This window comes from Penicillium chrysogenum, assembly GCF_028827035.1.
Source record: "Penicillium chrysogenum strain IBT 35668 chromosome Unknown utg000002l_segment0_segment0, whole genome shotgun sequence".
NCBI classification, from domain to species: Eukaryota; Fungi; Ascomycota; class Eurotiomycetes; order Eurotiales; family Aspergillaceae; genus Penicillium; species Penicillium chrysogenum.
In genome coordinates, this window is record NW_026622750.1 from 4,075,221 (window position 1) to 4,177,134 (window position 101,914).

General features: G+C 48.2%; 17 protein-coding genes across 17 annotated transcripts; 7 read left to right on the forward strand and 10 right to left on the reverse strand.

The window, feature by feature from the left end:
• Window positions 1-10,430: 10,430 nt before the first annotated feature.
• Window positions 10,431-12,062, reverse strand: N7489_004877 (class I SAM-dependent methyltransferase; the record flags this gene model as incomplete). Its single annotated transcript, XM_056710629.1, has 11 exons — window positions 10,431-10,524; window positions 10,578-11,006; window positions 11,070-11,255; window positions 11,324-11,344; window positions 11,396-11,436; window positions 11,492-11,567; window positions 11,625-11,666; window positions 11,717-11,746; window positions 11,800-11,856; window positions 11,920-11,978; window positions 12,033-12,062. The coding sequence occupies 11 exons, from the start codon at window positions 12,060-12,062 to the stop codon at window positions 10,431-10,433; spliced, it is 1,065 nt and encodes a 354-aa protein (XP_056569050.1).
• A 1,774-nt stretch (window positions 12,063-13,836) lies between these two features.
• Window positions 13,837-14,534, forward strand: N7489_004878 (uncharacterized protein; the record flags this gene model as incomplete). Its single annotated transcript, XM_056710630.1, has 2 exons — window positions 13,837-13,975; window positions 14,005-14,534. The coding sequence occupies 2 exons, from the start codon at window positions 13,837-13,839 to the stop codon at window positions 14,532-14,534; spliced, it is 669 nt and encodes a 222-aa protein (XP_056569051.1).
• Window positions 14,535-15,114: 580 nt separating this feature from the next.
• N7489_004879 (heat shock factor family protein) lies at window positions 15,115-16,497 on the forward strand (the record flags this gene model as incomplete). Its single annotated transcript, XM_056710631.1, has 3 exons — window positions 15,115-15,640; window positions 15,702-16,098; window positions 16,158-16,497. 3 exons carry the CDS (start codon window positions 15,115-15,117, stop codon window positions 16,495-16,497), a joined length of 1,263 nt encoding a protein of 420 aa, XP_056569052.1.
• Window positions 16,498-16,910: 413 nt separating this feature from the next.
• On the reverse strand, window positions 16,911-17,801 carry N7489_004880 (uncharacterized protein; the record flags this gene model as incomplete). Its single annotated transcript, XM_056710632.1, has 2 exons — window positions 16,911-17,677; window positions 17,747-17,801. 2 exons carry the CDS (start codon window positions 17,799-17,801, stop codon window positions 16,911-16,913), a joined length of 822 nt encoding a protein of 273 aa, XP_056569053.1.
• A 10,863-nt stretch (window positions 17,802-28,664) lies between these two features.
• N7489_004881 (uncharacterized protein) lies at window positions 28,665-29,252 on the forward strand (the record flags this gene model as incomplete). Its single annotated transcript, XM_056710633.1, has 1 exon — window positions 28,665-29,252. The coding sequence occupies one exon, from the start codon at window positions 28,665-28,667 to the stop codon at window positions 29,250-29,252; it is 588 nt and encodes a 195-aa protein (XP_056569054.1).
• A 4,486-nt stretch (window positions 29,253-33,738) lies between these two features.
• N7489_004882 (uncharacterized protein) lies at window positions 33,739-35,664 on the reverse strand (the record flags this gene model as incomplete). Its single annotated transcript, XM_056710634.1, has 5 exons — window positions 33,739-34,434; window positions 34,495-34,660; window positions 34,732-34,870; window positions 34,915-35,105; window positions 35,168-35,664. The coding sequence occupies 5 exons, from the start codon at window positions 35,662-35,664 to the stop codon at window positions 33,739-33,741; spliced, it is 1,689 nt and encodes a 562-aa protein (XP_056569055.1).
• A 729-nt stretch (window positions 35,665-36,393) lies between these two features.
• N7489_004883 (cyclin family protein) lies at window positions 36,394-37,142 on the reverse strand (the record flags this gene model as incomplete). Its single annotated transcript, XM_056710635.1, has 2 exons — window positions 36,394-36,416; window positions 36,476-37,142. The coding sequence occupies 2 exons, from the start codon at window positions 37,140-37,142 to the stop codon at window positions 36,394-36,396; spliced, it is 690 nt and encodes a 229-aa protein (XP_056569056.1).
• Window positions 37,143-42,459: 5,317 nt separating this feature from the next.
• On the forward strand, window positions 42,460-43,603 carry N7489_004884 (DUF2841 domain-containing protein; the record flags this gene model as incomplete). Its single annotated transcript, XM_056710636.1, has 3 exons — window positions 42,460-42,655; window positions 42,706-43,221; window positions 43,272-43,603. The coding sequence occupies 3 exons, from the start codon at window positions 42,460-42,462 to the stop codon at window positions 43,601-43,603; spliced, it is 1,044 nt and encodes a 347-aa protein (XP_056569057.1).
• A 733-nt stretch (window positions 43,604-44,336) lies between these two features.
• N7489_004885 (Zn(II)2Cys6 transcription factor domain-containing protein) lies at window positions 44,337-45,330 on the reverse strand (the record flags this gene model as incomplete). Its single annotated transcript, XM_056710637.1, has 3 exons — window positions 44,337-45,012; window positions 45,079-45,176; window positions 45,226-45,330. 3 exons carry the CDS (start codon window positions 45,328-45,330, stop codon window positions 44,337-44,339), a joined length of 879 nt encoding a protein of 292 aa, XP_056569058.1.
• Window positions 45,331-48,784: 3,454 nt separating this feature from the next.
• On the forward strand, window positions 48,785-49,237 carry N7489_004886 (uncharacterized protein; the record flags this gene model as incomplete). The annotated part of the gene is made up of 1 exon (XM_056710638.1): window positions 48,785-49,237. One exon carries the CDS (start codon window positions 48,785-48,787, stop codon window positions 49,235-49,237), a length of 453 nt encoding a protein of 150 aa, XP_056569059.1.
• A 3,643-nt stretch (window positions 49,238-52,880) lies between these two features.
• Window positions 52,881-53,599, reverse strand: N7489_004887 (uncharacterized protein; the record flags this gene model as incomplete). The annotated part of the gene is made up of 2 exons (XM_056710639.1): window positions 52,881-53,474; window positions 53,531-53,599. 2 exons carry the CDS (start codon window positions 53,597-53,599, stop codon window positions 52,881-52,883), a joined length of 663 nt encoding a protein of 220 aa, XP_056569060.1.
• A 1,278-nt stretch (window positions 53,600-54,877) lies between these two features.
• On the forward strand, window positions 54,878-55,169 carry N7489_004888 (uncharacterized protein; the record flags this gene model as incomplete). The annotated part of the gene is made up of 2 exons (XM_056710640.1): window positions 54,878-54,979; window positions 55,050-55,169. 2 exons carry the CDS (start codon window positions 54,878-54,880, stop codon window positions 55,167-55,169), a joined length of 222 nt encoding a protein of 73 aa, XP_056569061.1.
• Window positions 55,170-56,948: 1,779 nt separating this feature from the next.
• N7489_004889 (uncharacterized protein) lies at window positions 56,949-57,365 on the reverse strand (the record flags this gene model as incomplete). The annotated part of the gene is made up of 1 exon (XM_056710641.1): window positions 56,949-57,365. The coding sequence occupies one exon, from the start codon at window positions 57,363-57,365 to the stop codon at window positions 56,949-56,951; it is 417 nt and encodes a 138-aa protein (XP_056569062.1).
• Window positions 57,366-72,062: 14,697 nt separating this feature from the next.
• N7489_004890 (uncharacterized protein) lies at window positions 72,063-73,966 on the reverse strand (the record flags this gene model as incomplete). Its single annotated transcript, XM_056710642.1, has 2 exons — window positions 72,063-73,223; window positions 73,265-73,966. 2 exons carry the CDS (start codon window positions 73,964-73,966, stop codon window positions 72,063-72,065), a joined length of 1,863 nt encoding a protein of 620 aa, XP_056569063.1.
• Window positions 73,967-80,051: 6,085 nt separating this feature from the next.
• Window positions 80,052-80,796, reverse strand: N7489_004891 (uncharacterized protein; the record flags this gene model as incomplete). Its single annotated transcript, XM_056710643.1, has 2 exons — window positions 80,052-80,327; window positions 80,386-80,796. The coding sequence occupies 2 exons, from the start codon at window positions 80,794-80,796 to the stop codon at window positions 80,052-80,054; spliced, it is 687 nt and encodes a 228-aa protein (XP_056569064.1).
• A 7,132-nt stretch (window positions 80,797-87,928) lies between these two features.
• N7489_004892 (uncharacterized protein) lies at window positions 87,929-89,227 on the forward strand (the record flags this gene model as incomplete). Its single annotated transcript, XM_056710644.1, has 2 exons — window positions 87,929-87,993; window positions 88,048-89,227. 2 exons carry the CDS (start codon window positions 87,929-87,931, stop codon window positions 89,225-89,227), a joined length of 1,245 nt encoding a protein of 414 aa, XP_056569065.1.
• A 5,057-nt stretch (window positions 89,228-94,284) lies between these two features.
• Window positions 94,285-95,761, reverse strand: N7489_004893 (uncharacterized protein; the record flags this gene model as incomplete). The annotated part of the gene is made up of 4 exons (XM_056710645.1): window positions 94,285-94,597; window positions 94,657-95,274; window positions 95,546-95,608; window positions 95,679-95,761. 4 exons carry the CDS (start codon window positions 95,759-95,761, stop codon window positions 94,285-94,287), a joined length of 1,077 nt encoding a protein of 358 aa, XP_056569066.1.
• Between the last annotated feature and the right edge of the window lie 6,153 nt (window positions 95,762-101,914).

The following is a 101,914-nucleotide window of genomic DNA, read 5'->3' on the forward strand; positions in this document are numbered from 1 at the left end:
CTGAAACAGTCTCCTCAACTTTATGAGTGGCTCATTCGACAAGTTCCTCACATGCATGCAACAATATATATATTTGGGCATTTGTCAGCTCGCACGCTCCATGTCATTTTACTGAATTTCAAGCTTATTTAAGAAAACGACCAAAGCGCTGAAATTTACAGCTCCGATTACCCCATGGCCCATAATTATATGAGGGTATGTTGGACATACAAGAATCGGCAACCGCAGTGGCTATTTATCTAACCATTTTGGGCAGGGGTGACGGAAAGCATAAGCTCATTGCATTACCCGCATTTTCAGTTGACTCTGAGCGCGTTGACAGGACGGCGTCGCGTGATTACTAGCATTCGCCACGCAGCTGTGCACCGCATTCCGCACAATCGGAAAACATTCCTTAAGATCGTTCACGTGGCCATCAAATTTTCGAATCGCATCGCTGGCTTCAAAGACTCCCAAAGTCTTTGCCGCCTTCAAAACTTCGTGAAGACAGCGCTTTCAGACTTCGACCAGCTGAAGAGCCCAGCTAAAGCAAAAGGCCCGCCTACACATTTTTTGTGTGAGGCCCGCCCCCATCATTTGGATTGGCGGTTGATCTTGCTTCCGGAAGCTGTCAACAGAGTGCTTCAGGGCAGTGAAGACGACTTTGTCTCTATAGTGGAACAGTTTCTACGCGCGGAGTTCAAAAGTTCTTAGGGGTCGTCGGTTTATCCCTACAACGCCAAGCGCATGGCGAACTGCACCGTCTCTCTGCTGTGGCTGATATGGAAGAATACATAGCATAGATTCTGATATTGCTCTTATACAGTACTCTCAAGTTTCGTGAACAGACCTTCCACTGCTGCTTCCACTCCTGCTCTGCGCTGGTTTCCTCGGTTCGGGATGTGTCAAGAGCCACTCTTACTGAAACGATAGCCCGAATCAAGCACGGGTCTCCAGAAGGACTGTTTGCAGGGTCGAAATGATACTGCAGAGCCAAACTTTGGGTCGCGTCCATTGTGGTGCTGACGATTTGTTGGAAGCCGACATCTCGGGTTGTTTTGGATTTTCTCATTCGCGGCCGTGTAGTTTTCGAAGCCATGGTAGATCCGCGAGCCATGGAGATTTGGTGGTCCAGGAGATTTATCTCAGGAAGAGATGGCTTGATTTGTAGGGTAGTTGGTATGGTAGTCATAGGTATAGCATCTTTGGCCGTGTCGGTGGATCGACTGTAGATGCTTGAAGTATTGTCGTGAGAGTGGCCAGGAATTCGATGTAAAGAAAAGGGCTCATACTGTATCGGCCGCAGACTGACCACGTCTCAGCCCTTTGAAACTGAGGTAGTAAGAACGAAAAGTCCATTTCATGGGCGAAGCAGTGGATTTGTGCTCTAGGATATTTTCTGAACGACTTTCCTCACAATTCTCACCACCGTTGATAGAACCATGTTTGAACTTTCCGTCAAAGAGATCTGTTGAGCCATGCACTTCACACCGTCTGCGGATAATCACGTATGCAACTGCCGCGGGTGGAACTTCGCCTGTGGGTATTTGCAATGCTTAGTTAGCGATTTAAGGTTAGTCCTAACGGATAGACCTCTAATAAAACTAGACTTCGCTAGCTCGAAAAGCTCTTTACTCCTCTACTTCTTTGCGTACGAAGGGGAGATATCGGCTACTTATACTCGACGACCACGGAAGTCATTTAATGCCAAAATTCGATGAAATCTGCGAGAAAAGTAAGGTTATACTGATCTGTATGCCTGCGCACTCCTCTCACCTTTTATAGCCTCTCGATATCGGCTGTTTTGCGTGTTGAAACGGCCGTATGGTCGGATGGTTGGAATGAAAGTGCGGAATCGGATTAACCATATCGACAAACTTGACTTCCTCGAAGTATACCCATTTGCACGAATTGAAGCTTTTTGAAAATAGCTTCCGTGCAGCTGGTTTAATACTCTTCGCACCTGATCAAGTGATTTCAAAACTTGGTACTTGCATTCGAACCCCGACTTCTTTCCCCCCACCCCGGGGGGGTAGCGAGTGGGACCCAAAAACCTCTTCGAATTACGTCCAGTTACAAAAGCAAGCTTCGTCAATTAAAGCATTACTTCGTGCAAGATCAAGAACCGCTCCGAGCCCGCTAAGTTCTGCGATAAAGCAGGTTTCAAAAGTCTGCCAAATCACTATGCAATCCGCTGCTTTTCTTGAGAAAGTAGTAAGCGATTTACGCGCCGCCAACGAGAAGCAGAAGCAAAAGCGTACTAGATCCCGGAGGCAGATACCCGCAGAAGAAGGCCTCTCAGTTCAAGAAGCTTATCAATCGATTACTGAGCCGGTGGAAGCAATTGAACCACCTCTACCCTCCAAACCCCTCCCCCCCACCACCTTCTCGGCGAAGAAGGCCTTCGCCACCTTTGCAGCCGCGAACGAGAGCATTACTGACGTGCGGGTTATGTAAAAATTAGGGTCATAGAAGAGATGCATGTCCAGATAGATGATGGTTTTAGCTTAACTGATTTAGTGGCGTTTTTGGTTGAGATGGATGCACGAAATTTTATAAGTTGGGTAGGGCATCCAGCTCGCTTGTGAATTACGTTAATGCAAGCACATTGAAACTAGTTTGACGCCAGACTGCCCGATCGGAAAATGTGATGCGGCTCCCGTATCGGAATTATCGGTAAAAATTTGCGCCTGAGGGTGCACCACCTTCTGGCTTAATGGGTGACGATTAAGACGAGGTTTTGCATCACTGGCTTGACTTGGTTATAAGACTTCTTTATGCCTGACCGATATTGGTGTTTGAATCGCTTCGCAAGCAAAGTGCCAAGCCATGGCACACAAAGAACCACTTGCTGATCATATCGTACACATTGATCGGGGAGGTTCCTTTTCTGGAATAGGGAAACCCCGTTCAAACTGCTGCGCAGCCAAAAGATTACCGTCAAAGCCCACATACAAACCTTTGGGACAATCACCTGAAAGCCTGGTGTGAACTGGCACGAATATTGGTTCTTGTTTTCGTCTCTGCAATATCTGTGGAGCTTGGGGAATGTATGCGACATAGGCGGGACCGCTCCGGTTGCGTAAAAGTTTATGACGGTATTGACTGGTGGAATGAGCCGGCGTTCTCCGAGCTAGCGGGAAACGTTGAACGATATTTGTAACATTATCCAGTCCCCGGCGCAGCTCTCCGTTGGTCGATCAATTCCACTCATTGGGCTTCAATGTACCACCTCGGATGACGAGAACGGATTATGCGACGAGAGGTTGCAAAGTAGCGGATTCAGCAACCGAACGTGAGGCATGGTACGATCTTAGATATATCAAGCATGGCGGTAATCGGTTTACTTTTCGCCAACATTGGTTATGGACCTTGACGCCATAGGGTTGCTCCAGAATATCTGTCCAGCAGTCGTCCTGAGTATGGGGGTACTGTGAGAGCGAGTGCAATGGGATTGACCGACCTCGCGGTTCCACGACAGAGTCGGATGCAAGTGATATAATGGCGTAGTTGACCGGTGGCGGAGAGCACGTATTCCGGATCCAAGGAAGCCATCAGAGGGGGAACAACCTGAAATCTTCGGACGTTGCAGGCCTGGGGTTGTCGCATGGAGGAGATAGACAGCATGCACTCGCATTGGTATAGGGAGCTCAAGCAGACGAGACATTTGCTCGCTTCGCATTCTACTCGAGTGATGGGAAAATGAGGGAACCTGCTGTTGTGGGATCCGAGTCAGCAAGGATTGATCCAATTGGACGAGGTGTTGTACTTTACGTTGTTCATGAAGAATCCCCCCGAGTGAATGCTTCAGACAAATAATCAATTAGGATGGTGATCATACCAGCTTACCAACCATATCACTTCCAATTCTCTTCGGCAGTGCAAGTCACCATTCATGCCCTGTTGTATTCAGGTTCGTCGCACTCTCCGGCTGTCGATTAGAGGAAGCCGCACTGGATGCACCGGGAAAGTTCGCCAGCCGGCAAAGGCCCGTGACGAACCCACAGATGACAAGAAACTGTACAGTCATATTGGGAGACCGCTTCGTGTAGACGGCGAGTGGTTGAGACACACAGCCGTTCAGGGTGCGAAGGCGGTGAGGACGAGGGCGGAAGACGGGATGGAGCGCGACGTAGTGTCCCTAGCTAGGTCTTATCTGACTTGGCGGGAATAGGTTACTCGCCACAAGAGATTTCGCGGTTGGCGATGGGCTGCTCCCACAGCGGCATGAAATGTCAGTGGTGTTTGTGTTTTGGGGGCACAGACTTCATAAATAATCGAAGCCGGCGCAACAGGAGGCGCGATATTCCACTCACCTTACCATGAAGAACGAACGTTCCGAGCTTATTCGTCCTGTTTTTGGCCCGCAGCCTTGTGTTGCAATATTCCATAAAGGGCATGCAAGCGGCAGGACCAGAAATGGTGTGTAAGCCGGCTTTGCGCGGAGCACTGACGGGGGTGCTGGCTCGGACTCACCCTGGTGCGCTGTCAACGGTTTTCTGTCCATTATTAGCTTGTAGATCGGGGAGGCATTCTATGACTCACATGTATTGAAGGTCAAGACCAGGGGAGAAGAGACGGGAAAGAGCTCCGTGGTTTTTCCGCTGGGTGTATATTGGACGGAATGCACGGATCTGATTGTTTCGCACCGTCATTGAAGTCAGTCCAGTTTCGGACAGGGTCGCGCTGGGATTCACTTACCTGTACGTGTATGAAAAGCCGCCCTTTCGCATCTCGGATACTGTAGATCCAGGGGCGAGACACTGAGTCGGCTGGTGGAGAGATACTCGCATAGACATTTTGTCAGCGAGCCCAAACCTCGGGTCTTCAATCGGGCATGGAAAGCACAGTAAATTCGCTGGGAATCACAACACTCACAGGTCCTGCTTCAGGTTCACGATGTATCCGATAAACGTCAGTACAGTGGATTTTTCAGTAGGATAAAGGGAAGAACTTATCAGGTACCTCATACACAAGGCCTGTTCGATTTTGCGTAGTCAAGTGATTGAACTGCAAGCGAATTGCCGGAGGTTGAGTAAACGTATTTATAAACTTCTCAGCTTCTGTCACTATGCTACAGTACACGGTATAGTAGTAGTAAATCAAATTAATCCTAATAAAAACAAGCTTGGTAGTGTTGTGATATGAAGCTGGTGCAGATCAGGAACCAAGCCGCACTGTCGGAATTAGCTCCGAAGTGTCTATACAGACGACCAAGTTGATTTCCAATCAACTTGGCTAATTGTTGTATATATAGGCTCATGTATCCCTCCGAAATAATAAGACAATTCATACCTCTGAACTACAACAGTAGGAAGCGTTGAAGGACACCTTCCCTTATTGAGGCCTGTTGAAACCCATGTAGGTATCCGTTATACTGCGACTATTTGCAGCGACAAATTTGATACCATTCGAGGTACCCACTGAGAGAGACGAGCTAGAGCCGAGTTGAGAGCTCATGATGCTGAGTCGGTTGAAAAAAGTTGGCTGACTGTCGTATCCTTCACCGCCCTCTCAAAATGAGTGCCAACCGCCTCTGGAAATGAAAACCACTATTCGAAAGCTGATTGCGTTGACTGACTAATGTGCTGATCGTAAAACCCAGTCCATAGCCATCTGCGTCCGCATAGTCTATAAAATACACCAACGCCTGTTGGAAACAGTACTGCCCAGATCCCTGACTTCTCCTGCGGACAAAATGGATTCCCCAAACAGCTCGCCAGGCCAGGAAAAAGAAGGAAAACAGCAGCCCAGTGAATTGCCAATCCTTAGTGGTAAGGACTATTCACTGGAAACTTCTGATCATGTCCCTCCTTTGGTAAGTGAAACAACCACTCGGCTTCAAATGCCTTTGCTGGTCATCGCAGCCGTCCGCTTCGCAACACGAAGGAGAAACAATACTTTGGCGACCGAGCCCTTTCAACCCGTCGTGAAGGTACTAGCAGACCTCGAACGCGACGATCCAGTTTGCCTTTCCAGCAGCTCGACTTGTTGGTCTCTATGGACGCCTATGGGATTCGTGCGTGTCCAAGCACATTGATGGCGAGAAGCTAGAGCAGGACAACCTTGTTTTGAAGGAGGCTGGTACGCACATGAGAAAAGAGAGGGACGGTCTTCGGATTCACCACGACAATCGGAAATCAGCGGTCCCAAAAAGGCTCTAGCCGCATGACCGGCTGGGAATACGAACTTTTACCCTTACCCCAAACTAGAGGCACGGTAATTCACACATCCCAGATGTTGTACCTGACATCCCATATAAATGAACAAAGATAACTTATCCTTGACGGGCGTGGCGAAGATTTGGTGCAACCTACTGTAATGGAAATAAGAGTGATTAATCACAGTCAGCCCCATCCGCGCCCCTCTTTTCATTCCCATATTCCAATAAGCGATGTCCTCATTATCCCATAAAATCGGTTTCCTATCCCAACACCTCGACTTCGACCCTTAATTCAAATACTGTGTGAGCTCAAAGACACCCACAAGTCACAATGTACAAGCTCCGAAACGCTAGTCAGGGCGTCCGCCGCCTGTCATGCCGACGGACTGACTACAAATTCTAGAATGGCATCTACTCCGTGCGGCAGGTGGAAGAGCAATTTCTGAGCGGAGGTATCGGTTGGACAATCTGCGCTATTTCGCGAAACTTATCACCCTGCTTAGAAATAGATGCGAACATCCTGACCCACGTGCCCCAGACTCATTCTGCTGGCGCAATCTATCAAGATCAAGCTATGTCCCCGCGTCCATGCTGCGCCTATCTCAGTATTAGATCCAACCCATGATGCGCATTACTCTGGCTATGATTCTCGTCCGCCGCTCTGTGATGGCCACTGACCACACAATTCAACACATACCCTGTTGGAATATCTACATCCACATTACCTTGAGAGACTCCGAGCAATTCAAACGCCGCTCACACAGACCCAAACCATATATCAGGCTACTTTGCCTAGCCGTTTACTCCTAGAGGAAGGGCCTTCTGATGGTATCGGCCAGCGTGCTTTTCCTACCACAAGTTTCGGAATATGGACACAGACCCTTGGATATTGATGGTTTGGTCGCTTTCTAGGAAGGGGGCCTGGGTTATGGGGTTATGGAATGGTAACGAGCAAAGAGGAAGAATAGGATTGCAAAGACCCTTGGTGAATTGCGTACGAGTAGATACGAGTAGAATTCAATAGCGAGTTGCCACGTGCAAACTAATGCGCAACTTCAGCAGGAGCCATATACACTGCGATTTAGGATAGATGTGGCAGGTCTTCTTCAGACACGATTCCAACCCCAGTGACGAATTTTACCGGACGTTTGCTTCTTCCTGGTGATAGTCGCTTCCTGGGACACTCACGTCTAGTAAGGAAACGGAGTTTCCTTCTAGTCTTCGATATCAACCCTTTTTCCGGGGAGTATTTTTTGAGACTAGCGCGTAAGCATAGGGATAAGTCGTTCCTGCAGTCGCTCCGTGTTCTTCGGTTGGCTCGCACCGTTCCCGTGAAATAACGGTTTTGCGAATGTCGATCGGCTGGATTGCAAGACGTATTATTGCAGGGCGTCTTGGAAGACTCGGTAGGGGACTTCCCTTTATCTTGGATCTGGATAACATTAGTGGGTTCTCAGTCTGCTGCTCAGCAATAATGCTTATATGTATCTAAGCGGACATGGTAAGCTCTCCTCGATTGACTTACTGGAGAACGTTTGCCTTTCTCGGTTAACTTTTGATCCTGTTTCATGTTGCCTGTGTCGAAGTACTGGGCTAATTGGCCCATATTTGCATCCGAAAGTGCCCCATATCAATCAACCGAACGTCTGAAGAGGGGAATTTATATCCCAATCTATAAACCCGTGCAATGGGTTACGCGCAAACGTAAACATTACAGCATTCCAGGATCTCCCTGGCATGTCGCAGTGGGGGTTGTGGATGTGTTGCTGGAATGTGACGCAACTGGGGTTTGCCACATCACCGGGACAACTATGTCAGTATGAGAAAATATGAGAAGGAGTGCCAGTTAGATTCGGGTACCGTGTGGATTGAGCTTCTCATGAACTCCGGTTAGCTCTTACCCTTGCACCATACCTAGTCGTGGCGCCCTGGCCGAGCTTCCCGGGAATATTACCACAAACTCGACAACCTGGTGGGTTTTCTTCGGAGTGAATCCTGCGTGACCTGGCGCAGAAACCTTAGCCAATAGGACTGGTGAAGATGAAGAGTAGAATTTATAAACGTTATATCATTGACTCCCGCCTTCCATAGACTGCCGACCTTGGGCAGTGATTTAAACCGACGTTCAAGCCGAGTATCGTACCACACTTTCGGTGAGCAATGAAAACTTCGTATGCACGTCAAGTTGACTGTGAGGACAGACTGTCAACCTAGGACGAAGGGGGCGGTTTCCGAGACGAAGATGAAGAGAGGAAAAATTAACGGTAAAACTTAAGGCGCCGGCCCCAGGAAAGTCAACCAAGCGAGTTCCCCATGTGGCAGACAACGCGTGCCAGTCGGCCGAGACTAAGCCAAATTGCGTACTCTGCTGGCTGCACTATCGAGTCGCGATCGAATTGGTAGCATATGAGCTTCCACCAAACAAAGACTTTTCTGTAGCCGCCGTGCCTTTAGTCCTTAGTTGATGAAGCCGGTCGGTTCGTGGCGACGCTAACAATGCGTCCAACGTCCAACAGAGAAGATCGAGGTCCTGACGCTCTCCATTTGAATCCATGGGGAAGGGAGCCGGTGATAAGACGACCATCACGACTACCGTCAAACCCACTATCCCGAGCAGCCTGAAAAACGTTCTCATAGTTCCTCATATGTAGATTTATAGTGTACCCTTCACGCTCATGATCATGGGTCACGTCGAGACAATAGACGTCAGTCTTAGTTGTGGGGAGAAATGAAGTCATCGCCCCAGTCATCGGCCATGGGATGGTCGGTTATGATATTCCGGTAGAGATGGCTGTGTTGAACGAGGCATTGCAAGGCCGCTAGCACCTTCACCTTCCGAACAAGTAGGAATGTATTGAACTCCGAATCGAAGGGATCGGGCATCTAACCATAACTAGGCTCTGCAGGGGAAAAGCTGCGCAACAAGCCACTCTAGCGACGTGCAGGCACCTCTTCATGGTGTTAGGGGCCAGTAATCGAGTATTCCAAGAGTATTCGAAGAAGCAAAGACCTGCACATTATCTCCATCGTTCGTTTCGTATTCCGAAGAAGCATCATTGGATAGATAGAATGAATATAGATCATCCCAAATTCAAACACCAAATTGTAAGGTTCAAGCTAGGCTTCCGTCGTTAGCAATTCGTATTCCCACTCTTTCTGCCTTTCTCGCGGTCCGATGATCCCTTCGCTGCAATGGAAAAGGCATCCTTCATTCAGGTGTAGAGTGAACAGAGATTTTGTGCGAGGATGCTTGTTTTGATAGAATGCTTGTTGTGATGAGAGTTGAGAGTTGAGAGTTGAGGGTTGGTGGTTGGTGGTTGGTGGGTGTTGATGAGCAGATGTGGTGAGATGTGTGTGGTGAAACATCACTGTTGTGGTGAATGGTCGGGTGGTGAAGGGAGCGTGGTCAACGTCGCACAGAGGCAGCGCGGTTTCTTGCCATTTCAAGGCCAGCTTTGCCCCTGTTTCAAACGCTCTAATCACAATGCTTTCTGTGGGGCACTTCCTGCGGCGATTCCGTAATAGGAAGGACTATTTCCACGCCAGGTATGTACCCTATTCCACAAGATGAAGGGTTCCTGCAGCGGCTGCCACACGATGGCATGCGTGCTCTTGCTGGGAGGTCCCGGTGGCAACGAGCGGCACAATACTATGCGCGGTAATTGGCTAGAAATGCCGAATAGTTCGATTTGGTCACCCAAGATTTCCGCTCAGCCTCATTCAGTTGTTCGCCAATATATATATATATAAAGCATTAAGTAATGATTGCGTCGAAGGTCCCACAGACCAAGTATTAGGTACGTTCCTTCAAATCCATTTCCTTCGCGACGAGTCCATTAGAATCATCCGTTCTTTACGCTTCGATATCTCAAGTTACGATCCATTTTTTGAAAACGAAGGTACAAGCCCACTCTGATGGCGCCGAAATTCCTAAAGTCGCCGATGTTCTTTATTTAGAGCCACTGGGGAAACACCGATCCCAGACACTCCATTCGATTATTGGAAGACCTCTGGGAACTGTCCCTGGGGCTCCAGGAGCAAGAAAGCACCCAGGGCCGACTTATACGTTCCTGGAGCCGATGGACTCCAGTTAAAAAAAAGTAACATGAGTCTCAATTACCTTGAATGAGGTGTCTTTAATTCTGGACGATTTTCAACTGAAAAGCAGGCCTCCATGAGTGACCATTTGGAAGCCTGAGAATGAGCACCGAAAAGATGCAGTAACGATGAAAGGATTGGCTTATAGGGTTCCGAACTTTGTTCCCGCCCAAGTAGATCCAGAGTAAGTTCATGGCGAAGGCTCGACTTTGACATCTGCCTCCTTCGCTTTCGCTTTCGCTTGCTCCTCCTCCTTGGTAGGCTTTCTTGCCCACACGCGTTTCCTAATTGTCATCAGTATAAAGAACTTTAGCGGGGCGATTGGCAGAAAACCTACGCAGGTTCATAGGCGTGAATGTGCGGATTCTTCAACTCCTCGCGCACTTTAGCCAGATACACATGCACCTCCTCCTTTGTCCACGGCTCCGGCTCCCCATAGTGTGTTAGCATCCACATCACCCAGCCCTCCATAGCAGCGTTCCAGTGGGCAAACTGGAGATAACCGGCCTCCTTTAGTAAGGGATCCTTCGGCCAAGGGCCTAGCGGGATCTTGTACTTTTCCTCGTACACGTCGACGAACCCGGCTTTCTCAATGGCGTTGCGCATCGTCTCATGCGTTTGGAGTGATCGCCCTGCTCGCTCGGCTAATCGAACGAACATAGGCCCCCATTCAAATAGCAGATGCTCTTTCTTTAAGGTCCCATCGTCGCTGTAGACTCGCACGTCTAGTTCCATCTGCTCGATCCAGCCACCGGGCTCGAGGGCGCTGTAGTCAAAGATGTCAGGAACTCATCACTCGCGAGACTGAGCGGTTAGCATTATAACTCACTCATAAGCTTGTTTGTATAGCTGGGCCCATCCATCCGAATTAAATGCGCCATACATAAGACGCAAATGGATGAAGTCAAACGGGTCCCGCCATGTCCACTCGCGGAGCACATCATCCACTTCAAAGATGCAGTTAAGCGGCATCCATGACACGGGCGGGGGAAGATATCCACGCCACGGACGGTAGCTAAGGAATGTCAGTCTAAAGACAAAGATAAAGAATAAAGCTGCCGAGATAGAAATCTAGTACCTGACGGATAGAGATCGGCAACATCACTAGAGATTCGTTAGAGGTTCCAACAAAGCGGGGTTACTTGGTTGAAATACATTGCCCAACTCCCTTGACCAGTTCCGATATCCATTATATTCTATAATGTGATATGAGCAGGATATTCAGCGAGAAACGCTTTGGGGTAAATATACCTTGGGCGAATTGCCGATAGGGGCGCGAAATAGAGAATTTGGCTGGTCGTGGTCTAGGACAAGGAAGACCATATGGCTGAGATGGTTAATATCAGGGAGAATGAGACTAGAATGGTAGATGGAATGGATTTACCCGATCTCAAAGGCCTCGAATTGCTGTTGGTCAGAAGGACCCCTGAACATGGTTATTCCTTGTAAGACAAAAATCAAGGCATTGCAACCAACCAGTAATCCTCTTCTTTGGTGGCCTGGTATCTAGGTGCGGGTTTAGTTCTTAATAGCGATCTTGGACTGGATTATAGACTGACCTTCGACCATTTTCCATGCGTCCCTTGTGGATCGCGGATGCGATCGAGGTGGTCTCTCTATTGAAGAGGAGTGAGAATGCGACTACCTAGACATAGGGGTAGTTCACCGTGGCAACTCACGACTGGAAGTCCTGCGGATCCGTGCCATAGCTGGGGCCCATAGAGTAGAAATCCGGGTCCTAGAACTTTCGAGTGAGAACTGAAAAATCACATTATATAAAAGCAGCACCCACCACCGCAATTTGCGGTAACTTTTCCGCCATAGTCGCGAACCTTTTTTTATTGTGAAGAGTGCAGGGGGAGATAAAAGGAAAAGGAGAAACGAGGGAGGGGGGTGGGAACATGCGGCGGTCGGGGTAGATGCCGTTTAGGCTATGGCCAAGTCGGGGTTAGACTGAAGCACAAAAGTACAAAGGAATCGGTGACGGGCCAGTAACGATGCATCCATCGCCAGCCCTGGTCCACCATCCAGACACGGAAGAATATGCCTTGGTTGGGAAATATGCATCGTGCTTTGCGACCTCGACACAGTGGCTCTTGGAACAGAGTGAGTTGAGGGTGAGAATGAGTTTGCTTTGGAAGGCACTGAGTTCGACATAGCTGCTCATCGGGACGAAGCTGAAGACCGTCTTTCCCGTCACTCGGATTGATGCTAGCCCCCCCTGGAAGCTTTATTGCTTTGACCTAGTTTCTCCTCATCGAGGTGTTCAGGCACGCACGAGGCCCATATGCGTCGATAGAGCCTCGCAGGTCGAGCCGCGTGAAAAGCGAGTTTTTGATCATCGCGTTCGAGATCCGCTAGTTTCTCCAAAATGGGCCGAAAGCGCTCGGTCGCCAGCACATCTTTCTGGTTTGCTTCCTGCCGCGAGAGAGGATTGTGATGGTCAGGCACAATTTTAATTTGTCATTGCACTCAGCTTCCCTATGGTGGTTCAAGTTCGGATGTGGCCTGTGGATGGGCTTTATTCCTGTGAATTGAGATTTCACTCGGCTGCTGGCCCGTTAGTTCTTTGGGGCATCCATTTTCTTCACGAGCAAATAACCCATGTTAAACAATTTGCTTTCTACCTGGCGCCGGTCTCTCTTATAGGCTGCCCATTTGTAAATAGATAATCCCAGATCCTTACGGTGGTGGGACGAATCGTTCAGCGCAATCGGAAATTGGCAACTGTTGACGGCTGTTTGTTTATGGCGAGCTGTTGGACATCCATATTTCCATTTTGACAATAATTGTTGTATTGAATCACCCATCCTACGGTAGCCAGACTTGGTATGCAGGAGTTGACGGAAGGGTCATTAACGGTTGTTGAAAGCCCGTATAAATACCGTATCAAGCTCAGGCGCTCATCGCACCTTGTTTAAGAATGTGGGCGGCGAAAACGCCATGTGTTGACCTAAACCTTGCAGGTGTCAGATCACTGGTGTCTGATCGTTGTTTAACCAACGGGCTTTCCGTCTATCAACTTCCCATCTTTGTCAACAAATCTATGAAGGCGTAATCCAACGCAGAAAAAATAGCAAGTAAAATAGCGAGTTTCCGTTATTCAACGCTGTCCGTGGGATGGCGGACATTAACTCGGCGACTCTTTTCGCTCTATCGGATGGAAGCGTGATGCCGTGGGAATTCCAGCGGTCACAAAGTTTGCTACTACTGAGTCGATTATGTTTACCTCGCCTAGCTAGTCAACACTCAGTGAATACTTCTACCCGGCATTCCATGCTTGCACCCAGACTAATCAAGCGTGGCATCCGAACAACACATCTATAGCGCTGTGAGGACTATACCGCTTGTTACTTTCTTCTTCTGCCCACAAAAAATGTCTGCAAATATGCTATTTACGGGTGGAAGTCCACATATAGAGCACCAAATCACAACACTACCCTCGTAAATAGGCGGAGAAGATAATCTAATATTCTCAAATGACATACAAATGCCCTGCCATGACCGCGCCGAATAAAAGGCAATCGATGCTCCTGGCCCTGCCGAGTGGCCTGGCGTGGAATTTCATCAAAATCATGGGGGCCTAGTTATTCGTCATGCGTCGCCTCACTCGGTGCAAAAGCACGAAGGCAGTTGTGATGGTCACTATCATGGGCAATCAGATTGCTCTATTGATCCGGGTTCCATCCATTGCGGATCGCGACCTGTGGTCTGTTGGCTCGGATGTCTGTCTACGTCAGTGCCATTCAACCATCTCCTGCTAGGGTCACCTCCTGGGCATTTTGACCATGCGCCGAGTTTCCTTGGAACTTGCCTTTTCCCAAACCAAGAGAATATCAACTCTCCCTACCCACAGCCGCTTGAGGCGCTGCGGCACGACAGCCAGAATACTGTTGCTGGACCCTGTCAAGCCTTCTGGCAGCCTGTCAATCTTCTATATAGCCCGCAGGATCCGTCCAATTTGAGCCTCGGAGGTTCGCAAACCAACATCCCTCGACGGCAATTCAAATGTGACGTTCAGGGATGCAAGAGTCATTTCAAACTTCGAAAGACCCTTAATCGTCACCTGGCAAGCCATTCAGGGGAGAGGCCTCATGTCTGCTGGGTACCTGGGAGTCAACGCAGCTTCTTGCGTCGGGACAACCTTAAAGCACACTATGCAACGCACGGGAAACGTAAGGGCCGCAATCGCTACGTGGCTACCCTAGATAAGACAGCATCTGCCTATAACCCTGAGTTCTGTGGGCAGCTAACGCCCGACGGATGGCCATTAGATTACTCTGCCGAAGACTGATCCTGGCGATCGAGATGTACGATGGCGCTGAAGTGTCAACCTTTCTGCCATCAAGCACGAGAAGCAACGGGATAGACTTGAATACAGGCGAAATTTGTTTCACTCTAGCGCTGTTATTTTTTGTGATACGAACCTACAAATTCCTTACCACAGCCTTGTAACCCTCCATCCGATTTCTACGAACTGGTTCGACATGAATTACACAAATCCAGTGTCATAGAAACTGGCATTACTCATTCAATCCTACTTGCTCTAGAATATATCTTTGCAATGGGTAACCAACGGATACGTGTTATGTGTACAAATAAGTATCTCAAAAGTGGACATGTGGTATGTGATAGGCGGAAAGATTAGAAAAAAGCCCAAACGGAAAATAAACAAATTAGCTAAAGAATGGTGGCTATAATGAAATGCTCAAAAGTATGTGACTGTATGTGGGACGTGCGTCGAGTGGCTGTAACTAGTCAACAATTAGTAACACGGAGAAACCTTAACCCGCCTCGGCAAGCGCCTTACCGCCATTGATGTTCTGCTGTTCTGCCTCCTGGAGTCCAGGGTATGCTCAAGCCTGTGCTCTGAAATGATGACCACTCCTTTCAACGAAGTGCCCGGCAATAGAACTTGCCAAACTATTGATAAAATAGTTAACAACTTTGTCTCTCAATATTATAATAAAAGTCTAAGACCTCTTAGGCTTGCCAATACCTCCGTTTCCGAATTTTCGACCGAATTGTCGAATCATTTGTCGGTTTTAAATGAAGGTGGCAGTATTGCCTTAGGCCGCGGAGAGGATTTGACTAGCAAGAGCCTCAGCAAGAGCCTAGAGAGCCTTTTCTCGATTACAATACCGTCCGTGAGGGAAGGACCACCGTTGACTTGGACCAGCGTTGTTCTGTTTGCAGGTCCCCAGTTTGAGGGCCCAGCACAGCTTAAGGTCGGAAATTCTAGCGTCGAGCTGTCAGAGGATGACCTCAAACTCTTACGCTCTGGTAGGCCTTGGCGGTTTCTCTTCCCTTGGCCAGATAAAGATGATTGCCAGAAGGAACTTCAATCAAACGACACGGTTTTGCAAGAGCTTGTTGATGCTCGGAGAGTAGTAAGCGAAGGTGAGTGTCTGAAAATTTTGTCTCATGGTGCAGTACAGGAAGCTAAAGCCGATCAATGTAGTCTTGGAACAAATTTCGCTTGTTGAGCAACATCTCCGGAATCATCAAGACTTAGTTTCTCAGCTTTCTGAAAACAAGCACCACGTCAACAACCGAGGAGGAGCTCTACACTTGGATGGTGCTCAAAACGCCCTTCCAAACCAGGGTGCTTTTGGTCCTGTTGCCTCGACAGAAGATGAAAGCTCCGGTTACCAAGATTCATCAAGCGCCTACACGACTGTCCAGCATGCTAGCAATGACCGGTCGGTTCAGGCAGTCAACGAAGAGCTGAATGATGCAGCTCTGCCAGAAGTTGCCATTGCGAGGAATGACTTGCAACGAGCTGTCGCATGCCTTGAGAGCGACGCAAGGCCAGGACCCAGACTTCACGCATCCGACTTCATTCAGAATCTGAGCGAGTAAGTGAAGCATCCATTGGAACTTCATCTCTGTTACCCTGTGTACTAATATATGGGAGAATCCTTGATGATCCGAAGAATGAGGCAGTAATGCGTTGGTCGGAAAATGGGCAATCTGTCTTCGTTGCCCCGGAAAACAAATTCCCTGCTCATATACTTGCAAAGTTGTCCGCTAAAAGTCACCAATCTCTCATTCGGCGGCTTTATTACTTTGGATTTCATAAAACTGGCGGCGACTTCCATCATGAATCCTTTAGTCGCGGTCAGCCTAGCTCTATAGGACCGAACCAGAAGATGAGCCATAGCCCTTCACGTCCTTCGCCTCCTCACAGTAATGCTTCTGAACGTGGGCCTCGGTACAAAGTGATCAGAAGAAAGCGCCCAAGAGAAAGTGTTTGAGAGATGCCAAAAATATCTCAATCCATCGAGCAAGTGGTCAAATGTGCGTTCAGCCTTTTCTTAGGACAACAGACCACGAAGTTGTATCCATGGCCCGATCCGCTTACCTTTGCGTGCTTCAAGTCTCATAGGCCGATCGATAAAACCTTATCTTTCTTTGTGTGACGAAGTACTCTTATTGCCATACAGAAGCTTCTGAAATTGTTTATCATTTACTCTGCATGTGGTAGGCGGTTGCTTAGACACGCACCTTTTCTTCTTCTGGAACAAGACTTATGCAATTTTATTTGGGTATTACCACTGCTATTATTCATCTATTCTACCCCTCAGATAGTAAGATAAACCCTCTCTGTCTACTCTATGAGATGCTAGATACCCTATAGATGTTTCTTGCCTTTCTCTTTCCCACATTATCATCCCGGTAATTCACTTGATGGAAAGGGATGCGCTGGAAGCTCAGGGATATTTGCCGCCTCATGTTTTCCGTCCATTTCAAATATCTTCCGGGTAGCACTGCTTCCATCTAACTCTATCTCTACTAGACCAACACTTGGCGGACTAGGCGGTCGTTCGGGGATCGTTTTATTCTTTTCCTTGATCCGATAGAGGATAAACAAGCTCAACATCCCAATAATCGCGGCGGCAGAGCAACCTATTCCAATTCCCACTTTGGCGCCGGTGTTTAGACCATCATCGTTATTCTCATCGGTTCTTGGGATTTCAGTTGTAGCTGCAGCCGCTGCCAAGCCCGAAGGGCTGTTTGGTCCTTGCACTAGAGAGCTCGTTCCCGTTGCGGACTCTGTAGCAGGTGGGATCAGGATACTAGGGTGTGGTGTCGACCCAACGAGGGAACTGGCGGAACTCGATGTATCGCTGGCATTTTTCGGATGTTCAGACATAGTAATATCAAAGCTCCCAGTTTCATATGCATTATTGCCGTAGATGAATCGGAGCAAATAGTAATCGGCCAGACTAAAACTGGTTTGAATCGTAAATGTACCCAAAGTGATATTGAGTTCATCCGTAATGTAGTCCGGGGCTTCTTCCAGGTGTGAAGCTGCAACGAATTGAATCAAGAGAGGGAGCAATATCGAGTCGGAAGAGTTATAAGACCAGGCGGTGGGAAGACCGTTGTAAACATTCACAAGATCACCTTTTTGCGGGTAGGTGATTCGGAATGCTAGTTAAAAGCTCAAAGTTAGGACTGCGTGTGGGAAAAAGGGAGCTTGTAATGGATAAATACGCTTACCATTGCTTTGAAAGACATTGAGGGTGAGCGCAAGTAGCAACGTTGATTGCAACATGAGGAAGATGATGATGAAATCTGCGTATTATTTTTTCCTTTGCCAAGCCGCAGAAGAAATTAAAGAGGGCAAATCCTTTGAACCCGCTTACGAGGCACTATTTAAACACCTGACAGCAAGACTGGCTTTCCATGGTGACCGCACGATAAGGCAAGCCAACGACGCGCTAATGCAAGGGGCAGCGCGCAAAGTCGTATTAATGGCCAATCACAATAGTCTAGTGTGCTCTTGTTCGGAGGATTGCCTCGGATTGCAATAGCGTCGACATGGGTCGGGCCGTCCAGGTACTCTGTATTCCGTACTCCGTACGGACCCCTGGATATTAGGTCAAATTATCGGTAAGATCAGGGAGGGTCTTCCTCGGTCCTGGTGAAACGCCGGGATAACCGTTCCGTATGTTAGGGCCAAAAGATGGAGACTGGCGTGGCTCTAACCGACCATTACATTTTTTACAAAAAAATACAGACCCTTCTAAGGGAGGGTCCGCTACTCAAATGAAAGGGCAGGTCTTTAATACCACCTTTTTACTTTACTCCTAAACCATCCCACCCACTATGCCTAAATGCAATAAATCTATAGCGATTCGGTTTGGAAAAGCTCTTGACCACCTCTCACAGCAATCTAAACCCAATATCTCGAAAACTGCGCGAGAATTCGCGGTCCCTGAGGGTCGATTACGCCGGCGATGGAAAGGTGGAAAATCGCTTATTCAACGACAAATTCAATGGCAGGAAGCTTAGTACTTACTGTACAAGAGCAAGCTTCATATGACTATATTGAATACCAAGGTTAGATACGGACGGAGCATCAATAAACCGCCGCTAAATTGCTATTGCAGCCAGTCCAATTCTCAAAGAAGGCACCATGACGAGACAGAACTACCCCCACAAATCGGCGACCACTGGCTGAAACGTTTCCTTAAATGTCATCCCGAGTACTATATACGACGCCCGTGAGCTCTTGTCGTAGCGCTGCACCTGACAAATCAGTCGTCGAGAAGTGGTTCCAAGAATATCAACGGTTAGTGACTGAGCACGGGATATGCCAATAAGATATCTACAATTTGACGAAAGTGGCTTCTAAATTGGCGTCGGTTGCGACTAATCTGTCATTACTAGGGTAGACTTATTCTCCTTGTTTGATGGGGTAGCGGTAGCGGAGGTACCGAAATAATTCCTCAGGAAGGACATTGCGTGTACAAATTGAAAGAGGCGTCTTTCTAATTGGATAGTCGAGAAGATTGAGACCGAAGATTCAGCTGTGATATTTGCTTTGGTTGCAATGGACTGAACCTGAAGCCGGCGGCGTTTAGTCTTCAAAATAGCCATCGCTATCGCAGCCAATTCATGAACCACGGAGCTTGGAACAATCCATCCGATGTAGAATCCGAATCTAGGCCTTTTAACAGAGTCCCGTGACATAATTGGGAGCCCATTGTCTTCAGATGGTCATTCCTAGCTGGAGATATACCTGAACACCGACCAGGTGACCGGTAGACTGCAAACCGGACCGATTGGCTTGAAGCCTATCAAAGACACCACCCATTAAAAGGAGCACTTTGGGTGCTGGAATGTGCACAGGTGGCAAGATGGGCAGTTGATCACGCCCCGAACCGCCCCCTCCGGTTTACACGCACCTTAAATGGAAGTGTCGCCAAGATGATGGGGCTAGAAACATCGGCCTACGGGGAGAGAGTGTGCTATAAGACATTCCATAACCTATTGGAGATCACCATGTGGCAAGATAGGATTCATTTCCGGCATTGCCGCCAGACAAATTGTGACGAGAATAAAGGGATCTTTTTGAGGTTCGCTTTGTCGACGTTTTAAGAGCCAATATTGTTCACCATTTTGCTGCATCGTTAGAACAGAAGTTCCTTGATCGAACCTAGTTGATTCACGAGGATTCAGGGCTGAGAGACTGCCAATGAAAAGAATGTCTCTGAGAAAAATAATGACGTACTTTGTCAGAGGGTTCGGGGCTACCGTCTGAGCTAGTAAGTTAACCCTTGTCCGGTCCAGAGGAAAATTTGGATGGGGTGAGAAACAATAGAGTTGTCGTAGCTAAGCTTGTGCGACAACCAACCTCATAGTTTACTATCGTGGTGAAATGAGCCAACTGGGTACTGGCTCCTTCCAACCCAACTTTATATATCATGTTAAAGACGATCGCTAGCCAGCCATTGGGGGTAGTAAAATCCGGAGACATTACCCGTGAATGACGTTGCTCACCAGTTGGTTTCGGTTCCCAGTATTGATCATGTGGTTAAAGTCTACAAGCGACATACATACGTGCTTCTGAGACATTCACTTTAATTTGATGGCTTTCTCTGTCCTACGTCTTGGGTAATGGCTTTTTTAAAACCCAACTATTACGGGGATCTGACAATTCAGTGCCGTTGCGATCTTAAATTGGGCTTTGAAGAGCTAGGTCCTTTTACTAGGGTGATTGTGAGCTCTTTCAACGGAATGCATGAGACTTCATCGAACCGGGAATGGCCTCATGAAATCCTTTATAGTCGGCTTTTCAAAGGTTGTGCATGTCACCAGAGGGTCACGGTATTGAATGACACCCTTTGATTTTTCGAAAGCAACGCAACGTAAATTATGTAGCATAGAGTTGACTGGAGCGCAATATTAAAAGGGTTTGAGCAGAACAAGACAATGTATCATGCCGTGGAAAAAACAAATTACTTTAGTATGTAACTGTAGGAGACGCATGGAATGTTGTTTATTGGTGAAGCCTACGATCATGACGAGGATTCGCGAATATCTGAGTTGTGCACCAGGTCTTTGTCCCTTGGCACTTTTTTAGAGTCAGGGTCGTAAATACAATTCAAGCTACCGGAGAGCAGAGCTGCTCTTGCGAGGACCACCAAATCATCGCTTGGGCTGTGCTTGCCCGCCAACAGTGGTTGCTACTGGACATTACCGAAACACTATAGCTTGCTAGGAGGACTCACATTTGTCTAACGACTCGATTGATTCTGCCGTCTCGGTAGCGGACAAAAACTCCACAGCGGCAGAATCGATTGGCCATCGCTCCAGATCATTCACACCAACAACGCCTTGGTTTTTGCCATTTTTCTGCATGAGCCGCATCATGATCGACGGAAGAGCCGCAATATATGCTATTTCAGATTGCTTTGGAGGGCAATCTATATGAACGTTTGAGCTTGCTGCGAAATTTTAGTCAGGTAATGCAAGGATGCGGCCATCAACAAACCTATCTTGACGATGACCCCGTCAATGCCAAATAATATATCACCACAGGCCAGTGATTGGTGCGCAAGGCCAAATGAAGATAAGTAGCAGGCACCATCCAGGATCTAAAATGTCAGAACAGCTCATCGAAGGGCATGAGGGACCAACCTGGCAGATAATGGATCCCAATTCTGTCTCGCTAGAATAAACAGATGGAAAAGCGACAACATGCGCCAGCGTCAGCGGCAAGTCATCAACTAAGAAGAACGCGAGATCTTCGTGCATGTAGCATTCATGTAAGGAGAGAACGTTCCTGTTTTCTAGACGTCCGAATCTGTATATCAATCTTCGAGCATTCTCTTTCCCGTATGTCCGGATGGCTACCATGCGAGACAGGCGAGTGCGGCGTGTGGCAATTGTAACTTTGCCAGCATTCTCATACGTAATGACTTTTCGATAGGTATCCCATGGTGACTCCTGCCTTACAATCAGGACGGATGCAATATTTTCCAGACCACACAAATGGGGTAGGCAAAGGCTTTTGGGAGGCCCCGTGACAACCTTCGAACTACCGCGGCGGTGCGGTCATGTTAGATTTGCGGTGGCCGCCGTATGGCTCTCGCGGGTGGTGGGGGCCGACATCGAAATGGGGAGCTGAGATTGAGCTTTGATAGTGCCAAGGTCACATATCATGTTGTCTTTGGATAGTTTTGATGACATGATGACAGGGCGGTGTTTTCTCGGATTCAAAACGTGCAAGAACTAAGAGAGAAAGTGGACTTCCGTTTGTTTTGTACGCGCGGTGTTAAGGATTCGACTCTCGGCTGTGATAGGAGATGCCAGCTTCGACTGACTGTCGTAAGATGAGGCCGATCAGCCACAGTGCTTACATACAAACTGTTAACGGCACGTGTATCCTTTTATAACTGACAATAAGCTGTTCAGCCATCATGAACCTGAGTCTCGAGCTAATTAAGAATTCAATACGAATCGACACATGACCGCACTGCTTAGCATAACTCAACTTCCTCAGGATCTTGCTACCCTTAACCGCGCTAGGGAATAATGTCCACGGACAAATTCTAGGTTTCCTATGACCGACAACGCGCCAAAAATAAAGAGACGGAAGCCATCAAACGAGCCAGAGTCTGCGGCAGCTTCTTTGTAATGGCGGCCTCATGTTTCGCTCATAAGCCAACGAGCGCACCGGATCAGACATGGTATGGTTAGTACAATAATTGGTAGGCCATGAAGTGGCAAACTTGCCAGTAATTATTGCGTTGCACAGAGTTCCACTTACATGGCCATGTAATGATCACTCGCAACTCCTATGCGACCAGCATCTTGTCGACGCTGCAACGAGCATGTTGACCAGGTGGAGAGAGAGAATCCCGTGGACTTGGTTATGGTTAGGTATGCCTTTGGCTTGGAAGCTCGCTTTTCAGCACGGCGAGTCGCTCTCTCACAATTCTCGGACGAATACTGGCACAGCTGGTTTGGGCCTCGGCGTTCTAGAATTACCTGTCTTACCAATACTACAGTTTAATATAGTCTACAACTGATGCCATAATGAGTCACTTGGATTAATATGCTGACATTTAGACTCAAAATGACTGCCAAACTGCCGAGTTATCAGGACCAGCAGTCATGAGCTGATTAACGGAATAACACAAATATTTCAATACTTGTAGAGCACAGAGCCATTGCAACATTACGAAGGAAGCGGGTTAAATAATGTAAAGAGTGACTGGTTTTGATATTCGAGGCAATTCGACTTGCGAAACTGCTATTTCTCATTGTTGCCCCCGATTGGTCTTGCACACGCTGTCTAAATTGTCTAATATATTGCATTGATTGTAGATCAATGTGCAGCTGGTTTGGCATATTTCTTTCTGCTTGCTGAGTGTACTAACATCGCGCAGAAATCGGTCAACTCCTTCGCACCTGAAAGTCCCTTAGTCATGTACTGATAGATTTAAAGCTTAACAGGTTCTCAAATATCGATTATTGGTTACATAACACTATATTTGCTCCTCAATTTTCAAGGACCAGTTATGCTATCAAAATATAACCAGCAAGATTAGAGGGAAGAGGAGGCTCAGTCATACAGCCGCTCCTCGTCCGCAGCAGCACACTTCCGGCACTTATCTTCTGGCTGTGTTGGTGGGGAACCAAAAACGGACACAGCGTCTGTTTCCATCTCTTTTCTCACGATGATCTCTTCGTACCTGCTCTGTAGTAATTGGGTGGCGAGATGCATAGTGGACCACTCCCTGGGGGAAATGGTGTCGGAGATCAAGATGTGGTCGGATAGCGTTTGTAGGTATTGAATTGTATCGTTGACCATTTTTTCACTAATTTTTATATTGCTTGGGAGTCTCTTTTGATGCACCAGTTGTGAGCGGCCCGGTATTTGAGAGGTGGAGTGTGAATGTCGGCGTCGCTTTCGTGGGGGGGGTTGAGGATTCGGCTGCTCTCTTTTTCGCGTCCAGAGGGGGCAGGTCTTGGCTTTCAGTCTTTATGACGCTTGGAGACAACGTAGAGGCCCCTGCGCTAGCAAGAGATGTAGCGACGGAAGTAACTACCTCTGTAGCTACAGAGCCAGTGGACTGGTCAACAGTCTGTAGTAAAACCTGGCTTGTGGGGCCGCGATACTCGTGGAAGAATAGATCATCGACACGACGGAAGTTTCCAGCCGATTCATTGCCTTCATGAAATAGGTATGTTAGCCGATGGATTCCTCGAGAAGGGGATCTAAAATAACGATACCAGTTTGGCATGTACGTCCATTGTGACCTTCTGTGTCTGGGGTATTGGACTTCTTTGGAATCTGTGTTAGGTTGTGGTCCATGATTGATTGGCTTCGCTGGTGATGGTGTTGTACTGGCAAGTTATTGGAACTAAAGAAGGACAAGAGAGCATCGACCGTGGGACAATTATGACCTTTTAAATGTTTGAGGCTGAAGTGGTCATGCCCACCATATCTTCCGGGTTATTATTATCAGGGCCGACTCCTAGGAGGAATATGGATGTCAATATGTGACCACAATAGTGGTACGTACACCCACGATCGAATCAAGGATGTTTTAATCCAGTGGCCGTATCCACATGGTTCTCGAGCACCCAATTGATTCGAAGCATATTCCCAGGAGCAACATGGCTGCCAAACCATTGTTGCTCATGAATAGGACGTGTGGAAGGGAGTTCAATTTCTCACGACTTGGGGGTTGTTAGAGGGCGATGATTCAGCCGCGCCGCGCTGCCACGATAAAGATCCGACTGGCCGAGGGTCTGTTTTGTGCTTCCAGGAGCTCTGGAGGCTTTAGGTTCTGTGGTCATAATTCGCTGGTACTGTGCCGACATGATAGTATTTTTTGAGTGTTCTCATTCCAGCACCTTTGGCGATGTACGGGTGGTGAATGATGTCAGAAAGTTGAATCAACGTCCACAAGTTGAATATAAAACACCGTTGAACACCAGCAGCATGTGAGTTTTCCGCCTATAGAAGATATCCATCTGAGCCATGTTGTTTCTTTGCCGATACTGGGACTTAATTAAGTTTCCCACTCGAAGCTCGTTTCCTAATCGGCCGCGTTGGTTCACCTAACAGCGATGGTTTTTCCATGGCTTAGAGACGCATCCTGCACTGGCTGTTAAACACAAGCTCAATAATAGAGATAGAAAAGAGGTGACTACATCTTCTGGGGACTGTTGGGTAGATTTCCAATCAACAGCAAACCGCAGTTTCCTCGGGTACAGCGGAGTGATATATCGCAAACAGACCAAGGCGAACTACGTCGGTATCAGAAATCTTCCGTCGATGTTCGTCCGAATTTGAAAGGTCTCATGCGCAATCACGACACATATTAAGGAGGTTAATAATATATTATCAGGAAAGTAAATCCAAGGAACAAACGGGTGATTTCCGGGGACCCGTACTGAGAGATCAAGCACTTCTGTAGGGGCCATCTGGCGTACGCATAGGAATAGTGCTTCAACTTGAATCACTTTTATCTAGTCAAAGCCTATTTTGGCTGCCACTAAGGCAAGTCACACCTCTTCTGCGCGGGCATGTACTGGCGAAAGAGTAAGATGAAAAGCCTACTATATACTTTCTAAAACTTATATATATTATAATCGCCCTACATGATCACAGATATCAGCTCAACAATAATATCTTCTCCAGCTGATTACATGCAAACCTCGCGATTGACCCGAGACGCTTATACATTTATTTTTTCATCATGTCCTGCAATCCTGCTCATCTACAATGGGTATTGGGCCAAGTATTGGGTGATCCCTTGCACCGTGAGCGGTGCATATGGGCAGGAGATGACGGGAATCATTGTCAAAACACTGTGCCGCTTGACTCCCGGATAAATGGAGTATTGTGCTTTCAGCTGCTCCAAAACCTTGCTTTCGCGTATCCACCAGCGCAGGGACTTTCCTTGGCTGCAAAGCGGTTATTTCGTTTAGAGTGCAGACGCCGTCGCTGTCGGCCAAAAGTGTGGGCCACCCGATTTTTGCATCTGTTGGATCAAGCCAAAGATGACACGGTTCACTCGGAACCTCATGATTCGACTCTATTGGTACATCAATGGCCAACCAGCATGTCCCACAATGTCGCCACAGCCGTTTGCCCCAATGAGTCTTTCTCAAAGCCCGAAGTGGCCGCCTGGCGAAGAAGCCAAACTAGCGACATACCCCTAGGTTGGCCCGAGCCGTGAAGATCGAGGATCCGGACGTTCTCCAGACGACAAGCGCCTTCAAGTGTGCAGTGTGTTACATGCATCCAGTACAAACCATGACATTCACGAATGACGAAAGTTTGTTACTCGTCCACGCAGTGCGATCTCTCAACTTCCCTCACGAACGAGTTTCGCACGGAATGGCCACCTGAAGGCTCTTTGTTCTCGCACGACGACCCGACAGGTTGTGGAACTAAAAAGAGTTTAGTTTCAGTCTGCTTTGTGAATGTTCGCGGTAGTGGGTCCAAACTGATCGAGGTGCCTTCATCCCATTTTTATGATCTATTAGCTTCATTTGGGGACGCCTCTGGGGATGGGGCGGCTGATCGTCGTGTGCGTTCCAAGTCAGAAGCGGCGGTAGGTATCTCTGGGAGAGGCTTTGATCGACTGATACTGAGAAAAGAATACTTGAATTCATGAAGCTTTCGCTTAAGCCTCTGAAAACTCGAAGTACAAGACCAAGTTTTCCTCATATCTCACAGTCAACGTGGTGCGTGAGAGGACGGCAGTTTTGAGGAGATCGTTGGGATCTGGGGAATAACAATAATACCCGGAGGCCTATTCAAAACAAAATAATATGATAACACTCAACGAACCATTTGGTGCAGTCACTAAGAAGGATTGGTAACCTAGAAGAGCTAGTGAAATCTACTTTTGGTAGGTCCGTACCACAATGCGAGATTCGCGGTTACCAACGTCAATTGGTATCGATATTAAGCTCAAACGCGGTATATCTGTTTCCTTCGTTCCAAATGATTTGCAGTCAAATTAATGTCACGGTTAAGTTTCAACGAGGTCTACTTGATGTCTAACATTCAACGCGTCACAAGTACACTTGTAATCTACCTTCCTTAGGTTCGGTGACGATTTTTCAACGTTTACTCTTTTCTCCCTTTTCGGATATCCGTGAGTAATTCGAGGTGAGCAGCTCACGAGATCGTGCATCAGCAGTTGAACTAACTGTTCACTGGCTTTCGAAAGTGCGGTCGATCCTAGGTGAGGAAAGATTAGTAGAAATAACAGCAGCCTTAGCTTGACTTATCGGCTATAAATAGCCCTGGAGAACAAGTTCTGATCCAATCCATCTCGATGACCAAAATGGACCGTCCCACTTCGCCTTCCCCAATTGACCGGCCAGCCAAGAGACAATGCCGAGTATCCCAAGCTCCAGAGGATGAACCCAAGTTGGAAAACCATCCACAGCAAGCTTCAAACGGCACAACAATCGGACCCAGGGTCGGTCATACCCCCCTGGGCAGGAACTGAAAAACCCACTAATATTGAATAGGTTCCAGTGAGAACACGCGGCACCCTTACGGCGGAGTTCATGAAAGTAGTAAACCTCAATGACTCCCTCGCTACACCAGCCCTCAGATTGCTCGACTTGTACTTTTGCCTATGGGAATGCTACGTCGTCAAATCGGCCCAGAAAATACGACTCGAGGAGGAGCAGCGACAGCTTCAAGCGTCAAATGACTTGCTAGCAAGCGATAGTGATATCCTTCTACAGCTCTGCAATGAACAAGCTTCAGTATTGTGGGAGCGCAAGCGAGCGGTTCAGGCTCTTTGTAATGGTGTTGTTTCAGCCCTGGAAGCGAGCGATCTTCAAGCCTACTCTGTCGATGAGCCTGAGCCTTGGTAAAGTGTCCATGGTAGAGCGTCTATGGGCAGGAAGAATGACATTTGATTTTCCGCTATCTATTTCTGTTTTCCCTAAGGAGAGATAAGGCTTATACTGCCGGTGAACTTTCGTTGTGTTGGTGACGGGTGCCAACGGTGCACGCTGTTGGTACGTTCAACGCATTCGATAACTTAGCATATAGTTATAAATTCCCCTAGTTTGTCCTCGTTCTGTGTAATAAGAGTGGAATAAAAACTGCTCCGTCTCCAGCTTTCCATCCCTCCCAACCTACGTTAAATCGCTGCTTTACACACTTCCATATTTTCCCTACAGCGTTCGACGCCCAGTCATATAGCAGAAATGAACGGATTGAACGACAATGGTCTGTACCCATTTCTTTGATGATAGTTTGACCTAATGTTAATAGACTACGATTTGGATATCGACCTTCACGCTATCTGGCATGAATCCTGTAGCATACCAACACCGCCTTCCTGTCTCGCTACTGATCCGAATGATCTGTGGCAGGATTTTCTTGGCAAAGTCGACCCTGCAGGATACGAAACTCAAGGGTCTTCCTTGATCGAATGCCTTTTCTACCCCAATCTCGACAGTCTGTCCGGCTCCAAGTGGACAGGTCCAGATCCTCTGTCCAACTACTCACGCTAGCGGCATTTTCCTCTACATGTCAGCGCTCCTTTTCCCTAAAGAGGCGCACTGGATAGAATTTCGATTTGTGCGATTTGACCCGGTATCTGGCGAGACTATAGGAGAGGATCTGTTCTTCCTACCGCGGGTTGAAACGACCCTGGGAAAAATCTCTGTCGGGTACGCAAACAGTTGCTAGACACAGTCACCTGGCATGCTGTTCGTGCAACAGGCGCTAGCTTCCGATTGTCCCTTTGGCCTCGTATGGAATCTTTACCATATTCGAGTCTCTCCACACATTCTCCGCTGACTGCCTGCCCCTGACGCTATCCCTGGACCCACGGTTTTTTGTGCATAATATATCGGGTAATCACAGGTGAGATTGATCCAAAACATGCGATTACTTGCAGACACGTTGCAGTGAAGACGTTGATAATGAATCAATGGCTAATTTATGCGTTGAATGCAGTTTTCTATGAAGAATGGCTAATTCATGGGAAATGGCTAATTCCTGGGGCCCACCAACACCGGGTAGGTGGTGGTGGGCTTGGCACGATTAGGGGGAATAAACCCAGAAGAGTTCGTCCAGGGGCCCGATACTGTGAAAGAATTCGTGGAGTCGCATAAATCCCCATTGACAAAAATGGGCGGAACAGTGATGCGGAGGGAACACAGGACGGACTGGAATGCGCCTGCATCCAACTGTGAAGTCCCCGAGGCAGAATGGGGTTACGCAGACGCGCTGACTGATGATATCGTCGGCTTTGCAGACGAGCATGGCTTTCAGGTCAAGTATCTTGACTACGATCATGCTGAACATCCCAGTCCTCTCGTTGCTGATGCGTATCACCGATGGAAGGAGCAACTGCGCCGTCCGACGGATTCGATCCTCGTTGAGAGTTTCGTTGTAATGGAGCCGTGGTTGGCAATTAGTTACAATCTGACGCCATTCTCCACGGTCTTCCATATTAAACCGTCACTAGAACGGCTGCAAGAGTATCTGGAGAAGTGCCACAGGTCGGGGAAGGCGTTTAGTGACGGGTTCATGTTCTTATTTTGCTCTGGGGTTGATGCTGTCGGGCTTGCAGGGATGGACGAATGGAAGAGGCTGCTGGGCAGTCACTTTGCATTACACGATACGGGAAAGAAGCTTGACAGGGACAAGAAACTGTTCCCGGGAACAGAGGAAGATGCGTTCCCAAAAGACTTTGGCTTTCCTGCGCGTTACTAGCCTGAATTAGCGAGGGCGGTAGGCGAAGAAGCGCAATATGTAATGCCGCCCAGCTTAGCGCTTAGTGAGTTTGAACGTTATATGGCGGAGAATAGTGGCGGCTATAGGGTACATTATAAGGCTTAGTTTGAATGCGAGCATATGGCTACTTGGCTAGTTATAGCTACAGCTATATATTCTTATTATATACCCGTACAAGTTACGTGAGACTGATAATTGAATAGGTAAGATACGATCTGTCGCGGGAGAATTGTAGATGCCCGTTTGGAGTGACAGACCCAGCGGCCTTGCAATAAACAAGTGAGTTCAGCGTCCTCACCGTCCCGCTGTGATTGCATTGTTCGCCAGAGTGGATGGTGTAGGTTGAACCTCCATTGGTTCAACTATGATCAGGCAATACGCTCAAGATCAGACCTACCAGGTGTAGAAGCATGTGATGAGGTGCGGCTCGAACATACAATTCGTTGGCTTAATTAAACATCGTGATGCGATAGACTCTGTTCCTTGCTTAGTCAAAGTCATCGCTTTAGGCGGCGATTGCAAGTCACTCGAACCTACTCTACAATAGAATGCCTACATCCTAGAGCGATCGCGAGAAGGAAAGTAGCTTTGCCACAAAGGCAACCAAGTTATTGAGAGCTTTGGACGAGCATGCAATCAAGAATACCCGATCGGCTCCTTCTACATATGGGAGCCGTCACGACCTTGTGAGTAATCCCCCGTCAGTAACTACGAGTTATATTTCCAGCCAATCTACGGTAGATCAATATCCACCACTTCGATTGAAGCGACGGCCGTTGCTTTTTGTGAGGCGTAGTGCCCGAGTTCATGCGATCAACCATGCTCTGCTGCTGAGAGAACACGGTTGAAGCCCGATCGGGGCCTAGCAAAGGCCATCTGAAACTAGACCTGGTAAAAACATCTCCACCATCATCGTCTAGGACGAATTTACGCGGGGTGATATCCTCGCGGGGGTGCTCTAGTTCGCTTGTAGTGGCAGCAGGCATGCGCCTAAACCATTCTCCCGAAAGCAAACATGACATGAGCGCTGATTAGCGGTAGGAAGTTCAGTGTAGGATGTAGCAGGCAGTCCAAGAGGTCCCATAGCCGGACGGCTCTTGGTGGTGTTGTTACGGACATCAAACCCACCTTCATGGTGAATCTGTTCTAACAGTGATATGCCAGATGTCGTCCAGAGCGCAGTGAGTCTGACACATATATAATTGATGCTCAAAGAACAGTCGACGTAGGGGACGTAGAGAATCCGCCAATTTCCCTGGCAAGAGCTGCTTGCGCGCGATATGTTAGAAGACGATGTCAATGGACAAAGGATACACGCGGTCAGCTTGACTAACCTGCAGCTGCAGTGACATCCAGGGTAACGTGTCATATTGCTTGGGCTCGGATAGAAAAAAGCGTTCTTAGGAATCAAGTATACCGACCATCTGACCAACAGGAAACATGGCAGTTGCGCGTTCGCCAGTCTATGCGCACTTGACCATGATTTCACCAGAGCCCTACGGCAAAGGTACTCTTAACAACTCGCCACTGGCCACAGATAGCATGACTTTCCTCGCAAATTACGCCCACACGCCTTCGAAGTTCCCAGCAAAGAAGTGACTTATCGGACTGGCCAAAACTACTCGACGAAATTTTACGGGAGCGCAACGCACGGCGGTGGGTCCTGCCAGGTGGGCCTCACTAGTGATCGCGAACCTACAAAGAATTCGGAGTGGAAGGTCATCAATTCCTATGAAGGGGGTTGCCCTGCAAATGTACCAGGCAGCATAGGTGGTGGCTCTGCCTCCGGACTTTGGCTTGGACTTGGTTCAACCGTCGTGGCAATCGTGAGATGTATATGAACTGTGTACCCATCACCGTAGTTGATGGCCCATCGCTAAGCCCCCCCCGAGAACGTGTGGAACCAGTCGCTTGCTTTTCCTGCTATGTTCGTCACCAACATAAATGGTTGCATGACCAGAGAGGGAGTAGACATTCGTTTTCCTCGACCAGGTGGCATTGTTGAATACAATGGCGACGATGAGAATCGTGCGAGAGAGGACGAGCCAGCATGCATCGGAAATCCTACGTTTGGTCCATCTTCAGCCACTGATACAACCACTATAGCCGAAAGCGATGCCCGTCGTAATGATATTTACCCAGAGCCGCTCTGGGGCGGTTGTCAGGCTCCGTAAACTGATAGGGCTTACGGGCAAAGAGCTCCTGCAACGTTGATGTATTCAGACCCTAGAGCTTTCCTATGGTTGAAACCGCGTTGAATAAATCCGACAGAATATCACAAATAATTGTATTTGGACTATAGCATTTTGTAGGCACTGTAAAGCTTCTCTGAAAACATGTTACATTTTAAATTCGTCCAGCTCAATCAAGATCGTCTGCCATGGGCGAAGTTCCCACGAGCCTTTTACACCTCGTCATTTTAATTGTTTAAAGTTGGTCATAAGCACCTCATCACAGGAGGGCAACACATATGCGACATTATCTAGCTACTTCAATTACATAGACAAAAAAACAACAACAAGAAAGAATGGCTGAGGTCGGCGTATTCGAAGCAGCGACGGATAAATGCGCTGACACTACCTAGGAATTTCTCGTCAGTAGTGAGCGAGTTCTCAGCATGGTCGTGGGCTACATAAAGCCTGATTCCTGTAGACAAGATATCACTAGAGAAATATTGTAGGGCACGGCTAATACGTCGGGTTCAAATACATATAGACCCACGTGCTTTTGCAGACACGTCAAATCACTAGTATCTTTTAGCACGCCCTTCAATAGGAAGCGACTATAGACTATCTCTTTGAGGCCGGCATTGGCCTAAAGTGATACAGACGGCCGGCTGGAACTTTTCTCGTAGAAATAATTCCAGGGAGAAGGAGACTACACTGTAAACAGTCGGGAAAGCCAGAGTGTGGTCTCAAGAAAGTCAGGATGTCTCTATCCAATGCTTGATCCAAAGCTCCCGTTCACTTGGTTTTCCTGAAATTGAAGCGCATTGATTCTCGCGACTTGTTCTAGGAGGGTATGTAGGCATTATATAGCACATTCGATCACTGAGTAACTCACCATCACCGATGGTCGAGGGTGGCGCCCGTAGACTTCGGCGGTGTTCGGTAAGTGAGTAATGACAAGTGCGTGGATTATTGCTAACAGCTCGAACATAGTAGAGCCCTAATAGAGATTCGTAAGACGAAGCTTGGTAGGGATCATCCTGACACGTTGACCGCTTTGGCGAATCTCACATCTCACTTTCACCTAGAAATGTTTAGGTCGGAACACCGACGCTCTTAATTCAATACGAACTTGTTTAGGCAAGCAGAACAAGCCTAAGGCCTAATCACCCTGACACTTTATCCAATTCTAAGACATTGCTCCAATAGGAAGCCGAGGGGCTAGACTTTTGATGTATAAACTAAGACAGCTCTGATTATAATATTCACAAGGTTCTCCGCGGGTCTGTTGATCTCGATATCGGGGAATGAACAAAGAATCTTAGGCTTAGTCTTTCCAAATTAGGGAAAACCCGAGCATAGGCAAGTAGAGGCGATGGTGACAAGAATGCATGTTAAACATCCTATCATCAGCGTGGGTGAGGTGGTAAGAAAATAAGAAAACCTCCGCGCTACGTCCGTGAGACGCGACCACTCCCCTTCGCCGCCCGGCCATTCACCACATGTAACTAACACTTACATCTAAATGAAAATAATGCGATCAACTAGCTTTCCGGGAAGCCTCCGATCGCGAGCAAAGAGACAGCGTTGCGAACAGAGCCAAAGATGCCAAGCGTTTATGTTTCCTACGAAATAAGCGGTGTTTTCGCTTGTATTTTGATTGCATATTGCATGATAATGAAACCTTTCTATCATTAGCACCGCGCACCCCAAACCCTTCGCCAGAACAGCGCTAGACTATCTCTGAGGGAGAGCTTTCATGCTGTGATTTCTTGGATCTTCTGAAAAGGATCCGCTTGGCCCATTTCCAGCTTTCCACGCCGGCAAAAAATAAAACAGTCTCCACGCCAACTATTCCCCATTCCCATGATATACCAGAGTGCTTGAACACATCATGATTAATAACAGGAATACAGACAACAGGGAAAGCCAAGATAGAACCTGCTAGGATAGCCAAAACAAAAACTTATTCCGCCAGACATCAAACATCCACTGAGTGAAATACGTTTCGAGTCTGGTTGCATGCGGAAGAATGATCGGCGCATGTCAACCATTTCCCATGCAAGAAAAAGGGCGAACCAGGTAAGTGAAATAAAGGTTGTTGCGCGTGCACGAAACACAGGCTCGCACTGAGAATTGAAATTTTTGTTGCAGTTCAGGCCAAGGTCACCGTCGCCAAAGCCCCATATCACTAGCGAAAATGACGAGAGACACAGCGCGGTCATCCAAAGGCCGTAAACAAGGATATCCACGACCACCTCCCATGTCAAAATTCCTTTTTTCTGCGAAGGTGCCTGTTAATTATGCCGACGAGCTTGGGTATGGGGAATAAAACGCACGCTTTGCGGAGGCCGATCCATGATATCCGGAGCTGCGATTTCCATACCAAGTCCCATGTCTGGTAGGCTAGAAGTAATCATGATAACCCAGAGAATCTCCACTGGTGATAGTGGAAAGACTGACTGGTCGCTTTCATCCTTAAATGCGCGGCCAATTAATAGGGTACACGCCTGGGCGACATTCTCTGATAGTAGGTGAAGCACAAATCTTTGAATATTATCAAAGATCCGACGACCTTCTTCAACCGCGTTGAGAGTAGATGCAAAGTTATCATCGGTTAGCACAATGTCAGAAGCATCTTTGGCCACATCTGAACCACTCTGTCCCATAGCAATTCCCACATCCGCAATTTTTAGAGACGGAGAGTCACTCACACCATCTCCTGTCATTGCGACAAAGCGCCCGCGCCTGTGAAGTGCGTTGATCATGTTGACTTTAATCTGTGGCGCACAGCGGGCGACGACTCGAGGTAAAACAGGAAGAGCATCAACTTCTTCATCAGATAAGTTATCGAATTGGTTGCCAGTAAAGATCATAGCCCGTGCAACATCCACAGCAACCTGCTGAAGATCAGGTAGTATGCCCACCTGCTGAGCAATCTTTTCTGCAGTTCCGGGGTGATCGCCCGTTAACATGTGCACTGATATGCCCGCCTGGTGTCATAGCTCAACGGCTCTGGCGGACTCAGGTCTGGGCGAATCGTAAATCCCGACCGAGCCCAGGAAACAAAGGTCTTTCTCGACCTCCTTCCGGTCCTCCGTATCTGGAACAGCGTCTCTTTCCGCAAGGGCGAAAACACGAAGGCCCATCCGTGTCAGAGCTTCCATATTCTTCATGACCAGCTTACGATGCTCGTCGGAAAGGGTACTCGGCGGGGAACTTTGTTCGAAGACAAATTCAGAGCATCTCTCAGAATGCGCTCTACAGAGCCTTTCGCGAATGCCACGGACTTCTTCTCGGTATTATCCGTGTAAACAACGGTCATCCGCTTGACGTCAGAGTCAAACGGAAACTCCACTTTCTGCGTCCATTTCGCATCCTCGCCTTTGGGCAGGCGGCCGCGGTCCCAAGAGAATCTAGATGCAAAGACTTGAATGGCGATCTCAGTTGGCTCTCCCGGGCATGCCATTCACTGCCCTCAACGCGCTCGCTGCCTTCGTGCTTCTTCTTGTAGACATGTGCTAAATTGGCCAATGAGCAGACATTGAGGTAGTCCTCAAGCTCTTTGTTGTCGGCCAGCAGTTCGTCAGACTTCTTGGTCACTGCAGCCATCTTCTCCTCAACGAGCTCCTTGGAGCCAGTCCCTGGAAACTGATTTCTCCAACTGTCGGATTGAAGGGTTCACTACCGCCCTCGAGGGAATACGTTCCCAGCGAAGCAACCCACGCCTGTTTCACAATCATTTTGCCCTGTGTCAATGTGGCCATCTTATCAGAGCAAATGTTTGTTACCGCTCCAAGTGCCTCCAGGGAGCTTAGTTTTCGGACAATAACATGGCGCTGCACCATCCGTTCTGTCCAGACTGCCATAGTAATCGTGAGTACCACCACAAGACAGGCAGGGAGCATACTAAGACCTGTTGCTACAGCGTAAAGAACCACCTCATTGTTGTCTCTCCAGTAGTTCGCGCTCATCACCACAATAGCAAAGACAACTGCAATACCGAATAAACCAACTGCCAGCCTAGACAATTTCTTTTGTAGAGGGGTCCCAATATTCACCCCGAGGAAGCGGCCAATTGTATCACAACCTGTTAACACCCATGCTTGGGCATGCAAATCACCGTCTGATACAGTTCCACGTGATCCAACTCCGGGTTGCTGAGCTGTCCGACGTGTTCCAGCGAGCGGAAACGCACCAATCGGCCATACTCGAAGCTGCATCATGAGGGCCCTCTGTTAGACAGAATAGGTGGTAGATTTGCTTCCTAAGCATGCATGTTTCTACCCATGCCCAAAGTAATATGTGTAAAGACCCATTTTTCTTGAATGTCACTGCAGCTGCAGCTCATCAAGCTGGCCGCGTGTACACCTTTTCATTGACACCGTCTTCTAATATATGGCGCGCAATCAGCTCTTGCCAGTAATCACTGGATTCTCTACCCCCCTACGTTGACTGTCCTTTAAGCATCATTTATATGTTCGCCGAAATCACCGCGCTCTGAACGAGAAGTCCCATATCATTATTCGAACAGATCCACTATGAAGGTTGGTTTGATGTCCGGAAACGTCGTCAAAATCACTCTGGCTGTTGGTCCTCATGGACTAGATCCCGAAATGGGCTTCAACCGTGTTTCTCAGCAGAGGCGCATGATTGATCGCATGAACAAGGGTACTACTACGGCTTACGGAAAGCAATAGCCGCTACTTTGATTGCAGTGGAAATTGGTCAACAGCAGGTTGGCTGGAGATACGTCGTAGTTACTCACAGGGGACTATCCACAAAGTTGGGACGGTCTCCATATCCATGCTTCTCCATAGCCGCCAATAAATTGACTGACTTGTACTAAAGTATTCGGGGACATGGCTAGAAAGACGGTGTGGCTTTAAAGACGGCCCTCCTTCTATCACTACTAGCCTCAGGCTTCTGACACAGGCGACTAGCTAGCGTACCTACTGACTTTTGAAGACGATGCCTTCATTTTCTATTAATATCTGTATAATAGAAGACAAAGGGAGTATAACGAGTGCTGACCATTCGCGATTCCGCTGCTTCCGTTCGGTTCCTGTTCCAACCGCTTATCCTCAATCTTTCGTTGACGCTCCTGGTCCTGTATGCGTTCACGGATGGGGAGCAAGAAAGGGCTCAGGTAGGTAAAGATATCCTCCTCCGTCACATGAGTCTCCCAGTCGAGCAAAACGAGCAACTCGTGCTCCATCGAGTTCACCTCTGGCAGGGAGAAGCCAAACCCCTCGTAATTTTTCACCATAGTGTACTGAGCCCAATGCTTGTTCTTGGGGCTAGAATCATCCAGGCTCTTGGCGGCTATAATTAGCGAGGCAAGGAAGATCCGGTGGGCAGAACAACGCATGCCTATGACGACTCGAGGAAGACGAGCACGGAGACGGCCGAGGTACACAAGGGAGCTCATGAGGATTGACACCTGGACCTGGGAGTGATCAACCAGAGAGGCAGTAAAGTCTTCAATAGAGGGAAGCGGCGGAAGTTGGTCGGCCAGTTCAACTGGAGGAGTTGAGGGCGGCATTCGTTGGCCGTGCTGACTGACGATATTGGTCACATGAGCCTCACATGAGATGACCTGCGCTGCCTGCTGGGCCAGGTACACCACCATTTGCGGTGAAACTCGCTGAGTAGCAAATTCAGCCAGTGCTGCTCTGTTCAAGGCTTGGTGAGTAGCCATGTCCGTGACCAGATAGAGTGTTGCAACTGCTGATACATATCATCCCCTCGAAGACTTTGAGCGGTCAAAATCTGAAGCTCGGTGAGCTCGTTTCACTAGCTTCTCGCACAATCGTCATTGGTGGAAACCCATCGACAGTAAAAGGAAAGGCGGAGCATTCTTCGCGGCGTTGGGCATGTTGATCAATTCCATGACTGAAACTTGGGTACGCATGGATAATTAGAGAGATATTGACCTGGGAAGCACCATACAGAAGACGGTTGAAGGTGGGTAACCCCGGAATGCAGGGTTCGCACCGTCTACTAAGAGGCCCTAGACAGGCGTAAGTGAGTCTGTCTGCATAGTTCGACCCAAGGCAGAAAATGCTGCATGCTCCGCGGAGTGCTTCGGACTCCATTTTTGTAGTGATGCCAATCATATGATGTCCCTTGGCGCCCGAATTAGACTCGAGACCCAGAGTCCATCACATATGAGATGATCAAAACATGAATCAAAAGATTACATACCTCACAGTGACCGTAGAATTGGCAGTGAGCCAACGTTTCTTAACCGACTCAACTTCACACATTCTCAATACGACTCTAGCATGTTTCTCTCGGTGGGCATCTAAAATGACACCAAAAAGTCAGCTGCAAATAGTTGCGGCAAAAAGAAGACGTGGGTTTCAACAGGCCTCAATCAAGAGAGATGTCCTTCAACGCTTCCTACCAAGTTGGTAAGTGACAGAAGCCGAGAAGCCTACAAATACGTCCTCTACCCCCGGCAATTTGCTCTACGATTTATTCACTTGACTCTGCAAAGTCGAGCAGGCTTGTGTCTGGCGCACTCGATAAGTTCTCCCCTTTGATCGAGTACTGGAATTTATACCGTACTGACATTTATAGGATACATCGTGGACTACCAAATCAGACAGTGCCTATAAGAGATGTGATTTTCAAGCAGATCCACTGTGCCATTCACGCCAGCCGATCAGAGATACGAGATTTGGGTTAACTGATCAAAGTGTCTATGCGAAGACGTCTGCTATAGCAGCCGACTGGGCTGATCCTGTCGCGCCTGTGGATGTACCTCAAATTTGAAGCGCGACTACTCATACTCTAGGTATGTGAAAGCCCACAAATCCTTGAAACTGCACTGACTCGAAAGACGCGAGACAACCAGATCCGTGGACATTCGACCACAATGCACCAGTGCAAGGGCCACAGCTCCTTGCCGTCTCTTCATCCCTGGCCTTGACCTTCAGAACATGTGAATCAAGAAATGTCTCGCTGACCGACTGTCCTAGCTAACGTCTGACAGTGAACCATTGATAGCGTACGTACCCGAGTCCCCCCGAACCCCCCGCCCCAACCGGCGTGGGGTCCAGCGCTACCGTCAGTGCTCCGCGCAAAGCCATGGCTTACACATTATTCCGTCGCTTCGAGCAATGCAGCATGTCCTAGGTGGAAGATTGCAAACCAAGATAGCGGGTCAACAACAGGGTGCGGCCATCCACTTGCGAGCTTCGTTGCATAGAACCCTGAGACTTCCATTTCCATGCTAAGGTTTGTGAGATATAACGCCTACTGCGCCGGGTCTCATTATTTGTGCCAAGCCTTGTGCCCAAAACCACAACACCACTGACATCTTTCTGCCACTGAGGACCAACTCATCTCCACCCATGAAAATATTGTGGCAATTGACCTATTCCGCCGGGTCAACGATCAGACCGTGGCGGGCCTACGACGCGTGCTCCATCGCGTCTTCCGCCCTCGTCCCCACCGCCTTCACACTATTGTGGAGTTCCTGAACCTCTGGCATCGCGACACATTCATCCACCATGGAAGTGCAATTTTTATCACAAGTGAGTTCGTCACGCGCGTTTGCTGTCTCAAGGAATTGCCTAGTGCACACCAGCGCGGCTTTTTTGAAGCGACAGCTGATTGCGACGAGCTTAGGACATGGCATGATTTGTGACTGTATTGCAGAAGAGAATTGTGAGTGATCTAGTTGGTAAGCCGATATGATCAATGCGCAAACTGATCGTCCCGTCTCAAGCACAGATTTTGGGGTTTCCATGAACTGGTAAGCTCTAGCAACCCGTCCAACTGGATCAATACTTGCTGACTCGGATCGTACAACAGAACACCCTCATTTCTGTCACTCGAGTCGAACGCCACGCGAACAAATGTCTTGTCTGCTCGAGCTCCCCTATACCAATACGATCGCATGCTGCCTGTCCCTTCCACATGACTACTATCGACGATGAGTCGCCAGAAGGTTCGTATCGCGTACCTCGGCCTCTTTCTCTATACATTCTGTGTATCAGGTCATTGTTCGATTTGTCTACCTGATACAAGACCTAAACTCCGATCAGCCTATACCACTGCCCCACTCATACCTGTGGCTAAACGTTCAAACCTTTAAATACCTTCAAGCGGCGTAGGCTGCTGGTGTCGAATGTGTGATCCTCGTTATCCTCGGATGGCATTTGGTGTCTTTCCAAGCCTGGAAATCCGTAAGACACAGGAATGCTGATGTTCTGTCTTGCTTCATGGTGAGCTATGCCTCCGCAGACAGTCAGGCTGTTAGCACAGGTCCACCTGCAAGGAGAAGGAGACGCAAAGTCTCCTCATTCTTAGCCTACAGGTTGACATTGGCCATCTCAGCTAAAAATCGAGAGGATACGACCGGGGCACAGGCAAACCAATGAGAGAGCTCACTACCCAAGAATCACCTCTGACATACGCGAAGCTGCGTCATGAGGGCTGTCAAAAGTGTTGTGGTGTATCGTGTTGGACAAGTGGTGGGTAGGTTTGATTCTTATGCACGCATTTTCCTACACAAGCCAAGCATATGTGAGAGAACACAGTCATCGTGGAAGTCACTGCAGCTGCAGGTTAGTCAAGTTGACTACATGTATCCTTTGTTTATTGATATCGTCTTCTAACATATCACGCACTTGTCAGGAAAGCCGGATTTTCTACACCCCCTACCTCGACTGTTCTTTGAGAACCAATTCGTCAAGCTCACCGTGCTGCGGAGGACACGTTGGCATGTCACTGTTCGAACAGGCAGCCACTGTAAAGACTCTGGTGTCCGAAACAACATCGAATCAGAATGGTTGTGGGACCTCTTGGACTAGCCCCTAGTTCCTGGAGCAAATTTTCTACAGTTAATCAACGCTCATGTGATTATTGCTTTCGGAAGGATGCCGGAGTGTCTACTACGACTACGAGCGAACTAGCACTCCTGCGAGGATATCACCCCCGAAAATTCGTTTCAGATGGCACTGCTAGACCCCTATCGGGCTTATACCGTGTTCTTTTAGCAGCAGAGCATGGTTGATTGCATGAACTTGGGACAGCACTTCCCGAAAGGCAATGGCCGTCACTTTGATCGTAGTGGATCTACGGGAGATTGGTTGGAAGTATAATTCGTAGTTACTGAGGCATAGTGGAAGGAGCCGATCGCGTATTCTTGATTGCTTGCTTGTCCAAAGCTCTCAGCAACATGGTTGTCTCTGTGGTAAAATTACTTTGACTCGCGCTCTCTGAGATATAAGAACTGGAGTAGAGTAAGTTCGAGTGATTTACAATCGTGGCCTGAAGTGATGACTTTGACTACGCAAGACACAAGGCCTACCGCATGGCTGATCTTACTCAAGCCAATCGTTCGGCACCTCATCACATGCTTCTACATGTGGGTCTTCGGCGTATTGCTTGGTCATAGTTGGACCAATGGATCGACCATCCCAATCGAATTGAGGCTGTATGCCAGCTTCACCGAGTGATCAAAATGGGACTAGAGATGGCTTGCGAAATAGAATCAATACAAATTGATATGCACATGCCTCATGTGGGTGAGATGACAAGAAAAACCTTCGTGCTACGTCCGTGATACATTGATAGACCTCGGCCCATGAGGCCCATGGATTCGCATTGAGTTACTTCCCCCTGCCTATGGGCGGGCGGGCCGTTGACCGGCCCATGGACCGCTTATTAAAACAGTGTGGATGGATGGATGGTTGGGTTCGTCTACGCTGACCCCTTGTCGAAGTGTGATCCGACATACATAGAAATAGTGATGCGGCTATGGTGGGCGCAAAAATATATATGACCGCGGAATATGTTGAACCTACAAATCCACCCACAATATACTATCTAACAGTCACATCAACAAATTTATTATAAACATGACATATTGAACGCACTACATAACAGGATACACCTTTATTATGATCAATTACCTACTATACTAGTGGTTATGGCGGTAGGTGACAGTGACAGACATAAATAACCGGATAAATCCAGAAGTTGAAGTTGAACCCCCTATTAAAGAAGCTTACATAATCTGGGAGTGGCATGGACGGTGCGATGGCGAGGTCAAGACGTTGACCACCTTCACCGCTCGACCATTCACATCAACACTCACTCACTTCAACACTCACTTACGGGTTTTGCTTGGTGATTTTGTCAACAATCGTATAGTGGCATATACGAAGCATGCATCATTCAATTAACAGTGGTTCTAATTGCGAGGATAAACAAGGTCAGGATTTATACATACAGATGCCATATCCTGAACATTTGAGGATTGAGGAGAATAAGGTAACCGGTTGACGTAAGGTCCTTAGGTGTGGGTATTATTCATATCATGCAGCGCCATTACAGGTACTTCGTACTATGATAGATACTGCAGTAAGACGGCCAGCGGCAGGTTCTAGGGGGCATGTTCCAGCGGAACTGGGCTGAGATATTGGTGTGGAAAGCCCCTATAGCGATGGCGTGTCGTTGATCATTGCCTCGTGTTTCTCCGAAGATTTCCCAAATCCTCCTGTGGCTATAGACAGACATTATGATAGGCCGATAATAATATAGATAGGCCAATAATAGTGAACAAGTCTGCACTCCAAATTAAGAGTGGATAGGTCTGCTCTACATAAAATACTCCGTAGTATGTACGATAACTGATCCGCATCCTGGTGGGGATCGATCCTTCTCTAGTAAGCTGACTCCACCTGTGGCGCAATAGTTCGATGCATATTAGTTACTGCGCCACAGCTGAATGAACACAGTGGCTTTGATACATCGTTATCAGGTAAATTGTTTTGTTGGCCACCGATCGACAGTCGATGAGAGGTAGTACTATCGTGTGGTTCCATCGCAGCATGGTATTCAGTTGGTTTCTCCCGTCAATTTCATGCGGAAATTTCTCCACTCCGTCCGCTCCTCCTCCTGGACTTGACAAGTCTGCCAACCGTACGTTCAGAACCGGGCCTGCCATCGCGTCCATTCTGTTCGATGTCCTTGACTGAGTTAACACTAGCAGGGAAAAGATGTCTAGGAGATCACCAGAGGAACCCGAATATGCCCACTTTGCTATGGTGTACATAGATAGCAACGGGAATCTTTGCCAAAGAGCTTCCGATTCCATTTCAGAGAGCTTGCAGTCCATCCTCTCTCCTAGCGTTACCGGTAGATTCCTCCAAGCGGTGGCAATGTCGAGAGAGACCCACGGAACACGACGCCAAGGTAACTGTCTCAATTTACCCTACCTGAAGTGTTTTATTGACCTAGAATAGTTCCTCTAGGGATCCTAGTTCCGCCTAATAGGCAACCATTGAACAACAGCTCTGCCCCATCGCAGGGGCAGTCCGCGAGTTATAGCGGAATGGAGCTGGGTAGTCCACAGAGGATGCAGGTTCCGTTTCCATCTCAACCAGAGCCCCCGTTCCAGCCGGCAATGTGGCCGTCACGCGAATCTTGGCCTCTACAGGCCGGTTCACAGGCCGAGATGAATTTTGGCGGTCGAACCCTTAACTTGGCCTCTCACCAAAGAGTCCTAATCTCTATAAAAGACAGATGTCTTTTGCGTCGCTACTACGAGAAAATATTTCAAACCCTACAACAAACAAACTGCCGAATCATTGCCAAAGCCTACATCAAATTAGTCGAGCCGCGCAAGCAGGTTAACTATCCATACAATGGACGGAAGGTCGTTGAAGGAAGAACCCAACAGCTTGATCCAGAGGAGACTAAGCCACCGTGGCGGCCGCGAGGAGTGAGCCATCGGGAGCCGGACCATCTCCCAAAAATTGGTAGGAAAAGATAATCATTCCGCATATGGTACCAAGCTGACAACGATTAGAACGCATTCGACTTTTGGTACACATGCTCTGTGACATGCATGAAACCCATGGAGTCACAGCGGCGAGATTGAAACAATGCGATCAGTCCATTCGGCATCAAATCCTTCCGGTCGAGCGTTTAGAAACCTTGGATGAGGCATATCGAGTGCGCGAGGAGGAGGGAAGATTCCTTGATGGGATCTCAGGTACATACTTGTCCGCATTAAGGGCGACGGGCAAATTTACTGTTGGCATGACGGCATGTTTGCCAGATGCTTCAGGCTTTGGGGTCATTTTCTTGGGTCTTGAAGACTTCGTCGCAGCCGATCATACTTTTTCCAACTGCTGCTGACAGATTCACCTGCAGGTCCCAGATGAGGTTTGCTCACGAGGTGAACTTGAGCCTAGAGTGAAAATAGAAAACAAGAAGAAAAGAAAAAAAATTAAATCACGACGCTTACGCTGTGCGTGTCGATCGCGTTCCCGTCGCTGGCCTCTGTTGAACATTCGAGCCGGGATCTGCCTAGCTGAAGGGGTCGGCATCTTCACAGCCCGTTCACCAGCGTTGACTGATAGCCCTGAAACAGGACAGTCTGCATAACTTTTCAATGCGCCGTAAATGGCTCGCAAACATGATGCTCGGTCAATGACTGTCTGCATCACATTCGCGTCCCCCGTTTCTATATAATCAAACGGAGCCCGGGATTACACGGCCTAAGTTCGCGCTTACCCTTACATCAGTCAGGTCGAGTCGAGACCAGTTCGGCACATTGCTCCGGCGTTGCAACATCTGTCTACGTCAGTACCAAAGACGAAAAGGTGAGATGAGATGTGAGCAGAAAGCGTCGATATAGATTAACCCGTTTGAACGCCTCTCGTTCTGTCCCCAACTCAACAGTAAAGACTAAACCCCAGTCCAACTCTGTGAATGTGGTATTAGGATCCCAACTGCTTCCCTCCCAAATCCAAACGTGGAAATAATCGCTCCAACCCAAAGAGAGTAATGGACCCTACGAAAAAAAGAATATGCGTAGTATACCTGTATCACGTCATATGCCATTTTATTATCAAATAAGATTTTCGCATCAGAAATCGAAGGCGAGGCTCAGGTCGAGGTGATGTCCGTCGGATTCAGATCCAACACTGGCATAGTCATTGCCGACGCAGTCCAGAGGCATCTGGCAATTGTATATGGGCGATGACATGGGCTCGTCGAAGAACATATTGGTGTAATCGGAGTTGGTGATCATCATTCCCATGTCGTCGAAGGAGCCGAATCTACCGCTCGGACACTGCTGCCCGCCTTGTAGAGCTAGCGGGTTGACGATGCCCTGCATGGGCAGACCTTTGTGCATAAATTGAGGATTGCTGGCCATGGGCTCCTGCTTGACGGGAGCAGTGATCTTTGGGTAGGCCGGCGGCGTGGGCAGCAGAGTCTGCGTCTGCGAGAAAGCGTCCGAAAAGAATCCACTACGAGCCACGGGGCTCTGGGAGCTTTCGGCCCCATCAGAAGATTCCTGGCGCCAAATGCTCTTACGACACAGCTCCTGCTGCATGGTGTCGGGGCTATCCTCGAAACGCTCACCCTTGGTGCGGTCGAGGGCCCCGAGACGAGTAAGGATGTCGTGAGTGAGCGGGTGGCCGTTAGGCTCGGTCTTCAAACACTCGCCGGGCCAGCCTTCGCCCTCGGTGGTGCATCTGTAGAGTTCCCGAAGGCCGTGCACCAGCCAGATTTGTTGTTCCTGGATCATCTCAACGTATCTAGGAACGGTGGGAGTCAGCTTATGCCTCAGGGTAAGATTTAGATTGTCAACAGTGCCAGCTCACCCCTTGGGGTACACTTTATTGTGGGCTATCTTCTGCTCCCCGAATACGCAGACTGAAGTATCTGCACGGCAGCGCGAGCACGGGCTTGCTCCGTCACACTTATTCGGTCAGTTTATGGGACGACGCGCCAGCCGCAGTGCCACATACCTTGGATTTCCTCAGGCGACAACGATCGCAGGCCTTGCAGGCACGCTTGCGAACATTGTGCGAGCGCGAGTGGTTCGATCCTGATGTTGATTGTCGTGCTGCCATAGTATGTGTCACAAGGTACCGGTGGAGAGGAGGAGGAGTAGAGGACAAAGGGTAGAAGAACAGACAGAGCAAAGTAATAGCAGGTACTTTCCAAAGCAAGCTATGCTTCCAGATCCGGAGGGCGCCCAGATAAATGACGTCAGTCACAACGATCTAATGATGTCGCGACTAAGAGGATGAGTTTTGCCAGTTTGAGCGAAAATTATAAATTTGCGTTTGGATCTGGACATGGCTGGCTTCTGTGCTATGTAGATTCTGCTAATGAAAGACCGGGATACCAAACACATCAGCAAAAATAGAGGGTAGTGCGCGTGGCACCGCGTCATATCATGGTTGAACGTGACAGAATTCCCCTGGGGATTGAAAGCCACGATCCTCTTGACGACCCATCAGCGCTGGGAACGTACATCTTGGCCCTGGGAGTTCTCTTGTTCCCGAGGGGTTTGGTCCAGCTTGTCAGGGATATACATGGAGCATGCAGCAAGAATGGAGATGATCTGCGGGACCCACATGGTGCATATGGGTTCTCCTGAATGAAGCCTGTCTCTTTTGCTTCCTCGCGCTATCCAGGGTGGACTGGAGTTTTTCCAATTGCTGGTTATTCACCCGGAAGACGCTGTCCTCATATACGTAAATGTGAGGCTCTCGCAACGTAGAGTGAAGATCCCAGGGGTAGGTCTCAGTTTCCTAGAATAGGAAAAGAGTGGCTGCTGTGGGGATGCGCGTCTCATGAAATTGCTTTGAGGTTACCGTTTTTTATTCGTTGATTTCCAGAGTCAAATTAACAAGCAAGAGATTTTGTCGAGACTCTCCTGCGAACCCGCCAGTTGTGTTCTCTGCCAACAAGGTCCGTCGCCGCGCTCAAGGCTGAAACCACAGTCCTCATTTACTTGGTTACCGCCGTTATGCACCACGCTACTCGCACTTTTCACTATCTGGACTCGGTTTCGAGCTAAGACATATTCGAAATCAAGCGAAACTGCCAATAGCTTTAGGGGTGCATTGACATCTAGCACTTGCAAAGACGGAACGGGTCGCGTGGTGCTCTGTGGAGTTTATCTACCGCGGAATTTATTCTCTTACTGGCTGCTAAGCTTGCTCCAAAAATCTATATCGCAGCTGTGTTCTCTGTTGCTGATCCCAATGCCGAGTGTTTGTCACATGGAACCACGTGTGTTTGACAGTCGCTTCGCTAATTTCAAGTCCAGTTCTGTCATACCTCCCCTGTAAACTGTGTTCACCTACGCTGAGTGGATTTATTCATGCAGACCGGCGAAGCGGTGTAGAGGTAGAAAGGTATTGTGGCAGATGAGCTCTTGCTAGTCTAGCTGAGCGACGGGGTACACTCTGCTCCACTGATACCCCTTGAAATCTCACTGACCTCTGGCGCAGTTGACTCTGACGGGGATCGTTTTGGGGAATGAGATCTTGACGTGACAAGGTCTCTATCCGGAGGTGATTCGCTGGCGGTCTGGACGAAACGTGTCTCGGCATCCGACGAGCGGACTCGAAGCGGGCGAATCAAAGCGCCTATGATTCCTTCGTTTCGACTGTACTCATCGGCATACCGGGAGTTGCAGAATTGGAATCACTCATACTTACCACACACAGCATGATGTGCTGAAATCTGTATCTCGCCTTTCCAACCACTCTTTCGCGCAGGCTAAGTGAGAGAGCGCTCGGCACTGATTACAACGCAAGTCCACAGAGTCGTTTGCATATCTTCATCCTCATTCAAGCAGAACACACAGTGGATGTTGCTGACCTCTTTCTTAGGCTGAGTCTCTGGAGTGTCGAGTCTTGGACACCAGCCCAGATATTAGTTGCCGATGACAGGATGGCTGGTCGAGTCGGCGATACGTGCCATGGAACACTGTTTTGTCCGCAGCATTGCGGCAGTAACAAAGGGGTAGATGGTTGTACTGACTCGGAGCGGGTGAAAAAGGGCACCTGCCAGACATATCTGATCCTGCGACGAGATAGTGACCGGTGAGTGTTGTCTGACCTCGTGTAGCGTCGCCTGGAGGCTGACGGCATCTGACGCTGGCCAGAATGGATAACAACCGACGGAGAGCTAATTCTAGAGCCATGTGGTACATGCGCCTGGGTGCGGGCGGCTGCTTCATGCCACTGTTGAGCAACTTGGTCGGGCTGCAGTTGCCCCTGCCATCTCGCGAAGAAGTCTCTGACACATAATGGGTTCCAGGGCAGTGTAGTAGACATTGGGTTGTGGCGAAGACAGAAATAAATTGAATAGGTGTTGATGTCGCACAATCACCGCGGCGTTCCCTCGCCAGCTTCATATGTCATCGCCGTGGGACCCATCCCTACATGACTGTGTGGCTGCTGACATGGAGGTCTTCCCTTGTAACGGACGATTCGTCAAAAAATGCGTTCGGATGCAGTATGCGCCACTATACAGCCATCAGAGGCCTGGGAGGAGGAACGTCTTATTCCGGATCACTTTTACTCGAATCAATTGCATCCGTGGCTGTACATTACGACCATGCATTGGGGAACTCGCTGGCCAATAGCAGCGTAATCGGCAAGTTTGCGAGTTGCCTTTGGACAGTTTGGAGTGCGTTTTAGGTCATAATTTGCTTTAAACTTCAACACGATAGGTGCGACAGGTCGTACCCGTATCATTTAGTCTCCCCGGGCCACTGACACACTCCTAGGAACCATTTGGGGGTTCGTAGGGTTCTAAGGTCCAATGTGAGGGTCTCCCGTACAAATAGAGGGGGACAGCTTCATCCAAATGGTTAATGAATATTAAGGACTACCACAGTAACTCTAGGTACAAGACGTAATGCAAGTAAGCCCAAGAAAGGCAGCCTCCTCGCGTTCAGGGGAACCCTGATGCTCGACGTCGGTCCCGTATATCATTTCTCCAAGCATCGCGTATGCTTCGAGTATAACCCTGAAAAATGCGACTAGAGCTGCCAGGAGTTAACAACGTCTTTCCCAGTCGGACTGTTTTCCTTTATTCTGAATTTGCGGTTGTGGTCTGACATACCAGCGCTTGCGCCACCCCGCCCATGGCTACGTCACGGTACCCGCTATTGCTGTTAATAAAAGAACTTCATTGGAATAAAAATGATAGACACAATCGGCACACCTCATCCAGAACATCCAGGAAGATTCAGACACTGGTTCAGTTCAAGAGAGAGATAGGAATATTTGGGAAACTTGGGGTCATTGTTTTCCCTTGACGATAATCATCGTGGAAGTCGTTCGCGGCGCTATAAGTGCCCTAGCCGGTCACAAAGATTCAGGCAAAGATCCAGGCAAATCCTCTAACCATTTGTCGCACGAATCTAACCAACCTAATAAAAGTAAAGTTTGCATCAATGATAGCAATGGTAAGTGCCAAGGTCAAACATGAATCCATCATGGTGCTTCACAAAACTAATGAATTTGTAAAGTCAACCGAGCACGCGAAGATGCCGTAGGAATGACCGCTGGTTGCGTGGCCAACGTCGCGAATAAGATTAAGCGTAAAGTTGACGGAGACAACGGTCATGACTATCGGAATTGCGCCTCGACCTATTGCCCAAAACTGACTTATTTAAGAGTAGCCCCCGATAGTCACCATCTTGGCTCCGCTAAGCACTACGGCAGCGGCGGAAATTCTGGACCCCATAATTCCCGCATTTGCAATAAGCTGGACTACCGTGTCGACTCCAGCAGGGATGGTCAATCTCCCAATGAAGCCTTTCCACCTAATATCTACTATTATCCTGCGGCTGAGTCTACAACCGCTGGCTCTCGCGAGACTACTAGCCACAGCAAGCAAGTTTGGCCCACCTGGACCGCGCCTATAATTCGAGCGCTGGTACAAAGCAGCTTTGTTTGGATGAAAAGGCCATCTGAAGGAGACGCCTCGAAGGATACGCCTCGGCAGTGAGTGATCTAGGGGATATGTCCAGGGGAGTAATCATTCCAGCTGGGATGCGGGGGTGGTGGGGGATAGGTCGTGGAAGGCTGCTGAACCAAAGGTTTCCCGGATGATCCATGCTGCAAGCAAGCTGGAATAGTGGCGCACAAGTCGCAATCGCCCAATTAGCAACCGTTCAGGCAGCAGTGGAAAGGAGATATCAATTGGAAGAAGAATATCGAATACGGGCGCTAGCAAATTGATTCATTTTGCAAGGCCACGTCTGCCATTTGGGACGGAAGAAACGACAGGGCCTTATCCACCACCATTCCAATTCAGCGCTCTCGCAAAATTCACCACTTTCCTTTATCACATGCCCCTACCGTATCTGATATTGTCGTCATCAATTAATTTGCGTAAGCGATCGGTATCTTTTCTGATCCCCCTGGTCGTCTACCGGACGGTCCCCTTCTTGTTATGATATGAGGCTGGTGCAGGCCAGGAATCAGACCGCACCATCGGAATTAATTCCCGCATTGTCTATACGAAGAACCAAGTTGATTGAAAATCAACTTGATCTTCTCATTGTATATATAGCCTCAGTCAATCCCTCTAGTATAATGATAATTAATCTTTCTTTGAATTACAACAGGTCATGAGCCCGGGAGCAATCTCTCGGGTGCCGTCTCTACTCATCTGGGAAACACCTTTACCATCTTGGATATATACCTACCCCACTTACCCAACCATCACCATGTCTGCTCTGGTTCACGACTCGCCCGACCGAGCCGTCACGGCCGCCGAACCTTTGACAGGAAGCGACAACTTCGCAATCTGGAAACGTCTCATGACCTCCTACCTTAAAGCAAGGCAGGTCTGGGACGTCGTGTCGGGCGACCTCGAGCGTCCCGTCTGTCTATTCAAGTACGCCAAACCGACTTCGGCAGATATCCACCCCTTGGTGGAACCGCACCTTATTGGGGCGGTGAGGCAGCGAGCCAATGAAGCGCGCCTCATGAGATTTTCAAATTCACTATAACCCAAGAACACTGTATCATGTCTAGCGCCAACAAGTGTGCGGTTGGGCGACATAGACGGAAAATCAGTCATTTAGGGGCTAGAAGGCATATCCAAATACGTTCTTATTACCCCTGCCCGGCTGCGAGGGGTACCGTGTACTTGGTAATTGAGCCTTCCTATGATGTGTACGGTACTCTACATATATTGGTCAAATTGCCATTGCATTCTACCCATAGTGCATGTTCATGGTGGAAGTAAGTTTATATCCGGCGGCTCAGATGCTATTGCTAAAATACAGTATTATTAGAACCAAACATATAATCAACATCAACATCTCCGCCTAAGTGGTCTGACTAAGACTCAACTGTTCAACGCACTCAAAGAAGAGCCTCAGCTGCACAAAGACCAGAAGTAACACCAGCAACTTTACCGGACAGTTCCTGAGCGGTGCCAGTGCAAATAGGAGAAGTAGAGCCGGCGTGGTTGCAAAAGAGCTACTCCCAGAGCCAGCGATCGACTTACAAGGAATAGGCATATGTTCTTCTTGCCAGCCATACGCACAGCAGCCATAACACTCAGAGTTCTATAGCAGTATTCACTTCAATCTATCAATACAAGCAATACCAGCCCTACAGGAAAGGTGTGAGGAAGCACATAACCAATTCAAACGTGAAATTTAATGTAAATTACCTCGACGATAGCAGGACCAGCAACGATATTGTCATCAATCGCCTGCTTGTTCCCTTAGTCAGGACGACGTAGCTCTGTCCGGTCGAAGTGGAGGTCCAGGCGTTCGAGCGCCACCGTGAATGGTCGCGCCGCGAAGCCGAGGCCTACCACACGATCTTCCGGTACCTGTCCCCCGATATCAGTATCCATGTTGCGGGTCTTAAGACGTCTCGCGACCTCTGGAGTGAACTGGAAGAACGTACCGGCGAATGGAACTCGCCACGTTCTGCGAGCTGTTCGCCCAGCTTCGCGAAACCACTGGCGAGCGCTGCGGCAGTGCGCGCGAATTCGTTGATCGTGTACAGCTGCCCGTACATTGTCTGAATGCCATTGTGCCCGGATCGATTGGCGATCGAGCACATATCGCGATCTTACTGGCGCAGATCGGTCCGGAATATGTCCTAATTGTGGATGGCATTCAGAATGGTAAGGATCCGGTGAATCCGACCACGATCGGAAACCATCTGTCGAATGCTGAACAGACGGTTCGGAGAAAAGAGTCTCCAACACCCCCGCAGGCAGGGTCGGCCCGCCGTCAATACGGTGCAGCAGACTGCCAAGAAATGCAACTATTGCAAGAAGCGCGGCCATGTGGTCGCGCAATGCTGGAAGGAACAGCGAGAAGCACGGCCGTCTAGGGACCATGCCCTGAAGGCCGAACGGAGTGTTTCCGGCTCACCAGAAAATCACATGCAGATGATAACATCAATACAGACGAAAGTTCGGCAGGACCCGCCGACTTCCAAGAGACGGAGGGTCAACTTTGTGAGCAAGAGGGTGACGACCCTTTATACCCACGCACCGCAACCCCGGTGGCTCCTGGACTCGGCCGCTACTAGCTACATCTGCTGGGACCGGGCTTGCTTCAGCAGCTTGCGGCCCTACCGCGAGATGTTAGACACACCGGGCGATCTAGTGGAATCCGAGGGGATCGGAACGGTGAAATTCGCGCTTTGGGCAAAGTTTAACCAACCCCTGGTGTTAAAGAATGTGTACTTGGCGCCACGTATCTGAATGGATCTGATTGGCGTGCCGAGGTTGCTGCGAGACCGCTACTCGGCGGTGGCGCACCCTTAGAACGTCTTTGTGCAACGCCGAGGACGGGCGGTGGGGACTGCGTACCACTCGGAGGACGATCTGTTTATCCTGCGATGCCATGTGATCAAAGGATCCCGAGGTTGACTTTCTTGACAAGGTTGCGTCTTGGCGGCAGGTTGGAAAAATAACTTGACCGCGCGCTTACCATGTGTCGCGCATCGACACATGGTAAGCATGGTCACAGCTTGGCTTGCGATGATTGATCATCGGGCCTAGCTCGTCCAAGCACAGGGGACACTCTGTGCGGCATCGTTAACAAAGCCACCGCAGCGGGCCCTGGCCATATGAGGGTTGACAGCTACCTTGGACGACTTTTTAAGTCCGGTCGTAAAACCATATTTTGAAGTGCGGGGTGTGATCGTACTGTGAACTGTTTATAGTAAGTCACATTCTCGCTGAACAGGCCAACACAAGCCCACTATATGCCTGTGAAACCTACGATATAACGGGCCGAGAACCTGATCGTCGCCTATGGTGGGAAACCCTAAATCCATACAATTACTCGCTGATTGGATGAAACCAGACATATACGAAGCTACGCGCATCTAGAAGAGCATGGTCCCAAGGGGGATCCAAACCGAGCAGCGCGCACAGGCTTGATAACGAAAAAATGAAGTTCCATATATAAGTAACTTTTCAGGAAGCAATGATTTTCGTTGTAATACCTGGCCATGTCCCAAGGAGTCTTACTTGGAAGGGAAAAACAATAGTAGGACATGACATGATCACCTGCAACGAGACGCAGCCGCTCTAGAATTTTCATAGATGCGCGAGATTTGAATAATCCTTGCATGGAGTACACCATAGAAATCATTGTTTGAAGTATTTACAATACAATGCACCAACGGGAGTTGTGCTCCTTTTGTCGCTCTATACCCCAAAATCTCGCTGTAGTTTCGTTCGGACCCTCCCATGCTTGGGTAAGAAGTCTCGGAGAATTCAATTGTCGAAAGCATCTGATAGTATCCTTGAATGTCTTCTCCACGCCTGCGTTATACTTAGCAGATGTTTCATAAAACCAGCAATCTAGCGACTGTGCTAGAATTCGACCTTCCCTAGCTGAGACCTCACGTCGGGATCGTAAATCTTTCTTGGTACCGACCAGAACAATAGGCGAACGACACGGACGATGAGAAGGTGACTGCTGTAGTGTATTTTCGATACTCATATCATGTTTCACCTTTTTGATTTGGTTGTAGTACGCTCGTACATTGGAAAACGACGCTCGTGAGGCTACGCTGTATGCAATTATGAAAGCTTCTCCGTCCCGGAAATGGTCTTCGTGGAGCGCTGCATCCGTGCCATCACCAGCAGTGTCCATTATCTCGAGAATGCAAGGACGGTTATCAACCACGACTCGGGTGCGATAAGAATCGTCTAGCGTGGCTCCTAATCCCTCAGCAAATTCGTCTAAGCAAAGCTAAGCAAGGTCTTAGTACGTTTCGTGGACAGCGGCAGGGGCCAGACGTGACTGACCCGAACAGCTAGCGCCGATTTTCCCACATCTGCGTCACCAACTACCACAAGTGTCACCTTATCAGTCATGATCTCAAAGTCCCTGGGAAAGGTGCAATGACGGAGAACGTGTCACAGAGGGCTGCATTGAACTTCACTGCTGAAATAGCGGCTTAAGTCACACGTCGTGCGAATGTCTTCAGTTTCATGGATGAACAACTAGTCACCGGGGAAACAGGGCTTGGTTTGCGCAGTACGTAACGATCTTTGCCCGTAGTCCTAAGATTCTAAGACACGGACCCCCAGTTAGCGAATGCCAGGAAACAACCTGACGTCTTCCGGAAGAACGGATGTTGACGCCATATGTGTGGGTCCACCAGTGGACTGCCAATGATCGTTTTGATTCAGTTATTCAGTTACAAAGATTGCGACATGAGAATTATCAATTAATCTTAAATGAACTGGTGCATATGTCAACCGTCGGTTATGAGATCATCAAGGTAGCTCATCTCCGTTCTGCGCGATAGTTGCCGTTAGGCTTCTGTGAATATTGAGAGTAGGATGCCAGAGATATCGACAAAATATAGCCAGTAGGGTACCCAATTTTCATGGAACTGGGATAGCGTTAAGAATTCGTCGGTGATCATCAGACTCAGCGGACCATAAAAAAAGATTATAAAGAAAACACATATACCTCCGAACTAAAACAAGTTGTGGTCCATTCCCGAGAGCGAATTTAAAGCGCTAGCCGTCTCCACAGGTCTATTGAGCGCTCATCGCATGACCAAAACAATGGCCGACGTCTTTAGTCGATTGGCAATCATCGAGACTGAAAACCAGAATGTGACCAGGCAGGCTTCAAACAAAGCTACAGAAGGCAGGCCCTAACGTACGACGATCAGGTCGTTAGCAGCAGCTATGCCACTCAAGCTTTACTTGGATATCCGACCAGATACATCAGAGCAAGATATCAGTCTGTGAATGTTCAACGCTGTAAGCAGGGCTTCCGCATTTACCCGCGCTTCTGTTTTCCTCTGGATCGATCTTTTGCCTCTTACAGATAGTACCATCTACAGCGGTCGAATCGCTTTTTGGCCGATAGAAGTTTGGTTTCATCCCTGAACGATGATCGGAGAAGAGAAAATCTCCGAAACAGGGGCTTCCGCCCCAGTGGATAAAGTCGCTATCACTTGAACTCGGACCCTGAATATTTCCTGCAAATGCACTGCCGCAACCTTTTCTTGTGGTGCGCGAGGGAATTGTAACCGCTCCCAGACGAAAGGAAGATTCACCATACCTCAGGTATTGCTGCGAACTTGTTGGCTTTTCACGATGGGTTGAGCGTTCGGCAGTTGATTGTTCTCAGCGATGTCTTCACGTCTACCGGAAGTGCTCCGTGTCAACAACTTCTGGGGGGTGGCAAGTGCTATCTCGACCGCCTTGCCCCCCAAGCTTTCAACTGCAGATACGGTGAGTTGAGTTCTTGTGCAGTTACGGGAATCAAATTGCCATTGCTAGCCCTAACGTGGCATTTCCCCAGCGGCATCGTGACATTGCCCGCAACACGGAAAATATTGCGAGAGTGCAAAAGAACATCCGCATCTGTGTTTGGCGCAAAGGCCTCGCAAGGCAAGGGAATTTCTCCGGAAAGGCAGGCTGAGATATCAATCCAAGTTTGACGCATCGAAAGATCAAGCAGGATACCCAAATGAACAGGATGAGTGAACTTTAGCAACATCCAGTGGAGGAAAGGACAAGCCAAGGCTCCATTTTGAGCCCGAACCGGCTGTTCTGAGTCGCCATGTTCTTTTCTGACCTTTGCTATCGGATGATCCATGTAGGAGGAAGTGCTTGGTCTGGTGTTGCTTTCTGGCCTATGTCTGACGCGCCAATTGACCACAATCAATAAATACAACTTGATGTAGGAATATAACATGTGCGATCCGAGATTGCCCAACTCTTGTAAACTCACCTAAATATAGCTTCGTGCGCACGATCATAGCAACATATCTCGCGCATTGACATGGGTAATGAGTAGAAGGTTAAATGGGTTTAGAGTGGAAGGCCATGTCCCAAGTGAGGAAAGGCATATTGGAGGTGAAAGATAACTGTAGTCGATAAGGGCGGTTACTTTAGCAATTGGCGACGCATGCGGGAGAATGAATACGCACGAATTAGTAGTGAGATGTAACAACCATTGGAATGTTACCAAGCATGCTGATCAATGTCAACCCATCTCATCGACTGGAATGTAAGCAAGCAATCATTAGCCGAAAGCGCTAAGATTTCAACTTATACTGCGCCAATGACATTCCGTAAGGAGTCGTGTTTTATTGGTTGCCTCATGCAAAGATATCACAAGGCAGACGAGATTTACGTAGGGGCACCTTATTCCTGCAACTACCTTATTTGCTCCTGGCCTGTTTGTCTCTTATGAGGTTACGCAATAAATTATTCCGGATTCCTCCGCCACAGGATCGTTAAGTCACTAAAATATCATTTTCACATTCAAGACGACGGCCGGTCAGCCCAACAAAGCTACGCCGGCCTAGCTTGACACCGCATGACTCCTACAACTACACAAATTATAACGGTAACTGGCGGTGCTTTCTATGGCGTTCCGGGTACCCGGGCCCAGGTATAAGATCGTGCGTAGAACACCGGGTGCATCAAATGGGTAAATACGGACAGATGCTTTCTTATATCTTAGTCAATCGCCACAAGATACTTTTCCCGTGCCAATATATCACTGCCAATTCGACCAGTGTCCCCGAATTGTATGCTCTAGATCAACCTTCTCGCGGTCGTATATGGCTAAATAGAATTACCGAATCTTCATCGCTCTCGAGGCCTGGTCCCAATATGATTCCCTCGGATAATATCAGTCCTCAACTTTGACTCTCTAATAATGGCGATAAATACGCTAACACCTTGCTATACTTAAGGTATTTGTTAGTGAAGGACGCAATTGCTCAAGGACATGTCCACATCTGTCGAGTGATACCAAGAAAGACACCTCGCGGGTTTACAAAAGCGCTAGCAAAAGACCAATCCCAGATCTTTGTTGAGCTCCTTGGGTTGGCGTAAGCCTTCCATGAAAAATAGGGCTTCTATAGTGTATGCCAGGATAATTCATCTAAGTCGTTTTTGATATTCAGAAGGAGATGGGATGAGGATCTGAGAGGGGGGATATTGAGTGAGTGCCTAGTTCCCAGGCATAACATTGGAGCCCATACGTTAACTAAGTTACTCTCTTCTCTTCTTCTCTCCGTCCCTTTAGTCCATAGGAATCGACCACATTATTCCTCCATTTATCCCGATGGTAGTGTGATGCCAACAGTTTCCCAATTGGTTGGCGGACGCAGGGTCCATAATCCGTCAACCAAGTGGCCGCGCTAGTCAACAACCACAAGCAGTCGCCAGTACGGTTAGATGAATATTAACTACCGACAGGGACGACTGGGTTCCTAGGGCCTTCGAGAAGCCCTTGATCGGTCCTCAATATCTCGCCCCCGTGACCCGTAAGCAGCCACATCACGCGGGTAAGTTTCCGGTACAGTAAAGATGGGGAATAAAGGAGCAGCGCCCAGCACAAAAGCGATAGGACAAGGATGACGAAGATATTGGTCACGAGTCTTTCGGTAGGGGTCATAACGTATGGGCCAAATGTGACTTCATAGCGATAGTACTCGAGGAGTATAAAGTGCAAAAATTGTTCTTGGATGTTGTGGCGTTGCTTGCGCGTGTTTGCTATCCGTGCAACAGCTTTCATGGTAGAAGGACATTTGCTGACTAGATTATCGACAATGTGGATATATGTGGATGGCATATAGAACGCTTCGATCTCCGTCAACATGGCCTCTCAAATATGAAGAAAACTGATACATACGAGTTTGACATAAGTCGGAAATCGGTTCGAAGACCCACCCTACCAAGGAACTTCGGCATGCGAACGGTCGGTCGTACTTGGAACCCGGCCGTATTGTTCCAAACTCTACACACCAGCCCTTCCCCCAACCCCCACCTGATGTCGCAGCCCGTCACGCTTTATCAGTGACGTGTGATTAACCGGAACCTAGCTAAGTCGAGCCGCCAGAACCCGGTAAGGTACTTCGTGAGAGTCGATCGTAATCATAGCACCCAGCCCGTTTTACCATCGTATCCATTCTGTCACTGCTCTCCCTCTTCACCAGTGATTCTTATTGTTCCCTGGGCTGCTTAATTTACGCTAGGGGCACGGACTACTTCCCGGTCGGCTTGAAAACCGGGATCCACAGCGGTGCAGAATTCGTAGGGCAATACTTGAGACCAGCAATACCATGCCAAAGGACTTGGGAAGGGGCAAAGCAGCCGGAAAATCTGAAGTTCTTCCTGTATTTGGTTACTGTACCAAAGGACTAGTTATAAGTACTTTTCTACCTAGGTCCTCCTATTGGTATGAATAATTGCCGATGCCCAGTGCCAGAATTCTTCTTCTGGAACGGGTACAAGAGTTTCACTTCTCGTTCATTAATCGCTTATTATGTTGCTGGAAAACCGAGCATACTTGTGCCACTGTCAGATTGTTTCAAAGAGGACCGGGACTCAGCCTTGGTAAGGCCAAGTCCGGTAGCCGGTATTAGGGACAAGGTTGACGATCGGAGTCTTGGCGGGGACTGTTACAGAAGCGTTCGGTCTGGTTTTTGCCATGGGTCGTATGGGCAGCGACAACACGGGCAGCAGGACGGCAAGCACGTTGTGGTTCGGAGCACATTTTGAATTAGGGGGCAGAGTGCCCCTGAGCCCACCGGTTCAACCGTGAGTGTTTGATGGCAGGACGGGGAATTTAGCTACAGGGGCTGCAATGGACATGTCTACTCTGGAGCTGGATTGAGCGACATTGTCAAGGGTGTTTCGAAGACTGATTTCCATGTCTGCTTCTACATACTTTTATCCATATTAATGATATCTAATAGCGGTGTATCCGGGACGTTGATGGGCTTCGGTCGGAGCAACGGAACTCTGGCGTACTGGGGATAACCAGCACAGCGTTAGTGTATAGTAGGTCGAGAAGGAAGACTCCAAAAACTGCCAGGTCTGAACCGCCGACGGGTTTGAATGATACTACTAAGTCTAACAGTTATTAGATCAGGGACCGCACGGTATTCCGAGGCAGCTATCTGCACCTTAATTACCAAGGTGGTCCTCCCTGTTCAATCGGGGAAATTATCGTGCGATGACCATGTATGTTTGCGGGCACCCGGTTATACCGGGCTATCCATAGGCTGATGTACCGTCGGAAACTAAGACCTGATGCTACCGAGCAGACAGGAATGTTGGCTGGCTCCGAATATGCAGTGGTCGAACTGTTTCCGAAAGCAGAGCAAGTGTAGCATTATCCGAGCAAGGAGTGGGGAGGCCCGATGTTTCACGGGATCTGGTGCATCTTAGGCTTCCGGCACCGACTTCAGCCGATAGGAGTTGCCGCAGCAAAAGTGGCTCTAGCCCCTTTCCCCACACTTTCCTCCAACCCACGCTATCTAGAAAATTACGTAGCGACGCATCCATATTTAAAGGATTCCTAGCCCAGAGTAGGCCTAGGTATTGCTTGATAGCCAAATATTCATTGGATCGCCATCGCCTTTCGATTGCTTTTCAAGCCAACGCCGCGTTCAGGTAACGTTCAGGTTTGGTAAGCGGCTGTGGTCAGTCGTAACCTGATTGATAACCACACCATGTGTTCCCAACTGTGTAATGCCACTGATGTAGTCAAGCAGGCAGAATTACGTAATTACGTCCCCTGGGTTTGCAAAAGGTGTCAAGTCTTCAAGTAATCGACGCATTTTCCTAGCTCTTATTCCCTAGTAAGCTGTTCCACCATAGCAAGAATCGGCAAGGCAATGATTATTGCAAAATGTTGAACCGAGAAGGACGGAAGAAATCCATCAGAAGATTTTGGGTCATGACATTGACCAGTGATACGCACGGAGTCTCTCATAGCGGAGATTGGAGGTATGAACGATTCGACGAAAGGAGAAGGTGGCGTTGCAGCATTGATTTTGACTGACCCAAAATTGCCTCCATCCAGCGGGCAATTGTTGGCCTAAATATAGTGGAGATGTTCCTTCCTTACTGAATCTTCCCCACTAGTGGCCGCATCTTCCCTTCCGGCTTAACCCTTGAAGTGTGTAGTATTTTCGACCTTAGACTTAATGTCCCCGGATTATTACATATCTCTTTTCCGCTCTTTGATAGAGAGGTTGGAGAGGCGTATTTCTTTAATAGGAGCGGAGCACTTATACCTTGACCATGTCAAACCCCGAACTATCATACCTTTGTTGATCTGCGGTCAAGTATCACCTGAACTCGCATTTTGCTCCGAAGAATGTCGCTCTTTGGTGATTAATAGGACGCGAAGGGCTTCAGAGCCCAGCCCTTCAACAATTGCCTTAATCAGGTCATTGTCTGACATGTGTGAATTACTCCCTTTCCCAGAAGCAATCGATTTCGACCGCTGGATAGCGGAAACCGAGGATCAAAAGCCCAAACCGTACAATCTATACAACGTTAATGTTGATCATCAGGCCAGATGCCAGAGCAAGCTATTCATGAACTTAAACAATACGAACGTTCTTTCGATCAGACTCGTTGGCTGAAGATGCAAACTAGTGCGCTGTTCCGTTCAGGTTATTCGCTTTTGAATGAAAATTACTGACACTTTTAGTAGCGCAAGTCAAATTCAACCTACCACAGTGATTACAGTCTCGCGTTAGATGACCCTAGTCGTGGCGCTGCACTTGCGGGGCACGCAACCGTTGAGAGGGAGGTCATTTTAGTTGTCTAGGTTCCGCTTTTTGGGAGCGAATATGCCCTCAACTAGACACCTCCACTTCGTTGAATGCCTCAGAAACTCGGTAAATAGTATTGTAGAGCTTGCAGCCACCAAAAAAGGACGTTTGTTAAAGAAACGAAAAAAAAAAAAAAATGTATCTCCGTTTGTCACAACTTCAAACTTGAGTATTGACAACGTTTGGCCAAGCTTCAACGGGTTGATGGGTTGAGCACCCGCACATCCTACCGTGACCTCGCTTTCTGCAGTCTAGGCGGACAGACCCACTGCTCAACACAAACCAACACAACACTAAAACGAGGCCAGAAACAAAGGTCCATGATTCCTAGGGATGGAATTGTAGGAGTTTTCGGTGATCCAACGTTGAGTCGCCAACATATGAGGTGACTAGGACAAGAAATATGTGAATACGTGCCTGTCATTGCGGATTGAGTATCTCCCACAAAGCCTCAATTTAAGAGGGCCGTGAAGGATTCAACAGTTAGCCAACGTTGCTTGACCGACTCAGCGTCCCTTTCTCTCAGCACCACTCTTACTCGCCTCTCTCGCTAGGCATCTAAAGGCATCAAGAATGTCGCTGCAAATAGTTGCGGTAAAAGAAGACGTGGGTTTCAACAGGCCTCAATTAGGAAATGTGTCCTTCAACACTTCCAACCAGGTCGGTGAGTGACAGAAGCCGAAAAGCCTATAAATACGTCCTCTACCCCTGCAATCGCTCTACTATTTATTCACTTGATTCTGCAAAGTCGAGCAGGCCTGTGTCTGACGCACTCGATAAGTTCCCCCCTTTGATCGAGTACTGGAATTTATACCGTACTGACATTTATAGTATACATCGTGGATGAGCAAACCAGACAGTTCCTGTACTTAAGAGACGCGGTTCCAAGCAGATTCACTGCCCCATTTACGCCAGCCGATCAGAGATACGAGATTTGGATTAGCTGGTCAAGGCGTCTATGCGAAGACGTCTCTGCTATAGCGAGATGATCTACTGTCGCGGCTCTGGTTGACCACAAATTTGAAGTGCAACTGCCCACGCTGTAGGTATATGGGCCCACAAATCCTTGAAACTGCACTGACCCGAAAGACGCGGGACAGCCAGATCCGTAGACGTTCGAACACAATGCACCAGAGCAAGGGCCACTCTTCATACCTGGTCTTGACCATCAGAAAATGTGAGTTATGGAATTCCACGCTGGTCTACTGGCTAATAATTGACAGTGAACCTTTGGGAGCTCACCAGAGTGGCCCTGATAACCCTGCACTACCGTCAGTGCTCCACGCAAAGCCATGGCTTACACACTATTCCTAGCCCCGTCGCTTCGAACAATGCAGCATGTCCTAGGCGGAATATTGCAAACCAAGATAGCTGGTTAACAATAGGGTGCGGCCATCCACTTGTTGCATAGAACCTTGAGACTCCCATTTCCATGCTAAGGTGAATGAGATCTAACGCCTACAGCTGCGCTGTGTCTGAATATCCGCGCCAAGCCTTATTCCCCTAACCACGAACACCACTGACATCTTCACACTATTGTAGGGGCACCCCTCATCGACGGTGAAATATACTGTGGCGAGTGGCCTATTCCGAGATCGAAGATAAGACCAAGGTGGCGGCCGACGAGCGTGCCCCATCGCGTCTTCCGCCCTCGTCCCCACCGCCTTCGCACTGTTGTGGAGTTCCTGAACCTCTGGCATCGCGCCACATTCATCCACCATGGAAGTGCAATATTTATCGCAAGCGCGTTCGTCACGCGCGTTTACTGTCTCAACAAATTGCCTTGTGCACCCCAGCGCAGCTTTTTTGAAGCGAGTGCAGATCGCGATGAGCTTGAACGCGACGTGGCATGGCTGGTGACTGCATTGCAGAGAGTTGTAAGTGATCTAGTTGTGAAGCCGATATGACCATTGTGCAAACTGATTGTCCCGTCTCAAGCGCACCTTGGGATTTCAATGGACAGGTACGCTACGGCAATTCGTCCAACTAGGTCAATCCTTGCTGACTCGGATCGTACAACAGGAGAACACCCTCATTTCTGTCACTCGAGTCGAATGCCACGCGAACAAATGTCTTGTCTGCTCGAGCTCCCCTATACAAATACTGTCGCATGCTCTCTGTCCCTTCCACATGACTACTATCGACGATGAGTCACCAGAAGATTCGTATCGCGTACCTCGGCCTCTTTCTCCCTAGATTCTGTGTATCAGGTCATTGTTCGATTTGTCTACATGATACAACTCCTGAACCCCGATCAGCCTATACCACTACCCGAATCATACCTGTGGCTAAGCATGCAACCTTTCAAATACCTTCAAGTGGCGTAGGCTGCTGGTATCGAATGCGTGATCCTCGTTGTCTTAGGATAACATTTGGTGGCTTTCGAGGCCTGGAAATCCAAAAGACAAAGGAATGCTGATGTTCTGTCTTGCTTCCTGGCAGATGAGCGTACCTCCGCAGACAATCAGGCTGTTAGCACAAGTCCACCTGCAAGGAGAAGGACACGCAAAGTCTTCTCATTCTTAGCCTACAATTTGACATTGGTCATCTCAGGTACAAACCGAGAGGGTAAGACCGGGGCACAGGCAAGCCAATGAGAGCTCACTACCCAAGAATCACCTCGCGGGCATACAGGAAGCTGCATCATGAGGGCTGTCAAAAGTGTTGTGGTGTACCCGGTTGGTTCTTATGCACGCATTTCCTATCCAAGCCGAAGCACTATCTGCAAAGGCCATTTACCCTGGGTGTCACTTCAGCTGCAGGTTAGTCAAGTCGACCGCGCGTATCCTTTACCCGTTCATATCGTCGCCTAACATATCACGCACTTGTCAGGAAATCCGGATTCCCTACGCCCCCTATTTCGACGGTTTTTTTGAGAATAAATCATATATTCGTCGAGCCCACCGCGCTGGGAGGACACGTGGGCATGTTACTGTTCGGCCAGGCAGCCACTGTAAAGTCTTTGGTGTCCGAAACAATATCGAATCAGAATGTTTATGGGACCTCTTGGACTAGCCCCTAGATCCTCGAGCAAATTTTCCACCGCTAATCAACGCTCATGTGGTGGTTGCTTTTGGAAGCATGGCCGGATTGTCTACTACGACTACGAGCGAACTAGCACTCCAGCGGGGATATCACCCAACGGAAATTCGTTTCAGACGGCACTGCTAGAACCCAATCGGGTTTCAATCGGGTTTCAACCGTGTTCTCTTATCAGCAGAACATGGTTGATTGCATTAACTTGGGACACCACTTCCCAAAAGGCAATTGTCGTCACTTCGATCCGGGAGATTGGTTGAAATATGATCCGTCGTTGCCGAGGCATAGTAGGAGCCGACCGGGTATTCTTTATTGCTTGCTTGTCCAAAGCTCTCAGCAACGTGGTTGTCTCTGTGGTAAAATTACTTTGATTCTTGCGCTCTCTGGGATATAAGAGCTGAAATAGAGTAAGGTCGACTGACTTACAATCGCCGCCTGAAGTGATGACTTTGACTTCGCAAGGGACAAAGCCTACCGCATGGCTGATTTTACTCAAGTCAATCGTTTGGCACCTCATCACATGCTTCTACACGTGGGTCTTGGGCGTATTGCTTGGTCATGGTCGAACCAGTGGATCTACTATCCCTATCGGATTGAGGCTGTATGCCAACTTCACCGAGTAATCATTACGAAATAGAATCCATAGTTATTGATACATTTATCATGTGGGTGAGATGGCAAGAAATCCTCCGTACTACGTCCGTGAGACATTGATAGACCTCGCCACGGGCTATGAGGCCCATGGATTCGCACTGAAATACTTTCCTCCCTCTATGGGCGGGCGGTTGACCGTAGCCCCGTGGCATTTAATGGGCCCATAGGTTGCTTACTAATAAGCACTTCGGTCACTGAAATTTCATAATTTTATAATGTTTAGCCACGCACGCATATGTCCTATAGTACTACGTATTCAGGTTATTTGAGTAGAAAGGGATACAATGGATGTGTTCAGCTATAACCAAACCTAGTAAAATCAATGGAATATCGAGTCTAAGTGAAATTGAAAGTGTGGTCCGAAATGCATAGAAATTGTGATGCGTCTGTATTGCGTGTAAATATATACATGACTACAAAACATGCTGAACCTACAAAACCACTCACAATATAATGCCTACCAGTCGCATCAGTAAATTTATTATAAACACGACATATTGGTTATACTACATACTAGGATTCACCTTTATTATGATCAATTATCTGCTATACTAGTGGTTATTGGGGGTAGGTGACAAGTGATAGATTTCCAAGAGTTGAACCCCCTATTCAGGAAACTTACATAATATGAGGGTGGCATGGACCGATGGCAAGGTCTAGACGTTGACCACCTTTTTCACCGCCCGATCAACACACATCAACACTCACCAACACTCACATCAACACTCACATCAACACTCACATCAACACTCACATCAACACTCACATCAACACTCACATCAACACTCACATCAACACTCACATCAACACTCACATCAACACTCACATCAACACTCACATCAACACTCACATCAACACTCACATCAACACTCACATCAACACTCACATCAACACTCACATCAACACTCACATCAACACTCACATCAACGCTCACATCAACACTCACATCAACACTCACATCAACGCTAACGGTTCAACGCAACAAGCATTCCTAGACAACACTCATCTCTGTTTGCCTACATCTGAATGAAAGATGCCAATTTCTATTGTAGCGAGGAAGCTATTGCATCACAAGCTACCAAGGGAAAGGAATGTGAAATACGTCATTTGGTACTGAAGACGCTTCAGTTGTTAGTTTATGATTTTGGCTATTGAATTGGCAAAGGTCTAACTAGGGCCCCTTCTATGTATCCAATGATGACCCTTCGGAACAATGAACACACGATGAAGATGTTGCGCAGGTCTTTGCTTCTCCGAATACTCTTGGAACACTCGAATACTGGTCCCTAGCACCACGAAGAGGTGCCTGCACGGGCTAGAGGCGCTTGTTGTCGCAGATGCCCCTGCGAGGCGCTTTGTTGACGCAGGGCCTAGGCTGCGGAGAACTTGGTAATGCAGCGGTCTCCTGCAGAGAACTTGTTAATGCAGCGGTCTCCTGCAGAGAACTTGTTAACGCAGCGGTCTCCTGCGGGTCTCACTTGTCATCACAGCGTCCCCCTGCGGAGTTCACTTGGTAACGCAGCGCCCCCCTGCGAGGTAGACTTGTTGACGCAGCACCTCCCTGCGAGGATTGTTGTTGACGCAGACCTATCCTGCGGGGTAGTCTTGTTGACGCAGCACCCCCCTGCGAGGCATATTGATAACGCAGACCTATCCTGCGGGGTAGACTTGTTTTCGCAGCACCCCCCTGCGAGGCATATTGATGACGCAGACCTATCCTGCGGGGTAGTCTTGTTTTCGCAGCACCCCCCTGCGAGGCATATTGATGACGCAGACCTATCCTGCGGGGTAATCTTGTTGACGCAGCACCCCCCTGCGAGGCATATTGATAACGCAGACCTATCCTGCGGGGTAGTCTTGTTTTCGCAGCACCCCCCTGCGAGACACAGTTGTTGACGCAGAGCCTAGGCTGCGGAGAACTTGGTAATGCAGCGGTCTCCTGCAGAGAACTTGTTAACGCAGCGGTCTCCTGCGAGGATTGTTGTTCACGCAGACCTATCCTGCGAAGCACCTTTTTACACGCGGGGCTCGTGGCAGCGAGGGAGCGCAAGTCTTACATCACTGGGCTCGTGGCAGCGACAGCCGTGGTCACGGAGACTCTCAAGCCCGCAGGCAAGAGAGGGACACCATGACACAACGGAGTGTGAGGACCGAAGTCCTGATTTTTTTTGGGCTGGGAATCGGGCTCCTTTTATATTTTTTCGGCTACGTCTCTACCAAGGAACCAGTTGCGCAGTTGGTAGCGAGAGTCACGGTCTCGTTAATAAGCGTTGAAGCGATTTCAACGACGTTGAAGGGGTGTTTGGAGACTTTGTGGCCTACAGAGCCAAGTCTCGACCTGGCCTACTTCCTCTCAAAATTGTGCGTTGAGTGTGGTGAACCACTTTCATCAACTGTTGAAAAGAAAGCAACGCCGCAAAAGTATGGTTCGTACATATCATCGAACTTGCAATTAAATCGCTCAACGCGCTTGCATTCTACATGTCCCCATTTTAACCACGGTTACCATTTCTTAATGAGGGTTGAAGTGCTTCGACAGATGCCGAAATAATGGGCTGCAGACTTTGTGGTCGACGGAAACGCTGAGCTGTACCTGGGGTTGGCCGGATGACATTTTGGTCTCACTAGAATCAACCCTTCATCTCTAGGCTCGCGCCGCTGACTTTCATTTCTACTCGCAGCTGACTTATGTTGTCTTTACTAAATCTCTACTCCCTGGGCGCGTAGGCCTTGGCATACTTGCAATCTCAGGATGAAGATTGTCTTTCTTTGGCATGATAGCCAAAAAGGGCCCAGACCTTTGAAAAGCTCAGACAAGAAACTGGGTCTAGTTTCCAGGACAACCATGTGAACTGATGCAACCAAGGCCCACGAGCTAGGTTCTCGTGATCGCCACCCCCTCGCAAGATTGCAACGCTATTATCACACTAATGAGACTCTGGAGACGAATAGCACCCGACGGGCCAATCAGACACCACGCGTGAATTTAGACAGACGCAGGTACGGTTCCGCGATGCAGATCTCAGCGACGACCCACGGGACAGTAGATCAAGGAGGTTCTATTTGTGGAGAGAAAATGGAAACAATCGCAAAGGTCCAGACACGATCCACAAGCCCAAAGTTGGCCGCTGTCAGGGTCCGATGGAACGGGGGGTTGTTGCCTAGGCGGTACTGCTGGGGCAGGTGAGTATTTGGAATAACACGCAGACTTTGGCGACACAATGATAGGCTACAACCCGATCCGTGGTTGTGTTCTTGGTCGCAGTCATGAGAAGGTAAGTTCCCCTGTCAAGTGGCAAGCCGAACTTTGTCTATCTGGTCTGTAGAACGTTCTAGAAGCTACGTATCTTCTCCTGCAATAAGCCTTTCTCCGATGATTATTGCTCTCTTTGGACCATAACAACACTTCCTCTCCATCTCTTCAAATCTACCGCTATTTCAATAACTCTAGCAGACGGCTTGTAAAGAACTACGCCAATTATGGACAAACCACATGAGCTTAAATAAAATGCCTCCGTTTTACTAAAACCGATTGGCCCCGGACAATATTTCGATGTGGGCCGGCCCTCCTGCGGCCCTAAACCTTATTTCAATCGATCTGCACATCTTGATCAAGATGCTGAATTTGAAGAAACTTTCTAATAAAATGTTGGCCTTACCGCAGTAAATTTATCCTACATACCGCCCGGCGGAGATTGTAGTGTTTCTGTTCTAGTTCTCATTTTTGGGCTGCAAGGTTTAGTCACGAACAGACCAGAAAGTGGGCAGAAACCCAGGCTTGAATTCTTTCATAAAACCGCATTCTCTCACCGAGCGAGCATTTCCATGGTTCATCACAACAAACTCTCGAAATGATTTGCAGTCCCGCTCGTGGTTCCGCAGTCTGTGTCAAACTTGATTTCCTTGTGACTTGCGCGTGGGTCGAAAGCAGATCGGACGCTTCATTCCAAAGATCACTCCGCTCCCGACCACCGATCCAATTAAATCCAAGCGGACATGTTTCCTTGGGCTAACAAGAACCCATATATTTTTAGTCTTGCTACCCTGTCCTATCTGCTTATGGGAAAACTCATAGTACCGTGAATCCTTATACACTGTCCGCAGTATTTTGCAGGCCACATGGGCCATGCCCCTGGTTTAGAATGACAAGGACGAAACTGTGTAGCTGGGCCTGCTCAGAGGCACCATGATCATGCTCGAATGTTCACCTTTGACTTTGGAACTTTCTCACTACTGTTGTAATTCCAAACAAGGGTGATTGCTTCTTCCTATACGAAATCCATGGAGTGATTTATATCTCTCATGCTGAGTGTGCATTGTCGAGTAAGCACAGCCTTTATGGTAATAACATACACCAGGACTATTTCATTGAAATAGTTGGCCACTGTTTCTTCGACATAGCAATGTAGCGCTCCAGTCGATGACATGCTGCTCGTGTGGACGTTCTGTTCGCCGGTATCTCAGTTTCCTGGCGGCACAGACACGATGTACATAGTCCCACATCCAGGACGACGATCGTGTTCTTTGAGGCGAGTACGGAAGCGGTGCTGGCGTCACGCAGCCTGTGGCAAAAGGTCAGCCTCTTATATAGGAAGAATAAAAGTATTTCATACGTATTTTCGAGCGTGATGTTTGAGCTGGTTTATCGCTGTCGCCAGACTGGCTAGGGTCGGCCGCTAGAATTGTTTGAAACCATTTATCAATGTTCCTTTGGGCAGAGTTATTGTCTGGCAGGGGTGATCGTGAACCGCTATCGACCAGCGAGCGCCGCATGTCGCCTAGGCGCTTTTGTTTTCCTGAACGACCGGGGGCTTTGGCGCCAGTGCGACGCTGCTTCCGCAGAATATGGTACTTTTTCCCTCGTAAAGACTCAACGCTTCGATACACCTGATATTCTTCATAATATGCGTCGGAGAGGGCTTTCCACGACAGGCCCCGATGGGAATCCAGCCAAGAGAGAAGGTTTTTCTCTTCCCATTCTGGCCAGCCGCATGCGCTACGTGGGGACATGGTGATGCTCGGGTAAGTCACAAAAGTGGGAAGAACGGTTGAAAAAAACAGCAAAAGTGAATTCGAAGAGGAAGGGTTGTTGAGTTTAAAAGATCATAGTGTTGCACATGAATATGGCGATTGCGTTTATGAGCCATGGCTCAGCTTGGTGAACTGGTACCAAACTCTCACGACTCGCCCCAGCTAAAGCTTCTGAAGGCCAAAAGCCTTCAACTTTTGATGTACTGTGTTTCGTTGAGAATCAACAACGTTGAACGGCCACCGTGCACCTGTTGACAATATGACATGGTTTCACCAGTTCGTTGAAACATGTCCGACTCTTAGTGAGCCATGCAGAATAGAATAGATATCTACGTGCAGAATCAGAATGCATGGGTGAAAAGTGCGTGCGCTTGCAATTCCCGTTATAGTGAGCAAGCACAACACTTAATTCTAGTCTCGCGATACAACTTGCTATAAAGCCGGAGTGCTTTCTCCTATCACACTCAACCAGAAGTGGGAACTCTCTTCACCTCAGCGTAACTAAGACGCAGACATGGGTGGAATTCGAAAAGCCTCGCGCCCTCTTCGACGACCAGACTTTCGAAGCAGATTGCAACGTGCATTGTCTTTGTCGTCCTTAGAGTCTGAGGATACCGGCAGTGTGTGCTCCGCTACAGAGGATACAGCAGGGGACGAGTCACCTTCTCAGGAGGAAAACGACTCTGGCGACCAGCAAAATAGTGACGCAGCTGATGAGAGTGAGCAAGAAGCTGCACGACAGCGGAGAACTGTGTTTGGACATGAAGCGGATTTGGAAATACGTGGGCCAACTCAGCTATCCGGAGGCAGCAATACGGTTGCTCTTGAGTGCCTGACGGAGTAAGTACAATCCCACACGGACGTAATTTAGGATTGGGAATTGGCCTGCTAACAATGTCCAGACTACATAACCGAATGGGGTAAGTTGCGGTCGCTAATGCGTGAGAATTTAAAGCACTAACTGTACCCGCAGGTCTATTGAGCGCTCATCGCATGACCAAGGCGCCTGGAATGAAGCCGTTCGCAACGATCTGGTTGACATCTTGGGCCGATTGGCAATCGTCGAGACTGAGGTACAGAAGGTGACCGGACAGGGTACAAACAAATCTACAGAGGGCCAGAAGACTGGGCGATCCATGCGTCGGCGGGAGCAGTGATGCGACCCAAACTGTGTTTTGATATCCGACCATATACACCAGAGGAAGGAAATAATTCGTGTTGGTCTTGAGTTGTGAATACGATTGTTTCACCGACTGAAAATATTACTGAATATGGACACTCTCATCATGGAAGCTGAGTTGGAGGGTCACTGGAGAGGGTCTGACTGACCCAATGCGAGCCTGGTACCAGACGAGCCATGTATAGTTTGTCGTTGTATTTGGGTCTTCGAATTTTATCAATGCTTGCCTAGGTTGTGCACACCAAAGCTATCTCGCCCGAGCCGAGTGGCTATAGCGGCGACCCACTATATGTAAACGAGTACTTTAAGCCTTTCATTAGTTCCACCATTGCAGATGATTTGTACTGTCTAGTCCCGTATGATTGTGCACGGTTTGTACAACTGGAGAAATGCCCCAAAGGCTAAAGCCACAGTAGTACATAAGAATTATACGCATGTAAAGATGATTGCATATCGGTTGCGACTGTTAAGGTGCGATCCTTCGCGATTGATACTAATAGAGTAGTTCAATGTGCCTAGTAGTTGAGCAATTGCTATTTGTGATTGAGTTAGATCAGGACATACTACGGCAAGCTTTGGATTGAGGAACGAGAAGAGATAACAACTGTAGTGCGCAAGAGAAGCGGGGGGTTTCTCCATTAGACCCATAGCCACAAGGCCTAGCATTGTCCTGATCGGACTATCAAGATGCATTCCCTTTACATGGACTACAATAAATATCAACTCCACAGACCAGCGTGCCAAGGTCTTTCCCATTTCTGAAGCGTATCTAAGCGGTGTGATACTGAATCCACCCCGACTGCGTCTCCACAAGTATCAGTCTTACCTACTCATTACATTTCTTAAAGTATAAAAAACAACCAAGGAGTCTGGAGTTGGCCGGCCTAGAGAGTGGTGAACCCGCCGTTAACCTGCGCCGAACACTGTATCGAGACGCCTGTGCTTACTCGTAGTGGTGGTTCTGGACCAAGGCGCCCAGCGATATTCTTCGGAGCAAGAAATTGACAATACACATACTTCGTAATCACTACTCTTAGAATGGTTTGGTGATAATGTTGCAGGAAGCCTGTTCATGAGCTATCTGCACGTTGACGGCATTAAAAAGGCAATTCTATCCACAGGAAATTAAGACCCAGCAAGTTCAACGCAGGTACTCTTTTCAGACAAGAGATCCATATTAGTTGCTCGCAGACGGTTCCTGCTGACTAGGAAGCGGGACATTCGATTCAGAGAGGCTGAGGAGGGCATCGTGGCCCTGAGTACCCGGGCCGCTTTGCTCGGCCCAGTCCGCATGGATCACTCCGAAGCCCGGCAAATAGGATGCCAGTCGTCTGTTCTGGAGGGCATCGATCGTGTTCCAAAATCGAGTGGTTGTCGATACCATGTCCCCGTGTGCCTGATCCAGAACCAGCTGAATATCATTCCACGGCACCTGATCCTGCAGAGCGGCATTTGTGGACTCTAGCTGCTGCTACAACTCACAGATCTCGTGCCCGACTATCCGTGACACCAAGAGACCACAATTTGCCTCTGGTTATATTCTCCTAGCTATTGCCCTCCAGCACGGTGCTCTGTATGGCATTGAAACGGTTGAAGACTTTGCCAGATAGTCAGACTGTGAGATCAGACGCAAATGTTCTTGTCTCTTTGTACGCTCTTAGTCGGATAGTAAAATCCTAGTTTGGTTCAGAGCTCTGTCTTTTCCCCATGGGTGCAATAAGGAGTGTGGACGCGCTGGGTCAAGCTAGAAAGCTTGCCCAGCGCCAGCTCTAACATATGTACACAGTAAATACACACAGTGGTAACACACATCGAAAGACCGTCACTGAACCGTCCAATTCCCCCCAAAAGCAGGCTCGACGTTGAGGCGGCCGGTGGACGTTGCGTTCCAGTTTCCAGCAGCAAAGCTGACCGTTTCATTGCCGACGGTGTAATTTTGAATCAGCAGTCCCGGCCCATTCGGCGAATGCTGTCCCATTGTAATCTGCTTATTTCCGTTATTGGCATCTGTAAATCCGCGCACCGTACTGACATCCAGTTGCGTGGTAGCAGGGTAGAACTCCTCGATCGAGGCATTCACGATCCTAAACCTATCGATATTCGAAAGTAGATTGACCGCGATCAGAGGCGGCGAGATGCCTTCCGCGCGGAGGTTGGAGACGGTATAGTCCCCAATGGTGTTACTGACGTTTGCGGTGTTTGTCGCCGATGAGTCTAGATAATAGGCGGACGATCCGACCAAACCACGAGGGTAATACTCCGAGCCTGAGATGTATCTGGTGTGGATCACGTCGACTCGATCAACGGAAATGTTGGCGATATTGCGCGAGTACCAGCCCATTTGGATGATAGGGGCGTTGTTGGTCTTCCACACCACAATTCGCTCGGCGCGGACATTGGAGTAGTAGGTCTTAATGGTGTCATCTCCAGAGTGGTAAAATACATCCCGGACATGGCTGTTTGGGTACATCTGCAGTCCATCTGTCTGTGTGTAGAAGCTGCCCACCTGCTTGTAATTTGCCACGTCTATATGGAAGTCGTCTAGATCTCCATAGAAGTCCATGCCATTGAACGGTTGTGCGTTGGTTGTGAGCCCGCGGAGGGTCCAGGACTGCCCCGCTGTGACGCCATCTCCCCGCCACAGTTTGAGTGAGGTCGCATCGGACTTGTTGTTGCCATACCCGTCTGCGGTGTTGGCCTGGTAGACATATTGTTCGCCGGATAGGATGCCAAAGCCAGTCGCCTTTAAGGGGGAGTCGCTGTTCATGTACTGTATAGCTCCCTTGACATATGCTCCTGGGGCCATATACACCCATGTCACGGAAGGGCTTAAGACTGCGTGTGCCTTGCCGGTGAAATAGTAGACACCGGGCTTGAAAGCGACCACCGACTGATTGATTGCGTCCAGGCCACTGACATAGCCCGGTTGAACTTCATATACGTCGTTCTTGTTCGATGGAACCATCTCCGATGGGGGAAGGGACTGGCAAAGATCAAGAGGGCATTCAGTGGCTCTCTTCCGACTGTCGGCATGGACTCATTGTAGTTTGGAACGTAGCCGTCACCAGATGCATTCACGTTTTGCACATAGTATGAATTTGGTCCTGGGCCAGCATTCCGATATTCCCAGATATCGTCCGCAAATTCGACCGAGAACCGCAGCCCGTTGGTGCCCGGGGAGTAGGGCACCGAGATCAACGCTGAATTGCCTTTCGCAATGACGTCCAAGTGCAGATTGGTTGGTCGGATGACAACGTCTGCGGCAGTGATGGACTTTCCATTCAACCGGGTCACATTAACGACGACATCCCTGCCGTACAGGAACTGGGACCAGGCCATTGTGGCTCCGATGTCATCCTCAATGGAGATTCCGTCATCTTCGGGGCAGATGGTGGTGTGGTCATCAGGGTAGCAGATCTTGCCTTTTCCGCTGCGGGGAATCGTCTCATAAACAAAGGAGTCATAAAACTTGCGAGGACCGGCTTGGCTGACATGCACCGAGTAGAGATGCGACTGACGAACATTGTCATCAGCCACTGGTGTTTGCGTGTTAATCTCACCTGTTGCATGCCACCATGTTTTCAGATCGGGGAAATCAGCCGTACAGTTGATGGTACAGGACGCTTGGCGAGCAGATAGATCGATCGAACGATCCACCATGCGAGCGCATCCGGGAAGGATGGATGCAGCAAGCCATAATATCTTGAAGGTCCTCATCGCAGCCATTGTGCTCGATAGTTTCAAGTGGAGAACCACCCGGAAAAAAGAGGTTCGTAGTTTTGGCACGTGATATAGAAGGTAACCAGTAACCAGTTATGGGAGATTGATCCATGTTCTGTTTTGCTATCTTCAAAGCTGATATATATTTCTCTCCTTAAGAAGTTTGTCAATGTGGCTCCGCCAAGAAAAGTCTATTTTTTGCTAGCGCGGTGTATGGCATATACGAATAATACAATTCTTAATAATTCTTAATCCTAAATTCAGGGTTTATGCCGAGGTGGCTTTTATACTAAAATGGGATCAATTTGATCCCGCTCCACAAGATCAGACCAATTATCATTAAGGTCAGGGCTTAGAGAGAGAGAGCGGGCCTGTGTTTAGTAATAAAAGTACAGTACTCGGATGAAATAAAACAGGAAAAGTATTAGTTTTAAAAGATCAACAAGATCTACGGCGGCGTAGTATATTCAGTTGTTTGCATATCGCCGGGAAGGCTTGAGATGTTACAGAACAATAAACTCAACTGAGCTTGGCAGGGGTAACTGACATTGACAATCGGATCAGCCCGATAATTGTCCGCGCTATGGAAATAACATCCCCTTTCCTGTGACGAAAATTACAGATCCTCCTAACGGAGGGTCCGCCACCCAATGAAAGGGATTACCATGACAGATTTTTTTTAAGTAGGAGGGTCCGTAATTTTTGTAAAAAGTGTAAGGGCGGGTTAGTACTAAAGTGTTTCAAAAGTGTTTCAATGCTAATAGTCAACCTTGACCCACCCCAAGTCTCTTTTAGTACCGTATTTAGATTGCATGGCACTAACCTTGTTTTGGTCAGCGTAATTTATAAGTTGCATCAACGATGTAGAACGAGTCGCCCGATAATTGTTCAATGTACTCTTTGCAGGGTAATTTGGACTGGTGAAAAAACAAAGTCTATAGAGCCTTACAGTACTTCGAAAAATGGTGTCAACACCTACGATGTTTTATTATTTCTCCACCCCTAATGCCAAGACTACTTTATATAGAATATATTCAGAATAATAATATTTCTCTTACGTTGGCGCTGTATGACAATTGTAAGAGCAATCGGTGCTGTGCAGGCACCTAGAACTATCGATTGATGACGAAAGGACTCACCGCGGGCTTGGCAAGAAAATTATTATTCGCATATCGCATTATGATGACGTTCCAATGTAGACAAAGGAGTTTCTCTTGGTTGACGGGCATTTATCGGACGACTGACCAATCACCGGGCTGGAATTCGATGATCGGCGCTCTCTATACTGTGGATGACAATCCCAAGTATGTGCAGTTGAGATGCCGTAAAGAGGTCACAGCGCCGGATAGGGCGTTGAGGACGATAAGGGGTTTGAACAACATGGCGATAGTGAGCTTAAAGAAAGTGCCTGCCTTCAGTTATGGCTGAGGAATTGGTTGATTATTTATGTGGCTCCTTTATATGCGTAAGAATCATCGAGATATAATTTCCCAACGCATGTTATACCTCACCAGTTGGCCATCAACTCATGAGTAAGCATTTGAGCAGATCAGCCTTGCAAGCAATCAAAAACGAGGAAACGAGTCAGGACAGGGCATCACTCACGGGATCCTTGAGGCAACCGCAGATGTTCAAGCAAAAGGAATCGCGCTCCGTATCCAATGTATGCCCGGACACTGCGACAACGGGGGAAACGACGCAGCAGTTCCGCAGGCCAATAGATGCTACGTTCCTGGAAGTAGACTGGGATCTATGAAACCATATGCCAATTGATCGATCAATTGATCCATAGTCCGTCCCAGCCTTTTGGAAACATTTCCAGCCACACTCGGATAACAGCAAGACTATCGTTTTATGGGTCTGGCGCCATAACCGTGCGTATAATTACGCACGTGGAACTGAACAAGGATAAGAATTATAGAAGATGAGAATTCGTGAAGCCTCAGGCAGCAAGATTACTGGAAGACCAGGACAGTGGTTTTGAATGAGCTTGTTCTAAACAGCGAACTTGAAAGTATCCTTGAACCGCAAGTAGACCAGTACTTCAATTTGATAGAACACCTGCAAGCCTCCCAATTAATCGGTATCAATGTCCGATCTCTCATCTTCTTTGGCGTAGTAATCCCGTTCAGTGCTGAGGCGATGAACCTCTTCTGCATGCCTGCGAAGATGCATCTCATGTAGTAGATCTTCATCACTCATATGACACCTTCGATCCTGCAGGTGCTTCTCTCAAAATCGTCGTAGAGTCGACTTATATTCGCTATATTTCTGCGTGCGTCGATGGAGGGGAAGTTCGGTGTCACCATAACATTGGAAACATCGGCGAGGCTTCTTGGCCTTCTTGATATAATTAAAACCCTAAATGAATACTACTACTACTACTACTACTACTACTACTACTACTACTACTATCTATACGCGGACAGTTACTAGATACGATTTCCTGGCATGGTATTGGTGCAATAGGCACTGGATTCCGTCTGTCCCCTTGCCCTCGCATGGAACCCTTACCACATCCCACTCACTTGACACTTGCTTCGCTAGTCGCGCTACCCACGAAGGTATGCCTTGATCCAAGGTTTTTTGTGCATAACATATTGGGTAACTACAAGCGGGATTGGCCCATAAATTGCGTTGTTATTCAACATTTTCCAGTGAGGATAAATTAAATGGGAGGCTATTCCATGCACACTTTTGCAAATACTTCAAAATAGAAGATGCTTTCTAAGCAGTAGTTCTACTTGATTGGAAAGGTCAACTGTAGTATTTCTATGCTGAAGCAGGGTACATCGCCTCGAATACACAATTCTTCACCCTTTTCTTACGTCGTTCAAGGACCTTGTGAGATTGAGGCTGGAAGGGTGGTTCCAGTCTTCAAGTACACTAGTCAGTCGTTCTCGAGACGGATCCAGTGCCTGCCTAGTAAAGCGTAGCCGGGATAGCTGTTTGTTGTAGCGAACCTGAAGACCATCTCTCTCTTTTCTCAGGTGCGCACCAGCTTCCTTCACAACAAGGTTGTCCTGCTCTAGCTTCTGGCCATCGGTGTTCTTGGGCACGCAAGACTCCCATAGGTGTCTATAGAGTCCAATAAGAGCTGCGGGAAAGGCGAACTTGGGTTCGTCGCGCCCGGGGTCTGTTAGAACCTTCAAGTTCGGTTGAAATGGCTTGGTCGCCAGGGTGTGTCTTGTTCCTGCTTCCTGCTGCAAAGGGGAGGGCTGCAATGGTCAGCAAAAACATTTGAAGTCGAATCGTTTCACTTACCAACGGGACACGGTCAGAACTTTCCTGTGGTTTGTCTTTCTCGCCAAGGATGATCAATTCACTGGGCGGCTGATCTCCTCTTTCCTGGTGTGGCGCGCTGTGCAGGGCATCCATTTGTCCGCAGGAGAAAGTCAATGGTCTGATTAATACAATTTCCATGGATCCTAAGTGTCCCTTATAGACTGCGCAGATGTACGTGTATAAATTATGGGCTGGGTTTTACAATCACTACAACGGTCAGCCGAAGCAGTGAAATTCTGACTCGAGTCAGTCTACTTTTAAGGGGGCTGCTCACAGTGTATTGAGCAACAGGGATAGTCAGTCGGGGAAACTGATCAAGCCTCACGATGTTGAGGGCCAGAGATCAACGCCTGTTGAGGATATATTTTTCAACCGGACACCTCTATCCCTTTCGTTGAACGCCTCAGAAATCCGACGAATGGAATATTGTAGAACTTATCATCATCAAACAAAGAAATTCAGGGGAGAAACTAAAATTTTATTTAATGTATTTTCATGGTCACAAGTTCGAAAATTGAGTGTTGACAACGTTGGGCTAAGCTTCAACGGGTTGACGGCCAGAGCACGTCCTATAGTGACCTCGCTTTCCGCAGTCTGGTCGGACAGACCCACAGCTCAACACAACCAATACCACACTAAAGCGAGGCTAGGAAAAAAGTCCATGATTTCGAGTATGAAGTTGTAGGCGCTTTTCGGTGATTCAACGTTGAGTCACTCACAGGTGAGGTATCAGAACAAGAAACACGAGCCTGTGATTGCGAATTGAGTAGTACTCAGAGCCTCAATTCTAGAGGGTCGTGAAGGATTCAACAGTCAGCCAACGTTTCTTGACCGACTCAGCATCCTGTTCCTCAACACGACTCTTGCTCGTCGCTATCACTGACCGTCCAAAGGCATTAGAAATGTCGCTGTAAATAATTGCGGTAGAAAGAAGAAATGGGTTTCAACAGGCCTCAACTAAGAGAGTTGCCCCTTATAGCGTTCTACCAAGCAGAGCACTTGCGCAACAGAAGGAGCCGAGAGGCCTGGGATGCCACACGCTGGTCCGGCTACACAAGCACAAACAACCCAACACAAACAAAGACATCCACTAGCAAGTCTGCTAGCACTAGTAGCACCTCTACCAAAACTACAACCACTTCCAGCGAGACTAAACCACTTCCGGCACCTCATCCAGCAGCCCGACAATTAGAGCTAATGAGCCCCCAAGCCCCGAGTACTATGAGTTGAACATGTATTCAACATCTGATTGCAGTGAATATATCGTCGCCCAAGAAGGAAGTACCTCCGAGTACAACCTCGGTTGTTTGACCTGGTCTGAGCCAGAGTCGGCTTCTGCAGTGTACCCACTCTTTGACGAATCTGTTTTCTCAATCGCTGCCTGGACAGGGAGCTCTTGCGATTCATCGGGCGAACTAGTACAATTGGAGTCTGGTACGTGCTATAGCCTTCCCATCAAAGCACGTAGTGGTGGCTGGAAAGTCAAACTGCTATGGGATTTTCTGGAACGCCTGGATTTGGATCAAAGAGGGGAGTTTATTTGAAAATGTTAGGAACTCAATCAGAATATAGTGAAGCCTAGTCAGCCTGGTCCTCGAGATATTATCAGCATAATCGTAAGTAGAATGCAGCAAAGGGGTTTCTAGTATTGTTACCGACTCAGTGCTGATTGTAGCTGAATAGATGTTGAGCTTGTTGAGCCACAGATAGCAGCAGAATATTGATCGAGGTACAATGATAATTCAAAGACAATAACTCTAATTCCCGATCCTTTGGCTTTATAACAAAAAGCATCCGCCGTGATAGCCTCGATCCAAACTTGAGGAGCCTTTCCTGGAACCTGGAGAGAATCATTCAAATCCTGCGACCTTCAATCTGGTCAGGTATATGCTCGAAGAAGTATCGAAGCTGTTGGTGGAACCGAGGGGAGATAAGACGTGTTCAAGTAGGCTGTGACTGCCGATTTGCAACGGTCAGCAAGAATGCGGTCCACCAAGAGCGCAATGTATCTGCCAAACAATCTCCCATTGTAATAGCACATCTGCTATGTAGGGCTCAAAAGCAGGAGAGATTCTGCCTCCCACACAAGAGGATGGAACTTGAACGTGGGGTTATAGCCCTGGAACAATGATTTCATCATATCAAATTGTAAATTTGTCAGAAGAGGACACAGAGCATGACTTGGATTCCATTTTATGGATGCACCGAACCCGATGTTGATGCTTGTATGCCCGAAACGGGCCAAATTGAGCGATTTTCCGGCTATCCTTCCTTTTGGGTTGGACGAGGCCGGGAATTCTGTGCCGAATATATAAGGCGAGGAAGGACTATGTGCGTTGGGATTTGAAATGAGTAGGACAGGAAGGACAAATCAAGAGGAATGTGTGTTGTTCGACAATCAGCTGCAGAGAGGGTAATAGACATGCAGAGATTATGTGCCATCCGTCATACGGAATAAACGTTTTGGGAAGACATGATTTTAATATTCAAATCCAACCTCGACTCTTTATAGTAATACTTAGGTCTAAATGCGACTGGTTTCGACTCTCACGGTATGGACTGCTCCGCGCGACATATGTATATATTATATACCGAGAAACGAGCCTGGGAAGTCTGAGAGAAGGTGTAGAAAGACAAAAAGAGAGGTACCCTGGTGGAAGATTTGGGGTAAAAAGAGGACATCCGAAAGACCACAGACCTCCCACGCTGAACGGAGGTATCTTAATAAGGACGAAGACCGACCCACGCAAAAAAAGGAAAAGACAGACAATTTGATCTCCCAGGAAACAAAAAAGAAAAAGAAAAATCACCGTCGCAACGCGGCATCCCCTTCTTTCTTCATCCAAGGATACCAAACATTAGTACATTCCCTAACACCAAACTTTGGCGCCGTCCCATGATCCCCCATCGAAGCAGAAACACCCTCGCTCAAGAACTCACCATCCCGCATACTTCTCTGCTCCCGCAGTGTCGGGCATTTATTCTGCTTAATGAAGCGATAAAACTTGCACTGAATACCCTGGAAGCCGCATCTCTGGCGGTTAGGGAACTGCCGATTGAAAGCATCGCGGACCTTCTTCCACTCTTGACACAGATCAACGCGGTGGTACCAGATGAAGTACATTTCCTCTTCATTGTACTTTGGCCGCGGGGGAACGGCGGCGGCCGCCTTTGGTGGAGGAGCTTGAGATGCTTGAGTAGCGCTCGCGCGGATAGTAGAGATCTGACGAGGACGGAGCGGACAGTGAGCTTTGGATCCAGCTTGCGCTCGTGCGGTTGGCATTAGGGGAGGGCCGGTAGGTGAAGAACATCTGGGATGGGCCCGTTACGCTGTGGTGGTTGTTTGTGCTGCTGCTCTGGGTTGTTGCTGTGGTGTTGGATAGTGCGCCTGGGCGGGTGTTGTGGTAGCTTCGGTTGTGCCAGTAGTTTGGGCTTGAGGGGAAGCTTGGTGAGGGTTGATGGTAGCTGCTGCGGTTGGATGGGATTGAGGCGTGCTGGGAGCATGGAGAGATGTCTCCGTCGCCTGGGTTCAGTAAGGTGTCGATTTTCATTTTGCTTTGTTGTGCTGACGGTAGTGTTGCGTATGATTCTGCGTCGGTTTCCATTTGGATATAGATTGCCAGTACGTGTATGAGTTGGCTTTTAACGATAGAATTTATAAAGGACCAAGCTTTGGATTCCCCCAGAATGCTCAGACCAGGTCCGATAGTAGAAGTGGGGACATAGAGAGGCTTGTATTTGAGAGCCAATGGATGGTGTGAAGTACAGAAGATGAGGAAGTATGACATGGCCTTGAGATAACCAAGGTAACTAGAAAAAGGAAAGATCCTGGAGTACGACTAAGTCTTAAACGAGGGCGGTAAAAGTATCAGAAAAAAAGTTCCTAGACTAAAGCGCTGTTGGATTCACTAAACTTAGATTCTCCTCCACCAGGGCCCGGAGAGAAACTTCGCCAGTGTGCAAATCGATATGTTAGTACTCCGTAGGTAATCTCTTGACATAAATGCGGTTTACAATAATGCCCATCTTAAGTGATAAACACTTCCGAGGAAATTCCGAATAATACAGTACAAATAACCCCGAGTTCTTGAAAATTCCAAAGGTACCCTCCTTCAACCATGGGCCGGGCCTTTGGAGGCCCACGTATTTCACAATCGAACCTAGGATCAGAGTCGATCCTCCGAACTACGCCGAACTACCGGACCTAAGACCCGAGGATGTATGGCTTGGTACGAAATACTTTTACTGGACTTGGACGTTTGGAAACCGCAGAATAGTGCTTAATTCGTATTAGTTAGTGGAGCTCGCCAAATGTCGGATATGGTTGACGTCGGATGTTGGCTCTTGGCTGTTGACTGTTGGGCCCCGCTAAAGGCGCAGAAGCCGGGCGCCAGTGTTGCGACATCAGATATTGGGCCCCCGGGTAATCTCCATCGAACTATCTCTTGGCTATTAATTAGCGATCCTCCAAAGCCATAAGAAATTAATTGTTCGGCGGAGTAAAAGTTAATATTCAGCTAGATCAACCGGGACGCCCCACCGCGTAACTCCTCTCGGTCGGCCTTCCGTTTCGGCTCCGAGTCCCCTATCTACCTACGGGGCGCGAAATTCAGCCATCTGGCCTTCCAAGACTTGGTGTAGGTTTCAGCCGCATAGTGCCAAAGATCGCACTAGCCAAGATGCCTACATTAGTAGGAGCAGTAGCTACCGTACGTCCGTTAGTATATAGGCGTTAAGCACTTACTGTCGCAGTGTACACCATATTTGGAAACTGTAGACGCAGGTAGCCTAGACCAATGTACTAAGCCGTGCAATACTAGTGCCAGGACCAAATCCGTATAACTCCGCTTCTTGGACCCCACGCCAGCATTTGCTCCAACGATAATCGGGGGCCCAATGCTGCACAGCCCAGCTTCTTCTCCCATATAAAGTATAGGGCGAGGTAGGTGATCTAACTTTCCGGCAAATCATGAGGAGGGCGTGTAATATTTGTCCAAAACAGTATATTTGGAAATGGGGTGCCAAAAAGGTATTTAGGGACTTTTCCCAGTCATTTTGGTTTTCTTTTTGAGAACTAGAAATTACCATAAAGTTTTGTTCAAAAGCTTTGCAAGACGACCTAGACTGCGGATTCCGCCACACTTCCTTCTAGAGTTAGTCGACGTGGAAATCACAAAGAAATGGTAAGGCGAAGCAGTGAATGAAATTGCCCGGCTGACAATTTATAAGTGCAACGGTAGCTCTCCATCGTACATACAGTGGCGTTGCATGAGTATTTGCACCCAGTGCCTCCATCATTGACCGCTTCTTTTTACCGCCTGCATATTCCTACTAGTATGAACCCTACCACCCTACACGCGCGCGCAAGCGCAAGCACGTAGTAACAATATTATTACAAAGGTTACTATCCCTTCTCCCCTTACTTTTTACTTTTCTAGTTACTTCCCTATACTCTCCCCCTACTATGGCCCGCAGCCCAGGGCTTCCACCATACGGTCGTGGGCGTATATGTGCTAAAAACGCTCGAGCAAAATGGGGTGCTAAGCGTATCCAAAAGCATGCATACCCTCATATTCCTCTCTCAACCATTCATTGCACCTTGCGCCAGGAAGCTAAACGCGCTCACGGTATTTAAATGCCTCGCCCTGGCCCCCATCGGAAGCTTACTGAAGAGGACCGAGATCGTATATATGATCCTATCCAATCCCGTCCTGAGATTACGCGTGAGAATCTACTTGCTGATGTCGATTATAAGGTTAAAGCGCACTCAATCTGACGTCTAACCCAAGAAATAGGCCTTCGAAAATGGCGGAAGATAGAAAGACCGTATCTTACGCCTATTCACGTTGCGAACATATTAATTGGCCCTCTGATATGGGAAGAATAAAGGTATTTCGTACGTGTTTCCGAGCGTGTCGTTTGAGCTGATTTATCACTCTTGTCAGGCTGACTAGGGTCGGCCGCTAGAATTCTTCAAACCCATTTTTCAATGTTCCTTTGGACAGAGGTATTGGCTGGAAGAGTCAAATGTGAACCACTATCGACCACCGAGCGCCGCACGTCGTCTGGCCGCTTTTGTTTGCCTGAACATTTGGGAGCTCTGGCGCCAGTGCGACGCTGCTTCCTCAGAATATGGTACTTTTTCGTACTTTCTCCCTCGTAAAGACTCAATGCTTCGATCCACCTGATAATCTTCATAAGATGCGTCGGAGTGGGCTTTCCACGACAGGTCCCGATGGGCATCCAGCCAGGGGATAAGATTTTCCTCCTCCCGTTTTGGCCAGCCCACCCACGCTGCGCTACGTGGGGACATGGTGGTGCTCGGGCAAGTCACAGAAGTGGTAAGAATGGGTGAAGGAAACAGCAGAAAGTGAATTCGAAGTATGGTTGTTGAGTTAAAGGACCATAGTGTTGTACGTGAAAATTACTATTGCCTTTATGAGCCACGGCTCAGCTTTGTGAACTGGTACCAGACTCTCGCGACTCGCACCAGCACAAGTATCTGGAGACCAAAAGCCTTCAACTTTTAATGTACTGTGTTTCGTTGAGAATCAACAACGTTGAACAGCCACGAGAGCCTGTACTCTTTGACAATATCCCATGGTTCCACCAGTTCGTTGAATTATATGAGTCTGGTCCGACTCTTTCTGAGCCGTTGTCCGAAATGTGTTGTATTTGAAATAGATATCTACCTGTAGAAAATATGGGTGAAAAATTGCGTGCGCTTGCAATACCCCCTATTGCGAGCAAGCACAACACTCAATTCTGGTCCCGCGATACAACTTGCTATAAAGCCGGAGCGCTTTCTCCTATCACACTCAACCAGAAGTGGGAACAGTCATTGCCTCAGCATAACTCAGATGCAGACATGGGCAGAATTCGTAAAAGTCTCACGCCCCCCTCGGTGACCAAGCTTTCGAAGCAGACCGCACCATGCATTGCCCTTATCGTCCTCCGAGTCTGGGGATACCCGCAGTCCGTCCAGGTCCGCTACAGGCGATACTGTTGTAATTCAGAGGTATAATCTTAACTATTCTTCCAGAGGAATGTGAGGCTATATATACAGCATGAGCTCCAATTTGGTTTCCAATCGACTTGCTTCTTCGTATAGACACCTCGAGAATTAATTCCGATGGTGCGGCTTTGTTCCTGATATGCACTAGCCTCATATCATAACAGTTAGCATTAACCTTCTAGATGTAGATAGGCCACAGTCGGTATTCCGCAACCACTGGCTCATTGTCCTCCGGCGCGTAGAGCCGGGTAAATACAAAGAAGTGGCAGTCAAAGATGATGTCATTGTCTCCCTCTCGACCTGCCAGTCTCCAAGAGGGTCAAATCCTCAGCTCACGGAGGAACTAAGGCGCCGCATACTAACCCTGAGTTGGACTAATATCTGATGTATATGGTGCTCAGCATACCAGATATTAGACGGCCGCTTTCAGCTTGCGACTTATCGTTTCAATGGATAGTAAAATTATAGGTCTAAAGCTTAGTAGTGCATTAGGGTTGAAATTCAGGAACATCGGGCACTCTGCTCCACTGTTTTCCTATATCCTTATTGGTCATTATCCCCCAATTTTGGCATATTGGCTCCACTCGAGAAAAAGGAGGTTGGGCTTATTGGTACATAGATACTCAGCCTCCTTCTAGTCTCACTATCTTCGGGAGATCTTCGTCTTCGTAAGCCGATTTTGCTGTTGGGTTGACGTCACAAGCCCTTATAAAGGAAAGAAAGGTACATGTGTGTAAGCAGAAAGGAACGAGCAAGGCATATCTTCGGGTCCGTCACCTCCAGGGACTCCAAACTGAAGATTAGCTCAAAGTTCGGATGGATGTTTTCTTAGAACCCTGATTGCGATTATTGCAGCCTTGGCCTGCTGCTTTACATCCAACCGCGAGCTCAGTCGACCGAAAAACTCTTCTCGAACGACCCAACCCACCGATACACCCAAAGGGGAAAATCCCACCTAAAGCAACTGGAATGGCTACAGCGATTATGGGATGATGTAAGTTTCGTATAGGTTTCATGCTTTTTAAAGGCATCAGCTGTCATCGGAACATAAACTCACAGTACGAAGAAACCCTTGATCCAACGAGTGAACACCCGGAGAAAGTTGCAGCAATATTTAGCCATAATGTCATAGATCGCATTGAATACCTATCCCATGGGAGTGGTGAGCGCATCCTAGTAGGGTGCAATTAGGACCTTGGCTTACCTATGGGAGTGCTAAGTGGGGCGGGCCGTAAATAGGGTGGAATAACGTTTCGTACGAGAATCGAACTGAAAATTTGTATAGTTCTTTTCTTCTAAATACACCTCGAAGATTATGGTCATCACATTTCAAAGCAATTGATCAACCCATAAAGGTGTGGTGGTCGACAAAAGCTCGGGCATTACTTTTGATAGGGTGCGACCGTACAGGGGAGGACCTCGCACTCTCAGGATATATTCCCACCGCACATCCAATATATAGTCACCATTTGAGATCTAGAACATCAATAAAGAGCAAGAGGTACAAAAGTACATACTTCGTAACATTTCATTCGTGCTCAAGCCGAGTCTAAGTGGAACCCGTACCGCGGCGAATGGGAAATGCTTGCGGCTGAAGTGGAATTTCATGTATTAGAGAAGCTCGGGATGTCTGAGATCGAGTGGCAAAAACCGTTTTTGGCCTGACTGGCTCACCAGCACCCACAACTGCAAGCCAGCGTACATCGGCCCTCTTCCCAATTGCTGATCTACGATGGATAAATGGACCTTCTTTGGGCTTCTGTTTCATTTTTGGTCTATAGATCTGTCTAGGGCCTATGGCTGCACGGTGAGTCACACGCTTACCGAGCTTTGTACACACACTCCAATCTCCGTAGTACGACCGACGATCCATGGCTCCAGCGTGGGGGCCAAAGTTAGAGAAGCCTGGCCAATCTTTAGGCGGTGATCGAAACGGTCGGGAGCTGCCGCAGCACGGTCATATTCGGTACAGCAATTTAAGGATTGTGGGGACTAGGCAAAGGCATTGAGAAGCTCCTACTATCCGCACTACCCGATACGCCGTACTGGCAAGAACTAAAAGTGAATTATTTGGGTCCGTCCATCGTTTGGTTGTACCCTGAGAAAGATATTTGGTCGCTAGTGCGTAGCCGGGGCAAATTCCGATACCCCCGATAGGCTAAACCATCAACAGCTCTGGCGGCTGGATATGGATTGCGCGAGATTTTTCTACATCATTTCCTACAATGGTTACATAGATCCTAGCGGTTCCCCAGGGATGTGATCTTGCGCAGTAGTGTACTGCATCGGGGCAGATTGGATGTGTTGTGATATGACACTGATGCAGATCAGGAATCAAGCCGCATCATCCTGAATTATTTCCCGCATTGTCTATACTAAGAACCAAGTTGATTGAAAACCAACTTGGTCTTATCGTTGTACATAGAGCCTCAGTTATTCCCTCTAAAAAAGCCAAGGACAATCAATCAACCTTTGAACTACAACAAAATGGATTGGCAGAGCAGGGATTCCTAGTCAGAAATTGATGGCTGGCGTCGCCTTTTTTGACCATCAACATTCCTACAATTGACTTGAGTTGTTACGAGCGATATACATTTGAAAATCCAGACACCCTATCTCATTCCAAGGACAATCAATCCTCGCAACAGCATATTGGCTGTATTGACCCTTCCGTTCAAACCTACTTCATAAAGTGCATTAGCTGGGAATTGATCAGACAAGAGCTAATTGCATGCCAATTGTTAAGGTCGAAAAGGAGCTTTCCGAACATTCAAGAGGGAGCGACTTTTGATCGGACATTACGACAAAAGAATCACTAACAACTCTGGTAAACATGTAATTCTACAACCCGAACCAATTCTCATGCGGAGATTGGAGTTGGACTAGCTTTGTTTAGGATAACTACTCTGGATTGGCACTGACCAGTGGAATCAGGGGTATAATGGTATAGGTATGGACTCTCATCCTCTGGGAAATACGAGTCTGATCCCTTGGAGCGACCAAGAGCGTGCCTGGAAACCATGTTGTGGACCCTGGGGCCAGATATGATCCCAGGAACGTGTGGGTCTTCCTCGCGCCTGAATTTTTGAAGCGCATTGATGTAACGGGTCGAAATAGCAAGGGACCTAGAATTTTGGCATTGTATTCTTAGCTATTTTCAAATGGAGAGGATTAAATTTACCCAGATACAATATTAGCCCTGTCATAGTTATTCACGGGGTCAAAATTGCATCCAGGGTTATAGTAGGTTCGATTAAACTACTATCTAGCAGTTTAACCTAGCTTATAAGTGCCGCTTCTCAAGTTGGATTAAGCGCTTTGGTACGGTCGGTACGGTCGGAATAAGTCCCCACGACCATGAATCCGAGCGTATAGCTAAGAGTAAAACCGAGAATTCCCGCGCTAATAGAGCGATTTTTGGCTGTTTTCGGCATTGTAAAAGGGTAGAAAAATGGGTAGGAAAGTGATAAAAAAATGAAGAATTTGTGTTTAGGGGGGTTCTTTGTGTTTTCGGGGACGGACCCATACCTGGAAAGGTATGGGGGCGGTGTACGTTAGAGGACGGCTAATAAGAACTAATTTGGTCTTGGATATATTCTCTCACCCTTAGTCCTTGCTCTTTTTTATTCTTAATTTTTTTTCTTTCTTCATCTTTAGGAAACACTGGCATGTCTTCTGCCAAACTGGAAGAGCAAATCTTAATTCTTACGGAATTCTCCCCAACAGACAGAGCGTATGTTAATTCGGTCATAAATCAATTTCGAGAAGAGAAACTAAATTCAAACAGACCAGATACACCTCATCTCACTTTTTCTCTTGATGCGAGACCGTGGTTCCTTATCGATGAAGACTGCTACGAAATTTCATTTACCATCACACGTGATGAGAATGATACAGATAGGCGACCATGTGTCATTCAATGGGACCCTATCAAGGACGGGTTTGGACAGTCAGGTATAACACTGCTCTGTCGCGAAGCGGATAGCTGGCGACATGTCCAAATAAACCCACGTCGGTTGTCCACGAACCCCCTCCACCCGGACGTGCCCACAAACGCAGAATCTTGCCTGAAGCAACTTGATCCAGGCACCAGCGTCTCCTGGAAAACCAAATTGCCATCTGTATTTTTGGATGCCCTTTCCCCAGGAAAATTCTACGAGATTCTTTGGTGCGGTGGGAAAATTTCGTTATGGGACTGGGGAACATTGGCAGAACGTACTGCTCGTGACCAACTTATTCCTAAATCCCCCGAGATAATTCTTCCCGGTGGCGCTTATCAAGAAGTTGAAGTCGTTGAAGTCTTTGAGGAAAGTGATGATGAAGACTGTGTGTATAATTTACCGTCTTCGCCCTCATCAATTTCCCCATCTTCTCGCAACAGTGATGCCCCATCGTTCACGGTTACAATTACTGGGCCTGAGACGCTCTCGATCAAAGATAGCGTCTCTGACTCAAAGCTTCGATGTCCTGTCACGGTAAACGTATCATATGACCGACCTCAGCATTCAATGGGTGACAAGAGACCGATTACATTTCTGACTACGATTTTTAAAATCATCGATAATCGCGTTGATGGATTTCGACTCTACGCTAAAGATGGGGATGAATGGAAGGGGCACGAAGTGAACTATTTGATATATCGCCATGCTTACCGTTTCACGAAACCGGCGCCTTTCAAAGTTGGCTATGATGATGGGTACCATTTCCAGACCCTAATGCCTGGTGAGTCGTGGTCATTCACACGACATGTGACTGATTTCCCAAAAGAGTTTGCGCCCGGTGACAAATTTCGGTATCAGTTCAAGGGGTCTACGCTTAACTGGTGGGACTGGGGTAACTATGAAGATCACAAGGAGACCGTGGTATGGATTGAGGAGGATCTTCTCGATAGTCCTAAGGATAATGGAGGCAGGCCTGTGATTGTTTTGCCGGCTAGTAACTATATTGAGTTTACATTGATTGAATAGAAACGGGAGAAGTTATCAATGGCAATATACTCCAGGTCGCAAGAAGATAAAGTCCAAGGATGAGGATGTCGGAATGAACTGTTTGTTCTATTCTCCTGCTCTAGCCTAGGAGAGGCTCTGTCTCACCCTCTCGTGGCATGCTCTCGTCTGAGGACGCACGACGTGAGGCTAGTACAAAAAGAAGCGCTTGGCCGAAAGCGAAGATGAAAGTATCAACAACTATCCATCCAATACTGAAGTACCAGGCAGAAAATGCACCTTCGTCCCAATGTCCTTTCGCCTTCTCATACGGAAATGGAAGACACCATATCCAGGCCACTGAGAGGACTATAAATGCAATGGCTTGTAACAATAGCCCTTGAAGGCTCAGCGAGTTTGGAAATGGTACGGCGAAGATCTCTTGGGCTTGACGATAAAGGCTTAAGCAGCCCAAGATTGTGATTATGGGCCAGAAAAGCATGGAATGGAACCCGAAGAATAGACCCGCGAACATTTCATGGGGATCATCAAACGGCGAGGCGGCATCGATAATTAGAGGGATAACTGAGACAAGGAGAAAGCTAATATAGCTGCCACCTAGAAAGACTCCGCGGTCGCTGTAAAGCAAAACTTGAACGAATCTGCAGAAAGAGCTAGTGTTAGAACTTGGATGTACGGATACTTCTTGAGCCGAGGACATAAACTCACAATACTAAAAACAGGACTGTGGTTATGCCACAATGCCACAAGCTAAACCAGTCGCCTTTAGACGGTGGAGCATGCAGGTATATAGATCCATCAGGGTCCCATGTGTTTATAAGCCCAAAGAAAAAGATGGTGAACTGCTCAGTGGCGCTGATTAAATTCCACAAGACATAGGGCGGAGAAATTCCACGGATGCTCTTCGTGGTTAAGATACGTAGAATCTGAGGAAGGAATGAACAGGCGGTGATGATGGTCAGTATACTTGACAAGTTAGCCAGTGCCTTACTTTAATGAAATATAACAATCCATGATGTAAACATACATTCGACACCAGATAGGTGGCTCTGAGAGTGCCATGTTCGTCTCCGCGGCGTACACTACGAGAGACTGAACTGAATGATCCTCAGTAAATGTCGCTGTCAGGTGATACAATTTTGGAGGTCAGTAAGATAAGTAGCGAGTCCGTAAGGGCTGAAGTTTTTCTCGGAATTTTTGGGGGGATAGAAGGGGGACTGGAAAAAGCAGAGTCATGCTCATACAGCAGACTTGCGGCGCGGCACTTTCAGGGTCCGGAGAGAGGCGCATTCAGGGGTCCGGGCGATTTCCCATTCTAGTTTAGTTTATTAATTCCATTGCAACGCTCAGCGGAGATATAGTGAAATTCGCGCAAAGTGAGATTCTCTAGCGTATGATAAAAATAAATGCTAGTTGGATTGATGTTTTATGTGGTGACCTACTGAGTACTAGCTCTTCCTAGAACTTCTGAGCTAACCAGCTAACTAAACTCCGGCACGGCAAATGTACTCCGTACCCTCGGCTGTACCCATGGCCCCAAAACTCAGTACTGTGGCGTTGCCAAGCCCTATTTAGAACAACCAGAGGCCAGAGACAGAACCAACACGGATTACAAGGTAAACCGCCACGATACAACACCAAGCGCGAAATACCTCAGTACCTTTGGTTTACGCGAATATTTCATGGAAGAGCTGAAGCCGGTATTTCTTGGTAATGTCTGCTTTATTTCTTAGCATGCTTTGCGTTTTTGCGCGCACCTTTTTCCTCGTGTTTGAGTTTGTTATGAAGCGGGGGCTGCGGTGATGGATTTTAGTGTAAAATATAAGAAATTAATCACGCCATCTGCCAGCGGGATACAGTGATTCTCGAAATCGTCTTGACCAGTACACCCTGAGAAACTCTTTCCTGGCCCCACTGCCAAGGCCTTAGCGTACATCGCTCATTGAGCGGGCCTCGCCAAGTTAAGGGCCGCCGTAAAATGCAGCTTCTTCAGTGCAGTGACTATCAAAGCTCGCCGGCCAGCATTTCAAGCGCCTGATGGAATCTGACAGATGCAAATACAATACCATTCAAGGTGCATGGTACAACGGCCCTTAGCTAAGTGTGATAGCTTGGTAGTGTCGTGCTGATACATTTGCCAAGTATTCTCGGATAACCCCCTTTGTCGGTGTACGGGTGGTGACTGGGGTCAGATCAACGTTTACATCAACGTTGAACATGAAGATTACTTAACACCAACAGCATGTGCACACAGAGAATACCTACCTGATCTATGTTAGGTAACTACTCATTAGCGGTAGTTGGTTAGATTTCACAGTTCAGAATCGATTCTTAATCGGCTGCCTTGGTTCAACGAACAGTAAGGGTTGCCATATGGTTGGAAGCAGACCCTAAGCTAGCTGGCAAAGAAATACAGTAAGCTCAACAAAAATGGCAGAAAATGGGGATTTGTCTTCCTGTGGAAGTGTTCGGGACTTTCCCAATCAACAGCAAAGAAAATGTTCCTCGAGTATAGCAAAGTGATGTATCGCAAAAAGACCAAGGCAAATCCTGTCTGTATCGAATATTTCTGGAATCACCACTTGTCTTGAGATATGCTATGCACAATCCATCGTCCTGGAGATGATGATGATATAGTGCCCCCGTTTCACCGGATAGTAGATCCTAGGAATACACGACGTGATTCCTAGAGCTGTTTACTACCAAGTATCAGGAATCCTTTCCGTAGCCGTCGATCTTAAGATAGAAATAGTGCTTCTACTTGAAACATTCTTACTGCGCCTATAATGATTGCCACTGAGGCAACAAAGCATGAAAAAGGCACCTGGCACGGCTCACTATCAACTGCGCTATCTCTTGTTAAGGCAGCATTTGTGTGAAGAGCGCATAGTACATATAAATTCACTCTGTTCCGAGGTTGACCTGCTTCATCATTCCGCTGCTGTTCTTTACTTCTTGTCACTGTTTCCTTGAATGAGACCTGCCTCACCTTCCTGCATTCGGAAAATCTGCGGACACAATGTCTCTGACTACTTCCGCGACCATGATTCGGACGCGTCTTGTCATTGCTTCCCTTACCGTCACCTGGTTAGCCATTGCCAGTCTCAACTCGGCCACTGTACACTTTGCAGTCCTCCTGCGAGACCGTGCTAAATCCGACCTCGTGACGCCGAGCGACTCTATTTTGGACATCACATTCCAAACCCTCATGGACAACGTCGTCGATGGCATGGTGATTGTGGCCCTGGTCTCAGCCCTGTTTTCCATCTTCGGGTCTGTCCTTGTGATCTACCCAAAGTGGCTACAAGAGAACTGCGCCGCTCGGTTTTACTACGGGTGCATTCAAATCGTCGTGAGCATGATCGTTCTCTCATTAGGGGGCTGGATTGCCAGCCGCGTCCACGGTTTTCAAACATCTTTCGAGTTTTTTGACAGGAGCCACATTCCATATTACAAGATTATGTATTATGGATCCGTTGGCCAGGCCGCTTTTGGATCTCTGGTGATCATTATGTCCCTCGTGCGTTTTGCCGTATGCGGCGTGCGGGGTCACTAGCAGAGAACACGGACCGAGCTACAAAACAGTCAAAGAGGCAGGCCCAACAGCCTAATATGGTAGGGCTGTGACGGAGAGGCAGAGAGGATTTACGAATAAGAACAATTGCAGAATTATATGATGATTTTCGAAGAATGACGGTGGAGTCCATAGACATTAGAGGTGCGACGGATAGGGTCTTGGAAAGGAATAGACATACTGCTGAGTTGCGGAGATGATTTAGATGTTGAATTTCCTAATTGGAATCAAAGCATGTTCGTCGCTTGACCTGACTAGCCGGCCGATATTGGCCAACATTGGAGCAGTATTCCGAATGGCTTGATGTAAACGAAAGGTGATGGCTGACGATTTGCTCTGTATAAATATCCATCTACCTTGATTGCCGTAAACTCTTCAGAAATTGACCCTGGAACATGTGAGCCGCCCAGGAATCATATGGCCCCAGGAAATCGTACGTAACTTGTACACTCTCCACCCCCACTCACAAAATCAGTTACGTTGCTGTTGGCAGCTTTATCAGCCCTGGGAACGCATGTCTTGGCCCTGGGATTTCTCTCGCTCCCGGATACTTTGGTGCGGTTTCTGGGGGCATACAAGCAGCTCCTAGGGGTCTATTTGACCCCAGGAAGCCCGACGTAGCTTCTGGGGCCTTTTACCCCCACTTCGAGGAATTAAAGCCATGCTCCTGTTGGCAGCTTCACCCACTCCTGGAACCTCAGGTGCGGTTCCTGGGGTTATGGCTTATCCTTCTGGGAGTGATCGAATGTCTCAGTTTTGTGCGGAGGTCTGGTGAGGGTGTCTTGTGAGCGCGTTCCGCGACGTCAGAAAGCAAAATATTGACTCTAGGATCCAGAAGTATGGTCCTAGGAGTGCAACAGCTCCCAGAACTAACCAATATGTTCCCAGGGCCAGTGTGTATTCAGTCAGGAACGTAGAGCAAAGATCCCAGGGGTAGATCTTCATTTTCCTGGAGATTGGTAAAAGCCCCAGGAGCTAAGATGTATTTCCCAGGGGATATACAGCTCCTAGAAATGCTTTTGAGTTTGCCAGGGTCAACATATTGATTCCCAGAGTCAATATAACAGCATCGGAGTTTGCCAGGGTCCTTCGCCGGCCCGAGATGTGTTATCTTCTGCCAACAGTCTCCGTCTTGACGCGACACGCACCACTGAGATAAATCCATGTCTACAGTTCTTTGGCCACCACCGTTGGGTATGAATATGGTTTCGATCTAAAAAATATCCCAAAATTAAGCGAAACTGCCCACAGTTCTTGGGGGTGTATTAGCATCTAGTACTTGCAAAGATGAAAAGGTAGCGTGGTTTTAGTTTTGGTGCTCTGCGAGTTCGAACATTCAGAACTTCATTTGCATCATTTCTAAACTTGCTCTAAAACTCCATACCACGGCTATGCTCTATGTTGCTGGTCCGAATACGGAGCGTCTGGTCACGTGTCTTCACGCGTGATTGACAGTCGCTTCGCTAATTTCTCATTCCCGTCACACCTCCGCTGTAAACTAAGATCACTGAGTGGAGTTTAGTCGTGCTGACCGGCGGGGTGGTGCAGACGTAGAAGGGCCTCGTGGTAGATGAGCTCCTAGCCTAGCCGAGCGACGGGGGCCATTCTCCACACTTCGCTCGACTGAACTCCCTTGGGGTCCCACTGAGCGCTGTCGCAGCTGACTCCGACTCGGGTCATTCGGTGATGAATTCCTGATAGTGGCAAGTTCTCTCTCGGCAGATGATTCACTTGCCGTGTGGATATGACGTGTCTCAGCATCCGACGATTGGACTCGTATTGGGCGAATCAAAGCGTCTAAAGGCCCTTCGTTTCGACTGTATTGATCAGCACCTCGGGCATTGGATAATCAGGATCAGCCCTACTTACCACACACAGCATGACGTCCCAAAACCTGTACTTCGTTTTTCCAGCCACTCTTCCGCGCAGGCCAGGTGGGGAAAGCGCCTTGCACTGACAGCGCAAGATCACACATTCATTTGCAAGATCTTCATCCTCGGCAAGACAAAATACACAGTGGATGTCGTCGACCTCGTCGCTGAGGGTGAGACCCTTGAGCGTCAAGTCTTGGACGCCAGCCCAGATGTTAGCGACCGATGTCAGGATAGCGGGTTGAGCCGGCGAAACATGCCATGGAACACTGTTCGTCCGCAGCATTGCGGAAGTGACAAATGGATTGAATGGCTGCACTGGCTCGGGGTTGGTTGACAGCCGCACCTGTGGGTCTTGTCTGAGCCCGTGAGGTGACCTGTCGGTGTTGCCTGATGCAGGGCGACTCCTGGAGACTGACGACATTTGACGCTGGCCCGGATGCGCAATGGATGGAGCGGCAACTCTAGAGCCATGCGGCACTCGCGCCTGGTTGCGGATGGCTGCTTCATACCACCGCTGGCCAACTTGGTCGGCCTGCCGTTGACGGTGCCATCTCGCGCAGAGGAAGACTCTAGCAATATCACAGAGCTTTGACTGCAAAGTTGACAGGTCAAATGGCTCTCTGGAGAGAGTGGTCAACTTTTGATGGCCGATCTTGGTGTCTTGAACCTTGACAGAGTTTTTGCACGGGTCGCCTTTTTTCGTCACCCCGCAACAGGACACGGGACCACCGTGGGGGATCCCACAGACAGAAAATGGGTTCCAAGGAAGTACAGAAGACATTGAGCTGATAACAAAGGCAGAAAATGATTCGAATGGGTATTGATATTGCGCAATCTCCGCAGCGTTTCCTCGCCAGCTTTATATGCCTTCATCATGGGAACTATACTTACATCGCGTCAGGGCTGCTGACGTGGAAATTCTCCCTTGAAACAGTCAAAACGTCGAAGAATGCACTGCGATGCAGTATCTACCGCTACACCGCTGATCAGTGGGTTGCAAGAAGGATGTCTCATTCTGGTTCACTCTTTGGATTCAGTGGGGCGTGCATTTGGACCATGCATTCGCGGAATGGCATAGCTGGCAAACTGCGAGTCGCCTAGGGACATTTCGAAGAGCGTGTTGGTTCATGAGCTTCAAGACCGAAGGCTCTGGATACGACATGTGGTATGTTCGCGCGTAAAGTGGGTCTCCTAGGCTCTGTTGCTACACTGCTATATGAATTATTTGCCGGTTTCTCGGATCTTGAGGCCCAGTTGTAAGGGGAAAGTCGCGTATACATCCCAGTGAACCCAGATGCCATGTGAGTCCCGCATATCGTATCTCCACTCATTGTGTATGCCTCGCGCGTATCCCGACAAATGTGGCTAGAGCTCCCAGGAAATAATAACCGCTTTTCAGGAACAAGATGAGGAGTGCTGGGAACTAGCTAAGTCAAGCCTCTTCTGCATGGGCATGTACTGGCGAAAGAGCAAGATGAAAAGCCTACTGTGTACTTTCGGAAACTTATATATATTGTGCCCTTCTTACATGGTAGCAGATACCGGCTCACAATCTACGTTTTCTCCAGCTGTTTACATACAAACCTCGTAATTGGAACGAGAGACTTTTGCATTCACTTTCATCATGTCATGGACTCCTCTCCCTCTTCAAGGGGTATTGAGTCAAGTATTGGGCGATCCCTTGCACCGTGAGCGGTGCATATGGGTAGGATATGACGGGAATCACTGTCAAAACACTGTGCCGCTTGGCTCCCGGATAAATGGAGTATTGTGCTTTCAGCTGCTCCAGAGCCCTCCATTAGTGTATCCACTAGCGCAGGAAATTTCCCCAGCTGCAAAGCAGTTACTTTGCTTAGAGTGCAGACGCCATCGCTCTCGATCAAAAGTGTGGGCCACCCGATTTTTGCGTCAGTTGGATCAAGCCACAGATGTGACGGTTCACTCGGAACCTCATGATTCCGCTCTACTGGTACACCAATGGCCAACCAGCATGTCCCACAATGTCGCCACATCCGTTTGCCCCAATGAGTCTTTCTCGAAGCCGGAAGAGGCCGCCTGGCGAAGAAATCAACTAGCGACATACCCCTAGGTTGGCCCGAGCCGTGAAGATCGAGGATCCGGACATTCTCCAGACGACAAGCGGATTCAATTGTGCAGTGTGTTAGATGCGTCCAGTACAAACCATGGAATTCATGAATAACGAAAGTTTGGTATTTGTCCACGAAGTGTGGTCCCTCAAGTGCCCCGAATGAGTTCCGCACGGTCACCCGAAGGCTCTTTGATCTCGCACGACCGACCCGACAGGTTGTGGAACTAAAAAGAGTTTAGTTTCAGTCTTCTTTGTGAACGTTTGCGGTAGTGTATCGCAAACTAATAGAGGCCCCATTGTCAGTCTTATTATCTGTTATCGTCATGTGGGGACACCTCTGGGGATGCGGCGGCTGATCGTTGTATGCGTATTCCAATTCTGAAGCGGCGGCAGGTACATGTATGTCTGGGGGAGGGTACTGAGAAAAGCATATTTGAATCATGAAGCTTTCTCTTAAGCCTTTGAATCTCGAAGAGCAAATTTCCCCAGTATCTCACTGTCAATGTGTTCGTGGTGCATAGAAAAAGGACGACAGTTTTGAGATGGTTGGGATCTAGGAAACAACAATAATATTCAGACGCCTATTCACAACAATGATATGATAACACTCATCAAACATTTTTAGTGCAGTCACTAAGAAGAAGAATTGGTATCCTAGAAGAGTTAAGTGAAATCTACTTTTGGTGGGTCCGTATCACAATGCGACATTGGCGGTTACCAACGTCAGTTGGTACCAATATTACGCTCAAACGCAGTGTATCTGCATTTCTTTGTTTCCAATGTTCTGGAGTCATTAACGTCACGGTAAAGTTTCAACGAGCTCTACTTGATGCCTATCATTCAATGCGCCAGAAGTACACTTGCAAACTACCTTCCATAGGTTCAGTAACGATTTTTCAACGTTTAATCTTTTGTCCAATTTCCTATGTCGGTGAGCAATTCGGTTTGGGCAGCTGGCGAGACAGAGTATCAGCAGTTGAGCTAACTGTCCATTGGCTTCGAAAGTGCGGTCGATCCTAGGCGAGGAAGCATTGGTAGAAATTACAGCAGCCTCGGTGTGACTTTTCAGCTATAAATGCCCCTCGAGCATAAATTCTGATCCAATTCATCTTGATGACCAAAATGGACCATCCCACTTCGCCTTCCCCCATTGATCCGCCGGCCAAGAGACAGTGCCGAGTATCCCAAGCTCCAGAGGATGAATCCAAGCTGGAAAACCATCCACGGCAAGCTTCAAACGGCACAACGATCGAACAGAAGGTCAGTCATACCCGCCTGGGCAGGAACTGAAAAACCCACTAATATTGAATAGGTTCCAGTGAGAACACGCGGCACCCTTACGGCGGAGTTCATAAAAGTAGTAAACCTCAATGACTCCCTCGCTACGCCAGCCCTCAAATTGCTCGACTTGTACCTTTGCCTATGGGAATGCTACGTCGTCAAATCGGCCCAGAAAATACGGCTCGAGGAGGAGCAGCGACAGCTTCAAGCGTCAAATGAGTTGCTAGCAAGCGACAGCGATATCCTTCTACAGCTCTGCAATGAACAAGCTTCAATAATATGGGACCGCAAACGAGCGGTTCAAGCTCTTTGTAATGATGTTGTTTCAGCCTTGGAAGCGAGCGATCTCCAAGCCTACTCTGTCGGTGAGCCTGAGACTTGATAAAGGCTCCGAGTGGTAGAGCGTTCATGGGCAGTATTGGAGTTTCCGCTATTCATTTGGGATTTTCCTAAGGAGAGATAAGGCTTATACTGCTGGTGAATTTTCCTTGGGTTGGTGACGGGTGCCAACGGTGCACGCTGTTGGTACATTCAACGCATTCGATAACTTAGCATATAGTTATAAATTCCCCTAGTTTGTCCTCGTTCTGTGTAACAAGAGTGGAATAAAAACTGCTCCGTCTCCAGCTCTCCATCCCTCCCAACCTACGTTAAATCGCTGCTTTACACACTTCCAGATTTTCCCTACAGCGTTCGACGGCCAGCCATATAGCAGAAATGAACGGATTGAACGAGAATGGTCTGTACGAGTTTCTTTGTTGATAGTTTGCGCTAATGTTAATAGACCACGATTTGGATCTCGACCTTCACGCTATCTGGCATGAATGTTCTGGCATACCGACACCGCCTCCCTGTCTCGCTACTGATCCCAATGATCTGGGGCAGGATTTTCTCGGCAAAGACGATCCTGCAGAATACGAAACTCAAGGGTTTTCCTTCATCGAATGCCTTTTCTACCCCACCCTCGACAGTCTGTCCGGGTTCAAGTGGACAGGTCCAGATCCTCTGTCCAACTCTACTCGGGCTAGGGACATTTTCCTCCACATGTCAGCGCTCCTTTTCCCCAAAGAGGTGCAGTGGATAGAATTTCGATTTGTGCGATTTGACCGGGTATATGGTGAGACAATAGGAGAGGACCTGTTCTTTCTGCCGCGGGTTGAAACAGCCCTGGGAAATCTGTGCCGGTTTCGCAGGCAGTTGCTAGACACAATCACCTGGCATGCTGTCCGTGCAACAGGCACTAGATTCCGACTGTCCCTTTGGCCTCGTATGGAATCTCTACCGTATTCGAGTCACTCGACACATTATCCGCTGACTGCGCTGCCCCCGATGCTATCCCTGGACCCACGATTTTTTGTGCATAATATATCCAGTAATTACAGGTGACTTATCCTGACCAAGCGGGGTTATTCGCAGACACATTGCGGTGAAGATGTTGATAATGAATCAATGGGTATTTTATGCATTGTTATAAATAAATGTCGGAAAGGATATAGCTGCTTTCAATGCGGCAATTCTCCCTGCACTGCTTCGCTTGTAGTACTTCTATGTCGCCAAGACAGGAAACCCCAGAATAGGCAAATTCCTTACTCTTCTCTTGCAACGTCCGACAGCCCTGTCAGGTTGGGACTGGAGGAATAGTTCCAGTCATTGAGTAGGCTAATCAGTCGTTCACGAGATGATTCCAATGCCTGTTCGAAAAAGCGCAGTCGAGCTAGCTTCTTCTTGTGGTAAAGCTGGAGACCGTCCCTCTCTTTTCTCAAGGACGCACCAGCCTCCTTCAAGATCTGGTTGCTCTGCTCTAGCTTCTGTCCATCAATGTGCTTGGACACGCACGACTCCCATAGGCGTCGATAGAGTCCAACAAGTCGGGCTGCTGGAAAGGCAAACTTGGGATCGTCGCGTTCGAGGTCTGCTAGCACATTCAGGATGGGTTGAAAGGGCTCGGTCGCCAAGGTATGTCTTGTTACTTCTTCGTGTTGCGAACGGGAGGGCTGCGATGGTTAGCCAAAGCATTTGAAGCCGAGTCATTTTACTTACCATTGGAGGAACATTATCAGAAGTTTCCTGATTATTGTCCTTATCACTAAGGCTTGGCAATTCACCGGGCTGCTGTTCTCCTTTTTCCTGGTCTGGCAAGCTATTCGCGGCATCCATTTTGTCCGCAGGAGAAATTCAAGACCTGGGGAATACTGTTTCCATCAGGCCTTGGTGTGATCTTATAGACTATGCAAATATGGTGACTATGCACTGGGTTTTACGATCACCGAGGTTAGGTTGGTCAATCAACGCAGACAGCTTTTGAATGAATTTGTTTTTAATTTTTGTGGGTGGTTAGCAGTGAATTTGATAGAAGGGATAGTGATCAATGGGTTGATGGGGAAACTAATAAAGCCTCAATATGTTAAGGGCAAGATTGAACGCTCATTGGGGAAACATACTTCAACCGGACATCTCTTCACTTTCGTTGAAAGTCTCAGAAATCGATAAACAGAACATTGTAAATCTCATAGTAACAAATAAAAAGAAGTTCGAAAAAATAAAACGAAAAAAAGGCTTGACTAATGTCTCTTCAAAGTCACAAGTTCGAAATTGAGTGTTCACAATGAGTGGCCAAGCTTCAACGGTTGGCGGGTCGAGCACCCGCACATCCTACCGTGACCTTTTCTGCAGTCTAGATGGACAGACCCACACAGCTCAACACAACCAACACAACACTAAAGCGAGGCCAGGCGAAAAAGACCACGATTGCTAGTGATGAAATTGTAGGTGCTTGTCGGTGATTCAACGTTGAGTCGCTCACAGATGAGGTGATCAGGACAAGAAATACGGGCGTGTCATTGCGGATTGAATATCTCCCACGAAGCCTCAATTTAAGAGGGCCGTGAAGGTTTCAACAGTCAGCCAACGTTTCTTGACCGACTCAGCATCCCTTTTCTCAACACCACTCTTACTAGTCTCTCTCGCTGAGCATCTAAAGGCAAAAGCAGCTGTCGCTGGAAATAATTGCGGTGAAAAGGAGACACGGGTTTCAACAGGCCTCAATTAGGAGGTGTCTCTCAACTCTTCCTACCAAGCAGAGCACTTGCGAAACAGGATGAGCCGAGAAAACTATAAATACGTCTTCTACCCGCGGGCAACTTGCTCTACAATTTATTCACATTTGACCACCCAGAGTCAAGCAGGCCTTGTCTGAGGCACTTGATAAGTTCTTTCCCTTTGACCCAGTACTGAAATTCGTACTGTACTAACATTTGTACAGTAGAATACAACATGGACCAGCAAGCCATACGGTGCCTGTGGAAGATATTGTTCTCAGCAAATCCACTTTACAACCAGCCAATCAAAGAGACAAGACTTGGGCTGGCTGGTCCAAACGTCTATGCGAAGATGTCTGATGTCTCTCCGCCCCAACCGACTGAGCTGATCTAGTGTACAGCCCTGCGTGTATTCCCAAGGCAAGAGCGCGAATATCCACGCCGCAGGTATGTGAATCTTAGCCTGACCTGCCTAAAGGTCTACTAATCCTGAAGAGGAGATCTAGCACCGAGGACAATCGACCACAATGCACAAGCGCAAGGACCGCAGCTCTTGTCGTCTCTTCATCCCTAGTCTTTGCCAACAGAACATGTAAGTCATGGAGTAACTTACCGATCTACAAGCTAATGATGACAGTGAACCATTGACATCGCACCAGAGTGGCCCCGAGGATAAAGCACCCCATTAGTGCTATATAAAGCCATAGCCTATACACCAGACCTTGTCCCGTCGCTTCATACCACACAGCATACCCTAGGTAAAGTATATAACTCCAAGGAGCGGGCCAATAACAGGGTGCGAACATCCGATTGCGAAATTCGCCGCATAGAAGCTTGAAACATCCATTCTTC